Below are 119,039 nucleotides of genomic sequence, written 5' to 3' on the forward strand. Positions count from 1 at the left end.
TGAAACATTTTTTACAGAGGAAGAGAGTGAACGGGGATGTATCATGGAAATGTACCCATGGAAAGCGAGGGAGTACATACCAGCAGCATACCAGCCTGCATCCCACTGCTGGTCTCTGAAGCTAAGCAGGTTCGGTCCTGAGTCTGTCTCTGGATGAGAGACGCTGCTGGAAGTGGTGTTGGAGGTCCAGTAGGGGGGCCTCTCTTACTTCTGGTCTAAGTAGATAATAACAATTATAGATGTTTTCTGCCCTACAAAGCAAAAAGGCAGTAACTGCTCATTGCGTGGAACTGAGAAAAATGGCTTTTATTTACCTTGGTTAAACAGTAACTTTATGCAGTTACTGCTAACATGACCCCCCATTTTCTCCAAAACACAATACAATATAGGCAGGATACTTGTCCACATGATTAAGCATGTAGCAAATGTAGCAAAAACGACATTAACTCATTTTTTACCAAATGAGCAGTTACTTGCTTTTTGCTTGGTAGGGCAGTTTTATTGTCACATACAATGTCATAGATCGGTGAAGGGGACATTGCCCTGCATAGGGTGCCGTCTTTCAGATGTGACGTTAAAACGGGTGTCCCGACTCTCTGTTGTCACTACAGATCCCATGGCACTTATTGTAAGAATTGGGGTGTTAACCCCGGTGTCCTGGCTAAATTCCCAATCTGGTCCTCATACCAACATGGCCACCCAACCATCCCCAGCTTCCAATTGGCTCATTCATCCCCTCTCCTCCCACTGTAACTCTTCTCCAGCTTTTTTTTCTCTTTTCAATTGAACCTTTATTTAACTAGCCAAGTCAGTTAAGAACAAATTCTTTTTTACAATGATGGCCTACCCCGGCCAAACCCGGATGACGCTATGCCAATTGTGCGCCGCCCTATGTGACTCCCAATCACAGCCGGATGTCTTACAGCCTGGATTCAAACCAGGGACTGTAGTGACACCATTTGCGCTGAGATGCAGTGCCTTAGACTGCTGCGCCACTCGGTAGCCCAGTTGTTACTGTAAAAGACAATATGTTCTCAGTCAATTTACCTGGTAAAATAAGGGGAAACTTGAAACTTTGAGAGAGAAAGAGAGAAAGGGAGATACTGTAAAGGGAGAGGGAGTGAGGCTGCCTGGGCTGGGTGGTGGGGGCCAGCAGGCTGTAGGAATGCTCTGCATGCCTGTCCTCTGAATGACCCCTCCTCCCTGGAGTGTGGGAGATACTGGGTAATTAGCCTCCTTTAACATTGGAGCTATGGTCCTGTGGCATTGAGGGAAACTATTAAGTGTATTTACAATGTAAAAAACCCACATTCTAATATTTTTTATATTTGCTCTCTCAGTCAACCCCCATCCGGTTGATATGAATTTCCAGTTGATATTTCTGAGTTAATCCCCCACTCCTATTTTCTTTGGTTTCGTTTCCAGTTGATATTTCTGAGTTAATCCCCCACTCCTATTTTCTTTGGTTTCGTTTCCAGTTGATGTACGCTGGAGTTGGTGCTGTTATGATGAAATTGCGCAGATTTTTTCTCTCCCTTTTTCCCCCATCTTGATGGCCTACTTTATCTCTCCTGCACTAGATTTAATTATGATGCTCTCTCTCAGTGAATTTGTCTTCCTTATGGCAGGAATTAGAAATGGAAGAAGACATGAATTAAGAAAAATGGAAGCTAAAGACTATTGATTTTCCAGAGACATGGTAGTTTAGATAACAAAATGCCAATACTGTGACATCCTCCATATTAGTTTTATTTTCGACTCTTGTCGATTTTATTGAATTCTGAGTGTCCCTTCAAAAGAGACAAGTGAAGTGTCCTTTTCTGACAGTTACAGGTTCTGAATTTGCCTTCGCTTACAAAACCACACATTCTCAGGGAAAATATATTCTTAAAAACAACAACACAAATCAGATTTAAAGTCACACACTGTAAGATGCATAATATTGTAAAGGTGTGCCACATGTGTGTAGTCTTTTTGCTAGGAAAAGCAGTTGTACTACTCATTTAAGTATTTTAATGTGTCATATCTGTTCTTTAAAATCAAGGGGTATACTTCTTCAGTTTAAATGACCGTAAATCTTACAGACTGGGGCTTTAAGGTTCCTTATCTGAGATTGCCTTGTTATTTTAGGTTTAACTTAAAGACGAGGAATTTGACATATTTCAAATTAGAATCTACATACCTCTACTGACCTTTCCTTTCTATTTCATTCCATCGCTATCTTTAGCTTAAAGCTATCATTTTCTTATCATGTTTTCTGCTGATGTGAGAGCATAGAGAATAGCTTTGAAATATTTGTTATAACACGATTCAATCTTTGAACTGCTTATCTATCTCACCCACCCAAGATGTACACTTACAGAAACATTTAGTTCAATTTTTAAGTATAGATTACGCAATTGGCTTTACTGTGGAACAAAAGAGTAGGGCCTAGTTCATTACTATTAGGCCTACCTTCCAGATAGGCAAGACAGCCTAGCTTCCACTTACTCACAGGGTGAGATTTAGATGATTGCACATGGATGCTAGATAGCCTACATTTTGAAAAGTGTGTTTTTCCAAGTATCTATTTTATATTATTCTGTTCTGTTGTATTTCATTATATTCTATCGTGTCAGACTTCCCAAATATACATGCCATTTCAATAATCAGTAAAACGTGTGAAATCAATGAAGAAAGTCAGAATCATACAACTTGCTCGCACACTGTATTTCTACTACCATTTACCTAACATTCTACCTAAGCGCACACAAAATATTGTCGTCTTATCTCGTCTGGTGAGGGAATCATTGTACTTGGTGATGTCAGACAGTGTTTGGGTCATTTGCAGGTTAGCGGCCGCCAAAAAGGTTCATGGAAAGTTCACCCGCATATATTAGGTAATTCAATCCGTCCCTGTGACATAACTAGTATGAAGTGGTTGTGTAGAGACAACATAACCCATTCGTCAATAAATGGGAGCTAAGAACTCCAAAACAAACTTTGTTATGTAAAATAGCCTACTATTCTGTTTTTGTCGGGTTTTCACAGGGACGGACTATTTTGCTGTGCCCCCTGCGCGCGATGGACGCAAATATTTTTTGAATGAATCCATCGATGGAAATCTTCTCTCGGCGCCCGCATACAACTGTAGATATTTTTGCATCGACTCAAATGAATAAAATATAATTTTGGTCAATTACAAACTTTGAACAAAAATGTCCATCATACGCTTGACTGAGAGGGAAAACAGAATCCTACTTGGGCGTGAGAATTAAGGACAGTTGCATTCCATTTGTTCAATTTCTTTAGATCCTGACGCATCTTGATAAGGACTCGGCCTTACACTAATGTTATAGAAAACCATGTTTGACTATATGGATTTTCTCGCAGTTGGTCCAGGGGAAACGCTGGACTTCTATACTGCAAGTCCTTGTATGCTCCTGGAACCATCTCAAACCGCATGCTTCACTGGACTAACAGAAACGGATTGGCAAGTTCATCGGGTCGCGCAATGTAGGTGAAGCTTTATTTTTATTTTGTCTATTTAAGGGTTTAAGTAATAATCCCTCAGTTGCCAACTGTTTTACTCTTTACTAAATCGAAGTATTTGTTTGAAAGACTGAACGTGGGACATGACATGATATATCCAGTTGTATCTTCTTCTCACACCTTTGATGCACTGTTTATAATATAGCCTATTCCTTGCGTCAATTGTTCGTACATTGTAGCCTAAACTGTTCCCTGTGCAGTCCTGTATCATTGCATCTTTAATCCAAAGACAATGTAAACATATTTATTTAGGTCATGTTGTATGCAGGCTACCATCTTTTTTTCCAGAGGCTGTAGTTCGATGGCATTTATTCATATATCTTTCTGAATATGTCATTGATGTCATATCTAGTTCAAATCAACAAAAATGATACAATTATTTCAGATATAGGGCCTACATCAAATTCAATACAGAAGCCTGCACAGTAAAATCAAGCTTAAACAAAAAATAACACACAACAGCATTTATGTAGGCTACACGTGAAAGTTAAAGGTGCGGTCTGCAATATTTACTGATTTTTATGGTCATTTCAATTAATGATACCCATTGAATCTTGAAGAATAATTTATAAATGCCTAATGCGTTCAGTGCAAGTGTATTACACCTCTATAACCCAAAATATAAGGTTGCTTTTTTACTCCATTTGTAAATAACGCCTTTGTAAACAATGTATAGTTCAAAATATGTTTCAAACTATAATGTTGATATAACTGTCAGGTCTTGCATCCATAGATTCATTGATAATCAGAGAGTGGTTACATTTCTCCAGCCCCAATCCCTCAGCTTTATAGCAAACCAAGTGACAGGGCTGCTATTTGGCTGGGGGGGGGGGGGGGGGGGACAGATTGTGGCTTTATAGCAAAGGAATATGCCAATATTGTTGTTATTCACCGTTGTGCAGTCAGTCAGTATACTTACTTGTTATCCTAAATCAATCATACATGGATTATTACAGTGAACCCATTGATAATGAATTGGCCATAAAATCTGCACTCTTATTTGACTTGTCACGCCTCTGTTGTCACCTACTACAGTCACTGTCCCTCTTTATTAAATGTTGTATTTTACCTTTATTTAATTAGGCAAGTCAGTTAAGAACAAATTCTTATTTACAATGACTGCCTACCCCGGCCAAACCCGGACGACGCTGGGCCAATTGTGCGCCGCCCTATGGGACTCCCAATCACAGCCGGTTGTGATACAGCCTGGAATCAAACCATGGTCTGTAGTGACTCCACTAGCACTGAGAAGCAGTGCCTTAGACCGCTGCGCCACTCGGGAGACCATTTCCTCAACTTGTTGTTGATATTTACAGATCCGATTAGGAAGTCAAATTCCAATCAGATACCTTTGGTTTCCTCTATCTGATGGTTGATCTAGCTGTCTCTTCGGAGGTTTTCATTTAGCCAACACCGGTGTGCTTCTGACAGTCAGCCTCAAGGGCTTCACACGACATTATGGTCCTTATATTTTCTGCGATATCAAAAGCATTTTGAAGGCAGCACCAAAGCTAGTTACAACATTAGACCTTCTCTGGCAGCGCTCAGTGTTTGTAGATGGAGGAGCATCTCAACCGAAGCACAGCCAATGTGGTCAGCGGTCACTGGAGGTCACCGAGGGTTCGGTGGACGGTCACCAACGGTCACCTAACCCTGACCTCCTGTCAGACGAGACTCAGACTGCTTGGCTTGTCTCACCCACAGCAAAGTAGTTGTTGGAAAACAATCATATATTTACCTCGTTCATCACTTTGGCTATTCTGCGAGTACATTCATGTTGTATGGCCAGTGCTGATATCCTAATGACTATAATTATTGTTCCTGTTTACAAGTGTAATGTTAAGGGTGTTTGGATTTCACTGAGGAATTGACCTACTCACAACACATAGACATTCCCTCACTACAGATTGCCTTTACTTTCAGCATCCAGCCCTAAAAGTCCCCCAAAAGACCTCAGTGAGAGCGTGATAGCATTGGGATAGCATTGTGATAGAATTGTGATAGCATTGTGATAGCATTGGGATGGCATTGTGATAGCATTGTGATAGCATTGGGATAGCATTGTGATAGAATTGTGATAGCATTGTGATAGCATTGGGATGGCATTGTGATAGCATTGTGATAGCATTGGGATAGCATTGTGATAGAATTGTGATAGCATTGTGATAGCATTGGGATGGCATTGTGATAGCATTGGGATAGCATTGTGATGGCGCGCAGAGAAAGTGACTTTCTTTTGACATAGTGGAAGCAGATTGTGGCACACATCTTCAAACTTTACTCGTTACCAGTTTCTCTGTTAATAAATGTGGATGAGCACCTCCCTCCCCCTCCAAACCACTTAGTCTAGCTTAATATTCCACTGCTTCATCATCAGTCAGTTGATCTTGTGGCATGCGCCACCATTGTTTCGCAGTGGAGAGAATACTTGCTAATGGGTGTGTTCTCTTGTTTGACCCGGCGAGGGTAGGTTCAACTGGAGGCCACGGGTTCAAGGGGATGGATATAAGGACATTTTCTATTTTTGTCCCCTCAATTTGCCTTTTTTTAGTGATCTGCCACTGATCTGGCACTATGTGCTTTTATGGTAGAGGTGATAAGAAGCCAGCAGGGATGCTTGCCCTGTCACAGCGGAGACTCTATAAAACTGAAGAGATGTCTTAAGAGTGTCTGCTGTCGTCATTTTCCCACAAAGTATGGCATTGGAATAGTATGACTGTATCTGGCCTCTTCTTCACCCTTTTGCTCTCTCTGTGAAAAGGAACGACACAGAAGTCTGAAAAGAAAACCTGAACATTATCTCGGTCAGACATGCCTATCAACACAAGGCCTCAACATGTCCTCGGGAACACAAGTGGACTTGGCACTGTGGGCTGACATGATCTGTGTTATCAGCTCAGCTACAGTAAATTCGCGATTCGTTTTTTCATAGAGATAGTTCTGTGGCTGAGTTCCTCAGTACAATGTTTACCGGCCGTAGAAATTAGTATTCGTATACTAATGAAACATCAAAGATGCCCAAGCACTTTTCTGTTATTTGTTTGGTTGAAAAAAACAAAAAAAATGGATTGAATGCTATGTTGCGTAGTCACTTTGCAGAATGTTTACTGACCATAGAAATAACTGTTGGTCCTCGAATATAAAAGAGGAGGCCCAAAGACATAATCCAATTTGTTTGATATTTCAACAGTTTTTAGGGATTAAATACTGTTTTACTTCAACGCGTTACTGTTTGAAGAACATTAAGCTACATAAATTCGATGTATGACCGCATTTTCAGCAGCTGCATTGGAATTTTCTCCTTCTCCCAGCTTTCCTCCTTGTCTCCACGGTAGAGATTTTTGTGAATTAAAGTGACAGAAAAATGATGAAAACTCAGTCACAGCTTATGATAGAAAGGCGACAAGGAAAGGAGGCCATTTTAGAGTTTATGCAGTGGCAGCCCTCATCTCACTCCCAACTCTCAGTGCCTGTCATTCTTCCCAGCGCCTCATCATCCCTCTCTCTCTCCCTCACTTCCTTTCTACCTCTATCCCTCCTGTGTGTCAGCAGCTGTGGAAACCCAGAGCTCCAGCTCAGAGGACCTGTTCGCCAGTCCTCTCTCACCTCTGCCCCCTCCTCGCACCTACAAACCCTGCTTCGTGTGCCAAGACAAGTCCTCAGGCTACCACTATGGCGTCAGTGCTTGTGAGGGCTGTAAGGTAAGGGACCAGACTGGCCATGTACATATCGCAAAAACCATCTGACTGCTCAAATGATTAATAAATTCCACTTTTATTTCTTCAGCGGTTTCAACGTATTCAGCATGTTCATTTCTACTTTGGAGTTCAATCCCAGACCTAATTTACCTGGGATGTGGATATGTAATGCGAGAAACTGCAACAAACACCACACACACACACACGATTCCCACTATTCTCTGGGGTTCTCAAATGTCCCCCCCTCTATCACCCTTTGATGGTCCATGGCAGTGAGCTATAGTGAGTAGGTGTTAACACAATTGTTCATGAAAGCTAGGCCGATTGGCCCTTCGCGCGAGCTGAACGCTCAGGCAACAGAAGGCTCCACAGAGAGAAGGTAAATAATTGATGGGCAGCACTGTGAACAATACCAAGAGCATGGAGGAGACCATGACTACAGATGACATTCTCTCCTCAGCGTCTTTCAGAACAAGATGAAAGGCAATGATCCTAATTATAGATTAAGTGTGAGATCACATCTGTGTTAGAGATGAGAAGTGCCGTTAGTTACAGAGTTTTCCCGCTGACAGTTTAGTGCAGAACGTGAGAATGGAGCTCATCTCTCCTGCCCTGGAGGGGGACCTCGTATAAGGAGCTGCATGAAAGAGATTTGTCGATTGTTCGTTTTCTCAACTGTAGCAGGTCGAAAGTGGAAATGGCATGCTTTAGAAATGTCAGTTGGTGTCTGTTGATACACGTATTGGTCTGACCTGGCAGATCTATTTAGATGTTCAAATTAAAAATCAGATATTTTTTTACTCCAAAAGAAATATAGCATATAGATGTATTTACATTTTTTTTATTTAACCTTTATTAACTAGGCAAGTCAGTTAAGAACAGATTCTTATTTACAATGACGGCCAACCAAAAGGCAAAAGGCCTCCTGCGGGGAAGGGGGCTTACAAATAAAAAATAAAGCTTCTGTTACAACTATGTAACGTTACTCAACCTACTGTTTTTAACCCTAAAGAGTAGACTCAAGGCCACTAGGGACTGTTTGACTGCCATGTTTACCCAGAGCAAATACTAGTATCACTAAAGGGCCTGAATCTTGGCCCTGATAAACTGCTCATGTGTCGGGATACTATTGACTGACTAAGAACAGGACAGTGCGTCAGACACAACACGTGTGGTGTTACCCTGCTACACCCTATACTGTTGACGTGTTTCACAACATGTGTGGTGTTACCCCGCTACACCCTATACTATTGACGTGTTTCACAACATGAGTGGTGTTACCCCGCTACACCCTATACTACTGACGTGTTTCACAACATGTGTGGTGTTACCCCGCTACACCCTATACTACTGACGTGTTTCACAACATGTGTGGTGTTACCCCGCTACACCCTATACTATTGACGTGTTTCACAACATGAGTGGTGTTACCCTGCTACACCCTATACTATTGACGTGTTTCACAACATGTGTGGTGTTACCCCGCTACACCCTATACTGTTGACGTGTTTCACAACATGTGTGGTGTTACCCCGCTACACCCTATACTATTGACGTGTTTCACAACATGTGTGGTGTTACCCCGCTACACCCTATACTATTGACGTGTTTCACAACATGTGTGGTGTTACCCCGCTACACCCTATACTATTGACGTGTTTCACAACATGTGTGGTGTTACCCCACTACACCCTATACTATTGACGTGTTTAACAACATGTGTGGTGTTACCCCGCTACACCCTATACTATTGACGTGTTTCACAACATGATTCTGGTTGCATTTGGCCTGTTGTTTTTTTATTTCTCTAATTTCATTGTGATTGTTTGATAACAGGCATTCATTATATATGAAGTATTTAAAAGTCGTTTTTTTCTTCTTCTTTGCATATGGAAAGCACATGTTGATGTTAAAGGGATACTTGGGGATTTTGGCAATGAGGCCCTTTATCTACATCCCCGGAGTCAGATGAAATCGTAGATACCAAAATTCCCGAAGTGTGCCTTTAAGGTCCTCATTTTTAGAAGGATACATGTATTCAGAGGGTGATGTAATAACACTACTACGTCACCTACAAAGACATTCGAGCTCCTTTCAGACGTCTGTAGAATGTTAACTGCTGGTAGCTGAAAGTACAAGGGAGATGTCTTCTCTATTGAAAGCATATTATTCTTTCCGTTGGTGCCTCCCAGGGTTTCTTCCGTAGAAGTGTCCAGAAGAACATGGTTTACACGTGCCACCGGGACAGTAACTGCATCATCAATAAGATCACCAGGAACCGCTGTCAGTACTGCCGGCTACAGAGGTGCTTCGCCGCGGGCATGTCCAGGGAGTGTAAGTGTCAATAATATTTCAGAGTGTCTCCATTCAACCACTGAAGAGCAGCATTTCTAAACAGCGCCCAACTCTTCTGTAATATACCCCAAAACTGCTAAACACTGCTATGCAATATTCCCTTTCATAAAACTCTTACCCAAAATACTCAGTGCCTTCAGAACGTATTCACACCCCTTAATTTCCCCCCACATTTTGGTGTGTTACAAAGTGGAATTAAAATGGATTGTGACAATATGTAACTTTCTGCATAGTGCAACTTTAATTGTCATTTTTTTGTCAAGGATCTACACAAAATCATGTGAAATGTCAAAGTGTAAGAGAATACGTTTTTTTACTTAATGGAAAATAAAATGCTCATATATTTTGATTAGATAAGTATTCAACCCCCTGAGTAAATACCTTTGGCGGCGATTACAGTCTTTCTGGGTAATTTGACTTAAATCGTCTTGAAAATCTATGGCAAGACTTGAAAATTTCTGTCTTGCAATGATCAACATCCAATTTGACAGAACATGAAGAATTTTTTAAAGAATAATGTGCAAATATTGTACAATCCAGGTTTGCAAAGCCCTTAGAGACTGTTTTGGAATATTTTTATTCTGTACAGGTTTCCTTCTTTTCACTCCGTCATTTAGGTTAGTAGTTTGGAGTAACTACAATGTTGTTGATCCATCCTCAGTTTTCTCCGATCACAGCCATTAAACTCTGTAACTGGTCTCAAATCCCCATTAGCCTCATTGTGAAATCCCTGAGCGGTTTCCATCCTCTCCGTCAACGCTGTCAAGGACGCCTGTATCTTTGCAGTGACTGGGTGTAATTGATTCATCCAAAGTGTAATGATTATTGCACGCAGAGTTAGTTTTAACTCAAAAAAATGTGGAAAACGTCAAAGGGTGTGAAAAGTTTCTGAAGGCACCGTACCTAAAAACCTGTCTAATCATGTCAATGCTTCTGCTGTCCGAACGTTTTCCAAGAAAACTAATTCCACCTCCGCTGTCCAACACATGAAAGCACTTCAAACACCATTTCCCAGAAGGCGCACTGACCCAGATACAATCTCTGTTGTGGGTAGGGGGATGGTGTCATGGTGATGGATGCCTGCTATTCTGAATGTCATTCAACTCTTCTACCCAGCATGTCAGCAATACATAAATCCATCAGCACACGCATCAGCCTTGTGGCCTTGTGGCTGGAATGTAACGGCTTCTAATATTACTGTGCCATTGTCTGCCGTTGTCACTGACTCGTATGTAATGCAGCCCAGAGGGAAGATTTTACACAATGATTGCAGGAAGTAGGGCAGACTAGAGTAGACTATCCATTTACTGAACAGATCTGTCAGTAAATGTGCCTGTCTGAGGAGACCAGGTGCATAAGATGGATCTCTCCCTGAGATCCGGCTCAGTGAAACGAGTGGCCTGTGTTGAAAACCAATGGTTGAAGTACGTTGACGTGATTTATAGATCAGGTGGAAGGTATAACATGACTATTTTACATTACTTAAGACACTCATTGGTAAATGTGCATGGCTTGTTGAGAAACATATGGTCCTTTAACAGACTCTTTACTGTTAACACCTACTATATATTCTGCAGGTGTTGCCCACAAGGGAAATCACACCAGAGGTATTGTGTTACAAGCACCATGATCCAACCAACTTAGCTATTGCAACAAATTCAATTTCGCATTTTTTCTTGAGTTATCTCCGTTCATATTTCATCCTCTCTTCCCAGCTGTCAGGAATGACCGGAGTAAGAGGAAGGAGAAGAAGGAGACTCCCAAGATGACCATCATCGAGACATATGAGCTGACAGCAGAACTGGGCTGTATAGTGGAGAAAATCTGTAGGGCTCATAGAGAGACCTTCCCTTCCCTCTGCCAGTTGGGCAAATACACTACAGTGAGTAACAACCACTGCCATGTTGGCACTATATATACAGTTGAAGTCAGAAGTTTACATACAATTTTTCAACCACTCCACAAATTTCTTGTTAACAAACTATAGTTTTGGCAATTCGGTTATGACATCTACTTTGTGCGTGACACAAGTCATTTTTCCAACAATTGTTAACAGACATATTATTTCACTTATAATTCACTGTATCACAATTCCAGTGGGTCAGAAGTTTACATACACTAAGTTGACTGTGCCTTTAAACGGCTTGGAAAATTCCAGAAAATAATGTCATGGCTTTTGAAGCTTCTGATAGGCTAATTGACATCATTTGAGTCTATTAGAGGTGTACCTGTGGATGTATTTCAAGGCCTACCTTCAAGTGCCTCTTTGCTTGACATCATGGGAAAATCAAAAGAAATCAGCCAAGACCTCAGAAAAAAAATTCTAGACCTCCACAAGTCTGGTTCATCCTTGGGAGCAATTTCCAAACACCTGAAGGTACCACGTTCATTTGTACAAACAATAGTACGCAAGTATAAACACCATGGGACCACACAGCCATCATACCGCTCAGGAAGGAGACGCATTCTGTCTCCTAGAGATGAACGTACTTTGGTGCGAAAAGTGCAAATCAATCCCAGAACAACAGCAAAGGACCTTGTGAAGATGCTGGAGGAAACAGGTACAAAAGTATCTAATATCCACAGTAAAACGAGGCCTATATCGACATAACCTGAAAGGCTGCTCAGCAAGGAAGAAGCCACTGCTCCAAAACCGCCATAATAAAGCCAGACTACGGTTTGCAACTGGGGACAAAGATCATACTTTTTGGAGAATTGTTCTCTGGTCTGATGAAACAAAAATAGAACTGTTTGGTCATAATGACCATTGTTATGTTTGGAGGAAAAAGGGGGAGGCTTGCAAGCCGAAGAATACCATCCCAACCGTGAAGTATGGGGGTGGCAGCATCATGTTGTGGGGGTGGTTTGCTGCAGGAGGTACTGGTGCACTTCACAAAATAGATGGCATCATGAGGGAGGAATATGATGTGGATATATTGTAGCAACATCTCAAGACATCAGTCAGGAAGTTAAAGCTTGGTTGCAAATGGGTCTTCCAAATGGACAATGACCTCAAGCATACTTCCAAAGTTGTTGCAAAATGGCTTAAGGACAACAATGTCAAGGTATCGGAGTGGCCATCACAAAGCCCTGACCTCAATCCTATAGAGAATTTGTAGGCAGAACTGAAGTGTGTGCGAGCAAGGAGGCCTACAAACCTGACTCAGTTACACCAGCTCTGTCAGGAAGAATGGGCCAAAATTCACCCAACTTATTGTGGGAAGCTTGTGGAAGGCTACCCGAAACGTTTGACCAAAGTTAAACAATTTAAAGCCAATGCTACCAAATACTAATTGAGTGTATGTAAACGTCTGACCAACAGGGAATGTGATGAAAGAAATCAAATCTGAAATAAATCATTCTCTCTACTATTATCCTTTCATTTCACATTTTTAAAATAAAGTGGTGATCCTAACTGACCTAAAACAGGGATTTTTTACTTGGATCAAATGTCAGGAATTATACAAATCTGAGTTTAAATGTATTTGGCTGAGGTGTATGTAAACTTCTGACTTCAACTGTATATATTACATGTATCATGGATAGATTTCCATTTAATTCTGTGGGTAGGTCTGTCTCTGTTGAGGCTCAGAAGCACTATCCCTGTACCATAATCCAGTCATCTAAATGGATTATACTGGTTGTAATGTTGAGATTATACTTAGAACTAATTGCTCTCTCTCTCTCTCTACATCTCTCTCTCTCTCTCTGTCTCTCTACATCTCTCTCTCTGTCTCTCTACATCTCTCTCTCTCTCTCTCTCTCTCTCTCTGTCTCTACATCTCTCTCTCTGTATCTCTACATCTCTCTCTCTCTCTCTCTCTCTCTGTCTCTCTACATCTCTCTCTCTGTCTCTCTACATCTCTCTCTCTGTCTCTCTACATCTCTCTCTCGCTCTCTCTCTCTCTTTCGCTCTACATCTCTCTCTCTCTCTCTCTCTCTCTACATCTCTCCCTCTCTCTTTCTCTCTCTCTCTGTCTCTCTCTCTCTCTATAAATCTCTCTCTCTCTCTCTACATCTCTCTCTCTCCGTCTCTCTACCTCTCTCGCTCTCTCTCTCTCACTCTCTCTCTCTACATCTCTCTCTCTCCATCTCTCTACATCTCTCTCTTTCTCACTATTTTTCTTTTCCTTGCTTTCTTTTCAATTAAATGTATTAGTTATGGGAAACATATGTTTACATTGCCAAAGCAAGTGAAATAGATAATACACCAAAGTGAAATAAACAATTAAACAGTAACAGTAAACATTACATTCACAAAAGTTCCAAAATAATAACAACATTTCAAATGTCATATTATGTCTATATACCATGTTGTAACAATGTGCAAATAGTTCCCCGAAAGGGGAAATAAATAAACATAAATATAGGTTGTATTTACAATGGTGTTTGTTCTTCACTGGTTGCCCTTTTCTTGTGGCAACATGTCACAAATGTTGCTGCTGTGATGGCGCACTGTGGAATTTCACCCAGTGGATATGGGAGTTTATCAAAATTGGATTTGTTTTTGATTTATTTGTGGGTCTGTGTAATCTGAGGTAAATATGTGTCTCTAATATGTTCATACATTTGGCAGAAGGTTAGGAAGTGCAGCTCAGTTTCCACCTCATTTTGAGGGCAGTGAGCACATAGCCTGTCTTCTCTTGAGAGCCGGGTCTGCCTTTGGCAGCCTTTTTCAATAGTAAGGCTATGCTCACTGAGTCTGTACATCGTGAAAGATTTCCTTCATTTTTGGTCAGTCACAGTGGTCAGGTATTCTGCCACTGTGTACTCTCTGTTTAGGGCCAAATAGCATTCTAGTTTGCTCAGTTTTTTTGTAAATTCTTTCCAATGTGTCAAGTAATTATCTTTTTTGTTTTCTCATGATTTTCTCTCTCTTCATCCCCATCCCTCTCGGTCTTCCTGCCCCTCTCTCTCCCTCCCTCTATCTATCCCTCCCCCCTATTCTCTAATCTCTCCTTTACCCTCCCCCTCCCCCGTCCATGCATCTGTAGAACTCAAGCTCAGACACTAGGATCCAGTTGGACCTGGGGCTGTGGGATAAGTTCAGTGAGCTGGCCACCAAATGTATCATCAGGGTTGTGGAGTTTGCCAAACGGGTTCCTGGTTTCACCGGCCTGACTATAACTGACCAGATCACCCTCCTCAAAGCGGCCTGTCTGGACATTCTGGTGAGTGGTGTGTGTGTGTGTGTGTACTGTACGTTTGTGTGTGTATACTGTATGCGTGAGGGGATGTATATGTGTGTGTACTGTACGTTTGTGTGTGTATACTGTATGCGTGAGGGGATGTATATGTGTGTGTACTGTACGTTTGTGTGTGTATACTGTATGCGTGAGGGGATGTATATGTGTGTGTACGGCCACATCATCATCTCCAAAGCACATCTGGCACCTCATCAACTGGCCTGTGTGGAGTTCAGGAACGGTTCAGTCACTATAGACCTGCTGTTACATTGACTATCAGCCACAGTGTGCTGTTTGGGGCAGACACTATGGATCTGCTGTCACATTGTCTCAGCATACGTTTGTGCTGAAGACAGACACAGTGGTGGTGGGTTGTAACAGAGTGTTACTGCTGAAGGCATGTTTTATTCTCTTTCATCTCCCCATATCTTCTGGTTTTCATTGTCAACTCTGTGCTTCTCCAGCACCATCAAAGGTTGGTAGATTCTCACTAGCTGCACCATGGTGATTCACTCACGGCTCTATTTTCTCGACGGGAAATCTTTAATCTGAAATCAAAGCGTTATCATGTTTATTTTACATTACTGAGGTGGTTTCTAATGAGGCGTGCAGGGATAATTACTGTGCAGATTGATGGTGATTTAGGCCGTTTGTGAAACTTGACTCAGTGCCTTGCTATGATGTAGCGTTATTTAAGCTACAAATGTTTTTTTAAGGAATTTTGGAGGAGTTTTTAAGGAGTCTTTCTCTATCTCTCTACCTGATCTATCTATCTTTTCTACCTGATCTATTTTTCTCTATCTCTCTCTACCTGATCTGTCTATCTCTTTCTACCTGATCTATCTTTCTCTATCTCTTTCCCTATCTCTCTCTACCTGATCTATCTATCCCTTTCTCTCTTGCCCTGATCTATCTATCTCTCTCTACCTGATCTGTCTATCTCTTTCTCTCTACCTGATCTGTCTATCTCTTTCTCTATCTCTTTCGACCTGATCTATCTATCTTTCTCTATCTCTCTCTACCTGATATGTCTATCGCTTTCTCTATCTCTCTCTACCTGATCTGTCTCTCTTTCTCTATCTCTCTCTACCTGATATGTCTATCGCTTTCTCTATCTCTCTCTACCTGATCTGTCTCTCTTTCTCTATCTCTCTCTACTTGATCGGTCTTTCTCTATCTCTCGACGTGATCATTTTTTCTTATGCAGACTAGATGTAGGTTTGTGTTTTACCTCTATACTTCTCTCGCTTTTTTTGCCTGAACTGTCTTTCATGTCTTTTGTATTTTAATTTCCATCCCCCTCTTCTTGAACATGTATCTCACCATTGCCTTTTTCTATACTGACTATACTGTCCCTTTCTGTACTCTCTATACTACCCCTTATGTCTCCTGTAGATTCTGCGGATCTGTACAAGGTACACTCCTGACCAGGACACTATGACCTTCTCAGACGGGCTGACCTTGACCCGTACACAGATCCACAACGCTGGCTTTGGCCCGCTCACAGACCAGGTGTTCACCTTCGCCGGCCAGCTGCTGCCCTTGGAGATGGATGACACAGAAAGTGGCCTCCTCAGCGCCATCTGCCTGGTGTCTGGAGGTACTGCAACTATCCATAGCTTCAGTACAGGCATAACGTTTTTATTAAACAATCTTTTTTTTTGTTTTATGAATGGATGTACTTTTAGTACACTTATTTGAAACTATTTACTCGAATAAATTAACCTCACTGTCGTTTTTGTGTATATAAGTTTCTGTGGGTGTAGTTCAATTATACATATATCAAATCAAATCAACTTTTATTGGTCACATACACATGGTTAGCAGATGTTAATGTGAGTGTAGCGAAATGCTTGTGCTTCTAGTTCTGACCATGCAGTAATATCTAACAAGTAATCTAACAAATTCACAACCACTACCTAATACACACAAGTGTAAAGGAATGAATAAGAATATGTACATAAAAATATATGGATGAGCGATGGCCGTGCGGCATAGGCAAGATGCAGTAGATGGTATAGAGTACAGTATATACATATTAGATGAGTAATGTAGGGTATGTAAACATTATATAAAGTGGCATTGTTTAAAGTGACTAGTGATACCTTTATTAAATCCATTTATTTAAGTGGCCAGAGATTTGAGTCAGTATGTTAGCAGCAGCCACTCAATGTTAGTGATGGCTGTTTAACAGTCTGATTGCCTTGAGATAGTCTCTCGGTCCCTGCTTTGATGCACCTGTACTGACCTCGCCTTCTGGATGATAGCGGGGTGAACAGGCAGTGGCTCGGGTGGTGGTTGTCCTTGATGATCTTTATGGCCTTCCTGTAACATCGGCTGGTGTAGGTGTCCTGGAGGGCAGGTAGTTTGCCCCCGGTGATGCGTTGTGCAGACCGCACTACCCTCTGGAGAGCCTTGCGGTTGAAGGCGGTGCAGTTGCCGTACCAGGCGGTGATACAGCCCGACAGGATGCTCTCAATTGTGCATCTGTAAAAGTTTGTGAGTGTTTTAGGTGACAGGCCAAATTTCTTCTGCCTCCTGAGGTTGAAGAGGCGCTGTTGTTCTTCACCACGCTGTCTGTGTGGTTGGACCATTTCAGTTTCAGCTTCACTACTGTGCCGTCAATGTGGATGGGGGGGTGCTCCCTCTGCTGTTTCCTGAAGTCCATGATCTCCTTTGTTTTTTTTACGTTGAGTGAGAAATTATTTTCCTGACACCACACTCTCCGAGCCCTCACCTCCTCCATGTAGGTCGTCTTGTCGTTGTTGGTAATCAAGCCTACCACTGTAATGTCGTCTGCAAACTTGATGATTGAGTTGGAAGCGTGCATGTCCACGCAGTCATGGGTGAACAGGGAGTACAGGAGGGGACTGAGAACGCACCCTTATGGGGCCCCAGTGTTGAGGATCAGCGGGATGGAGATGTTGTTACCTACCCTCACCACCTGGGGGCGCCACGTCAGAAGTCCAGGTCCCAGTTGCACAGGGCGGGGTCGAGACCCAGGGGCTCAAGCTTAATGACGAGTTTGGATGGTACTATGGCGTTAAATTCTGAGCTATAATCAATGAACAGCATTCTTACATAGGTATTCCTCTAGATGGGATAGGGCAGTGTGATGGCGATTGCATCGTCAATGGACCTATTGGGGAGGTAAGCAAATTGGAGTAGGTCTAGGGTATCAGGTAGGGTGGAGGTGATATGATCCTTGACTAGTCTCTCAAAGCGCTTCATGATGACAGAAGTGAGTACAACGGGGCGATAGTCATTTAGTTCAGTTACCTTAGATTTTGCGTGTTGTCACACAAACTAGATATGAGCTGAATTAGCAGATGAATGATGTGTCGGTGTCACACTGACAATGTCTCTCCTGTGTCAGACCGCCAGGACCTGGAGGAGCCGTCTAAGGTGGAGGTCCTGCAAGAGCCCTTACTGGAGGCCTTGAAGATCTACTCCCGTAAACGCCGGCCCAGCATGCCCCTTATGTTCCCCAAGGTCCTCATGAAGATAACCGACCTGCGCAGCATCAGCGCCAAAGGTTAGAGGTCAACTCCCTATCAGCCATGACACTTACTTTGACCTTAGTCTGTTGGCTTGGCTTCATGACTGTTATAACCAGGTGTTATGGCATATTGTGATTTTACAACACCAGTGCACATCCAACCACATCCAATGCTAATTGAAGGATGTAGTGTAAAGAAAGAAGTAGAAAATCAGGGGTGACCTGTGGATGTCGGTGTGGGCAACAAGCCTAGTCAGTGTAAAAATCCTTTCAGACATGCTGGGTGGAGGTGGGTTAAATAGGAACAAATAAAGGAAATGTGCCTCTCATGAGAGTGAAAGAGTTAAGAAACACTTCTATTACTCTATAAAGTGTCATTTACATTTTCCATTCTAATTACACAGGAGCTGAGCGAGTGGTGACGTTGAAGATGGAGATCCCAGGTTCCATGCCTCCTCTTATCCAGGAGATGCTGGAGGAGATGGAGAACCTGGAGAAGCAGAAGCATTCTGAGGAGGAGCAGAGAGCAGACAAGAACATCACACACACACACTCTCCATGTCCACACAGTACATAGACACCAGCCTGTTTGCTTGAAAACCTTACTAAAATGAAAAATATACCTCCAATGGGATGTCCCAGAAAGGAAATTATGAGGATGGTGAAATGTGAACAATACCAGTGAAAACAGTGTATTCAGAGTTATATAAAGGGAATTGTAAATAGAACCATGCCACAGAACTTAGTTGTGACGTACACAATTTGTAAGTCGCTCTGGATAAGAGCGTCTGCTAAATGACTTAAATGTAAATGTACAGAGAGCAAAGAGAATACTCATAACTGGACGTGACTGGAGATACAACAGGACCAGCCTGTGTGTTGGTCAGTATCATAAGGTGCTTAGAAGATGGTTTAAATACATACAGTGCATTGCAGTACTAGAGAGTAGCTTAACATATTAACCTCACACAGAGAGCCTTTCTATACGGATGGGAGTGGGATTCATGTGAATTGTGACTAGACATTCCATTGTGGTGTGACACAGGGGCAAGGCATGACAATATGCATGATATGGATTCAGTTTAACTCTCAAAAAGGGATGCATTTTTCGGAGGTTATTACTGGGTGTGTGTAGGTCACAAATGTACGAGAGATTTTAAAACAGGTACCTACTCTAAAGTAAGGGGGTTCACGTTTCCATTATTTAAAGTCTTGCATGATTGGCTTTGTTAAGTAAGTGCTATTACTCTCACCATGTCAACATATATTCTTCATACCATTGTATGGTTATGTTTATCTCTATGATGAACGGCATGGTGCTTTTTTGTGATATTGATTATAATCCTATTTCAGATAGTTATTGGTCTATTAAAGTCTTGGAACTATATATAACCTGGGTGTGTCCGATTCATTTTGTTTAAAAAAATCTTGACAGGAGCCAATACTCCATACAAAGGTTGATACTGCCCCTTGTGGTCTTTGTAGAGAATTACACTCATTACTGTATAAACACAATAACGATATGAAATATTCAAGAGTGGCTCAATAATCTAAAGCCAGACATACAAAACAGGTTTCTCCACAGCAATATATTTATTTCCCATGTAATGGAAATACATGCAAAAGTGTCTATTAACACACAGACCTGAGTACACGAATACCGGTCTGTTAAAAGTTAAACGTAGGTAGAAAGTGCATCGATCTTCATCTGAGATTTCCTCAAAGCATAGCTGTTGAGAAACAAATTAAAATGTACAATTAATAACGTTTAACATAGAATACCATCTGGAAGTAGACTACTTAACTGTGCAAAAGTCCTCAACAACAACAAACAAGTCATTGTATAGAGACATTAGGAACATGCCGTCTGATGTGTGATTCTGCAATTTAATACTAGAAATAAAGCAGTAAAATCCTGAGTCTACTTAGAGTTAAAGAAAGTGTAACCTGAGCGAGAGAGAGATCACAAAATAATCACACAACAGCAACCCACTGAGAAAGACCATAGAAACGGTATAGATTTATGATCAATGCATGAGTACATTAGCTCAGTGCAAACACAAAGAGGAAAAACTCCAAGTAACCATACAGTTTCAACGTCTTAGGCCATAAATAGTCTAATATGCATATGTTATAGAGAAGTATGGATGCTTTCTTTTGCCCGAAATCAGTACTCTGACCCTATTTGTCTCTGTTTGAGCCTGTCATGAAACACTTCCCCTTTATGTAGACTGTGTATCAAGGTTATCAGCCTCTCAAAGAAATGTAGTGCTAGCCCACTTCAACAGTGTGACTGGAAAACACTAGCATGCTAATAAAGATATGATATATAAGGATGGAGGTCACATGTTTGTCCCCGTTGCACCCTGGTCATTCCTCATTGCGTTCTATCCATTCTCCTCCAGAATCTCCTCTATAATGGCCTGAAAGGAATTATCACTTATACCATCCATATTTCCAGTTTCTCCATTTCAGCCAGACCTAGACATCCACATGTCCAGAAATATGTCAACTTCAACAGGCTAACTTACTGTATTTATTTCTATACATAAAAAATTAAAAATCCCAGACACTAACCTGCATCTGCTCATAGCTGATTCCCATTTTCCATACCACCTGTAGCCCAAAGCTAGACTTGTTAGCAGATCAATTTTAGGCTTGTAAACACATAGACAGAGTTATAGCAACCCCCATGGGAGACAATGTGAGCACACAACAATCATGTAGCAGTGGCTCTTGCCTCAGTACTGTTAGATTGTATTATATATTATATTAACGGAACTCTAAATCGAATGAAAATCGAAAGTACATATAGACTTACCTGAGTGATACCGTTTTTTTTTTGGATGGGATCACCGGTCTGCCGAACCTTCCTCTGAGATACACAGTTTCCTGCTGACGCTATGAAACCCACATGTTTATCAGTCGAGTTGAACCCATTTCACGAAGGAGTTAAAGGAGGAAAGCAGAACATCCTTCAAAATGACCCAATTTAGCTGGTCGAAGTTTTGGCTTCAGAACAGCAAACTCACCACTGAGGAAAACAGGATGGTTATTTTATCACTTGACTGACAAACTGTTGTCATGGCACAAACAGTATGGGTACTCTTCAGATGAAATGATGATATGGGTAATATTCAACAACATATAATATATCAGAGTATGATCATCAGACTCACACGGCTAAGATTTGTTCATCTGCCACAGAATCCCTGATGCTGCTCTTTACAGGCCCTTTAACAATAACAAAGATCAATTGATTCCAATCCAAAACAGTACACTTGGGAATACTCCTAGTAGTTGAACGATCTGAATTCAAGTGCTCACCAGCGTCTTTATACCCCGAGGCAGTGGAGATGTTGGTATGAGAGGGATCTAGAGCTCCATGGGAGCCACTATCTATATAAACACATAGATCATAATCAACATGGTAGCAAATGTTTTATGAGAAACATCAATTATGGCCATATAATCCAGGGAAGATTTACCTTGGCGGTGTATTTTTTTGCTTTGGTTTGAGCTGTGGCCTAAAAAGAAGTAAGGTACCATGGACTCATCAGTCCTACTAGTGGTTTTCTCCTGGTCTTTAGAGGAGTGGCGGCAGTTGCCCCTGCCCCGACGGCTCTCCAGGAAGTACTTCTGTGCTCGCTTCCTGTCTCGCTCCGGCCCTCCTCTCCAAAGCATTCTGGGAGGTGTACAAGCTGTCCATGAACCTCATCATGATGTCAGAGATCTTGGCGCTGACTTCCACGATGTCTGGACGCAAGTCTGTGTCGGTTGTCAGGCACCTGAGGGGTATTATGGGAGATATTTAGGAAGTAATCAGACAATGTACAGTGAGGGAAAAAATATTTGATCCCCTGCTGATTTTGTACGTTTGCCCACTGACAAAGAAATGATCAGTCTATAATTTTAATGGTAGGTTTATTTGAACAGTGAGAGACAGAATAACAACATCAAAATCCAGAAAAATGCATGTCAAAAACGCTATAAAGTGATTTGCATTTTAATGAGGGAAATTAGTATTTGACCCCCTCTCAATCAGAAAGATTTCTGGCTCCTAGGTGTATTTTATACAGGTAACGACCTGGGTAGCCTAGTGGTTAGAGCGTTGGACTAGTAACCGGAAGGTTGCAAGTTCAAATCCCCGAGCTGACAAGGTACAAATCTGTCGTTCTGCCCCTGAACAGGCAGTTAACCCACTGTTCCTAGGCCGTCATTGAAAATAAGAATTTGTTCTTAACTGACTTGCCTAGTTAAATAAAATGTAAAAAAGATTAGGAGCACACTCTTAAAGGGAGTGCTCCTAATCTCAGTTTGTTACCTGTATAAAAGGCACCTGTCCACAGAAGCAATCAATCAATCAGATTCCAAACTCTCCACCATGGCCAAGACCAAAGACCTCTCCAAGGATGTCAGGGACAAGATTGTAGACCTACACAAGGCTGGAATGGGCTACAAGACCATCGCCAAGCAGCTTGGCGACAACAGTTGGTGCGATTATTCATAAATGGAAAAAAACACAAAAGAACTGTCAATCTCCATCGGCCTGTGGCTCCATGCAAGATCTCACCTGGTGGAGTTGCAATGATCATGAGAACGGTGAGGAATCAGCCCATAACTACACGGGAGGATCTTGTCAATGATCTCAAGGCAGCTGGGACCATAGTCACCAAGAAAACAATTGGTAACACATTACGCCGTGAAGGACTGAAATCCTGCAGGGCCCGCAAGGTCCCCCTGCTCAAGAAAGCACATATACATGCCTGTCTGAAGTTTGCCAATGAACATCTGAATGATTCAGAGGACAACTGGGTGAAAGTGTTGTGGTCAGATGAGACCAAAATGGAGCTCTTTGGCATCAACTCAACTCGCTGTGTTTGGGGAGGAGGAATGCTGCCTATGACCCCAAGAACATCATCCCCACTGTCAAACATGGAGGTGGAAACATTATGCTTTGGGGTTGTTTTTCTGCTAAGGGGACAGGACAACGTCACCGCATCAAAAGGACGATGGACTGGGCCATGTACTGTCAAATCTTGGGTGAGAACCTCCTTCCCTCAGCCAGGGCATTGAAAATGGGTCATGGATGGGTATTCCAGCATGACAATGACCCAAAACACAAAATCAGTAGGGGATCAAATACTTTTTTCCCTCACTGTAGCATCTTTAAAAAAAACATGTCAATAATCAACTGACTGGCTTTCTTGATGTCTATAATATTCTCTCTGGTATGCAATCTGGTTTCAGCTCAGGTTATGGATGTGTCAATGCAACCTTAAAGGTCCTCAATGATGTCACCATTGCTCTTGATTCTAAGCAATATTGTGCTGCTATTTTTATTGACTTGGCCAAAGCTTTTGATACGGAAGACCATTCCATTCTTGTGGGCCGGCTAAGGAGTATTGGTGTCTCTGTGAGGTCTTTGGGCGGGTTTGCTAACTAACTCTCTCAAAGAGTGCAGTGTATAAAGTCAGACAATCTGCTGTCTCAGCCACCGCCTGTCACTAAGGAGTACCCCAAGGCTTGATCCTAGGCCCCACGCTCTTCTCAATTTACATCAACAATATAGCTCAGGCAGTAGGAAGCTTTCTCATCCATTTATATATAGATGATACAGTCTTATACTCAGCTGGCCCTTCCCTGGATTTTGTGTTATTTGCTCTACAACAAAGCTTTCTTAGTGTCCAACAAGCTTTCTCTACCCTTAACCTTGTTCTGTACACCTCCAAAACAAAGGTAATGTGGTTTGGTAGGAAGAATGCCAAACCTCCCACAGGTGTTATTACTAACTCTGAGGGTTTAGAGCTTGAGGTAGTCACCTCATACAAGTACTTGGGAGTAGTCTCAGCACATATCAGCACATATCAAAGCTGCAGGCTAAAGTTAAATCTAGACTTGGTTTCCTCTATCGTAATCGCTCCTCTTTCACCCCACCTGTCAAACTAACCCTGATTCAGATGACCATCCTACCCATGCTAGATTACGAAGACATAATTTATAGATAGACAGGTAAGGGTGCTCACGAGCGGCTAGATGTTCTTTACCATTTGGCCATCAGATTTGCCACCAGTGCTCCTTACAGGACACATCACTGCACTCTATACTCCTCTGTAAAATGGTCATCTCTGTACACCCGTCGCAAGACCCACTGGTTGATGCTTATTTATAAAACCCTCTTAGGCCTCATTCCCCCCTATCTGAGATATCTACTGCAGCCCTCATCCTCCACATCTAACACCCGTTTTGCCAGTCACATTCTGTTAAAGGTCCCCAAAGCACACACATCCCTGAGTCGCTCCTATTTTCAGTTCGCTGCAGCTAGCGACTGGAACGAGCTGCAACAAACACTCAAACTGGACAGTTTTATCTCAATCTCTTCATTCAAAGACTCAATCATAGACTCTCTTACTGACAGTTGTGGCTGCTTTGTGTGATGTATTGTTGCCTCTACCTTCTTGCCCTTTGTGCTGTTGTCTGTGCACAATAATGTTTGTACCATGTTTTGTGTTGCTACCATGCTGTGTAGTCATGTGTTTCTGCCTTGCTATGTTGTTGTCTTAGGTTTCTCTTCAGGTAGTTTTGTGTTGTCTATCTTGCTGTGATGTGTGTTTTGTCCTACATTTATATTTTTAATCCCAGGACCCAGTCCCCACAGGAGGCCTTTTGCCTTTTGGTAGGCCGTCCTTGTATATAATAATTTGTTCTTAACTGACTTGCCTAGTTAAATAAAGGTTAAACAAAAAAATCTGAAATAAAAAAATATTAGTGCCAAAATACATTTCAGATTCAATTTCTTTTGGCACTAAAATCCCTCCATAGTCATGCCAAATTGTACAAATTCAAACTCAAGCATGCAGAGGTAGCTAAATTCTAGTGAGTACAATTCATGATCATGAGTCCTTGAAATCCAAGCACAATCAGACATGCCACATCAATCACAACCACATTGTAATGGCTGTCATGTGTCCACTCTTACAGGCACGTTAAGGTTGGCACTGATGAATGGCTCAGCGGGAGGCTCTACCTTGAACACACTGCTGAAGGCCCCAGTGCCTAGAAGGTCCAGTATGGAGTAGCCATTGATCACTCTCAGAGGAGGGTGGTTTCTGGTCGAAAGTCTCAATACTCTCCCTCAGACTGTCCAATTCCTCCTGCTAAAGGCAAGCCAACACAAACCAGTAAACAATCCTCACAGAGTGGAGTAGGGTAGTAATGGCTGCAGAGAACAAGTAATGAAAATAGTAAATGTATCATTATTATACGGGGCTTTACATTACAATCTAAATGTATTTAACAGGTAAAAGGAGACAGGAGAGGGCCCTTGGATGTACAGCTAACTGCCCAAATAATGAAAACACTTGAGTAAATGAGGGATAAAAAGTATATTGAAAGCAGGTGCTTCCACAATATTGTTCCAGACACTTGTAAAATCTATGCCAAGACGCATGGAAGCGGTTTTGGTTTGTGGTGGCCCAACAACCTTTTAAGACGCTATATGTTTGTGTTTGCCTGTATGTTACGTATAATCGTTTTTACAGTAGAGTAGTTGTGTCACCGTGTGGAGAGAAACTTTTGCTTGAAGTGCTTCATAGACAGTGATGTCTCTCACATAATGTCCAACATCAATGAACATCTCAAATAAATCTGTAGGATAGAGCCTGAAACAGAAAGTTATTTTCATACATTTTCAGAAAGGAAAGAATATGTACATTGACTTTAAGAAACAATGTCATATGTCATCACCTTAAAAACAGATGTCGGTTACATTCCATGCTGAAGAGGAAAGGTAGGTTCAGAAATGCATAGCACTGTCAACATCAACAATAACACGATTACTATCATTGCAGTATAAGGACAAACATGACATGATAATTGGAGTTACACCGTTATCTAATGCGTGTTTAATACCTGTAGGGATATTTCTTTTGGTCCATTGAGAAAGCGTCGTGGCAGAATCAATTTCGCAATTACATAGACCCCATTCTCCTGACGAAGCAAAGAGAACGCATTTCAAAAATGTCCTTTACACTAACACTATTCTGAATTAATATCATAGTCCTAAATACTGCCCAGTTCATTGAACATTCTAATGGTAGCCAACACTCGGTTTCTTTTTGTGGGTAGGTGCCCTTACCTGAACCACCTGATGTGCAGTGGTGTCATCCAAAACGAGCTCAGTCAGAGCCGCACAGCATGCAGCAATAAAGACAGACATTTACATAAGTTTATGTTCGACGTAGATCAATCTGTATGAGCTATAGTCAACATATCCAGTGTGTGTTCCTACCTGACTGTAGAGATATGGTGTCGTCCACATCCTCCTGTGGACTGAGCTCCTCACTGATGTGCTGTCAACTGGAATGCGTCCCGCTGCATTGGGCCTCGATAGAGGGGCGGTCCGAAACGTACGCCCGTTCACTAGAACAGACAACATACAGTACATTACAGATGTCTACTGATCTGGGTTGCATACTGCTTTCTCATCAACTGAATTTTCTCATGGTTATAATATGCACTAACCAATGTTTCAACTACTGTCTTTGACCCACTAAACTCTTAAGTAACTCTTGATTAATATATGTTCTAATGTTTGAAATACTATTTTTCTCAAGGCACAAGGCGGGACCCAGATGCAGACACAGGAGGCAGATGGTTGGAGTCTTACAGTGTTTATTAATCCAAAGGGGTGGGCAAGAGAATGGTTGTGGACAGGCAAAAAGGTCAAAACCAAATCAGAGTCCAGGAGGTACCGAGTGGCAGGCAGGCTCGTGGTCAAGGCAGGCAGAATGGTCAGGCAGGCGGGTACAGAGTCCAGAAACAGGCAAGGGTCAAAACCAGGACTAGAAAAAGGAGAATAGCAAAAGGAGTATGGGAAAAACACGCTGGTTGACTTGACTAAACATAAAAGACAGACTGGCACAGAAAGACAGGAAACACAGAGATAAATACACTGGGGAAAATAAGCGACGCCTGGAGGGGGTGGAGACAATCACAGGAATAGGTGAAACAGAGACATGGCGTGACATTTTTAGCCTAACCAGAGGTTGTATACCATTTTCTCATAATCACAATTTTCTCAGGGTCATAATATGCACTAACCTAGGCCTCACCCAATATACTGCATTTGACCCAGTGAACTCCTGAGTAGTCTATGCTCTCCATGAACTTTTACGATACTTCTTTAGTCTATCCAGAGGTAGCCTCTCACCTGTCGAGAATGTGGAGCAGCTGTTGCACACCTCCCCAGGTGCGTATCTCGGCGCTGGTGTCTGGCTGCTCACACAGCTGGACCAGGACCCACACTACGCTCCACATCAGCTTCAGGTGCTCCCCGTGCAGCAGGCTGAGCAGCACCGGCAGGCCCTTGCACTCCCTCCCCTGCTCCCGCACTTGCCGCACCGGGGAAAGCAGCCGCAGCAACTCTGCATTCATCCTGAAAAGGACACAAAAAAAATGGATACGCAAAACACACATCAAAGCAAGACATTGGAAGGTGCATGTTATTGCCAGTGATATAGTCATGCTGTTGATGGGGGGGTGTAAGGCGAACTGTTTATTTTGAAGCAACTTTATTGCGCAAAGATGAACGCATAGTGTGTGACTGATTAGGGAGGTAGGCACTGTACCTTATGGACAGTAAGTCATAATCTTGTAGTATAACAAGAAGATTCTCCACGATTGACGACTCTCCTATTTTTTCCTTGCATTCTGAACAAGGGGATAGATCAAGTGATGTATTTAAGTGTTAGTTACAGTGTATACTCTTACTAAAAGGTATGCATGATGTCCCAAGGTCCCTTTATAAGAGCAGTTACCTCTCAGCCAATGAGGTGAGTGCTAGGAGGGAACATAGTAACACACTGCTGTCACGTGTTCATAGGAGCTTAACCAGGGTCTGAGCATGAGCATGAAATCTTATGTCATTATATGCTCATTAGTTACTACTTTCCCAGACAGAAAAAAACCTATCCACAAGTAATGGGGATAAGACATCGGACTAACAGTCAGTTAGGAGTACAGTTCTTTATTTAACACAATCCTACAGTGTATTGTATGAGGCAGTGCCATTGTTACACTTGTTTACCTTATGAGCTCCACTCTCAATAACCCACTGCCTTTGGTCCTCCACTGCAGACAGTTTCTGAAACATATCTATTCAGGAATGAAGAGACAAGGAATGATAAGGAAGGACATTGAGGGAAATACAGGCTACTTTTTGGGGGGATATGATAACTCACATGTCATAGTGACCAACTTCTCCATGGCAAATGTCTGCTTTCCACACTCCAGATAACTGCTGCACATCAACTCCATGTACTGGAGAGGGAGTGAATGGGACAGAAAGCGGCAACTGTAAAAAGCAACGCAAGCTGTCAGACTTTAAGGTTTTTAAAATCGATTTAAAGTAAATTTACCCTTGCAGGAAGATCAACAGCTTGGAGTTGATGAAAAACTCTCTGAAAAGAGAGGGTATAAAGATAATAAAAAATATACCTGAATTCAGAGTGTTGAATTGTCCGGCTCTCTTGTCAGGTTTTTGTCAACAAGTCATAAAATAAAGGCAGCACAAGTCATATCTATTTTACATCATATGAAGTTGAAGGAAGAAAAGTACCATCATTCGTTTTACATGATAAAGGGGTTCTCTTATAAGCAATTGTAGACACGTGAGGACTCTAAGGACAGACTCAGGTGGTGCATGGTCGACCCAGTCACTACAAAGGAAGTACACGACATAGTTCGGGAATAATGCATCCATCCACTACAAGGGAACACAAGACAAAGGAGAAACGTGTTTCCTTTGAGCCACTGAGCAGTACCTTACCCTCCTTCACCATGGCAAATATGTAGGATACACCTGTTATTTTATTATTATTTTTCAAGCCTGTTTTCTCCTTCAATGATGCAGTTTATTCATGAGCATATTATGGGAAAGTATGTGCCCGAATTGGAAAAGGTCATACTGAATTTGATGATAGTTTTAACCAATAGGAGGAAGCAACATTATTATGTGGTAGTTTCTATGGATACAACTGACGCCTTTTCACATTCCGTCACCAGATAATTTTTTTCTTTGGAATGTAGTTGTTAGTTGTTCCCCTGTTATTATAGCTCAGTTGTTGTTCCAGTTTCACCAAGTACATAAATAAACATATTAATACTAAATAACTGTATTTAACAAGTAGGTTTATAGCTCTTATTTTGATTAATATTTATTTTTCATAAACTACTAACCCGTGTGCATCTATCTATATGCAAATTAAACTTCCGATTTTGGAAAGTTAAGTAGATGCAGAGTTTCTGTCAGGTTTATGTTGATAGAAAATAAATCAAAATCAAAACAGAGATTCTCTTTAGCAAAATGTAATGTAATATTGTTGTCGCGATAGCATGTGGATAACTCAGGAAATGAACAAACTACCGCGAGATGTTTGGTCCTTAATTTTTGCTATTCATAATCGCAGTACGCATTGTATCTGGCGTAGTCTCCGTCGTTCAGGTGTGAAATTACGTCAGCCATAGTACGTAGGTATGCGCTAGTGGTAAAGAAGCGGAATGTCGGGTTGTGAATGATCGGTTTCTGAGCGGTAGCGAACGTCAACATTATGGGTGAGCCTACTTACTGTATCAAAAATGTCCTAAAACTGCTTTGGAAATTACATATATAGCTTGTTGTATCAGAATGGCTATTTTTAAGTAATGGTTGTTCGTGGCTTTCTAGTTGTCTGAGTAACCAACGCCCAGTCGTCCCCCCACCAGTTGTTGGATGAGTTGCTAGTTTAGCTAGCAGGTTAGCGTTAGCTAAGACATTTCCTGTGTAGTTATTTTCTACCTCCTCACTAATTACTTTCCTAAATGTTTACCTACTTAGTGGTTCATTCCAAAAGCGAATGTCTTATTTTATGTATTTGGTGTTTGTTAAGGAAACTCCATCGAGGTAACGCTAGCTATCTTTTTTTCCCTGTGTGTGGCGATAACGTCATGTTCACCGCCTAACGTTAGCCAGCTGGCTTGTTAGCCTACGATTCAGAAAATGCTAACACCAAGTCCTTACCCTTAAATTATTGTCCAAGTATTCACCAAGCAAGCCATTGTTAATGATTAGCTAGCAAAACAACCATGTCAAGTAATTTATTTACTTCCAGCTATTTCAAACACTTAATTTCCCCATGAGTTCGACACTGGAAAATAAATTGAAGTGTGTGTGACACCCTATAATGTCGAAAACAGCAAACCAGAGTATGTTCTGATAATCTGAGGGAAGGGGACAGATGAGGATAAACAGTCGCTCAAGCCAACACAGTTCGATTCTCAGACCTTGGATAGATCTAAGGGCAAGTCAAGTGTGAATATGGGGTATCTTTGGGTGTCTGCCTTTTCAAATTGGTTTGGGGTAGGACCAAGTGAAAGTGAGTCAGGTTTTTATTAAAAAAGGCCTATTTAAATTGTGATAAAGATACACGTTTTTCTCATGCAGTCATGAGTGTACACCTCTCACCACTTCCTTCAGTTGACCCGCAAACTGAAACGGAAACCACACTAGCTAGCATAATCGTGAAGAAGGATTTGTTACATTTTCCATGTAGCCGTGGGAGGACGGGCTCATTGTGATTGCTGGAATGGAATATATGGAACAGTATCAAACACATGGAAGCAAGGTTTGACAGTTTCTTTTATTCTATCCATTACAATGAGCCCGTCCTCCTATAGCTCCTCCCACCAGCCTCCACTGGTGTACAGATAGTGATCTCACTCATATGACGCATTGAACGTTTCTTGCATGGACATAAAGAAGACATACAATTTCTACGATAATTTCGCACTGACATAGGCTTTCAGTTGAAAAAATTTGAACAACAGTCCAAGGCTAAGGGAATCAACAGAGATTGGACTCCGTTATACCCCATGGTGAAGCCAACAACAGTGAATAACATCATACTATCCAACTCTGTGATGTTATGCTTGCTAGCCTAAGCACATGTTAATTAACCCCAGATTTTCCAGTTTGTGAAATTGATTCTGTAAAAATAATTATTTGTTAGGATTATTGCTGATATTGACTGTTGTCGCTTGTGTTCTCTCCTTTGGCTCTTACCTAACGTTGGACCACATCACATGATTATTTCCATAAAACAGCTGTAAGTATGGATGGATTGGTCAGTTAGGCTGATGTTGATTTGCCTGCTTATCAGAATTACTTTATCCTAATTTTAAAGTAACCTAGGCCTGTTACATAACATTGCAAAAGCTGTGGTGGTGATGATGATGTTGTGCTCATATGTTACTTTCCAGCAACAAAAGAATCTGGAGGGGTATGTGGGCTTTGCTAGCCTTCCCAATCAAGTGTACAGAAAATCAGTGAAGCGAGGCTTTGAATTCACCCTGATGGTTGTGGGTAAGAAAATGCTATTCATATATTGAGGTCATGGTTCAACCGAGTCATGTTTTCAGTCATTTCAGTTTACACAATACAGTTGACTAGGTAAGGCTGTATATGGTAAGTTAAATTTGTAGACAGGAATGTGTGTGTGACCACAGTTATGTGCAAGCAAAGTGCGTGTGTGTGGTTAACCTCCTCTCAGTCAACCTCTCTCATTTTACTTTTTTTCACATCCGCCTGCCTATTAAAATAGCATTGATTTATTAAACATTGCGCAGTATTATCAAAAATACAAGAGTGCCGTTAAAGTACTTAGATGCGGTCGTTGAACTCGCCCAGGGCCTTAATTTGCTAATCAGTCACTGTTTGGAGGGAAAATGTTTCTTTGGGTCAAACCATTTCCTGTGGTCGACATAGCAGAATTTCTCCCTCACTGCTAAGAATAGTTCGTCTCGCATTACAACAGCCTCTTTCTGAGCCAGTCATGGGTTTATCATTGATCAATTTTAAGAAGTTAGCCTACACTTGTCATTCTATCTAAACATGCCTGCCTTGCCAGGCACTCGCATGCAACGGGGTTCCTCTTAAACAAGTCACCATGATTTACCCTGCTGTATAAAATGTCCTTTAAAGGCAATGTGTTGGATGGTGCCCAAGTTGGCTGTTGGGGCCCAAAAATGCCTTGAAGATTTCGCCAGCCTGATTGCTGCAATGAGAATAATAATATGATTTTTAAAGTCCTATTTCTGTGAATGTGAACGCATCACAAACGATGCATACTTTGCATATGTGAAGCAGGCTAATTTTAATCAACACACCAGTGTTTTCCAGGTAACGGAACAGGTTGGCGTGCTGCGTCCAGCGAGGCATAGTGTGCTGTGCCAGTCACTGCTGATAACGCCAGCCCTTTCTCACACTACCAGTGACATGGGCTCAGAGCTCCTCAGGACTGGGTAGAGGAGCTAGCTCTGCCTACTGCTGAGGCAGAGTGATTGTAACAGTATACAAGACTGTTGCTGTGGATTTTTGTATACATTTTTGTACTTTTAATACAAATTCTATAGCAACAAATAATGGTTGATAGTTTGACCGTTTGCTAATTCAGCAATATCAGTCTTGTATACTGTTACAACCACTGCCTCAGCAGTAGGCAGAGCTAGCTCCTCTACCCAGTCCTGAGGAGCTTTGAGCCCATGTCACTGGTAGTGTGAGAAAGGGCTGGCTTTATCAGCGGTGACTGGCACAGCACACTATGCCTCGCTGGACGGAGCACGCCAACCTGTTCCGTTACCTGGAAAACACTGGTGTGTTGATATAAACTAGCCGTTCATACTCGCAGGCGTATGAAGATGGGCATTGAAATGCACTTTGTCAAGTGCAATCACTCAACACAGAAATGGTAGCGCTCCACTCCCAATACTGTAGCCTGTAAACAGCAGCTCGTTGACGATCGAGGTCAGTGCCAGTGGTAATTTCCACTGCGTTAATGATTCCATTCACCAGGAGCATGGAAACCAGGCACACAATGGCTAGCCAAACTAGATAGACGAGACCACACAGCCGGCATGATAAGGTATTCTCTATCCACGTTCAGAATAGGATCTGTTGTCCTAGCCCTACACAATCATTCAGATGGATGGTCGTCTTTGACAAATGTCAATAGCCCAATCAAAGACATGACCTTTGGGATTTATTGGCTGGGCTTTATTTGTTGCTTCTATAGTACCATTGGATGCCTCTAAAGTCACATGAATAGCTATCACACAGTGGGATGTACCTGCTTTCAACATGTATGGTTAGCTGTTTTATCATGTCAGTGTTCCCTTATATCTTTAAATGTTGTGTTCTTGCTGGTATAGATAGCTACGTGTTATACTGTGCACACTAGGCCAGTATGTTGATTTGAGTTGCATTGATTCCCTCATTTTTAAAATGACACTGATCCTAATGTAGCAACACTGTCATTAGGCTTTATGATCTTTTTTTTTTTCTAGGTGAATCGGGATTGGGCAAGTCCACGTTGATCAATTCTCTGTTCCTAACAGATTTGTACTCGTCAGAATACCCTGGGCCTTCGCACAGAGTCAAAAAGACTGTACAGGTAGTTTAAAACACTTCTGCTTAACAGTCCTGTATTCTCTTGTTGAATATTCTTCTTCCACTGATGACCATGTTAGTTTGCCTCCGTGTTGATGCCTTGGAATTTGAAACACATTCTGCGATTATAGAGCAGACTAAAGTATTCATACACCTTGACTTATTCCACATTTTGTGTTATAGCCTGAATTCAAAATGGATGAAAGCAAAACAATTTGCACACATCTACACTCAATACCCCATAATGACGTTTTTTTTGTTGTACATTTGTGCAAGTGTATTGAAACTTATGAACATGCATTTCATTTTTCACACCCCTGTGTCTCAGTCGATACTTTGTAGAAGCACATTTGGCAGCGTTTACAGCTGTGAGTCTTTCTGGGTAAGTCTCCAAGAGCTTTCCATACATGGATGGTGCAAAATTTGATGTTTTTTATCATTTAAAAAAAAATTCAAGCTCTGTCAAATTGGTTGCTGATCATTACTAGACAACCATTTTCAGGTCTCGCCATAGATTTTCAGTAGATTTAACTTGGTCACTCGGGAACATTCACTGTCTTCTTGGTAAGCAACTCCAGTGTAGATTTGACCTTATTTTAGGTTACTGCCCTGCTGAAAGATGAATTCATCTCTGTGTCTGGTGGAAAGCAGACTGAACCAGGTTTGCCTCTAGGATTTTGCCTTTGCTTAGTTTTATTCTGTTTCTTTTTTATCCTGAAACTTCCCAGTCCTTTAATTAATGATTACAAGCATACCCATAACATGATTCAGCCACCACTATGCTTAAAATATGGAGCGTGGAATTCAGTAATGTGTTGGATTTGCCCCAAACACAACACTTTGTAGTCAGGACAAAAAGTTAATTGCTTTGCCACATTTTTTGGCAATATTACTTTAGTGCCTTGTTGCAAACAGGATGCATGTTTTTGGATATTTGTATTCTGTACATCCTTCCTCTGTCATTTAGGTTAGTGTTGTGGAGTAACTACAATGTTGTTGATCCATCCTCCGTTTTCTCCGATCACAGCCATTTTAAATGCTGCAACTGTTTTAAAGTCACCTCTCCGGCAACGGAGTTAGGAAGGACGCCTGTATCATTTTAGTGACTGGATGTCATGATACAACATTCAAAGTGTAATTAACAACTTCACCATGCTCCAAGGGCTATTGAATGGCTGCTTTTTCTTTTCTACCCATCTACCAATAGGTGCCCTTTACGAGGCATTGGAAAACATCCCTGGTCTTTGTGGTTGAATCTGTATTTGAAATTCACTGCACGATTCAAGACGTTTCAGCTTTTCGTTTTATTTAATCAGTTTGTTAAAAAAAAAATGTGAATAACATTATTCGACTTTGAAGTTATGGGGTATTGTGTGTAGGCTTGTGACAAAAAAAATCTCAAAATAATTCATTTTAAATTCAGGCTGTAACACCACAAAATGTGGAAAATGGCAAGGGGCGTGAATACTTTCTGAAGGCACTGCATGTCATTTAGTAGAGAAACTTGCTCTACTTGGTCTCCAAAACCCAACGTTATCTCCACACAGAACCTCGTCTGTTTTTCTGGTTCCTCTGCATAGTTAGGTAATAACACAGTGTTAGACTGCATGTTGATACATGCAGCTAGAACGAGAGTCACCCACTGTCCTCGACGTGTGCTACGCAATTGGCGACAAGGTGTCTTCCTGAGAGGGTGTTTTGGTCCTCTTCTTTCCCTTCATTGGGATTGGCAGTATGCTCATTTCTTCTGTGTTGTTTCAAACACTCTCTTGTGGAGACGGGCGTTTTGCTGAACGCATTGGGTCCTGCATTGTTAAACAGCTAGAGGTGTAGTGTTCTTAGGAAAGTTGTATTGTTCACTATCTCACTGTCATACACCAAATATGAACAGTAACCAGTATGCATTTAGACAAGACAGCTATTGAATGCTAATATAACTCTGTATTTCCCAGGTGGAGCAATCCAAAGTGTTAGTAAAGGAAGGTGGTGTCCAGCTCCTGCTCACAATAGTCGACACCCCAGGATTCGGCGACGCTGTGGACAATAGCAACTGGTACGCAAAGTTTGACAACTCCATTTTGGCTCCAATCAATGCATTGATCTTGACCCATTTGACAGCCATTTCAGCTCATAGCTTGCGAACAGGTTTCCAGGAAGTTGTGACCGTTTTGGTTCAATGTGTGTGGGTTTGTTTCCTCCCTGTGGCTGTATGTACCACGCAGCTGGCAGCCGGTCATCGACCACATAGACAGCAAGTTTGAGGATTTCCTCAACTGTGAGTCGCGGGTGAACAGACGACTGATGCCCGACAGCAGAGTGCAGTGCTGCCTCTACTTCATCGCCCCCTCGGGACACGGGTGAGTCTAGGTGGTAGGGAGAGAGTTCGGACAGTGTGAATGAAGGGGAGGGCTTCTTAAGATTTACTAAGATTTCAGAAGTGTAAAGTGCACTACGCCATATTAGAAATTTCAATTGGTTTTGGCTACTGCCTCTTAGGCTTTTTTCTCTCTTTAGGGTTGTTTTGCAGTATACATCCATAGTTGTAAAGGGCATCGGCTCTCTGTCAGAGAAGGCTGTGTGTGTCGTGGCTGTGGGGTAAATGGGGTGTGTGCATGCGTTCACTGTTCATACTCTGTTCTATGGGACATTGTCCTTACAATCCCTCAGTCAGTGTTGAGACAGGCTCTTAGAATGAGTAGCTTATGCTGGCCTCACAGACACACTGACCCCTCACACGCACACACTCCTCACAGCACCAGCTGATATAGCTCACTCACTCTCGAGTGCCTTGCACAGTGACACTGCTAACGAGAAACAGCTGGGGAAAGTGTTCTGAGGACACAGACAATAGTTATTTGTGTTGTCATCTTTGATAAATTGCTTGTTTGTTCACACTACTAGAGAGCTCCATTGCAATTTTTATTTTTTTATTAATATATTTAAGGAAAGAAATGTGAGCTTTGTGGTTTGCTATGAAAATACTGGACTGGATCTGTCCATCAGTACCCATACCCCACCATTTATGGTATTAATGTTATGTCATGTCTCCCTCCAGACTGAAGCCTCTGGATATTGAGTTTATGAAACGGTTGCATGAGAAGGTGAACGTCATCCCACTGATCGCAAAAGCAGACACTCTCACCCCAGAGGAGTGCCAACGGTTCAAGAAGCAGGTCAGTGGGCTCTGTCTGGGGGCGGGGCATCAAGGGTCTACACAGACGAAGACTTGATTGTTGCAGATAGAAATAGACTGTTTGGGCAGAATGGGCCTTTTCCTATTCCACATACTGCTCTGACGATGCCTTCGGAATTTCCTCTGCGTAGTACATTCATACAGTCTGAATGATACCACATGATAAAGAACTGTCCCACATGTCTTTTGGATTGTCATTGGGGTCCTTGTTAATAAAACATACTGAACGTTCCCTCAGATCATGCGGGAAATCCTGGAGCACAAAATCCAGATCTACGAGTTCCCAGAGACGGATGATGAGGAGGAGAACAAACTGGTGAAGAAGATCAAGGTATGACACAAATGTACTGCGAGTAGTTTTAAACACCATGCATGCACCAATGAACTTAGCCATTTAAACTGTGAGGCACTTAGCTACATCAGTCCCGCCTGGATATTGGAATGGGTGTCGCAATTCATTTTTGCAAAATCAACAATTCCCCACTTATTGTGCGAGGGCGTGCAAATTCCCAGTCACCGCACTATTACCACCTAAAACAGTAAAACACACAAAATAAAAGAGTGCTGGACATTTTAACCAATACAGCATAAAATGGTTCAATCAAGCAGCATGTCAAACTTTTTTCCAAATTGGTCAAAATCATCACAAATTGCTGTGCAAAATAACTGAATTCCTGCAGCAAAACCAAATATTTTGGCCCACGACTAGCCAATCACAAAATTTTGGAAGGGCTGTTGCATATATACACACACACACCTCACACGTTATTTTGCTTGCAGGACCGTCTGCCCCTGGCCGTGGTGGGCAGTAACACCATCATCGAGGTGAACGGGAAGAGGACCAGAGGACGACAGTACCCATGGGGAGTGGCAGAAGGTACCAGGCATAATGAGATTAGTAAGAGGCTCCTTCTGGAGAGCGGTTTGAATATGTGTTGATTGTCTTTCCTTGCAGTTGAGAACGGAGACCACTGTGATTTCACCATCCTACGAGACATGCTCATCAGGTACAGACTCGAAACATGAAGTTACAACAATTGATAGAAAATGGTGAAATGACAATGCTGTTTTTTTGTCAACCTCATTGACCATAGGTTTCTAAGACTTGTTTTGTCTGTCTTTCTGTGTGCATACAGAACCCACATGCAGGACCTGAAGGACGTGACCAATAACGTCCACTATGAGAACTACCGCAGCAGGAAGCTGGCGGCTGTCACCTACAACGGACAGGACAACAACCGGGTCAAGGGTCAACAGTCGACCAAGTGAGTCCAACAGCTACCAACGGTTCTCTATTAGGCATAGCTTAACTCTCTTTGTCAATGATCAAAGGCATATTTTACCTGACAGATAATCTACTGGACATCTGAAATGTTTTATCATATTGATGTGATATTTAGGCTGTATATAAATGGATGTTATTGTCGTAGTGTTCTTGGAGGTATTTTTTCCCAATATAGGTCCATCATTCCAAATGTAGGTATTACAGCTTAAAGGGATACTTCAGAATTTTGGCAATGAGGCCCTTTATCTACTTCCTCAGTCAGATTAACTATGGGGTACCATTTTTATGTCTATCTTTGCAGTTTAAAGGAAGTTGCTATCTAGCGCAATGCTAACTAGCGTAAGCGCAATGGCTGGTAGTCTATACCTATAATCTTCCAGTCATTGCACTTACGCTAGTTAGTATTGTGCTAGATAGCAACTTCCTTCATACTGGACTCAGACATCTAAAAATGGTATCCACAAATTCATCTGACTCTGGGGAAGTAGAAAAGGGCATGATTGCCAAAATCCATAACTATCCCTTTAAATTCCACACTGTTGCTCTCACACCTAAGACCCTTTTCTGTACACCAACCACTCTCAGCATCTTAGCTCTTTACTGAGACACCCTCACACACTGCGGTTCCTAACGCACAGCTACGCACCAAACACATGCTACTAATGTAAGGCTACTACTGCACACACCGTTTCATGCCTCTTGAAAAGTAGTTTTGTTTCTTTGAACTTTTCCTTGTTTGTACCGTGAGAAAGGAGATGTTTCGTTCTTAGTCCATGTTTTTTTTGTTAGTGCGGTCAGTCTGTTTATTTTTTCCCGTTGTCGTAGTGCATGATTTCATCACAGCATGCTAAGTGTGTGTGTGTTTCTGTTTTTTTAGACATGACACAGGTGAAGGCATGTAAGTGGTCAATTTATGTTTCCTTAGATCCTAATTATTTTTTTAAATATATATTCTTCCTCCCCTGTTCGTGTTCCTTTGTCTGGGTTCTCTTTTTCCCAGTTCAGTTCTCTCTCCTTTCTTCCCCCTTATGTCGGACAATGTCTCAAGGAACTCTGTAGATGCCAACATTGAAGTCAACTGGGAATTGATAAATATGCATATTCCATTGCAAATACTTCAAATGTAATTAGCGTAGTTTGACTGGTGGCTTCTTCTCACGTTCAATTGCGTTTACTAACATTTAGCTAAGCTAAGATCTCAAAGCACCACTATTTCACTACAGTTACTCACTAGCCTATGCTAACGGCTTCGCTAACTCAGCTCCATGATTGCTTGGTGCTGGTCTTTGAGTCCCCTGCTCCAGAGCAAATTGGGTTTCTTCTTCCCTCTGCTTTTCCACACTTCAGTCGCCATATTGTTGGGTCCTACCATTCCTTTCATGCATATATCCTTGTATGTACCAATTCCCTGCAGGAAAATGGGGGTGGCATTACTGTGCGGATTATTCCAGTGTGATGGAGGGGGTCGGTGCACTGTAGGACTGGTCTGACTGTTTGCATGCATACGTGTGTGACCCTGCAGGAGCCCCCTGGCTCAGATGGAGGAGGAGCGGCGGGAGCACGTGGCCAAGATGAAGAAGATGGAGATGGAAATGGAACAGGTGTTTGAGATGAAGGTCAAGGAGAAGATCCAGAAGCTGAAAGATTCCGAGGCTGAGGTAACATCAGTCACATTGCCTTACTATACTACTGACCTCTACCATATGGTTTGACTTCTTACTTCCTGATGCATGAACACTCACTTTTTGGTGGGTGTTGATGCACTGAAAGTCTTAGTGAGGCAGTGAGTGTTTAATGACGTGTGTGGAACTTCACTGCCCCTCTCTCTGAAGTGTTACATTTCCAAATGCACAGTTATTTAACCAGGATAGTCCTAGCAACAATTCACTTTTTCAGTGAGTCATACAGTTGTGATCATGCCTTTTCAATTTTTTTTTCAAAATGTCTCTTCTGCAGCTCTCTAGGCGTCATGAGCAGATGAAGAAGAATCTGGAGGCCCAGCACAAGGAGCTGGAGGAGAAGAGACGCCAGTTTGAGGATGACCGGGCCAACTGGGAGACCAATCAGCGCCTGGAGCAACAGAGACTGGATGCCTCCAGGTAACACTGTCACGCACCTGAACTGTAGTGGTGACTTTGGTTGTTACTAAAGTAGCTCTATTTAGTGTTGTCTGTTGGATAGAGAAAACAACTAAACTAGACACAATGGTCTGTGCATAACGTAATACCAGTGTGTCCCACTAGATGTCACTGTATAGTCATCTCAACCACTGTTTGTAAATGTTTGTGTCATTTTAGTGCCTTGTATACTATTCTCCTCTACAGGACTCTCGAAAAGAACAAAAAGAAGGGGAAGATATTTTAGAGACAGTCTGCAGAAACACCAAGTTGTACTTGTTGCCAATGTTGCCAGCTCGGACATCTGTGTGTGGCACCAAACCAACACCAAAGCTCATGTACAGCCCAGCTGGGTCTGCATGTACTGTCACAATGACCAGAAGAGAGCTGCCTGTGGACTTCTCCAAGGAATGTGTTTACCTTAACGAAACTTACTGTCTTAGACAGGCCAAACCCATATATAACTGAATACTGTCCCCCCCCTTCCCCCCCAAGGTTGCAATTGTCTATTTAACAACTGATGTCTACTGTTTAATGCAGAGCAACAAAAAAAATGAACTGTTATACAATCATGTTTCAGTGGTTTTATTTGTTTACATGCACAAAAGATCTTCAATGATGTGGAAAAGGAAATGGCATTTACAAAATAATTTTTGTTTAGTAAAGTGTAACAGAAACCTCATACTGAACAGCTCCCCATGCAATGTAGCCTAACACGAAACGACTGTCTCAGTCTCTCAACAGGAGTAATGGGAAATCTGGAGGGTAAAATGCACCTTGGGCTTTGTTATGGCTGAAGCTTTTTCCAAAATGTAACGCTTTCTTCTGTTTTTAGCAAATTTCACTAGCCTTGGACCACCATTAACTTCATAAATGTTATATTTCAGTTAGTTTATTTTTTATATATACCGAGCCAGCTAAAGTAATGTTTTTTTTTGTATGGAGAATTATTCTGAAGCTTTGACCAGTTTCTGAAGAGGATTGACTGTTCAAAATGCATTCAGTAGTCGTACAAAGAGCAAAAATAAATGAAAGGAATATTTCTGTAACTCCACATGTCATCAGATTATGTGGGAAAGGAAAGTCAACACCATATTTTGCTTTGGCTATGTACTCATCTGTATTTTTTTATTTGTATTGTACAAAGTCACTTAATAAACATGTAATAGACTTGTAATGCAATGAATTCTGATAAGAGATGCATGTTGATACTGCATTACTACGTTCAGTAGGCCTACTGAAACTTAAACAGTTTAATTGTGATACTTATTTTTCTCTGTAGTTTATTCATCTTCTTTGTCTGCACCATGTCTCTACCTTCATACAGCGTTTTTCAGTTTAGTGGTTTTACTTTTGATGTAAGTATTCTGCCACATTACAAGCACAATATGAATGTTTTCAGAGCACTAACAGGTTATTTGTCTGAATAGATTTGACATTTCACACCACAGTAATATGCATCTTCCTTAATTATCTAAAGCAAATTTTGCAAGTACTGTTTAATTTGATGCAAAATGTTTTCAAAATATTGGACATCACACGTGACTGAAACAATCATGCAAACACATGTTCAGTGCATCCTGGTTCACACTTGATTCTTTTGATTCAAAGTTGTATGTAGCTGCTATGGAGATCCATTAGAAGTTACCTGCAGGAATAACAGTAATCAACAGTATGTCCTAAGAGAAAGAAAAAATCATTCAGAATGAGTCAGATACACTAAATGCTGGTATTTTACCTTGTTCCTCTGAGCTCCTTTTACCCATCAGTCCAACAAAAGACTCAAATTTCTGTCCTGGAAAAGAGGTGAGAGTAGGGCTATTTCAGACTAAGTACATCTCCTACAGTAATCCCATTTTGACATTACACACCAGAGAGTCTCTTGCAGGAATTGTATATGGCATGAGAACAGTTCCACCTTAGTGGTGTTCATACCTTTATCATATATAATTCTATCATTTAATAGGACCTCTGTGCCTTGTATCCCATTAATATCTTCATAATACTAGCCTCAGTTAAATGCTATTGAAATGGTCATTGCCAACCATGTCTAATGCATGCAACACTTACTTCTTCTTGTTACCTGGGATTTTGCTGCAAAGAGTGGAAGGGAAAAAGCAAAAATACAGATGAGCTTTTATAGAAATAAAATATGTCCTTTAAAATATTGAATTATAACTAGGAAGTAGTTAGCATACCAGAGCCTCTTTTCCCCATAAGACCAAAGAATTTGCGTGACTCAGGTTTTCGAGTCATTCTTTTCAGGATTTCTTTGTATTGCTCAGATTGTGGCCATTTGCTCTGAATAAATAAAATACACAATTTTGCTTATTCGTTTGAATGTAGCCTAAACTAATCATGAGATGCAAATTATGAAGCCTATCACTGCCCGTGGCTGCTTCCTAAATAGTCCACATTTCCAAATGTAAGTGACAGTGCTGAAACATTTTTAAATCTTAATTTCGACAATAACACTATAGGCTATAGTCAAATGTTTCAAACATATTTTTGACAATTTGAGAGAAATGTCCTACCGTTTCATTGTCTTCTCTCCAACTGTCGTCAAAATATATTTTTTGGCTAAGGACAGTTGCCAAAACGAGGGAAAATACCATGAGTAGAATTATCTTCATTATGTTAGCAGGTGTGCTGTGCGTAAAGTTGTTCCTCTTCATGCGTTTATTTTATTTGATGAGAGTAACTTCGCTGATAAAACCAGACTAATGGCCTGAATAAATACAGAATTCCTATAATATCAATAGTTCAAAGATGCAGCCTGCTGGAATACCCCATGGAGCAAATTTTAACAGAGAGAAGTGCGTCTATCCATTGGCGTAACATTACAATCGGCGCGCCGGCGTTTTTATGCAGAGACAGAGCTTAAGTGGATGTCAATGTCAAGCAGTTTTGTTGTAACATAATTAGGTCATATTATGAGTCAGTAGGTTTGTCTTTGTGTTTTATTTCTGAAGGGGTAAACCACTGTTGCTTCTGTTCAACTGAGAAAGAGTGCGATGTGTCAGAGTGAGCGAGAAAGCAGGTGTGTGTGTGTCTGTGTGTGTGAGAGAGAGAGCGCAAGAAAGAGACAGAACGTGTGTGCGTGTACAGTGAAATCCTTGAAACAAGCACACATACAGTAATACTCCTTGCGTCTAAGACTTTTTAGCATTTATGGGCCACCGTACAAGTAAACGCGCCCACTTCATACATCCCTTGGAATAAACAAGGAAGTACTCGTTATTGTACAATCGGTCAAATCCTGGCTCAATGCTGTCAGTTTAATTTAAAAAAATAAAAATAATAATACATATTTTGCATTTAAACAGCAATGACCCAAGATACTGCTGTGTGCAAATTGATTTAGAAAATTATCGACATACCGCCACCGTTGTGGGAGGAACATATGGCTTGGTTATCATCAACTTTGGTGCTGTGCTGCTTAACAGTAACGTTAGGCCTACATGTAATTCAAATTGATGCAACAGCGAAAATGAGAGGGATGAAGTCAACTCATAATTTAGACTACGACGAGCGTGAATTCTCACCATCTACATTTGCGCATAGCACCATCAACTTCAGATCCAAAATAACTCCTCAACAAGTCACGGTATTGGAGCCAGGTAACACAGCTCCAGCTTTCAAAGTGGTAACCCTTGATGGAGAATTCGTTTACCCGCCACTTGCAGGGTTGAAAGGGCCATTGATAATTCATGCTTTTACCAACAAGTCTGCCTTTTTGGAGTGCCTGTGGAACTCCGAGTCGTCATTAACCGACTTGGTCCAGAACCTACCCGATAGCACCCAAGTCCTCTTCGTGTCTCTTGATGACAGCTCTGTCAACGATGCCTTATGGATGAGAGATCAAGTCCTTCGTGTAGCATCGCATAGGTAGCAACACAAATGTTTACTGTTGCTTGTTAATATAGAGGAGACAGGTCATTGAACTGAATTGACATATTACAACTTTCCCTTTGTGTTTCTGTTCAACAGAAAGAAAGAGGTTTTGTCCAGATTGCACTTCTCCCCTGTTCCTGTATTTTGTTTGGGGAACTGGATTCCCAGTGTGCTGTACTCTTGGGGTTGTTCCGGACACAACTGTGGCCTTTCTCAGGCAGTTTTTACATCTACAGGTAGGGAATAGTCTCTATGGACTGTAGGACTGGTGCACTCATCAAAGCACCAGTGGAAGTTTCATTGTCCCTTGCATTTAGATCCCAATTGTTTGTGGTCCATTTAACTTTTGTTTTTGACTATTATTATTCTATCCTGGATGAACATATTATAGTTCAGAGTTCTCAGGGTGTCATCAGTTATTTAATGACAGATGGGCCATGCATGTATTGTTTTCTATGTCCATCTTCTGGAAGTGATGTATTTATAGAAATGTTAATTACATACAGGGTGGAATATGCCGGTGATTGTCAAGAGACTTGATGCGCGATACGATTGGCTGATGGGCTCCTGGAGCCAGATGAAACACCAGTTGATTGATGCAGGCAATGGATGTGAGCCCGCCCCCTCCGCTGCAGGTGCTGTTGCCTGGGTTTCCGAGGGCAACTGCTCCTTTTTCACCAAGGTCAGTTATGAGACAGGGAGAGGGATAGGTGGAGAGATACGTGGAAACATTGTAACTGCCATTTTCCAGGTTTAACATAAGAGTTGTTATACAGTTGCCCATAGAGTTTGAGAGGTTGTGTAAACACTCACAAACATACTTTCCATGTGCCTGAACTCGACATGAAGGAACACATTGACATTGTTTGTTTCCGTCCACAGGTGAAGAACATGGCCAAGTCCAATGCCACGGGTGTCCTTGTCCATGCAGGTCCTGGAAACCCGATCCAGGATATGAACTGTGTGGGAGACGAATGTTCTACGCCACTAGGCATACCTGCTGCCATGGTGCATTGTGAGCCCTCGGTAGCCCAGGCCCTTAGGTAACTAACACTGACTGACTCATAAAGTGTTAGGTCAAGTTGCTTTCCTCACTTAACTCACTAGAAGCCATGCTTCCTCTACGGATAATTTTGTTCTCTCAGTAGTCTTAGACGGATTACTCATGGAAATTATCTATCGACTCCTGACCTGATGAGAAATGCGTGCAATGGTCAATAGAACGTACTGTGTATGTTATTTTACACTTGTTGATTGTCAAATTCTCAACCATTAATGAATATTGGGTCAAATAAAGTGAATAAATTGATGTTTATATTCTGTTCTATGTTTTGTAGATATGGGCACATGGTGAACGTGTCCTTTCAGAGTACCCCCTCTCCAAACTTCTTCATTGGCATTGACCAGCAGGGGGCCCTGTCTGAGATGGGATGGTTCCTCTACCCCTCCTTTAAGTTTATCAGCTGGCAGGCCCAGTGGTAAGCAGTAAGCACACTATGGATTCCCCAGTTTATTACAGCACACTGAAGACATCAGGAATTCATATGTCAGTATACTGAAGACATCAGGAATTCATATGTCAGTATACTGAAGACATCGGGAATTCATATGTCAGTATACTGAAGACATCGGGAATTCATATGTCAGTATACTGAAGACATCGGGAATTCATGTGTCAGTATACTGAAGACATCGGGAATTCATATGTCAGTATACTGAAGACATCGGGAATTCATATGTCAGTATACTGAAGACATCGGGAATTCATATGTCAGTATACTGAATACATCAGGAATTCATATGTCAGGAGTATGTGAAGAAGGATAAATATTTTCATCTATTTAGTAACTGTATCCGTTCCCTCCTAGGTTTGATTTCTATGAAGGGCTTCAGACTAGACTCCGTGACCCAGCCTGGGTGGTCCCTGTGTTTGAGAAGGTCCAGATGCAAGGACAGAGTGGAGCAGTAGCCACTGTGAACCTGCCTTCTGGTAAAGAGACCTCATTGTATCTCCACCAGGTCATTTGCACATACACTGAGTGTACAAAACATTAGGAACACCTGCTCTTTCCATGACAGACTGACCATGTTAATCCAGGGGAAAGCAATGGTCCCTTATTGATGTCACTTTTTAAATCCACTTCAGTCAGTGTAGATGAAGGGGGAGACAAGTTAAATAATGATTTTTAAGCCTTGAGAAAATTGACACATGGATTGTGAATGTGTGCCATTTAGACGGTGAATGGGCAAGACAAAAGATTTAAGTGCCTTTGAACAGGGTATGGTAGGTGCCAAGCACACCGGTTTGAGTGTGTCAAGAACTGCAACGCTGCTGGGTTTTTCACACTCAACATTTTCCTGTGTTTATCAAAATGGTCCACCACCCAAAGGACATCCAGCTAACTTGACACAATTATGGGAAGCATTGTAGTCAACATGAGCCAGAACCCCTGTGGAACGCTTTCGATACTTTGTAGAGTCCAAGCCCCAACAAATTGAGGCTGTTCTGATGGCAAAAGGGGTGCAATTCAATATTAGGAAGGTGTTCTTAATGTTTTGTACACTCAGAATTTATGGTCGAGCCATCCACTAAGTCGACAATAAATGCATCAGCTTTGAATATAATTTGATAGTTATTTAAAGGGGATCGGAATATTGACTTTTCCATTTCACTGTGTCGGTAGACATGTTGGATTTTGACATGCTGGAGCTGGACGCGTCTCTGTCCTGTCCCAGCGAGAGGGATGACTCCTGCGCCCACTGGGACCACACTGTGCAGCTGTTTGTGTGCTGTGACCATTTCAGTCCCCACTGCAACATGGAGATGGGGCGCTGGATAACAGCCTTCCGCAGGTATAGTCTGTGCATTTGTTGTCACTTGACATGGATACCATGTGACACGAGTCCCCAAAATGCATTTTGACATTTGTTAAGATCACTCAAGAAGGACAAAGCTGTTCCACTTCCATTGATGCAGACGCTTAAAAAAAAATCTCCATATCAAATAATTTATGGGTAACAATTAAGTATTTTACTGTGATTATTTTCAATGGTGATGTCACCAGGCAGACTTTTCAAACAGCGCTCACGCTAAAAGGATATTATCATCATTTTCACAATTTTATAGTATTATTCCAACTTCATAGTGTGGAGGTATACAGTGGCAAGAAAAAGTATGTGAACCCTTTGGATATACCTGGATTTCTGCATTGATCATACAATTTGATCTTCATCTAGGTCACAACAATAGACTAACAGTCTGCTTACATTAATAACACACCAAAAATTATACATTTCCATGTCTTTATTGAAAACAGTGTAAACCTTCACAGTGCAGGGTGGGAAAAGTATGTGAACCCTTGGATTTAATAACTGGTTGACCCTTCTTTGTCAGCAATAACCTCAACCAAACATTTTCTGTAGTTGCGGATCAGACCGGCACAACGGTCAGGAGGAATTTTGGACCATTCCTCTTTACAAAACTGTTTCAGTTCAGCAATATTCTTGGGATGTTTGGTGTGAACTGCTCTCTTGAGGTCATGCCACAGCATCTCACTCAAACTGAGGTCAGGACTCTGACTGGGCCACTCCAGAAGGCATATTTTCTTCTGTTGAAGCCATTCTGTTGTTTTGGGTCGTTGTCCTGTTGCATCCCTCACCTTCTGTTGAGCTTCAATTGGCAGACGGATAGCCTAAAATTCTCCTACAAAATGTCTTGATAAACTTGGGGATTCATTTTTCCGTCAATGATAGCAAGCTGTCCATGCCCTGACGCAGCAAAGCAGCCCCAAACCATGATGCTCCCTCCACCATGATGAGGTTTTGATGTTGGTGTGCTGTGCCTTTTTTTTCTCCACACATGGTGTTGTGTGTTCCTTCCAAACAACTCAACTTTAGTTTCATCTGTCCACAGAATATTTTGCAAGTAGCGCTGTGGAACATTCAGGTGCACTTTTGCAAACTTGCAGCAATGTTTTTTTGGACAGCAGTGGCTTCTTCCGTGTAGTCCGTCCATGAACAACATTCTTGTTTAGTGTTTTATGTATCGTAGACTCGACAGCAGAGATGTTAGCATGCTCCAGAGATTTCTGTAAGTCTTTAGCTGACACTCTAGGATTCTTCTTAACCTCATTGAGCATTCTGCACTGTGCTCTTGCAGTCATCTTTGCAGGATGGCCAGTCCTAGGGAGAGTAGCAACAGTGCTGAACTTTCCCCATATATATACTTTTAGGCTTTTTGAGATACTTTTGTGACACTTTCCAGCTTTATGCAAGTCAACAATTCTTAATCTCAAGTCTTCTGAGATATCTTTTATTTGAGGCATGGTTCACATCAGGCAATGCTTCTTGTGAATAGCAAACTCAAATTTTGTGAGTTTTTTTATAGGGCAAGGCAGCTCTAACCAACATCTCCAATCTTGTCTCATTGATTGGACTCCAGGTTAGCTGACCCCATTAGCCTGGGGTTCATATACTTTTTCCAACCTACACTGTGAATGTTTAAATGATGTATTCAATATAGACAAGAAACATACAATCATTTATGTGTTATTAGTTTAAGCACACTGTGTGACTAAGATGAAGATCAGAACAAATTTGATGACCAATTTATGCCAAAATCCAGGTAATTCCAAAGGGTTCACATACTTTTTCTTGCCACTGTATACTGAACAAAAATATAAACGCAACATGCAATCATTTTTGAGTTATAGTTCATATAAGGAAATCAGTCAATTGAAATAAATGCATTATGCCCTATTCTATGGATTTCACATGACTGGGCAGGGGTGCAGCCATGGGTGGGCCTGGGACCCACCCACTTGGGAGCCAGGCCCACCCACTGGGGAGCCAGACCCAGCCAATCAGAATGAGTTTATAATTACAGACAGAAATACTTAATTACAGACAGACGTACTGCCAAATTCTCTAAAACGAAGTTGGAGGCGGCTTATGGTAAAGAAATTAACCTTCAATTCTCTGGTGGACATTCCTGCAGTCAGCATGCCAATTGCCTGCTTTCTCAAAACTTGAGACGTCTGTGGCGTTGTGTGACAAAACTGCACATTTTAGTGGCCTTTTATTATTCCCAGCACAAGGTTATTGATATGCCACACCAGTCAGGTGGATGGATTATCTTGGCAAAGGAGAAATGTAAACAAATTTGTGAACAAAACTTTAGAGAAATACATTTTTGTGCGTATAGAACAATTCTGGGATCTTTTTATTTGAGCTCATGAAACATGGGACCAACACGGTTGCGTTTTATTTTTTGTTTAGTATATACCCCCTTCTGATGACCAGGTGGCGAATCGCATCTCTGCATGTCTGGCAGACATATCAGTGTGGATGACGGATCACCACCTCAAGCTGAACCTCGGCAAGACGGAGCTGCTCTTCCTCCCGGGGAAGGACTGCCCGTTCCATGATCTCGCCATCACGGTTGACAACTCCATTGTGTCCTCCTCCCAGAGCGCTAAGAACCTTGGCGTGATCCTGGACAACACCCTGTCGTTCTCAAATAACATCAAGGCGGTGGCCCGTTCCTGTAGGTTCATGCTCTACAACATCCGCAGAGTACGACCCTGCCTCACACAGGAAGCGGCGCAGGTCCTAATCCAGGCACTTGTCATCTCCCGTCTGGATTACTGCAACTCGCTGTTGGCTGGGCTCCCTGCCTGTGCCATTAAACCCCTACAACTCATCCAGAACGCCGCAGCCCGTCTGGTGTTCAACCTTCCCAAGTTCTCTCACGTCACCCCGCTCCTCCGCTCTCTCCACTGGCTTCCAGTTGAAGCTCGCATCCGCTACAAGACCATGGTGCTTGCCTACGGAGCTGTGAGGGGAACGGCACCTCAGTACCTCCAGGCTCTGATCAGGCCCTACACCCAAACAAGGGCACTGCGTTCATCCACCTCTGGCCTGCTCGCCTCCCTACCACTGAGGAAGTACAGTTCCCGCTCAGCCCAGTCAAAACTGTTCGCTGCTCTGGCCCCCCAATGGTGGAACAAACTCCCTCACGACGCCAGGACAGCGGAGTCAATCACCACCTTCCGGAGACACCTGAAACCCCACCTCTTTAAGGAATACCTAGGATAGGATAAAGTAATCCTTCTCACCCCCCTTAAAAGATTTAGATGCACTATTGTAAAGTGGCTGTTCCACTGGATGTCATAAGGTGAATGCACCAATTTGTAAGTCGCTCTGGATAAGAGCGTCTGCTAAATGACTTAAATGTAAATGTATATATAAAACATAGGAAAATCCTGTTTTTGACTCCACTGGGCCTTTTACCTCTGTGCCTATGGCCTTTACCACTTCAAAGCGATCCCTTTTGGCTTAAAGAAACGCTCCTGCAAATTCTTTTAACAATGTTAATGTTCCTCCCCCAGAGGCATTGGGCGCTGGCTCACTGATGTTTCTCCTCTGGTGCCTCTGTTGGACAATGGGAGATGTACCTTCACCATGAAGACTGTGCCTTGGGCCATGCCCTGGGTGGTGTCTCTGAGTCTGAGATTCAGCCACACAAATCACTCAAGTAAGTTATAATGCCTTCATAACACGGTCACAAGTATTAGACAGCTGCGCCACTCGGGAATCCTAAGGCATCTCAATGCTAGAGGTGTCACTATAGACCCTGGTTTGATTCCAGGCTGTATCACAACCGGCTGTGATTGGGAGTCCCATAGGGCAGCGCACAATTGGCCCAGCGTCGTCTTTGTTAGGGTTTGGCCGGGGTAGGTCGTCATTGTAAATAACAATTTGTTCCTAACTGACTTGCCTATTTAAATAAAATAAAAAATAGAAATAATAACGCCTACATAGCACTGTCATAAGACATTCATTCATACTTTACTGTTCATTGTGTATCAGAATTCTTCTCTAAAATATCTGTATATTCTTTTACAGTATAAAAAAAATGCCAAGTGATGTTTAGGCAATAGGACTGACTCTTTCGCTTAAAAACCCCCAACATTAAACAGGTTTCCAATAGTATGCCATCCTGTTGTGTACAGTTCTACTAGTGACAAAGCAATGGACATAAATCACTCTTCTTGAGCAATTTAGACCATTTCATCCCTCTTTCATCTTGTGTAGAAAAAGATGTGCACTTCCATCCTGAGAAAAGTGGAGTGTTATAGAAAATAACAGGATGTTTGCAAATTGTTGCTGGAAAGTTGTCCTGGCAAAGGACAACCCCCCCTATGAGTCTCGGTCACAACAGAGTAGTCATGGAAAAAAAGTACTCCAGTATCAGATTTTTCTCACTGCACGAATGCAATAGTGTCTAAAGACAGTATCATGCTGTATTTGTAACGACTTTCTTCTGTCGAAGGAGAGGAGGACCAAAATGCAGCGTGGTTAGAGTTAATGTTTTTTTAATAAGAAAACATGAACACAATAACAAAATGTGGCAAAACCGAAACATTCCTATCTGGTGCAGAGAACACAAGGACGGGAAACAACCACCCACAAAACAGGCTACCTAAATATGGTTCCCAATCAGAGAGAATGACTAACACCTGCCTCTGATTGAGAACCATATCAAGCCAAACATAGAAATAGACAAACTAGACTCACAACATAGAATGCTCACGCCCTGACCAACACTAAAACAAGGAAAGCACACAATAACTATGGTCAGAACGTGACCGTATTCTTATATGGTAATAAGTAACAGAATGAACTCTTCAAACCTAGATTTTGCTCTTGTTACAGCCAATCACTCAGACAAGCTTTACCCCTTTAAGCTGATGTCATTGTACAGTGGAGGCACCTTTGACAAGGAATACAACAAGAGATACCAACCAATCAAATTCACTGTCCCAGACTCAACAAAAAAGGTATGATGCAGAATTGATATTACTTCTGTTTACATTCACTCATAATAAAGGGTAATTGTCATATACTGCATGTTCTTATTTTTTTTTTAATATGCCATTGTTTTAGTTGTGGGTAAACAGCTGCTTTACACATCATGTTATTATTGTAATCGGTCATCTTATGTACCATATTGTGTCTTAGGTGGAGTTGTATGCCGTAATCACAGGCCACGGGAGCGACGAGAACGGCTGCTGCGAGTTCTGTGTGACATCACACCACTTCCTCGTCAACGGAGCATTCAATAACACCCGTATTTTTGACTCGGCAGGTGAGAAATGACTAACTTTACAGTTTGGTCATGCAGATTCATATAATCTTCCCTTAGTCTGGGCCATAATTACATTAGCATGAGGTTGTATTCCTCTGAGGGCAATTAAATTGAACCGCGGGATGATTTTTCTTCTAATTGGATGGGCTGGGGGAGGTGGAACATTATTGTCTTTACACCGTAAGTAAGCCCAAGTAGATATTGTATTTCACAATACCATAATCATTTCATACCTTGATTACATTGAGACACGGTCACATAGGTCTCTTTATGTATTCGCAGGAATACTTGGGAACAGATTTCCTAAATTAAAGGAATTAGCTAAATTCCTGGAAATGTGTGTTTTTTGCCCAAGAACAAAAATTATAATTTGTACAAAAATGATTAGTAAAAATGTATTTTTGGGGGCCAAATTAAATCCCTTTCAGGTGAATTTGGCCTGCAAGCTGCCTGTTGCTGACCCCTGTCCTAGGGCATTTGCCTGCTTGTGTCCCTATTCTTGTTTGAGTGAGTCAGGTGTGGGTCTTTTGTCATGCATTCCATTCCAAATGAATTATACTGCATTTACCATGTTTTTCATGCAGCGTTCTTTAACCATCCCATTGTCCTGACTGTTTTCTGGTGTGGTTTTACTCTCCAGGTTCAGCCCTGGGGTGTGCCATGCGGGTGGGAGAGGGGGCGGTGCCCAACGAGCATGGCACTTGGCTGTACGGCCGTGGCGGCTGGTGTGATGGGCTACAGGTCAACCCCTGGAGGTTTGACATCACCACACAGGTATAGAACTATCACCAGACCGCGTCATAAATAATTGCCCTTGCGGTTCGTCATCAGAAACCTGTTTAGCTAGCGGTGGATACGATCGCATGCAACTTCAAATGCAGCTCATACAAGTTAACAAACACTTAATCGGATGGTTATCGTCTGCAACATCACAGATGTCATCAGAGGCTTGATTAAATCACAAATAGAGCTAGTTAAAGCCGGAAGAATAATGCACTTGTTGAACATAGCTATAGCCATCAGTCTTGCATGTTTTCACGGTCATCACTCAGTTACTGTTAAGTTTGTCTGGGTCCCGACTAGTGGTCGACCGATTATGATTTTTCAACGCCGATACAGATTATTGGAGGACCAAAAAAAGCCAATGCCGATTAATCAGACGATTTATATATATTTATATATATATATATATTTGTAATAATTACAACAATACTGAAGGAACACTTTTATTTTAACTTAATATAATACATCAATAAAATCAATTTAGTCTCAAATAAATAATGAAACATGTTCAATTTGGTTTAAATAATGCAAAAACAAAGTGTTGGAGAAGAAAGTAAAAGTGCAATATTTGCCATGTAAAAAAGCTAACGTTTAAGTTCCTTGCTCAGAACATGAGAACATATGAATGCTGGTGGTTCCTTTTAACACGAGTCTTCAATATTCCCAGGTAAGAAGTTTTAGGTTGTAGTTATTATAGGAATTAGATGACTACATCTCTCTATACCATTTGTATTTCATATACCTTTGAATATTGGATGTTCTTATAGGCACTGTAGTATTGCCAGCCTAATCTCAGGAGTTGATAGGCTTGAAGTCATAAACAGTGCAATGCTTGAAGCACAGCGAAGAGCTGCTGAAAAATGCAGGAAAGTTCTGTTTGAATGAATGCTTACGAGCCAGCTGCTGCCTACCAACGCTCAGGCAGACTGCTCTATCAAATCATAGACTTAATTATAATATAATAACACACAGAAATACGAGCCTTAGGTCATTAATATGGTCAAATCCGGAAACTATCATTTCGAAAACAAAATGTTTATTCTTTCAGTGAAATACGGAACCGTTCCGTATTTTATCTAACGGGTGGCATCCAAAAGTCTAAATATTGCTGTTACATTGCACAACCTTCAATGTTATGTCATAATTATGTACAATTCTGGCAAATGAATTATGGTCTTTGTTCGGAAGAAATGGTCTTCACACAGTTCGCAATGAGCCAGACGGCCCAAACTGTTGCATATACCCCGACTCTGCTTGCACAGAACGCAAGAAATGTGACACAATTTCCCTAGATAAAAGAAATTAATGTTAGCAGGCAATATTAATTAAATATGCAGGTTTAAAAATATATACTTGTGTATAGATTTCAAGAAAGGCGTTGATGTTTATGGTTAGGTACACATTCGTACAACGAGAGTGCTTTTTTCGAGAATGCGCTTGTTAAATCATCACCCGTTTGGCGAAGTAGGCTGTGATTCGATGATAAATTTACAGGCTACGCATCGATTATATGCAACGCAGGACAAGCTAGATAAACTAGTAATATCATCAACCATGTGTAGTTAACTAGTGATTATGTAAAGATTGATTGTTTTTTATAAGATAGGTTTAATGCTAGCTAGCAACTTACCTTGGCTCCTTGCTGCAGTCACGTAACAGGTAGTCAGCCTGCCACGCTGTCTGCTCGTGGAGTGCAATGTAATCGGCCATTGTAATTACCAATTGTTATGAAAACTTGAAATCGGCCCCAATTAATCGGCCATTCCGATTAATCGGTTGACCTCTAGTCCTGATTTTAGCTTTGGCTATCCTGCTACAGAGCTTTTTGGTGTGGGGGTGGTGTGCATCCCTCGAACGTGACGATGGCTTGTAAACGAAAAATGGCTTTTACGTCCTTTCCATATAAAAATAATTCATCATTAGATCTATCTAATTGAATCATTCTATTTCTATGGTTCTTTCATCCTCACCTCATACTGGAATGATATTGAACTATGACATGATGATGTAACAATGTACAATGTTGCCACCTTCAAATTCATACTAAAGAGGCATTCCTCCACCACGTAAACAAGACCATAACACATAGTCTTTGTAAATTTGCAAGCCTTTTTTTGGTGTTTTAGCTGCTATTTCTGACATTGAAAGAGATTCAAGACAACAGTTTTGCTCATCTTCTATCACATAAACTGCAGGGTTTTTGACGGAAAGGTTAAGCATTCAAATTATATATATTTTTGCTACAGTAGGCATTTGTGTCCATTAGTTTGCAGTGAAGCGCCCTTCATGAAACTAGCCTATTAGACGAGTACAGCACTTGGTCACTCATGAGTCCTTGGAAAGGCACACATGACCCTCTCTTTCCAAAGCTTCAGTTACATTTTATTTATTTGATACACACACATCATGTTCACTTCATTTAATTACCACAGGCTTCATTTGTAATCCATAGATATTACAGTATTGGGGCTGTTTGATTTATTATAGTGTTTCTCCTGAGGCCTTGAATTGTTATTTATTGTCTTTCTCAGCTGGACATGAGTGGGATTGAAGCCAATACTCTGCTCTACTTTGGCCTTTACAGTGGACAGGACCCCAATCCGTCTCACGATCCTGGCTACATGGTCATGTTCTCTTATCTGGTGTTCTACAAGTAGTCTCCCTGACAACCAGGTTGTCTTGAATGTGAATTGTAATGACTGTGATTAATGCGACTGAGAACCAATCATAAAATATTTATTTTTATCCAGTAATATTGTAGCCTATTCTATGTTTGGGTGTGTCACCAACTTGCACTGTTTTCCCACTCAAGAGTTTTCACTCAAGTTCGATACAAAGAAGACGTCATCTTGAATAGCTCATTTTGCTCTTCAGAAAAGTTGAAGGAGTTATTGCTATCTTGCTACTTAACCTGGTCAAGTATGTGTAATTACACAAACTTCGCTTTTAGTGTCAAACTTAAACTTTCAGCTGACGCAAGATCAACCACTCTCTGATCCTTCAATTATTCAAGTATCTCTTTTGGGACGGTTTACCTGCAAAGGTTAGAGGAGTGGGGGGTTGGTTACATTTGCCACCACAGACACGAATGCATTAAACAGTGTAATATTTCTTAAAATGTGAAAATATATATCTGGATGTTCAAATGAACAACATTCTCTTGGTTCATTTAATTAACTTTAATGAAGGTGTGCGGTATTATAAACTAGTATCCAGCAGTCAGTTTTCATGCAAATGAGTTACTTATAGAAAAGTTCATCAGAGATAAAGGTTAGTGTAAAGACCTTCTGCCACGTTTGCAACATTACTATTTAGTGTTCAACAGTGTTTCTGGAAACCAATACGGTTCGCACTGCCCTTATTGCTCCATCTTGAAGATGAATAAATGGAATGGTTCCCTCACTGTATACTTCTTTCAAAAGCCCTAAGTCTCATTCACTTACAGTTAAGCTCCCTCATTTCTTGGAGGTATGTTAAACCAAGGACACACATATATACAGAGTTATGTAAAATAGCTTATTTCCCCTGAGGGGATTAATTCGATTTAATTCAAGTTAAATTGAAATGGTGTCATGTTACCACCAACTGTTCCAAGACGAGAGAATATGAATCCAAAATAATTGTGATTGAACATTTGGTCCTAAAATGACCTAGTCCTCTCTTTGACAAGTTTTCCATCCCCATGTCAAAGTATTGGTGAAGAGATAAGGCACTGATATTGAAATCGACCGACCTTTGACACAAATATATCATCTGTCTCATCAATACAATCAAGTAGATTTGTAAGCATTCAAAACAAGTCAACAAACGTGTTTGTTAGACCTTCACACAGGTTTTTTTGCAGCTCTTCTCCGACTCAAACTGGTTCTGGTTTCCCTGACAACCTCCAAACCAGAACTGGGCACAGGCGTTAGCCGTAGTGTCATAGTACCACTTCACAACATAATTCCTGCAAGGCCCGGGGTCCAGAATCTGTCCACAGCTCTCATCTGGGAAAAGGGAAGAGAAATGGAGGATATTGATTTTACTTGTACTGTAGGAAATGGGGAAATATCAGTAAGGTGCTACACAGTAGTTTGAGCTCTGGAAAAGCGCTATATCCAATAAATCAAATGACCTGGTATTAAAGCATCCTGGGGCAGAGGTGGAGAGGTTGGGAGGAACCTGGGTAGCTTTACTACGGGAAGGGGCATCTGGGTGGGGGCCTGGGGGCCAGTCATGACCACACCGTGGGTGGGGTTCTTCACCTCTGACGGAAGAAGGAACTCTGGTAGGCGCTTGAAGGGTTCCCTGTCAAAGGATGGGACCCTGTAGGTCTCCGAGTTATCTCGGTCCCCGGTCTCGGGGCCCGTTGGGGTAAAGACTCTGTCTGACTCTCCTGGTGGACCTGGCTGTTTAAACCAGGGTAAAGAAATGGTTAAATGGATATATGTACTCTGTACATCTGCTATAGTATGTGATTGCACCTGCATAGGCTTGAACCTAAGTTATTGTCTATAATATGTGATTGCAATCAAAATCTTGACATACAGGTCCATGTATGAACGCATGCAAATGGGCATGTGCACGTACACACACTCAATTCATGGCTGATTTTAGCGGAAATACAATTTTGGGCCCAAGTTCAGACACTATCCTTATGTGGGGCCTTTTTAGCAATCTTTTGGTTATGGTGAGTTCTCCTAATTTTCTTCACAATATTATATTTTACAATGACATGATATATTGTACTGCAAAGCTTAGTGAGCTCAGTTAAACTCAGTAAATGTGCAGCCCTATTCTGATCATGACAGAACCATTATGTAAAGTGGAATGTTGTCATTCTCACCACCATCTGTGTTTTCTTGAAGTCTCCATTGAAAGTGGGTGTGTCGGTATCAGTCCTCTCTGGGGTTTCCCTGACAATCCCAGCTTGTCCAGGGGTTCCGGGGGAGTATCTGGAGCTGGGGATGGAGCTGAACTGGGCCCCACCATCACTCTCACAGATCCGACTCAGCAGCTTGCTCTCAAGGGCTGGATGATCCAAGACAAGACAGTACCCTGATATTATTGGGACTAGGCAATGAGACACAGCTATGTAAAACGTACAGATATTTAGGACTGGCTAGTTGGCTAGTTTTAACAGTATTTAGTTCTATATTAACTCTTCAGATATAACTGGCTTTACAAGATCTTCCTTTACAAGGAACATACACTTCAGTAAGGATGGATATCAGTGAAAGGTACTTCCTGCTTACCAGGAAGTGTCCTGAAGTCATCAATCAGGTACACGTGTTCCCTGTCTGGGTCAGAGGCCATGAGGTGGAGCTCTTTCTTAAACTCCTCGTACAGCGGATCACTCTGGTTCACCACCCCGATGACAAATGTCTCAATGTTACTACCATTGGCCTCTTTCACCGCCTCCTCCAGCCTCACAGTGTCCCTCTCGTCCGCCTGTCCATCTGTGATCACTATGGCCACTTTCCTCACCCCAGGCCTGGCTGCCTGGAACACCTGGTTGGCCTGATGGATGGCGCTGCCCGTAAAGGTGCCTTCACCCAGGTAGGTCATAGTGCGGACCGCCGCCTTCACCTGGTGGTGATAAATATTTATAAAATCTCTGATGTAGCCTGGTCCCAGATCTGTTTGTGAGGTCTTATGTGACAATGACCATAAGAGTTGGCAAGACAGCACAAACAGATCTGGGACCAGGCTACTGTATTAGAGAGTAAAACTTTTCATTTTGTACGCTTGAGAGAAAATCACCTTGCATTGAACAGTTATATCATATGAATTGAATATTATCATTACAGAGGCCTCAATAAAGTTTTGAGAAATGTAAAACTAAGAGTCTTGACCTGGTCCCGGCTGGCCTGCTGGTGCAGACTGACCACCACCATGTTGATGTGGCTGTAGAGGACCACCCCGACGTGAGTGGTGTCCCGGCTCACGGAGGCGCGGTCGACCAGAGCGTTCACAAAGTCCTTGACCACGTTGAAGTTGTCGGGGCCAACGCTCTCTGAGCTGTCAATCACAAAGACCATCTCCAGTGGGCTCTCACGGCACTTCACCCCACAACCTGGGGAAAGAGAACAATTCATTGAAAGTCTGCAAACAGCCATTACAGGTATGGTATTGTACCTGATGTGTGAATTACCACACTAACCACATATAGATCTGACCAGTTTGATGACCTCCTCTCTCTGTAAAAGATGGTAAAACACTTTAGTGCCTAGTCATTGTAATACTACAGTACGGAGGCACAGTGTACAAAACAGACTATACTTACTGTTAGGCCAAGTTCCCCTTTTTCTCCCAGTCTGCCCTGTAATTCAGGAGGTCACTCAATAACAAATATATACATCTGATAATGTCCATGCTTTTTCCAGATTTATAGTAAGACTAGTACCAAAGGTCCAGCAGCTCCTCTCTCTCCAGTCTCTCCCCTGTCCCCCTTTCTGCCTCGTTCACCCACGAACCCCCTGTCTCCCTGTAGGAACGGCAAAACTGCAAAACTTTTCTAGAACTTGGAAAGCATTAACACTTTGTCAAGTTCAAGACCATTTATGAGACTTGATTTGGTTCTGGGCCCCGAGATTATAGATTGGATAACATTATGTATTTATTAAGCTACATTTTATGTTGTTTGTGTGGAGGTTCTTACCTTATCCCCTTGAATACCCTGTCCTGGGGGTCCCCTGGGGCCCGTGATCCCCTGGAATCCTGACTCCCCCTATCAGACAAAATCAATTCAGCAATTTGACCTGTGGAAATACAACACTAGTATACTGTATGCCTGGCTGTACAATGACCTAACATTGCATACTAAATGGTCCTTTAACTGTACCTTTGGTCCTTGAATGCCCTCTCCAGGCAGTCCCTGGGGACCCGGTGCTCCAATCTGACCTGCTGACCCCTGCAGAGAGAATCATGTCATCTTGATGCTCCGCCAGTCATACGGTTCCTATCAATCTTTCTCAATCCTGTGTACTCCAATCACGATGGCTCATTTCTCCTCCTATACATTGATAAAATGATTATTATTGGTCTGAATAGGATTCATGACCTTGGGACCCATTAGCCCGACTCCAGGTGCTCCAGCTGGTCCTGTGGGGCCTGGAGTTCCCCGGTCTCCCTGAACAGAAAGATCCTCAGGTTAAATACTTATATATAGATCACAAAAACAAACATTAAGTTGCCCCTATAATTGGGTTAATGTTATTTTGTGGTCTAAATAGAGTTTATGCAATCATTATACCGGAAAACTCACCTTAGGACCAGGTAAACCTTTTCCTTCTGGTCCAGTCTCACCTGTCAGTCCTGGTATTCCAGGGGGGCCCTAATAAACATGACAGAACATCCATTCATACAGTATTCAAACTGAATAGTCAGCATAGATCAATGAATATGATCATAATACTAGAGAAAATGGGGATAGTTACTGGAGTTCCAGGGAGGCCTTCCCCTTCAAGCCCAGGTGGACCAATGGGCCCCGGTAGCCCTCTCTCACCCTAAAAAGTGAGAGTGGTTTCACACCAATGGTCTTATGTGGTTCATTGGACATCTGAGAAATACTTGCACTTCCCAAATCAAACTGAAAGAAGCTGAATCAAATGACCTTCGGTCCAGTGATTCCTATTCCTGGTTCACCAACATGTCCGGGTGGGCCTACCGCACCAGGGTCCCCCTGGAAACAAAACAACCCAACATAAAATAGAACACTGACATCATCCTTAAGATATGGTAACACTGTAATATCCTAATAAAGTGGTAACCAACAGTGTTGTCAATGTTCCTTCTCACCAGAACATACCTTGATACCGGGTAATCCCCGCCCAGGTGGTCCATTTGTACCTGCTCGTCCAGCACTTCCGGGTTCACCCTGAAACAGGAAACATTTTATAATAGCAGAACCAACCATGCTTTGGGTCAGTAGTGTTGAGCATGACTGTTGTGCATGTGCTTACCTTGGCCCCCATTGGCCCCACAGGCCCTACTGCCCCTAGCTGGCCCCTGGAGCCCCGCTCCCCTCGGTCCCCCTGAGAGAATAGTCACAGATTGATTTCAAACACTCTTCCATACATCCTTTGAAATAGTGAAAATGCTTTAAGACTGCTGATTTGTACCTTTTCTCCAGGGACACCTTTTCCGGGTGCCCCATCAGGTCCCCTGGGCCCTTGTAACCCAATGTCACCCTGATACCATGTGAAATAAATGCACAATACTGTAAACAATAAACACTGAGTTGACAGACTGGCATTAATGTACTGTCCTAGTGATAATGACATTGCATCACAGCACACTGTGCCCACCTTCTGTCCTATGTCTCCATCCTCTCCAGAGAGGCCCGGAATACCAGGCAACCCCTCCGATCCTGGGTCTCCCTAGAGGAGCATTTTCAAATCTCTATTAACACAGTTTTACTTGATCTGGTTTAAATACTGTCTTAGTGAACCATCAGACTTACTTTAGGTCCTGGCTCCCCGACTCCTCTCTCCCCTGGGATTCCAGGCTCACCTGAGAAGCCTTGGCTTCCCTGCAGAACAAACAGTATATGTGGCATCATATTTACTAAATTAATATACTGTACGTTTGCGTCTTGCGTTCAGATCCAATACTTTAGTTTTTGCCTGACATTAGACTCCCTTTGATCATGTGACATTCAACCTTACCTTTTGGCCCATAAGTCCCACACCTGGATTCCCTCTGGGGCCTGGAGGGCCAACTGGCCCTTGGCTCCCCTGGAAAGAAGGGGACATTAGAAGAAAAGGAATATGAGTATAAATATGTGTGAGTATACAGTATGTTTGAGAATAGACAAATTTACATTATACAAAAGGATCTGACTGCAGTTTAATCAGAATGTACCTTTTCTCCTTGAATTCCTGCCCCTGGCATTCCCACCGGTCCTTGTGATCCAAGCTGTCCAGGATTTCCCTGAGAAAAACATAAGACCTCTCGTCAAATGTCATTTCACTGAAGGAATATGGGATCATTCTCAATGGATCATTGATCATTTATCCTCATACGGAACAACATAAGACCTCAACATAGTAATGTCCAATAGTCTTAAACTTGCTTTACCTTATCACCTTTGACCCCAACACCAGTGAGACCACGCTCACCTCTGGGGCCCTCGTAGCCCCGATCCCCCTGAAAAATAGATACTTGAGTCCACATTTATATTTTTTTAAATGACATATTAATGGCCCATTGTACTTACACCAGACTTCATTCAGACTTAAGGATGTGCACAGTTATACCTAACAGTATACATGAAACAGGATAATGCTCGGACACTCAAATATTTGCCCACCTTTGGGCCAGGGAGCCCCTCCCCAACAGCTCCCTGGTTACCCTGTGCTCCAGCAAGTCCTGGGGGTCCCTGAAATAAACAAACAGTCTCATCATTTTTGACCCTCAAACAGTTTTCAAATTTTCTGTAAGTAAATGGCAACATTTAGTTTTGTTTTTAGATTACCATTGTCAAATCTGATCATATGAATCAGAGGTAGAAGGATAGGGTCATGTATAACGTTCCCATAGCGATCACTGTTTAGGTATCCAAAGCTGGCATCTACAGTAATACTTACTGGCTGTCCTGGCTCTCCAATTCCAATGGGACCAAGGGTTCCTGGTCTTCCCTGAATTCCTTTGGCCCCCTGAGAACAATGACACATTTCAACATTTATGTTATTTACATAAACTGTAAATGTATAGCATAATCTCTGTTATGGTTATTATTAGGTTACCTTTGGACCTGGGAACCCAATGCCAATGTCACCTGCTGGTCCAGATGCACCGGTGGGTCCTTGGTCCCCCTGTGTTAGAGGTGTACGATCACAGTGTGAATTTGTCAAAACGCCTACTACTTGAAACCAACACCACCAACAAGTTAGTCATAAAACACTTCTATTCCAAGTTCATACTGTAAGAGAAAACCCTTCCCCAGTGCTTCTCCACAGAGGAACTCTATCCATTCCAACAGAAGTCTACGAGGATGGGAAAAAAAGACAAAGGATCTTCATGGGATTCAATAACGCATCTGTCACTTGTTCCTGCTATACTTTGTTCTTGATTACATCAGAACTTTAATTTTAAAAATCTAAATAGCTAAATGGCTATAAATTACTTGATTCCAAGGCCTTCCTTGTTTGAGAGGTCTGGTCAATGTGTGTGAGAAAGTGAAGGATCAGTATTTAAATAGACATGGACAGAAAGATCAACTCAGCTCTCATGGCTTCTCTGGCCAAGCAACACACTTTGACAATAGAGATGCTGTGTGAAAATGTGTTTGCATGTAAGTAGCACCCATGAATGTAATTGGCTGATTTCCTAGCACCCCATGAATGTCATTGGCTGAGAATCAGCGTGCCTACTTTAGGTCCTGTTTGGCCCTCCGGACCCTGGTCCCCGGGTGGTCCGTTAACACCCTGTGGAAGAAACCCCCAAAAATAAAAAAATTACCTTCATGAATATTTTTTTTTTCACCTTTATTTAACCAGGTAGGCTAGTTGAGAACAAGTTCTCATTTGCAACTGCGACCTGGCCAAGATAAAGCATAGCAGTGTGAGCAGACAACACAGAGTTACACATGGAGTAAACAATTAAGTCAATAACACAATAGGAAGAAAAAAAAGGGGAGTCTATATACATTGTGTGCAAAAGGCATGAGGTAGGCGAATAATTACAATTTTGCAGATTAACACTGGAGTGATAAATGATCAGATGGTCATGTACAGGTAGAGATATTGGTGTGCAAAAGAGCAGAAAAGTAAATAAATAAAAACATTATGGGGATGAGGTAGGTAAAAATGGGTGGGCTATTTGCCGATAGACTATGTACAGCTGCAGCGATCGGTTAGCTGCTCAGATAGCAGATGTCACAGGCAGCAGAGAACTGGAATGAAGTTGGTGAGGGAGATAAAAGTCTCCAACTTCAGCAAATGAGGTGTTTTTTGATCAGTGAGATACACCTGCTGGAGCGCGTGCTCCGGAGTCACAGGAACAGCAGAGAACTGTAGAATGGAGAAAGGATCGGTAGGCTAGTCAGTGGTGGGTTTACTTTAGTGACAAAAGTTTGATAAACTGCATCCAGTTTGCTGAGTAGAGTGTTGGAAGCAATTTTGAGTGACAAGGAGGCTAGTCAGTTTTTTGTTTGCGTGAGTGAATAGAAAGCCGACTCTTGATTTGATTTTCGATTGGAGATGTTTGATATGAGTCTGGAAGGAGAGTTTACAGTCTAGCCAGACACCTAGGTACTTATAGATGTCCACATATTCAAGGTTGGAACCATCCAGGGTGGTGATGCTGGTCAGGCGTGCGGGTGCAGGCAGCGAACGGTTGAAAAGCATGCATTTGGTTTTACTAGCGTTTAAGAGCAGTTGGAGGCCACGGAAGGAGTGTTGTATGGCATTGAAGCTCGTTTGGAGGTTAGATAGCACAGTGTCCAAGGACGGGCCGGAAGTATATAGAATGGTGTCGTCTGCGTAGAGGTGGATCAGGGAATCGCCCGCAGCAAGAGCAACATCCTTGATATATACAGAAAAAAGAGTCGGCCCGAGGATTGAACCCTGTGGCACCCCCATAGAGACTTCCAGAGGACCGGACAGCATGCCCTCCGATTTGACACACTGAACTCTGTCTGCAAAGTAATTGGTGAACCAGGCAATGCAGTCATCCGAAAAACCGAGGCTGCTGAGTCTGCCGATAAGAATATGGTGATTGACCGAGTCGAAAGCCTTGGCAAGGTCGATGAAGACTGCTGCACAGTACTGTCTTTTATCGATGGCGGTTATGATATCGTTTAGTACCTTGAGCGTGGCTGAGGTGCACCCGTGACCGGCTCGGAAACCAGATTGCACAGCGGAGAAGGTACGGTGGGATTCGAGATGGTCAGTGACCTGTTTGTTGACTTGGCTTTCGAAGACCTTAGATAGGCAGGGCAGGATGGATATAGGTCTGTAACAGTTTGGGTCCAGGGTGTCTCCCCCTTTGAAGAGGGGGATGACTGCTGCAGCTTTCCAGTCCTTGGGGATCTCAGACGATATGAAAGAGGGGTTGAACAGGCTGGTAACAGGGGTTGCGACAATGGCGGCGGATAGTTTCAGAAATAGAGGGTCCAGATTGTCAAGCCCAGCTGATTTGTACAGGTCCAGGTTTTGCAGCTCTTTCAGAACATCTGCTATCTGGATTTGGGTAAAGGAGAACCTGGAGAGGCTTGGGCGAGTAGCTGCGGGAGGGGGGCGGAGCTGTTGGCCGAGGTTGGAGTAGCCAGGCGGAAGGCATGGCCAGCCGTTGAGAAATGCTTGTTGAAGTTTTCGATAATCATGGATTTATCGGTGGTGACCGTGTTACCTAGCCTCAGTGCTGGGAGGAGGTGCTCTTGTTCTCCATGGACTTCACAGTGTCCCAGAACTTTTTGGAGTTGGAGCTACAGGATGCAAACTTCTGCCTGAAGAAGCTGGCCTTAGCTTTCCTGACTGACTGTGTGTATTGGTTCCTGACTTCCCTGAACAGTTGCATATCGCGGGGACTGTTCGATGCTATTGCAGTCCGCCACAGGATGTTTTTGTGCTGGTCGAGGGCAGTCAGGTCTGGAGTGAACCAAGGGCTATATCTGTTCTTAGTTCTGCCTTTTCTGAACGGAGCATGCTTATCTAAAATGGTGAGGAAGTTACTTTTAAAGAATGACCAGGCATCCTCAACTGACGGGATGAGGTCAATGTCCTTCCAGGATACCCGGGCCAGGTCGATTATAAAGGCCTGCTCACAGAAGTGTTTTAGGGAGCGTTTGACAGTGATGAGGGGTGGTCGTTTGACTGCGGCTCCGTAGCGGATACAGGCAATGAGGCAGTGATCGCTGAGATCCTGGTTGAAGACAGCGGAGGTGTATTTGGAGGGCCAGTTGGTCAGGATGACATCTATGAGGGTGCCCTTGTTCACAGATTTAGGGTTGTACCTGGTGGGTTCCTTGATGATTTGTGTGAGATTGAGGGCATCTATCTTAGATTGTAGGACTGCCGGGGTGTTAAGCATATCCCAGTTTAGGACACCTAACAGAACAAACTCTGAAGCTAGATGGGGGGCAATCAATTCACAAATGGTGTCCAGGGCACAGCTGGGTGCTGAGGGGGGTCGGTAGCAGGCGGCAACAGTGAGAGACTTATTTCTGGAGAGAGTAATTTTCAAGATTAGTAGTTCGAACTGTTTGGGTATGGACCTGGAAAGTATGACATTACTTTGCAGGCTATCTCTGCAGTAGACTGCAACTCCTCCCCATTTGGCAGTTCTATCTTGACGGAAGATGTTATAGTTGGGTATGGAAATCTCCAAATTTTTGGTGGCCTTCCTGAGCCAGGATTCAGACACGGCAAGGACATCAGGGTTAGCAGAGTGTGCTAAAGCAGTGAGTAAAACAAACTTAGGGAGGAGGCTTCTGATGTTGACATGCATGAAACCAAGGCTTTTTCGATCACAGAAGTCAACATATGAGGGTGCCTGGGGACATGCAGGGCCTGGGTTTACACGATGAAGTTGATTCATATAATGCACTGGTTCCATTGCAGTATCCTAACAGGTCCATGTGAAATGGTTTTGAAATGGCGTGTACAACAGCCTTTTTTCTCACTGTACAGTATGTAGCTATTGTTAGTATAGAATTGATAGCCCAGAAAATCTAACTCATCCCTGATATCTGCCAAATCTATATTGTGAGGAGTATTTTACATTGTACCAGTTAGTAGTCAATTCTTACAGTTGAACTAATGCAATACAAATGCACAGAACTATACAGATCAGAGCAGTAGTTTTGTTCCATTCTCAGGGCCTGCTGTCAAAACAACACAATTACTGATACCATGCCAGACGAGGGGCTGATAGTGAGGAGGAACAGTGCCACTGTACTGGCAACCCTGTCCTAGCAGCTAATCCTACGACACAAAGTCTGCTCCTGGAAAAGAATAATATCCTGCAAGCCTGGATTCACTGCTTTAGATACTCACATTAGCATCGGGATTAGGCGTAATCCAAAATTCACATTCCATAAGTGCATGGGTGGGAAAACGACAAAACTCAACTTCCATGATCCATGTTTGAGAATGAAAGGGAATAAGGGATGTCTCTGACTGACTTAGATGCAGTCTGTTCTCAATGTCTGTAATCACCCTGTCATCAAACAACATCTTAGTAAAAAAAGTACTCAGCCCTTGCTCTAAAGTGCATCATTCATTGAGAATCAATTAACCTATTTCAGATGAACATACTGTATCATATGCAATCATGATTAAAACAAGGTCCTAAAAAGGTAGTGAAATATACCTGTTCATATACTGAAGGAGTAAAAACAACAATGATACATTGTACCTGGTCTCCTCTGGGTCCCCGTGGGCCAGGAGGTCCTCCAGGGCCCTGTAATATGACATCATGCTTCAGTTGGCACACATACTGTAGAATAGATCACAATGTTGATTGAACCAAAATGGCACATTAATCATTGTACTTACTTCATCTCCTTTTTCCCCATGGGTGCCACAGTCTCCTATCTCCCCCTGAAATACAGCACAAGTTCAACCAATCATTGGCAAAACACTTTTAAGCAAGACAGTTGTATTCTGAAATGTCTTGAAAGCAGATGTCCCACCTTGTCACCTTTATAACCAGGACTGCCCTGTGAAGTAAGAACAACCGTGTTCAACACCCAGTGCTGAAGGTATCTCAGTCAACTATGGGAATATGGCGGTTAGATGGAAGTTAATTAGAATAGAATGCCTCAGAAAATAATTACAGAATAAAGAAATACATTGTATACCTCAAGACCGTCACTTCCTGGTCGGCCACTGACTCCAGGTTCTCCCTTGTAGAATTGAGACAGTGTTATATGTGAGATCAGGATTGTATGTAGATCACTGAGGTCATTCAAATAGTGAAAATCTCTATCGTTTTACGACTTACCCTTGATCCTTTTGGACCAGATGGTCCTTCATATCCTGGATCTCCTTTTTTACCCTTGACGAAACACAATACGTTAGTATATGGAGTCACTGTTGAATGAGAGTATTTGGTATTTCTTATAATGCTTTTATTTTGTTTTGTGTGATGTGTCAGTCATACTGGGTTACTGCATAATCCTCACTGTAGACCTAACATGTTCTGTTGAAAAACGTCTAGTGTACTCACTGGGTTTCCAGGAGGGCCTCTCTCCCCTCTTTCACACAAACACACTTTAACCTGTGGACACTGATACAATGAAAAAAAAATACAAAATCAATCTTATCACTCCACCTGCTACTTCCAGTGCCAATGTAGTGTTTATTGTTTTGAAGTACTTACCACCTCAAGCGCTATTGCACCCTGGATGGAAACAAATACAAGATTGTGTGAGATTTTTACCTAGAAACAATTCCAACAGTACCACTATTGACTGAACATTGTATTGTACCTGAGCAAGCCTTGCTGTACATGAACAATGGTACAGATGGTCAAGACATTGTTCTAAGGAAGAATAAAACAACAGAGGGGACAGGCGATAGAAGGCTAGGTCACTTCCTGTTGGTTTTGCTTAATAAAGCTGTTCTCTTTTTAACCTCTGCTAATGACGAATATGAATTAGAAAAACAATGATGGATTTTTGGAAAATGTATAATTCATGCTATTGTCTGTCCATAGACAGGTCTTGACCTCATTTAGACTATAGACAAATCTCTGTGTTTATGGAAAATGCATATTAGGGGAAGAATTCCCCACACAGGAACAATTCTGCCGTTGAGGTTTGAGCCCCCGTTTAGGACACAGACATGATAACAAGACAAGTTTATCTGAGGAGCTCAGAACTGTTGGACAGGGATGTTGTGTGCCAACTAACTTAGTTTCCCTCACTTTGTACCCTCACAAAACCTCTGGAAAAAGCTGTGAAGTTCTTATACTCATATAGAAAAGACAGTGTGGAGATACTATCATACCCATTTCACACTACAAACTAATGATTCCAAACCATACCGTGCTGGCGTGGTTCAGCATACCAATCATCTTCAACTTGGGTGACTTTGATGACAGAACACTCACCAACTCTTTCAGTAACTTCTCCTCTAGCTGGGGGTCAGTGAGACTGTGGACGAACTGCTGGGCCGGTGTGCTGGCGATAGCCCGGAGTTTGGCACTGTTCTGGCTCTGGCGGGCCAGGTCCGACAACCCTACAGCAAAGAGCTTCACGCCACTAGCCTTAGCATCTGCCGCTGCTCCGATCACATCAGGGTTCCTCGGATGATCGGCACCGTCGGTCATGAGCACCTCCACCCTGACACTGTCCTCCTTGGTCTCCTGGGTAAAGAGCTGCGTGGCGTTGGTGATGGCATAGGTGGAGTAGGTGCCATGGCCTATGTAGGCCATGGAGCTGACTCTGCTGTGGAACACATCCAGGTCCTGCCAGGCAGTGAAGCTGTGCTCTATAGACACGGAGCTGCTGTACTGCAGAGCAGCCATCCGCAGCTTCAGGGTCCATCCAGACACCTGGAGCATGGTGAGACGAGTGCTGAAATGCAGAACAAAGGACTTCTGCTTCTCGAACAGGAAGGTCTTGGCACTCTCCGAACTGTCCAGAATGAAGGCCACCTCCATGGAACATGTTGTCATGTCTGGGAGAGGGATACATACATGTGTTTCACATGGAGATCGATTGGATAAACTTCAGGCCAATGTCAAACGCAAATGAGCATCTATACTGAACAAAAATATAAACGCAACATGCAACAATTTCAAATATTTTTGCTGAGTTACAGTTCATAAGGAAATCAGTCAATTAAAATGAATAAATTAGGCCCTAATCTATGGATTTCACACAGTGATGTAAAGTACTTAAGTAAAAATACTTTAAAGTACTACTTAAGTAGTTTTTTGGGGTATCTGTACTTTACTATTTATATTTTTGACTACTTTTACTTAACTACATTCCTAAAGAAAATAATGTACTTTTTACTCCATACATTTTCTCTGACACCCAAAAGTATTACATTTTGAATGCTTAGCAGGACGGGTGAAATTGTCCAATTCACGCACTTATCAAGAAAACACATGGTCATCCCTTCTGCCTCTGATCTGGCGGACTCACTAAATACAAATGCATCTTTTGTAAATAATGTCTGAGTCTTGGAGTGTGCCCCTGGCTATCAATACATTTTTAAAACAAGAAAAAAAAAGCTGCCTGCTTTGCGTAATAGAAGGAATTTGAAATGATTTATACTTTTACTTTTGATACTTAAGTATATATTAGCAATTACATTTACTTTTGATACTTAAGAATATTTAGAACTCAAGTAGTATTTTACTGGGTGACTTTTACTTCTACTTGAGTAACTTTCTATCCTTTAGTATAGTAACTTTTCTGTAAGGTATCTATACTTTTACAAGTATGACAATTGGGTACTTTTTCACCACTGATTTCACATGACTGGGCAGGGGCGCAGTCATGGGTGGGCCTGGGGGGGGCATAGGCCCACCCACTTGGGAGCCAGGCCCAGCCAATTAGAATTAGTGTTTCCGTACAAAAGGCTTTATTGCAGCACAAGGTGCACCTGTGTAATAATCATGCTGTTTAATCAGCTTCTTGATATGCCACACCTGTCAGGTGGAGGGATTTTCTTGGCAAAGGAGAAATTCTTACTAAAAGGGATGTAAACAAATTTGTGCACAAGCTTTGAAAGAAATAAGCCTTTTGTGCATATGGAACATGTCTGGGATATTTTATCTCACCTCATGATACGATCAGCCACCTCCAACATAGTTTTAGAAATTTGGCAGTACATTCATTTTTTTGGCAGCCTCACAACCGCAGACAACGTGTATGGCGTTGTGTGGGCAAGCTGTTTGCTGATGTCAACATTGTAAACAGAGTGCCCCATGGGTGATGATGGGGTTATGGTATGGGCAGGCATAAGCTACGGACAATGAACACAAATAATTTTATTGATGGCAATTTGAATGCACAGAGACACCGTGACGAGATCCTGAGGACCATTGTCGTGCTATTCATCCGCCGCCATCACCTCATATTTCAGCATGATAATACATGGCCCTATGTTGCAAGGATCTGTACACAATTCCTGGAAGGTGAAAATGTCCCAGTTCTTCCATGGCCTGCATACTCACCAGACATGTCACCCATTGAGCATGTTTGGGATGCTCTGGATTGACATGTACAATAGCGTGTTCCAGTTCCCACCAATATCCAACAACTTCGTACAGACATTGAAGAGACAACATTCCACAGGCCACAATCAACATCCTGATCAGCTCTATGTGAAATAAATGTTTCGAGCTGCATGAGGCAAATGGTGGTCACACCAGATACTGACTGGTTTTCCGATCCACGCCCCCTACTTTTTTTTAAAACATTTTTTTTAGGTATATGTGACCAACAGATGCATATCTGTATTCCCAGTCATGTGCAATCCATAGGTTAGGGCCTAATAATGTTTTTTCAATTGACTGATTTCCTTATCTTTGAAATTGTTGTATGTTGTGTTTATATTTTTGTTCAGTGCATTCGGAAAGAATTCAGACCCCTTGAACTTTTTTTGCGTTTTTGTTACGTCACAGCCTTAATATAAAATGGATTTTAAAAAGATATGTTTTCATCAATCTACACAAAATACCCCATAATGACAAAGCAAAAACAGAAAAACCTTATTTACATAGGTATTCAGGCCCTTTGCTATGAGAATCGAAATTGAGCTCAGGTGCATCCTGTTACCATTGATCATCCTTGAGATGTTTCTTCAAGTTGATTGGAGTCCACCTGTAGTAAATTCAAATGATTGGACTTGATTTGGATAGGCACACACCTGTCTATTTAAGGTCCCACAGTTGACAGTGCATGTCAGAGCAAAAACCAAGCTATGAGGTCGAAGGAATTGTCCATAGCGCTCCGAGACAGGATTGTGTCGAGGCACAGATCTGGGGAAGGGTACCTAAACATTTCTGCAGCATTGAAGGTCCCCAAGAACACAGTGGCCACCATGACTCTTAAATGGAACAAGTTTGGAACCACCAAGACTCTTCCTAGAGTTGGCGCCCAGTCAAACTGAGCAATCGGGGGAGAAGGGCCTTGGTCAGGGAGGTGACCAAGAACCCGATGGTCACTCTGACAGAGCTCCAGAGTTCATCTGTGGAGATGGGAGAACCTCCCAGAAGGACAACCATCTCTGCAGCATTCCACCAATCAGACCTTTATGGTAGAGTGGCCAAATGGAAGCCACTCCTCAGTAAAAGGCACATGACATGCCACTTGGAGTTTGTCAAAAGGCACCTAAAGACTCAGACCATGAGAAGCAAGATTATCTGGTTTAATGAAACCAAGGTTGAACCTTTTGGCCTGAATGCTAAGCGTCACGTCTGGAGGAAACCTGGCACCATCCCTACAGTGAAGCATAGTGGTGGTAGCATCATGCTGTGGGGATGTTTTTCAGCGGCAGGGACTGAAAGACTACTCCGGATCGAGGGAAAGATGAACAGAGCGAAGTACAGAGAGATCCTTGATGAAAACCTGCTCCAGATCGCTCAGGACCTGACTGGGGCGAAGGTTCACCTTCCAACAGGACAACGACCATAAGCACACAGCCAAAACAATGCAGGAGTGGCTTCGGGACAAGTCTCTGAAAGTCCTTGAGTGGCCCTGCCAGAGCCCGGACTTGAACCCGATTGAACATATCTGGAGAAACCTGAAAATAGCTGTGCAGCAATGCTCCACATCCAACCTGACAGAGCTTAAAGAGGATCTGCAGAGAAGAATGGGAGAAACTCCCGAAATACAGGTGTGCCAAGCTTGTAGGGTCAGACCCAAGAAGACTCAAGGCTGTAATCGTTGCCAAAGGTGCTTCAACATAGTACTGAGTAAAGGGTCTGAATAATTATGTAAATGTAATATTTCCGTTAAAAAAAATATATACATTTGCAAAAAAATCTAAAAACCTGTTTTTGCTTTATCATTATTGGGTATTGTGTGTAGATTGATTAGGGGAAAAAATAACATTTTTTTTAGAATAATGCTGTAACAAACAACATTTGGAAAAAGTTAAAGGGTCTGAAAACTTTCCGCATGCACTGTACATCTACTTAGAATAAATCACGGTTACAATGACTTAGACATCAATAAATTACAATGTTCCTGTTGGCTGAGAAAGTTATTTGACTTCTCCAGCAGATTGTGAACCCTTTTTTTAATTTTTTTTTTTACAAAAGACAGAAACACCTTAAAGAGCAACTGAACTTAATAAGCAACTTTTCCTTTTGAAAACGGCCTGTGTGGCATCGATATGAGAAACATGTATTCAAGTGTAAATAGGATAATTTTCGACATAAAGTCAGTCCAAAACTAAGATTTGCGAGATAATTTGGAAAAACACGGTATGTCACGGAACGAAGCTTAACTGTTATTTCAGTCGCATATCCTAATGAGAATTGAAACCGAGGCTAAATCAGGAAGTTCAGTCCCCCTTTAACATGTAATGTAGCCATATAGATAAACAATAATAATGGATAAGCCACAGTGACTGACCATCCTCACTAACATGTGGACTTAATTTACCATTTCCTCCATCTCTGAGGACACTGTATTTTCCTTTTCTTCTTCTCTGACCTATAGCCTCGTGAAGAAGTGCCAACAGTAGAAGGAACAGAGCCACTCCTTTCCCCATGTTGTTCTTTCTCAACATTTACACCCTATGCATAAAGGAAAAAAAAGTCGTATTCAAGTGTGACATCATTCTATATGGCAGGTGTGGATGCGATCTCCTCAATCACGATCATTGTTGATTCTCACCCCAATTGTTGGTGCACAGAATCAATGTGGCCATCTGCAGAGTCACTGTATCAACTATGGGCTGAAGCTGTACTTTATGAATTCCTGTAATGTTGTCAAATATTTATACAGGGCACTAAAAAACGAAATATTCAACTAAAACAACATGCCACATAATTTATGCTAATTTGTTGTGCCTAGAAAACAAAGTCAGTGTAATCTATTTTTCATCTTTTACATTCCACAAGACAAAATAATTGGCCAACTACTCAAAAAGTTGTCATTTGATTTGAAAATGTGGATTTTTATCATCTTACCTTAGTTATCATTTAAATACAGCCGCCGGTTTAGGTATAATCATCTGGAGTGGTTTAGGAAGCAGCATCTCGTCCTGATCACCAGTTAGGACTAGTGCACGACGTGAAGTGCGATGTCGCATAGGGATGGACAGCGCTCGGTTCCTCTGCAAGAATGTGTAGATTATTGTGAGCTACATACATGTCACTATGTATTCTCTTCACGTATCTTTATGAAATTTCAGTTTTACAAACTCACAGATACTGAATAAATTGTAGTCACCCATAGGACGTGTATGTGACCAATACAATTTGATTTACTAGCGCGCGTAATATTATCGCTCTGGGCAGTACACATGACTGTCATGCATTCCTTATAACGTATTATGCTTCATTAAGCATTATAGAGGTGTAAAAAGCTGAGGATAAAAAGTTAAAACACGTTGTGGTTTCTTTAAACATTTCTCTTTCCCCACAGGCTACGTTTGAATCCCGTTATTTGCTATTTAGAACTGTTTGTAACCTTTCTGCATGGTGATTATATGGATGTTGTACATAAAAGTCCCAACTGATACATGTTATGACGATTTTCCTCTTCTCCACTTACACGCTAACTTGAAAAACAGGCATTATGTTTTTTTTTCAATAGATAGAGACAGAACACAAGCTCCCCCGCATGTTCAAGAATCATTTAACGCCCACGTGTAATGATACTTAATTTGATTTACAGTAGGATAAGACCAACCTGCCAGTACTATGGTAAACTTGGGCTAACTTATGTCCCAACTTGTGTTCTGCATGTTCGATAAAACAAACGTATAATTTAGTGAAAAATAAGAGGGGTCAATTTGTTTCTCTTTCTCCAACTTTTCCGCGGACCCCCGGGGGTCTGGGGACTCCAGTTTGAAAACCCTTGATCATCTAACAGATGTAAAAGCCTATTAAACATGCATATCTACTATTACAATATAATACAAATGTAGTCGTATTCCAATATCATACATCTTTCTTTGTAGCGCCACCTTTAGGAATTGACAGTGCCGTGTTCCCCAAAATTCTAACGGGTTTGTGCGTAACCGGACCAATCGAATAGCCATGTTTTTTTCCGGGGAAATATTTTGGTGTAACATGAAAACAAGCACGGTTTTGGTTTGTGGTCGTCTAGTTACCGCAGCCACAAAATCATAAAGCTCGCCTATTTCTACAATGTATCTTCTTAAACTGGGATTTTAAACCTAACCACACTGCTACCTTTATGCCTAACCTTAAATTAAGACCAAAAAGCTAATGTTTGTTTTCATGAAATTTTACGATATAGGCAACTTTGACTTTGTGGCTGTGGTAACTAGTGGGCACCCAGTTTTGTCCATGTTGACATGTCTAGCAATTTGTAAGTTTCTTTCAATAATTTGTTATCTTTATTATTAGAAACACAATTTTAGAATGTTTATTTGCGGTTGATCTGTTGATACTGGTACTTCAGAAAGCTAATCTTGTGATGTCAAAACAATTGTAGCTAGCTAGCACTGCAGCTAGACAGAACGTTAGCTAACTACTGTAGCTCGCTAAGATAGCAGACGTTCACATGTTTTTGCTAACAAATCTGCTACAAAGTATCCTATATCCACATTTTGTTTAATTAACTATTTCGCTAGATACAATGTTGCATTAACATCTTGCCATTTTAATGCAATTTATGCCTATCGTTATTTTACGCCTTGGGATTGCTAACTAAATCGTCTGTTAGCAGTGCCACTTGTCACATGTCACTAGCCAGCAGTTAGCGACCTAATATGTTGCTCCCGTGCTGCACATAATGGTAGCTAACTACATTGTGACAACATTTGTACAATAACTTCAGCTAAGTTTATAGAAAGTAGGTTCAACATATTCGTTTATATAAAGTAGGCTAAACACATTAGTTTGCTCACTACTAGACTACTTGCTAGATGTCAGTTGGTAACTTTCAGCTGTACTGTAAATGCTGTTTTCCCCCAGTATACCCAGTTGTAAAAAGCAAGAAGCGCTTCCTTTGAACAATGAGTGGCTCAAAGCCAGACATTCTGTGGTCTCCCCACCACGCCGACCGCTATGTCATCTGTGACTCAGAGCTTGGACTGTACCGCATCGGACCTGTGGGGAGCGGCGAGACCAAAGCCGGAGCTCTCCCCCTTTCTGAGGAGACCGCTGCTACCCTATTAGCGATCAACTCTGACACCCCTACATGAAATGTGTGGCCTGGTACCCAAAGCACGAGCCTGAATGTCTGCTAGCAGTTGGACAGGCTAACGGTAGGGTCGTCCTCACTAGCCTAGGCCAGAGCCACAACTCCAAGTGCAAGGAGCTAATGGGGAAAGAGTTTGTGCCCAAGCACGCACGTCAATGCAACACCCTTGCCTGGAACCCTGTAGACAGCAACTGGCTAGCCGCCGGGCTGGACAAGCACAGAGCAGACTTCTCAGTGCTCATATGGGACATTAGCAGTAAGTTCTCCCCAGAGGCTAGTGTAGCCACCGAAAAGATCCGTCTCTCGTCAGGAGACGCAGACTCTGGCCTAGTGGTGACCAAAACCCTGTATGAGCTAGGCCAGAACGATGCTTGCCTGTCCCTCTGCTGGCTGCCCCGTGACCAGAAGCTGCTCTTGGCTGGCATGCACCGCAACCTGGCCATATTCGACCTGCGCAACACCAGCCAGAAAACCTTGTCAACACCAAGGCCATCCAGGGTGTGACAGTGGACCCCCACTTCTCAGACCGTGTGGCCTCCTTCTTTGAGGGCCAGGTGGCCATCTGGGACCTCCGCAAGTTTGAGAAGCCAGTGCTCACGCTTACCGAGCAGCCCAAGCCGCTCACCAAGGTAACTTACTGGTATGCTTTTTTTGGTCTGTTGTGAAATTCTGTTGTCCGCAGTGTACAATCGACTTGCACATATCAGGAGTATACTTTTTGTGTGATAGCGTAATGCATAATTGTGCTGTAGCCTACATGTTTTGGATGTAAGGATGTACAACACACGTTCCTTTCATTCCCAGGTGGCCTGGTGCCCCACACGTATGGGCCTGTTGGCCACGCTGACACGCGACAGCAACATCATCCGCCTTTACGACATGCAGCACACGCCCACGCCCATCGGCGACGAGACAGAGCCCACAATCATTGAGCGCAGCGTGCAGCCCAGCAACAGCCTCATTGGCAGCTTCGCCTGGCACCCCACTTCTCAGAACCGCATGGTGGTGGTTTCGGCAGCCAATCGCACCATGACCGACTTCACTGTGTTCGAACGTATCTCTTTAGCCTGGAGCTCCACCACTTCGCTCATGTGGGCCTGCGGCAGACACCTCTATGAGTGTGCTGAGGAGGGGGGCGTGGGAGGGGAGGGTACTGTGGAGAAGGACATAGCCACTAAGATGAGGCAGAGGGCCCAGTCCAGGTACGGTCATGATACGGTCCAGGTGTGGAAGAACCATTTGCTGGCCGGAGGGGATGACCCCCAGCTCAAGTCCCTGTGGTACACTCTGTTCTATATCCTTTATTATAAACTGGGTGGTTTCAGCCCTGATTGGCTGAAGGTCCATTGTATATCAGACCGTATACCACGTGTATGACATTTTGTTTTACTGCTCTAATTACATTGGTAACCAGTTTATAATAGCAATAAGGCTCATCTGGTGTTTGTGGAATATGGCCAATATACCACGGCTAAGGGCTGTGTCCAGACGTTGCGTCGTGCGTAAGAACAACCGTTAGCCGTGGTATATTGTCCATATACCACACCTCCGGCCTTATTGCTTAATTACACTCAATCTTAACTGGACCTCGAAGCCAGCTCCACTGTCTTTTTTCATTGTTCCCCGCTAATCAAGGACTGATTTAGACCTGGGACACCAGGTGGGTACAATTAATTATCAGGTAGAACAGAAAACCATCAGGCTCCGGACCTTGTAGGGTAAGCGTTGAATACCCCTGGTTTATTACATTACTGGTGCTTACTAATTTCTAAACATATCTAGGTTTGTGTGATGATTCATGTGCTGTTTATTAAATTTGTTGTTCTGTTTATTTTTAAGTAGACACTGTCCTTGTGTGAGAAACATGCCTGGCGTTCTGCTTGCACTGTAGTGATTCTTTGAATTATCATTTGTCTTTGTTCTTACACCTGACATGCTGGATACAATGTACATAGACTAAGTTGCTATATTGTATGTCACTGTTTGCACTGTGGTTCTTATGATGTCTCAGCGTTCCGTTTCCTATGTAAGTATCACTCATGAAGCAGTACACTGAAGACATGGAGCAGAAACAGCAGGGGAACAAACAGGCCCTGGTCTATTCAGGCATCAAGAACATAGTCAAGTCCAGCTCAGGTAAGCAACCTAAAGATCTAGATCATCTTTAGGTTTATATCTAGGCTAAATATACAGGCTGAACCCTTGACAGTATTATGTAACACTCTACATAGGTACTGTACTGTAAGTTATACAACTCTTTTTCAGTGTTTTCCCTAGATTTTTCTTCAAATTGGAGCAAAAAAGCCCCTGAAGTAACATTTGTATATCTGTTTGTCTCTACTCCACCAGGCACTACAGAGAACCGACGGTGCTGGAGCGGCTCAGACCGCCAGACGGACGTCCCCAGGTTCCACAGCGAGGAGCGCAGCCTTGCCCTGCGTCTGTGTGGCTGGATCAACCGAGGCCCTGACATCAACGTGGAGCCCTTCCTGCGCTCCCTGGAGGGGGAGGGGGAGTGGGAGCGTGCGGCCGCCGTGGCCCTCTTCAACCTGGACATCCGTAGGGCCATCCAGATCCTCAACAAGGGAGCCTCCGCTGAGAGAGGTATTGGCGTGGAGTCATCTGGGACAGGGCTATGTAATGCATTTTTGAAGATTCTTTGTAAGGGCTCAAGAACTTGTTTGCAATATACACTTTATGTACTGTACACAGCATAAAGTATGCTACTAATTACTGCCTGGTCACAGACTGACAGGGAGATTAATTAGATATTGCGTGTTAACAGTACATGCATTGCCCTCATGTGCTCTTGCTGCCTGAGGTGTCACTTCCATCACAGCAAAAGTACTATAACATACTGCTAGGATTTCACCACTGTAAACAAACAAAAGCAGTATACAGTCAAAGTATACCCACCAATATTAGATTCGGATTTGGCTATAGTGTACAGTGGAAGATAAAGAACCAAGATAATAAACCAAGCTATCCAAGCAAAATAAACCAATCTTCCCCACCCTTCCTTCCTTGCAGGGGACCTGAACCTAAACGTGGTTGCTATGGCGTTGTCAGGTTACACAGACGAGAAGAGTTCCCTGTGGAGGGAGATGTGCAGCTCTCTAAGGCTGCAACTCAAGAACCCCTACCTGTGTGTCATGTTTGCCTTCCTCACCAGTGAGCCTGGCACATACGACGGAGTACTGGTACGCAGGGAAGGGGGTAAACCATTGATATAAACTGGGTTGCCAGATTTTTATATGCATTATCCAACCCTTTATAACATTCATTATCATGTTAGGCTGAAGTACAAAGGGCTATAGTACCTGAATTGTCAAACGGGGCTAGGGACCACGAGGGGGCCTCAGTGAGTTTTCAGGGAAACTACAAATGAATCCTAAATATCAGCAGCAGCATGAAGAGGGCAGTGTTTGACATAGTAGTTTGAAGATTCCAACGTTTAAAAAAAAAAGTACAACTTAGTCATTGAATCCCTGTTGTGTTTCCCTCCTTAGTATGAGAGTAGTGTGGCTGTAACGGACCGAGTGGCCTTCGCATGCATGTTCCTAAACGACGCACAGGTAAGACCTCCTCCAGCAAACGCACGACAACATACACCAAATAGATTCACTGATTACCCCGTTTCTATCTATTGAAAGGACTGTTTCATTTTCTCTGTGTGTTATGTAGCTGCCTCGCTACATGGAGAAGTTGACCAGAGAGATGAAGGAGGTGGGGAACCTGGAGGGGATCCTGCTGACGGGGCTGACCAAAGACGGAGTGGACCTGATGGAGAGCTACGTGGACCGGACCGGAGACGTCCAGACCGCCAGCTTCTGCATGCTCAAGGTATGGTCAGAGCAGGGGCTGAATAGTCTTGCACAGCTCGACATCACATCGACCTTGTGGTTCATACTACGATCACCTGTCCCATGTTGGCTAGAATTAGATAAGTTTTGCTCAAGATCGATTGTTGGATCTTTTATCCAAGGTTTTTCCCCACATTCAGGCTTATAGATTTGTTGAATCTTTAAGATTTGCTGGAGTTCAAATGCTTAATGATAAAACAAAAAACAACTGTAAAAGTGACAATACAAATATCATAGAAGCTATGCTGATGATGTGAGACTGACACAGTAACAGGAGCCCACTTCCATTCTGTTTCAAACTCAAATACCTTTGTCATAAGGGGAGATTCATGGCCTAGTGTCCTTCCCTCCCAGGGTTCCCCAGGGGAGGTGGTGAAGGACCCGCGTGTCCAGTGCTGGATCGAAAACTACCGTAACCTGCTGGACGCATGGAGGTTCTGGCACAAACGGGCTGAGTTTGACATCCACAGGAGCAAGCTGGACCCCAGCTCCAAACCACTGGCACAGGCAAGGGAAAGGGAACACTGCACTAAGAGATGGACTGTTGTTCATAGTTATTTAATGTCTCTGTCTTTTGGTTTATCTGTTCATAAATCTTCACATGGAGGATGTGACTGAGTGACTAACTTGCTTGCAGGTTTTACATAAACTTAAAACACAATAATTAATATGATTATCCTGATTAATAAGTGATGCTAGTTGTTTATTTGTTATTGGTCAGCTAGATAATGATGCACTGTATTGGACGAGTACATTCATCTCTAGCTTCATAAGTTTAACAATGATATCGATGCTATAACCTATTCATGTTGGCTTCTGCTAGCTCTAATTTAACCTGCCTGTCCTTATCACACTTGACCTTTGTGTTGTTGCCTGCTGCAGGTGTTTGTGAGTTGTAACTTCTGTGGGAAGTCCATATCGTACAGCTGCTCGTCCATGCCCCACCAGGGCCGCGGCTTCAGCCAGTACGGGGTCAGCGGCTCGCCCACCAAGTCAAAGGTCACCAGCTGCCCCGGCTGCAGGAAGCCCCTCCCCCGTTGTGCGCTCTGCCTCATGAACATGGGCACGCCTGTGTCCAACTGCCCAGGTACTGGACATGGTATACTCCACAGATAGGCTCTGGGTGGAAGTTGCCTGTAGCCACAGATCTAGGATCTGTTTACCTTCCCCTAATCCTAACCATAAACAATATGAGGAGAGAATGAAAAACTGGTCATGGATCAGTGTCAAAGTTCAACTTTACCCTACTGTCACAGTTCTGCAGCCAGTCTAACTTCCTCATTACACACCCTATTATGCAAATAGGAATGCAAGTGCATACACACACTTCAGGGTAATTGAGCGAGAGAAATGCATACATGCAGTATATTAGCTAGTGATACAATGTTGTTGTATCACTAACTAATACAAATCACACAGAAAAGAAATAAAGCAGATCATTAATGTGATAATGATTGTAGATATTGATCTGTACTTTAGTTGGCTTATAAAACATCAACCAGATTATTAATAGTAATTTAGTTAACCTGTATAGCTCTTTTCATTACAGAAAATAATCTCTTTAGATTAGATGTGTGTAGTCATACCGCTGTTGTTTTTTCCAGGCACGGGGAAGTCAGACGAGAAGGTGGATCTGACCAGGGAGAACAAACTGGCCCAGTTCAACAACTGGTTCACCTGGTGCCACAACTGCCGCCATGGCGGCCATGCAGGTCACATACTCAGCTGGTTTAGGTAAGAACATTACTGGAACGTTCAGATAACATTTTCTGTATCAGAGTAGTTTTGTCAACAGAATGCATCGTAGGTCTTGTACGATATCCTGGCAGTGTGGTGCCTTGACCTCTCCTCAGTGTGAGAAAGACAAAGGAGCTGATCGTGGACTACAGGAAAAGGCGGACCTAACAGGCCCCTATTAACATCGACAGGGCTGTAGTGGAGTGGGTCGTGAGGTTCAAGTTCCTTGGTGTCCACATCACCAACAAACTATCATGGTCCAAACACACCAAGACAGTTCTGAAGAGGGTATGACAATACCTTTTCCCCCCCAGGAGACTGAAAAGATTTGGCATGGGTCCCCAGATCATCAAAAAGTTTTACAGCTGCACCATCGAGAGCATCCTGACCAGTTGCAACACTGCTTGGTATGGGAACTGCTCGGCATCTGACTAAGGCGCTACAGAGGGTAGTGCGTACGGCCCAGTACATATTCTCTCTGCTACCGCACGGCAAGCGGTACCGGAGCGCTAAGTCTCGGTCCAAAAGGCTCCTTAACAGCTTCTACTCCCAAGCCATCAGACTGCTGAACAATTAATCAAATGGCCACCTGGACTATTTACATTTACCCAACCTTTGTTTTTACACTGCTGCTACTCGCTGTTTATTATCTATGCATAGTTACTTTACCCCTGTCTACATATACAAATGACCTCGACTAACCTGACTAACATTGGAGCTCCCCAGGGGTGTGTGCTCAGTCCTCTCCTGTACTCCCTGTTCACCCACGACTGCATGGCCAGGCACGACTCCCAACACCATCATTAAGTTTGCTGACGACACAACAGTAGTAGGCCTGCTCAGCGACAACGACGAGACAGCCTATAGGGAGGAGGTCAGAGACCTGGCCAGGTGGTGCCAGAATAACAACCTATCCCTCAACGTAACCAAGACTAAGGAGATGATTGTGGACTACAGGAAAAGGAGCACAGAGCACGTCCCCATTCTCATCGACGGGGCTGTAGTGGGGCAGGTTGAGCGCTTCTAATTCCATGGTGTCCACATCAACAACAAACTAGATTGGTCCAAACACAGCAAGACAGTCGTGAAGAGGGCACGACAAAGCCTATTCCCCCTCAGGAAACTAAAAGGACTTGGCATGGGTCCTGAGATCCTCAAAAGGTTCTACAGCTGCAACATCGAGAGCATCCTGACCGGTTGCATCACTGCCTGTTACGGCAATTGCTCGGCCTCTGACCGCAAGGCACTTCAGAGGGTAGTGTGTACGGCCCAGTACATCACTGGGGCAAAGCTGCCTGCCATCCAGGACCTCTACACCAGCCGGTGTCAGAGGAAGGCCCTAAAAATTGTCAAAGACCCCCAGGAACCCCAGTCATAGACTGTTCTCTCTACTACCGCATGGCAAGCGGTACCGGAGTGCCATGTCTAGGACAAAAAGGCTTCTCAACAGTTTTTACCCCCAAGCCATAAGACTCCTGAACAGGTAACCAAATGATTACGTGGACTATTTGCATTGTGTGCCCCCAACCCCCCCCAACCCTTAATTTACACTGGTGCTACTTTCTGTTTATCTTATATGCATAGTCACTTTAACTATACATTCATGTACATGCTACCTAAATGGCCTGACCAACCAGTGCTCCCGCACATTGACTAACTGGGCTATCTGCATTGTCCCACCACCCGCCAACCCCTCTTTTTACGCTTCTGCTACTCTCTGTTCATCATATATGCATAGTCACTTTAACGATACCTACATGTACATACTACCTCAATAAGCCTGACTAACAGGTGTCTGTATATAGCCTTGCTACTCTTTTTTTCAAATGTATTTTTACTGTTTTATTTCTTTACTTACCTACACACACACCTTTTTTTCCCGCACCATTGGTTAGAGCCTGTAAGTAAGCATTTCACTGTAAGGTTTACACCTGTTGTATTCGGCGCATGTGACAAATAAACTTTGATTTGGTTAAGGGCTTGTAACTAAGCATTTGATGGTAAAGGTCTACACCGGGGCATGTGACAAATAACATTTGATTAGATTTGGTAGCATTGTGAGAAGTCACATTTTCGGTGGTTTGTGCATTTTAATGGTTGTTTATTGATTGACCTTTGGTTGTCCTCTCTGTTCCCCATAGGGACCATACAGAGTGTCCAGTGTCGACCTGCACCTGTAAGTGCATGCAGCTGGACACCACAGGAAACCTGGTGCCTTCAGACAGCCACTAGAGGGGCTTCTGGTAGGGTTCATAGCCTAAGCACCAGCCTAAAGCCTGCCTGTGCACGCTGACTTCACTACGGCACCCACCATCCGACATATCCCAGACTAAGCCAGGTTGCTGGGTACTGTTCTGGACAGGCCGCTTGAATAGTGTTAACACTGGGTGATAGCTTGGGTTGAATAAAAACTTCACTTCTTTTCATAATCATATGGTAAAAGAGGCTAGATGTGTTACTGATGAATCAATGAATGTCTTGAAGGATTGTGGTTTGATGCTTGCTAATGATATTAAGGAGATCCTTAAAGGGATATATTATAAAAGTTTGTTAACCAAACCTGAATCAGGATGATTCTTTAATTCCTAACATTAGCATATAGCCTTAATTTCCCCTATGCCTCAAATAAGCCAGCAGGTAAAGGATGTGATTGTGTGCCAATATATTGTAGTTATGTTTTAAGACTTACATTTTTCCAAGCTTTCTTTCTGGGTCACAATCAGACTGAGATATCTCGAAAAACATTGACAAAGTGATGAAATAAGGAAGTTAGTTACCCCAGGCAACAAACAGAAAGAGAACAAATTGACAAAGCTTTCTCTTCTGGTTACCCTGGCCTGTGCCACTTCATCTCACATTGTATGTCAGGGTTTACAGTGCAGGGGCAGGGTGGGGGGAAGTTGTCTGTGTATTCACCTCCCCACTCCAGGCCTGTGTCTTGTGAAAAGAGGCAGAGAAAAAAACAGCAGCTGCTCGGCACTCCGACAAGACCCTCCAGATTGTTCTCTTCATAAAGAACTTCAGCTGCTGGAACACCACTGAACACCATTGACTCAAAGAGGGCGAGAGCAGGAGCGCGAGAAGGCCCTCGGTTCTCTCTCCCCGGGACAAAATCGCACACAAAATATGCACACACACATCAATCCGGGATGGGTGTCCAGACGTACTCCACAGGGACGGCGATGTGTAAGATGCATTGTCGATGTGTTTTTCTTTCTCTGCCGCCCCCCAATGGACTCTACTGCTTCGACTCGGGGAACCATTGTAAACGTGAGGGGCCTGCACCCGAGCTGGCTAATTAACTTAGTCATGGAGTAGGGAGGGGGCATGCGAGCTACTGTATTCTGTTTTTTCACCACTGTCTCTCAGCATCTGATATTTTCTGGCGTACCCTTTTGTGAACCATAATGGAGTGGGGTTCGCACATTTGGTAGGCGTGTACCGTTCTTAATAAAAAGTTACTTGAACTTAAGTCTCCAAAAGAGTTTTTGCATTTGCCTTTTGAAAACGGAATCATAGTAACGAATTGCTTCAATCTTTGGTGAAAAAGTATGCCCTTTTAATGATAACTTTAGGCCTAAATCTTTGGTGTTCTCGATCATGTATGATGCAACCGTTACCGTTTTACCTCACTTAAATTTGTCTAAAGCAAATAAATACACAATGACTATCCAGTAATTATATAGGGGGTATACTTAAAATTGCCTGGTTAAATAAATAAAACATATATACGTATATACATATAGTTTAGTCCTGGGACTATGCAAATATGATTTGAAAACTGAGGATCATATTTCATAAAATCGTGTCTGTCCTAGAATCAGGTTTGTTCAACCACATTTCGTCCATATGAATTAATGTCATTACATCACATATTATGTATTTAATTGTACAGGTAATTACACAAATATTGTAAAGTACATTTTTATAACGAAGGTTTTGAGAAAGAAATTGGTCCAATCCTTATAATACATCGATGACGTTATTGGCTGAAAGTACAGTCGATAGACAACATTGGACCAATGAGTAATGTTACTGTATAATTTAGCTGTCCAACCACATGATCAGAATTAAAGATTGCAGCCCGCCCAGGTTTATCAGCCAGTAGTCTTGCGGATACAACTGTCATTTACAGTGGACATGGGGACGGTAGAGAATCGCCAAATATTAGGGGATATGTTTAGCTAACTACAAATTAAGTTTTTCAAACAACATATATTTAAAGTTCTCGACAATCATGCCCAAAGAATACTTGTTTTAGTGTTCTTCAGGTAAGTTATTGCAGTAGAATTCGCCTTTTCAAGATGCAAGATAACTGCGAGATTGCTGCAAAATGAGCTCGAGCAGCATACGAGCTAAAATTAAAGGAAGTTAATCCTGTGTTTTCCAGAAGCGGATATCTTGGCGAATTTTTTCCTGAAAGTGATACGAAGCAGCAGAATGTCAGTTCCCAACAACTCGCTTCAACAACAGTCCACAGTCAGACGTAGCAATGCAGGGTCCCCCAGTTTTTCCAACAGCTGCCGTTTGCACCCCATCCGTGCTACCGTGCCCTACCAGCTCATACGCGGGGGCCAGAGCAGCCCGACACGCTCTCTGCCTCTCTCTGTTGGAGGCAACAATGGACAGACAAATAGCCGCGGGTCATCTCCCGGGTCATCTCCCCCAAGCGCGAATCTGAGTCTTGGAGTAAATTGCACTGGCGCCACGAGACAGAGACTGTCTCCTGAAAATAGGGTCTCGCACTCACCTGACCGGGGTCCAAACTCACCCGTTTGTAGAGGTAAACTATTGTTATATTATCCACTTACCACATGCTACAATATCGATGTATTCAGGACAAATGCACCATTTTGCTTGCTCTTGGTGATGGTCAAGAGATTGTAGGCCTTTTCTATTCTTGTAATACAGTCTTTGCTATGCATTTTATAGCCTAATTCATTGTTACAATATTGATGGATTAGTGAGACTGACTTAGAACACTCTAAAAACACTCAGTCACCTTGAAAGGAATAGGGCCCAGGGTTTCTAAGGTAAGTCAAACACATGATTTGTCTTGTGCTGATTAAGGAAGCATATTATGTTTTGATTGAATATATGGCCCCAGAGTTAGACAAAAGAGGAAGTAGGCCCATACTAAGGCCAACTACTACAGTACATCACATCGCTAATAATGAAGCTTATCGTGTCCTCTCTTATACACTCGTGCTGCTTATGGACTATTGACAGAAAAAGGGAGGAGATAATTGGCAGCAAAACATGTTTAACGGTTTATAAGGGGGCCGTAGACCGTGAGAATTGTTGTTGGACAAACAGTCAGGTTACAGGTGTATGACCTACTCCCTTTCAACTGTACGGTAATTGTACACATCGGGAACATATTGTGAGCCCTATGTTACGGAGAATGGAAGTGAGTGGTGTGACATTTCATGTCTCTATTGGTTCAGCCCGAGCAGTTGTTCCTTTCAGGTGATAAGGAGATAGAGGGTGGACTGAAGGGGGAGATGGGAGACTAGAACACTCTAAATCCTGTTTCTGAGACAGGCTCTCCTGTCAAATATTGATGTTTCCGCTGGTATTGAGACTGATTATATTTATCTTCCCCAACAAAAAAACTTCTGGAATAGGTCTATTTCACAGCAGTAAAATGCAAGACACACAAAGCATCCAGTTAATGTCTGCTTGCCTTTGTGAAGGTGAAATCTCTGAATACAGTTAGCTTTTTCTGTCACAGCTTGGAGACTGCGTCGAACCTGCTGTGTGACTCCAAATCTGCATCCAGGACTATGTTGTACTCACTATGCAACAAGCTTTTTTTACTACATTGACCTTCTGCACTTTACGAGGGCAGATCATGAATCACCATGGTTTAACCAGTGACAGCCATGACGCTCCAGCTGTCTTGACGCCCTCCTACATCAGTGGAGTATAATGGCGTCCGCCTTACCTTTCCCCAAGATGGCAGCCTCCTTGTCTTTGAGCTGCATTGCGGTTATTGTAGGGTTGCTAACTCAATGTTCGGGAAAATGACATGACATGCCTTGCATTCCCTGGTCCTCAGAATGAGATGACCTTCAACCCTGAGCAGTGTCCAGTCACATACGTCGTGATGGAGACCCGCTGTTGGATGGCAGTGACCTCTCAGTCGAAACAAGGCTAGTTTGTTTCATGTGATGTCATCTGCTAGCTAGGGGTAGGAGGTGCATTGCACTGCAACAAGTGGAATTGGGATACCACTGGGAAGTGCACAGGGATGGAAATGGAAATATGTAGATGTATTGTTAGTCTTTCATTGTCAAACGGAAATATGGAGCTATTTTTATTTGACCGTTTCCTCAGAATTTCAGGCTATTTGCAGCAAACACACTGAAGGGAATTTGTGGTGAATTTGTGGTTTTATCTTTCGAGGCATCTGACAAATTAAGGTAAAACATTAAAGTTGACAATACATTGTGTCCTTGTCAGCCATGCAGCTTTGTGATTGGAACATTGGAGAAGTTAACTAGTGGACATCTTCCTTTGTCAGTCAGCGTGTTCATTCGCATCACCCATCTCATCTGAGCTAGGTGGTGGGGAAAGGGTCGCAAGGACAACGGGTCAGGGTGAAGGCAATGGAAAAGGGTGACATTCCACCACATGATCTTTAGGTTCACACTATGACATCACCCCCACACCAGGCCTTCCCAATAGTCTCAACAAAGAAACTCCCCCTCCCTGTTAAAGTGCCAGCTGTGCTGAAATGGCCTGCCTCATTGTCGCACGTCCCCAAACTGCAGAGTAAGAGTAAATTGGAAAACAAGCTTGTTGTTAAACAAGAACCCAGCTCAAAATCTGTCAACTTTGGTAGAAAGTGCACTATCTTTGAAAAGGTTGATTAGAAAATTGTGAAAGGGACCGTATGCATACTAAAAGCCAGGAAATGATCTGACTTTATTTTGCTCTTGAGAGCCTAAATTTAGCAAAGTGGAGAGACAGTGGAAAATCACTCGGGCTAAATTTTCATGCTGTGTTTGGAGAACTTTGGCTACAACAATATTGATGGAAATCCACTCCCTTTTACTCAGATAGTTTACCCTAAGTCATTGGGTTTACTTACTTAGCCAACATATTTTGGTTGATATGCTCAGACTTGGCTGATCATCTAGGCCCTAGAGCCCAGGAGGTGTGCAGTGGTATCGAAAAGGAACACTGCATATGCACTTAGACAAGGAACAGATTGAATGAAGAATGTGTACCCTGGTCACCTCCTTCATCCCCCCAGAAGCTCTTTGATATGGAAAGCAAGGAGCCCTCATTGACTTTCAACAATCACAAAGCATAATACTGCTTACTAGCCTATGATTTCACCCATTTCCTCCTTCATGTCTCCCTGCTTTAGAAAAACAGCACATTTCTGTGTTAGGGTTACTGCAGGAGGAATGTTGAGTGAATGCAGGCCATATTGCTGTTAATTGTGGTGTGGTTGTTAATGAGTTATTATGTGGATGGTGTGTGTTTAACTACTTTGCCTGAGAGAAGGCAGCTCCCATAACATCATACCTAGCTTCAACACATCCAGATTCGTTAGGTCTAGTATATATCACTGTAGTGCACTAATAGTCTAAGGTTAGCAATAGAGACGTTTTATGGAAACAACAAGACGTTTCGGGCCAATTGTTCAGTATGACAGTGTGGGTGTTCCTATACTGACCCTGGCTCTCCCCTCGCTCCTGTAGGAGAGAGGTCCAAACTGCAGGTGCGTAGCTCCAGTGCTATCCGTCGGACATCTTCCCTGGATGCCATTATGGGCCCGTACCTCACAGGCCAGTGGCCTCGGGACTCCCACGGACCCTACCCTTCCTGCATGAAAGACAAAGCCACACAGGTAACTGTAGGCCAAAGGACCCATAAAAGCTAATGATGCACATAATCATTTATTTAAAAGCATATGTTTTCTAAATCAAGTTTCTCTTGAAAAACACTTACTGGGTGTATTTTAACAAAAAAAAATCCTGGGTAGCAGCCCACACATCAGCACTCACTATTCTGGTCAAAGTGATTGACCGTTCCATGCAGTTTGAAAATGGGCAAATTTTTGTGGTTATATGAATCCATATTGAATATGTATGATGATGGCAGGGCCATTGACCATGGGCGCGCTGTCCGTCCTAATAGAATCCTTTCATGTGGCTGAATGAGCGCCGCCCAGCCTCATTTACATGGCTTCTTCCCTTTAACCGTTCATTCACCTTGGGGCTCTTTGTTTAGTCTTTGGAGGTGGTGAGTGGGCCTCCAGGTTCAAGTAGCTACATATAGAATCAACGTTCCCCTAATGATGGTGTGGACTGCTTCACTTAAACCACTTCGATTAGGAAAAGCACAAACTCCCCAAGGACAGTCACAGACTAGCTACTTCCTGTTAACAAGATCTCTCCCATTATCCCAAATCGCCTGTAACACTGCAACAGCAAAAAACCTGGGACAGAAAGTCTTTGTTGTAGCACACAATCTAGAGACGGGCTCTTTTCAGAGCTGGAATGTAGCTGTCTGTGGAGGTGAAGTTGTTTGCACCTGTCCCTCAGGCGATGGTTGGGGCGAGGAGAGGAATCCCACTGCTTACCACCTGGCCCTTGTGGCTGGCCCTTCTGCCTTTGTGTGGGAGTGAGGAGCGGAGGGCTATACATATGCTAATCACTGTTCCGGGATAGATCTGTCTGCCCCAGGCCCTGTGGTTCCAGAACACAGAGAATGTCTGTATGAAGATTAAACAGACACACACACACACAGGCATACCCACAAGCACACACAGACAGACATAATGCATTGATTTAGTCTGGTCTGTGTGTGTGTGTGTGCACTAAAGACTGTCTTAATCTTCTTTTTTAGAATTGTTTTACACAGGCAGGATGTGGACAGTCTATTATCGATGACTATCAACTCGGCATATTTGACTTATGAGTCGTTTAAAGTCAGCAGTTATGCGCTACTGCTCTTTCCTTGTTCTTCAAGAAGCTTGAATCCATAATGAGCGTTTAGTCAAAGATATTTATCCTCGAAAAAATGTTCCTCATGTTTTAGACGTGCAAGATATCTGTAGATGAGAAGACCTACAAGGTCACAGAACCAGAACGTAATACCCCCATCAACTCAAATCAGACCAAATGATAGCAGTGGCATTCTATACTCTTACCTCAGCATGTAAACTAAACAAACTAACTTCAATTCCATTGTAAATCCATTGACGTTCAGTATCCCTGCTGGGAAATCAAATAGGATTTTAAGTGGGGTGAGAGTCATTTAACATGAGCTGTAGACTATGTGAAAGTAAAGTACCCTACCTTTATCTCACCAGAGCATTCTGGCACGACACCTGGCAAACAACCCCACAAAACACACAAGGCAGGCCGGGAAGTGCAAAAACTAAGTCGATAAAACACACAAGGCAGGCCGGGAAGTGCAAAAACTAAGTCGATAAAACCCACAAGGCAGGCCGGGAAGTGCAAAAACTAAGTCGATAAAACCCACAAGGCAGGCCGGGAAGTGCAAAAACTAAGTCGATAAAAGAGGCTTGAGGGAAACAAAGCTGGGCGCTCTGTGAACAGACACTTCATTTGTTACAAAAAATAAACATTTAAATTGTTATTACAATGATGATGGAGATAAGTAGCCTATGGTGTAAGCATTGCTATGTTCTTGTACCCTTCGAACTATTTGCTGAAGGGTTTAGTAGTACTGGAGAACTAGGCTGCAAGTTAATAATACCAATATTACTTAACATCTCAATATACATTTTTGCAAAGTTTGCACTTAGCATTGGAAACTTTCCTTTCACTATTCATGCAGCCCTCAATGTTTGGCTCTAGTATCAAACACCACAGCAATACCATAGCCATGTTCAAAATGTTACTCTAAACGCTAGCACATCTGCCATCCAGCATAGTGGCCTCTTTATTGGCGCACAAGCACCCGTTTAAACCGGTTGTCCTTTCTGAAGAGCAATGTGCCAGTAGCCATAATGCATCACTAGTTCATATTGCATATCATAGAGTGGGTCTTTTGTGTAACGTTGTGCGTTATAGAGGATGTTTTGTTTTTCGACAAGGGTCAAACGTAAGGCAGTACGAGGACACTGACATTTAAGATGCTTCACTCTACTGTACTGACCACGACTCCTTGGAGGACCAATGTCACTGTTGATATGCATAATGGAGGGGAAGTGCATCATGGTTGCAAACATGCTTTTGAAACATCCTGTTTCTTTTTTGCATGTATTTTACATAAGTTAACCATTTCATTATTTATGTAAAGGTTGCATTCTTGTAGACACTAGAGCACTTTTCTCTATCTGCTGTAGTGGAGAAAGAGCAGCCATTTCCCACAGACTTATCAGCTAGTAGTTAGTATGTAGTTTGTCAGTCACCAACCACAAAGTAGCCTTTGGCAATCTGTCCTAATGTGGATTGTCAGTAAAACTGTGAGGATACAACTTTAAGTAGTAGCTATCACACATATTATTACTCTTTTGTGCCTGCAATCATCTTTATCCCGCAAAGACCATTTTTGACTCGTTTGATTGATTCCAGATGTGTGCATCTCTGGCGAAGGCACAGGGGTGATGATTGATTTCACCCACCTCTCTCTCGTCTGTTCATCACAGTGAATTCCGGAGTCTTGTCTCTCAGTCCTGAATTCCATACAAATGATGGGGATCGATGTGGGTCTATTTGTTTATCCACTGCTTAGAGTATGCATATTTAAATGTGTGTGTGTGTGTTTCAGACTCCTGGTCTGTGGATAGAGGAGGGAGGAGGGGAGCAGGGAAGCCCACACCAGCGGTCAGCCTCCTGGGGTAGTGCAGACCATCTGAAAGAGGTAGGTGCCACACTCAACCTTCCTAGCATATATAGCCTAGCCTACACACTCTCTGCATGACCTATGTCCCTAGTCAAAACAACTGTAAGGAGCGCTATCCTATTATTTGTAATTCAATACTGTAACCGATGTCAACACCATAACTCTCTGAGGAGTTTGTTAGACCAAAATAGCTGGTCTGTCACAAACCAACCAGCGAGAGTTGTATTGTTGACATTATTGGATCTGCGCTGTATGTGCATAATCAAATATTGTTGTCAGGGCTTTGAGGTTCAGCCATTACTTGAGATGTGTTTTATTTGTCAGGATATGAGGTTCAGTTAAATATTAATTCTCCTGAAGGTCGGTTTCCGTGCGCGTAGCCTGGCTGAGTTAGTGGCTAGTTGGAGACCACCACATTGAGCTATTAGTTCTCGTGCGCTTCCAGACCACAGTCTTTATTTAACCTTCCTTTCCCTCTGTAGTCTAGTCCGTCACATCTCGTTGTGCCTGGTTGTTTTGAGAGGGGGAGCAGGCACCGAACTTGTCTGCAGGGTGTAACAACCATATCATTTCTCTCTCAGCTTGGCCCTGTTGATACTCTAGTGACAAGGATGAGCCTTATCTATCTCCATAAAGGCCTAGTCCTCCTGCAAACAACACATAAGTGTGTTAGGCTGCTGGCTTTTGCTCAAGAGCAATACAGCAAAACAATGGTTTTGAGGCTTTTGAAATGGGCTGACTTACATAAGATAGGCTTGTTGTTAGATGAGCGATAAACACTAAATGGATGGAATGTTCTCTCACTATGTTGAGATGTTTCTTTTTGTTCTTGACATGATTATGATGATATGCTACTGTACTGTATGTACATGTGGTAACATATAGCAACATATAGTACACGTTTATCCAAGTCGCCCGTTGTAGCATATAAAAGTAGCAATAGGTACATTTGGATTTGACATGTAGTCTTACATACATATTTTAGCTGACCCAGTCATGTATAGCCAAAGGACAAATCTTCCCACCCAACGGTGAGTGGTACAATACAGTAGAGATGGGGGACTCAATACAGGAAGAAGGGGTATTAAAGTCTTACCCTACAAGGTCTGGATTTTTCTGTTCTACCTGATAATGAATTGCACCCATCTAATGTGACAGGTCTAAATAAGTCCCTGATTAGAGGGGGGGGACACAGTGGAGCTGTTTTCCAAGTGTTTCAAGGCAGTAGAGTATCGCAATATTGTTTTTGTCGATTTTATATCGATACCGTTGACTCGGAAGTATTGATTTAAAAAATCTAAAATACAAGATGGCGTTAGCTAGCGCTAGTCAGGTGTTCCTGCGCCAAAACTCTGGTATTTATCATCCTATAGCTAGTTCTTCATCTTTTTAATTGTTTTTAATGGTGAGCCAACATGTTTTGAGCACTATTACCTCCAAAACTCAATTTGTCATGGTTTTCTCTTATCTGTCTGCAGCAGACATATAGTGAGCAATATGTTTGGAATATGTTCATTTTTTTTCATCGCAATAAAATCGCAGTATCCAATCGTAATACATATAGAATCATGATACATATAGAATCGCAATACATATCGTATCGCTCACGAATGACATGGTACTGTACTATAATAACCTATATGGATGACATGGTACTGTACTATAATAACCTATATGGATGACATGGTACTGTACTATAATAACCTATATGGGTGACATGGTGCTGTTGTAAAATAACCTCTATGGATGACATGGTACTGTTGTAAAATAACCTCTATGGATGATATGGTACTGTACTATAATAACCTGTATGGATGTAAAATAACTATGGATGACTGTTGTAACCTATATGGATGACATGGTACTGTTGTAAAATAACCTCTATGGATGATATGGTACTGTACTATAATAACCTGGATATGATGACATGGTATGGTGCTGTTGTACTATAATAACCTGTATGGATGACATGGTACTGTACTCTATGGATAATAACTTGTATGGATGACATGGTACTGCACTCTAATAACCTGTATGGATGACATGGTACTGTACTATAATAACCTCTATGATGACATGGTACTGTACTATAATAACCTGTATGGATGACATGGTACTGTACTATAATAACCTCTATGGGTGGCTTAGTACTGTACTATAATAACCTATATGGATGACATGGTACTGTACTATAATAACCTATATGGATGATGTGGTACTGTACTATAATAACCTATATGAATGACATGGTACTGTACTATAATAACCTGTATGATGACATGGTACTATACTATAATAACTTCTATGATGACATGGTACTGTACTATAATAACCTCTATGATGACATGGTACTGTACTATAATAACCTGTATGGATGACATGGTACTGTACTATAATAACCTATATGATGACATGGTACTGTACTATAATAACCTGTATGATGACACGGTACTATACTATAATAACCTGTATGGATGACATGGTACTGTACTATAATAACCTGTATGGATGACATGGTACTGTACTATAATAACCTCTATGATGACATGGTACTGTACTATAATAACCTGTATGATGACATGGTACTATACTATAATAACCTGTATGGATGACATGGTACTGTACTATAATAACCTGTATGGATGAGATGGTACTGTACTATAATAACCTCTATGGGTGGCTTAGTACTGTACTATAACAACCTCTATGATGACATGGTACTGTACTATAATAACCTGTATGGATGACATGGTACTGTTGTAAAATAACCTCTATGGATGACATGGTAGTGTTGTAAAATAACCTATATGGATGACATGGTACTGTTCTATAATAACCTATATGAATGACATGGTACTGTACTATAATAACCTATATGGATGACATGGTACTGTACTATAATAACCTATATGGATGACATGGTACTGTACTATAATAACCTATATGGGTGACATGGTGCTGTTGTAAAATAACCTCTATGGATGACATGGTACTGTTGTAAAATAACCTCTATGGATGATATGGTACTGTACTATAATAACCTGTATGGATGACATGGTACTGTTGTAAAATAACCTCTATGGATGACATGGTAGTGTTGTTAAATAACCTATATGGATGACATGGTACTGTTCTATAATAACCTATATGAATGACATGGTACTGTACTATAATAACCTGTATGATGACATGGTACTGTACTATAATAACCTGTATGGATGACATGGTACTGTACTCTAATAACTTGTATGGATGACATGGTACTGTACTCTAATAACCTGTATGGATGACATGGTACTGTACTATAATAACCTCTATGATGACATGGTACTGTACTATAATAACCTGTATGGATGACATGGTACTGTACTATAATAACCTCTATGGGTGGCTTAGTACTGTACTATAATAACCTATATGGATGACATGGTACTGTACTATAATAACCTATATGGATGATGTGGTACTGTACTATAATAACCTATATGAATGACATGGTACTGTACTATAATAACCTGTATGATGACATGGTACTATACTATAATAACTTCTATGATGACATGGTACTGTACTATAATAACCTCTATGATGACATGGTACTGTACTATAATAACTTGTATGGATGACATGGTACTGTACTATAATAACCTATATGATGACATGGTACTGTACTATAATAACCTGTATGATGACACGGTACTATACTATAATAACCTGTATGGATGACATGGTACTGTACTATAATAACCTGTATGGATGACATGGTACTGTACTATAATAACCTATATGATGACATGGTACTGTACTATAATAACCTGTATGATGACATGGTACTATACTATAATAACCTGTATGGATGACATGGTACTGTACTATAATAACCTGTATGGATGAGATGGTACTGTACTATAATAACCTCTATGGGTGGCTTAGTACTGTACTATAACAACCTCTATGATGACATGGTACTGTACTATAATAACCTATATGGATGACATGGTACTGTACTATAATAACCTATATGGATGACATGGTACTGTACTATAATAACCTATATGGATGACATGGTACTGCACTATAATAACCTATATGGATGACATGGTACTGTACTATAATAACCTATATGGATGACATGGTACTGTACTATAATAACCTATATGGATGACGTGGTACTGTACTATAATAACCTATATGGATGACATTGTACTGTAACCTCTGATGACATGGCACTGTGCTATAATAACCTATATGGATGACATGGTACTGTAACCTCTGATGACATGGCACTGTGCTATAATAACCTATATGGATGACATGGTACTGTACTATAATAACCTATATGGATGACTTGCAGGGAAGTGCATCCTATAGAGTAGACATACTCTTTCTGTGTACTGTATATCCAGGATTATAAGATCAGCATTAAAAGACCTCGCCTTAGTCTGCGTTCTACAACTGATTATGTTATGATTATATAACCAGTACAGAAACATAATAAACTTTTGACTTCACTTATGTTTGATCGTAGCTATATTCATAAAAGCCCTCTCTACAGATTTTTTTCGAATTCATTCTGAATCTGTGGACAAATCACTCTGAATGCTGAAGAAATGCTGTTCTGAGGAAAACAACAAAAAACAATGGAAATCCGAGGAGGCTTAGTGCCACTCCGCTGTGCATTGTGGCACAACTTCCACATCGTGCATTATTTTCCATTGAAAGCATTGCTCCTCGTTGATTATCCCTTATGTATTGCTTTGTACCTTTTCTGAATTATACCTCAAATATAGCTTGGTGGTCCAGTGTATTTGTGCTTTAGCCAACTCATCTCTGCCATGTATGGCATGAAACAATAGAAGTGTTGGCTACACAGCACATGCAGTATGTGACCACCAGGCTACCTTGAATGTCCATTGAGAACCATTCATTTTCTCTGAGGTAAACCCCCTGTCTTTCTCCAGCAGATTGCTAAACTCAGGCTGCAGCTCCAGCGCAGTAAACAGGTCAGCCGCCAGAGCAAAGACAGAGATCAGCAGCTGGGACTACACACCAGCTCGACAGGCCATCCCCAGGTGAGTTACACCCTACTGCTGCCTCCCTGGGTCTGCCATCAAGATCACAGGTCATGGTAGCATGGAACTAGTTTGGTGTCTGCACCAATGCTATATTCACAGTGGGAGTGTCACTGTACCATGTACAACCTTAAATAAATGCAGTACTTATTAAGGATAATACTTGATTGTAAATGTATAGACTAGGGTTTTGGTAGCCTGGGTGCCAGGCTATTTCGGCTTCAGGCAACATGTCCTTCCAAAACAACAACGTGGCTTTCCTGTAGTGCAGAATTGTTCAGGCATGTTTCCTGTCATATGAATGTGGTCAGACTACTTTTATTTATATATATATATATATATATATATATGATTTAAAGAGCTGTAGTTCACTAGTCCCTATTCTGACCAGAGGAAGAGGAGGAGACGTGTCTGGGCATGCCCAGTTCCCAGTACTCTCTGGGTTTGTGGTTCATTCATTAACGGATCCTGAGCAACTGTAAACAAAGCACTGGGGAAAAGAACATAAACTAACTTTGGCATGGTATGACTTTCACCTGTGGTAGATCAGTCACAGCCTGTATTATTTTTGACCTCACTTTAATGTAATTTAACTTCAAATTTACCCTCGCATAAATCACATTCCATAGCGATATCATACACTGAAATACTGGGGAGAGCATACAATTGACGAGATGTCTGTTTAAAATGACCATAGAAAAGCTACAAAACATTTCTACCACCACCCTTGGTTTGCCATGTTTTCCAGAATAAGGTGGTTTCCAAAGCCCTGTCGAACATCCCAGTGCCAAAGTCCCTCATATCGAGAGTGCCTAGCAGCGTGGAGGGCATCAACCACGAGCTGGAGAATGTGTTCATCAGAGAGGACTGGAAGCAGGGAATACAGGTGGGAAACACACACACACACACTATATTCTCACTTGCACTGATTTAAATTGCTGAGAGTTGAGTAGAGCTGTAAATTGTGTGTGAAGTAGGGCAGTAAACCTTGACAGGTTAGTGAAATGGCTCTCCCTCAAGCGTGTGCATGAGTGCCCACACGCACGCACGCACACCCACATATTTACGACCTGCAGCGCAGCAAGTCTTCTTCTGCGTAGAATCAGCTGTACTCTACAGCACAAGCAGAAGGGCTCTGAACATTTTCATACTGTATCATGCATTATCATCTGCACTGGTATTCGCTTTTCTGCTTGTCATTCAAATACGTCCACACATGCTGGAGTTTACATGCAGTGTGATAATACTGAAATAAAGTGAATGCATTGAATTGACTCATGTATGATGATCAATAACAACTGTGAATTATATAGTGCCCTGATGTGGTTCTTGCACTCCTCGCATCCCTTCATCCTTCCCTCCATCTCCACCTCTGACCTCTCAGGCTTTGGACGTGTTGGACGGCCGCCGCGCCCCGTTTCAGCCACATCGCTACGGCAATGGCAGTGACACACGTGACACGGACACCCAGGCCCCCTCTAGTGGCAGTTCCAGCCCCTGGCCCTTCACCCCTGACCCCCTCAACTCTCCAGAAGGCAGCCCCTGCTCTACAGAAGAGCTTGACAAAGGTACTCCATTCAGATGTATTTTCTGGCTTGCATGATATATTACTATAGTTCAATGCACACATTCAACAGTCTCCAGCCATTGCATGTCTCAGGAACATTGTTGAGCGATTGGAAATCCCGCTCACCACTCCAATGCTCCATGTCCTTTCCTACTGCTCTGCAAAGAAAAACGCTCTACGCTCACAGGAGAAAAAAAGTCCTGCTCCAAATTCACCTCATTCATCAAAATCACAATTTAACCAACACCCATCTATTTTTGTGAATAACTGGACCTACCAATTGTTTTTTAAGTATTGAATAAGGATTTGAATGTTAAACAGCAAACACTCTAAATAGACCAGGAGCCTAAGAAGGAACAAATTATTTACGCTATATTATTTCAAGCCTATAGCCTACATTGTGAATTATTTGCGAATTCGACACAATAAGCTGGTAGGGACATAAAGCGAGCAGCATTTAAACAACATTTAGTTGTATTCAATCATTATAGTCTATAAATTGCGCCTTTAGGCTTTGAATTAAATACAAATTCAACGAAAAATGACTTGTTAGTGCCTTTGAATACATTTTTAGCAGGCTCATGTGATGGTGCCTGTGGACAGCCAGCAGTGGAGAATATCCTCTCCACACTTGCAGAGCTGCTCGGGATGCTAAAAACACTTCATGCCACTCTTGCCAGGCTGGGTAGAGATGCAGAGTTGTTTTTTAATTTCTTTTTATAGGTAGGCCTAAAAGTTTTTAGGCAAAATAACCCAATCAAAACGGAAAGTTCCTTGAAAGTTGGAATATGCCAGGCCTATTGGGATAAAAATCAATGATGACCTATTGTATAGATAATAGAACAAAAATGAACAAAACATTTAAGAGATCGGATTTTTAGTTTATAAATACTTTCTATAATGACGCACTTACCCACCTCATTCCTTTCTTTTAGCATGTGCACGTAGTAAGTACACCATCATACTTTTGGGATAAGTGTCTTTTCAGATTCCACAATCATTGTAGACACTATATCACCACACTCCCTCTCTTGCTATTGGTCCTTATCTTTGTAAGTCACCTTGATTTAGCACCTGTGTGTTTTATCAGTTTCTTTATGAAAATATTTAGTGAACTCCATAACAGTAGCTAAAGCAAGTGGCTATTAGCAGCACACAAGTAGACTACAAATGCATGCTGGGGCGGGCATGCCCTGAGCTCCTGAAGGGATCTCTACTGGAGCGAAATTGGAGTGGGCGAGATGGCCAGCATTTGGGAATCTTGCCCCACGTTCCAATCAAATTGGGCAGGCTCCGCTCACATCCTCTGTTCAGGAGTCTAGTGATCAGGATTTGCTTAATGATAAATGGCTCACGCTGTATTAATACTGTGCCGTATTATGTGAATCAATCACCTCATTGTATTCTACAGGCAACAGCTCTCTAACACACGTTCCTTTATAGGAACATAAGATCACCACACTGACCTGCTTATATGTTTCATTCTGTTTTCAGACAGTGGCTGCAGCTCTCCCCTTCCCAAGTTTGCCACCTCTCCCAAACCCAACAACAGCTACATGTTCAAACGGGAGCCTCCGGAGGGGTGTGAGAGGGTCAAAGTGTTTGAAGAGATGGTGTAAGTCTTCTTCACTACGTTGAGGGGTGTTTCTAATTCGAATGCTTCTCAACTTCATAGTGTTACATGTTTTAATTTATTTTTTAAATTGGTCTGATAGTGTATGTCCTTGTGCCACTGTACAGATGTAGGATCTTCATTTAGTTCTCCTGCAACGGCACGATCAAATTAAGATCCTACATCTGTAGGACTCTCTCACTGTAGGTGTTTCATATACACACTTTGGTATGTGATGAAAAAAGATGAAGACATTCTCCCTCACTTTTCCTCCCCAGGTCTGGTGTCTCCAAAGTCTTCCCTCTTTTTTCATGCCCAGACAAAAACAAGGTGAACTTCATCCCCAGGGGCTCCGCCTTCTGTCCCGTCAAACTCCTCTGCTCCTCCCACTTCACCACAACCTCGTCCAGCCCTGGTCTCCATGGAAAAGGCAGCACATGGCCCGACGACGCCATGACACCCAGTAGTTCCACTACTCTGGCCTCCACTAACTGGAGCTCGTCTATAGGCACAGACATGGTCAGTAGCTCAGACACAGGCGTAGACATTGACACAAGCACAGGTAACAGCACAGACAGTCTGAGCCCAGATACAGGCCCTAACACAGACGAACCGACAAGCACAGCTGTTGTCCCAGACGGCCTGTCTACAGATCCCTGCTCCACTACACACATCCTTCTTACCAGCTAGTTCTCAGGTACAGTTCAGCTACTGAGCATTAGCCTGGTCCCAGATCAGTTTGAGCTATCTTGCTAACTCCTAGGGTCGCAATGAACATAGGAGGTGGCAAAACAGCACAACAGATCTGGGACCAGGCTAGCTGAGAATTCCTCTAGCTGAGTATAGCTCTTTAACACAACATTAGCCAGCAAGGAGGGTATATCCTTACTAACCTAGCCTTCTCTTCTGAAAGGTGTGGCAGGCAATATCTTCCAGAAAGACTTGTTTTCTATTCCAAGGGTAGATTCAATTGTTTCATATATTGTGTTCTGTAGCAATCAGCTTTATCAAAATCTATTCAAGAAGTTGAGAGAAAAAATAAGGGAATTAAGAGCAATGGGCAAGAGAAAAACATGTATTTTATTGAATTTTGAAAATGTTTATCTAACCAGCTTATTTAGCTGTTCTGTGTTGCTAGCCAATATTACAGCATGGATAAGCTTTTTAATATAAAATCAAATATAATGTCTGTTTATATTGAAAACCCTATTGGGATGTCCTACAGTTATAATACAATGCTCCACCTTTCCCTGAATGTTTACACTTATTTCAGGTTTCAATCCAGTTTATGTAAAGGCATGACAAAAATCTGAAGAAAGACGATCTGAAAGTGACCAAACAGCCAGCTACAAAGCACAGTGTCCCCACATAGCCTTGTTTCAGGTCCCCTGAATAGCCAATGAACTCAGGTCATTTGGAATGTACTACTACTCAAGCATGAACTTTGACGTTGCCTTTTATGGTTCATTCATGACATTACTCCAAAGACATTCCATAGTCTTTATACAAGTGCTGATTCTAATCTTTCAACACGACATATTAAAGGATTGCCATCGATAGAAATGATAACTTGGTGCACGGGAATCTGTCAAGTGCTTAAGAGACATTCCAGAGGTTATTATGTTGTAGCTCCAAGATATCAGCAGTATTGTCTTTCACAGCCTGTTCACCCTCCCTAGTGATGAAATTGATTAAATATGAGCTATGACATTTAACCAATAAAATTGATCAAAATAAGGCCTAGATTCAATCGGATTAAGTGTTAACCAGCGGTGCTTTGAGTTTTGGCGGTGTCAGTTGTTACTGCGTTGAAGTTGTCAAATCAGTGAACAGCTGCTTCTGTGATCATTGCCACACCTGTCCCTCTGGCGTTAGAAGTTCAGAAAGAGAAAGTGTAGGCTATATAGAAATGACGCTCTAATTGAAAATCATTCAATAAAATAATGAGGAATTCTATCAGCCTAATCGAGGTATAGATTACGTCTCACATTCCAGTGTTCGAACTTGTAAACAAGGCTACATGGGAAATCTCGTAATGCTTCTCCAAGAAGCCAATGGCAATGTCCACTTCAGGTATAATGCCACTGCGGGTGTTGGCCAGTGCGCATCTGATAGAATCTAGCCCAAAACATTTTTTTCAGCATCAACAAAAAAAAGAAATTAGCAAAAAACCAAAGACGAAAGTTACTTTTTTTAATACGAAATAGATAAGCAATCAACAAACACTAATAATTCTGTCATATTCGGAATTAACATTGAGGCACTTAATTCCAGGCGTGATAATCACTATATAATATTACACAGTACTATATAAAATGTAAAGCAAATCAACTATGAGTATCCTAGTGTTTGATTTGACGTTCAATATGGAGTCAAATGTTTCATGAAACTGTACAAGGGCTGCATTCAATCCTTGTCGCGGATGTACCGTGGGAATTATTGCCTTTAAATTTAAATCGAGCTATAACGTGGACCTCCCCCGATACGGATTGAATCCATTCCCTAATTGTATTATGTATCTTCAGTACATTACGTTAAAACCCCTTGGCAATAATATAAAAAAATTATCACAGTATTTTAAGTAAAAACAGACAACCATTTGCAAAACGAACACAAACATATGCAACACAATCCTCCCAAACCTAGATGTATATTTTGTCGGTAAAGATGACCGCTGCTCGATGACTAGTTTGAAATTATACTAACATTTTCAAAGTTCAGCAAGGCTTGCCATGTTCGGCACTAATATTTCATGCCTGTGTATTTCATGTTTTATGTAGACCTTGTTTTTACAATAAAGTAAGCAATAAAAAAACACTTGATGTTTGTCTATTTTTTAAAGCACTAGCTTCATATTATTTTAGATGTATTAGAACCGCTTCCGCTTATTAAGCCCAGGCTTCCAACAAGACAGGATTTTGGAAGGCTGGCCAAGCGAGACTAGGCGCTAGATTCAGTCCTTATTGCCAAAGTTCAGAGCTATAGCACAAATGTAATTTAACGGCAACGTTCCTGCGTTCGGAGACTGCATTCACGGTAAACGCTGCATATGTCGTCTCAATCTGACATTTTACTTCAAAGGGTGCTATAGCGCTGAACTTCGGCGATACGGATTTAATCGAGCCCTAGAACCCCTTAAAACCTGGCTTATTAGTTCAGTTTCATGGTTCAGAGGAAGCCTACAGTGACAGCATATGCCTCAGGGATTCATCGTGCGATAGAAATTCTGTCAGTTGAGAGAATGCACACATCCCACTATCTATTCAAAGCTAATAAACCAAAGAGGAAATAGTCTTGTGGTAGTTGTAACCTGACAGAGGAACAATAGCATAGCTTTGCAGCATTCAAATAAAGCAACAATACATAAGATAACAGGAATAAACAAGGCTTTTAATGTAAACAATGGCAAGTTTAATTCTAATAAGTTAGTCTCATTTAGCAAATTTTTACTGACAATCAAAATGCACACTTTTCAGCACTCCACAATTAAAATATAATTCTAATCATTTTGATTACAAGCTTAAAACCAGTCACCAATTACAGCATATGTATTTTATGCAGGTTAGAATGTGTTATGCACATTTCCCACTCTTCCATAGGTTGCTCTCCAAGCAATAGAATACAGATTGTGTACTTGAAAGTGCAGCTAGTTAATAAATGTACACCTAGGCTGGGATGCAATCTGAGGCATGTTATAGAACAGACTAAGGTCCTTTACCCTGGAGCCGACATGGTTACCATAAATAGGATTTCCACAAACGTCTGAGAAAATGCCTTTTAAAAAGGTGCATTGTCAGCTGTCTAGTGCGCTGCTCTATAACACACCTTGAATATATTCCAGGCCCTAAAGACAGTATCTCAAACAAATCAAATGTTACATATGTTATTGTCAACAGTAACATATCGTGAGTACAACCACACAACTAAATAAGGAATACACAAAACATGCAATAAATGTATGATCGATCAGACAAAACTGATACATATTTTACCCTTTCATACTGTATACGGATTTTCCTATTGTTGAGATTGGTGTAAAGGCCTCATCATTGTCACCACCAGAAAGCTTACAGGTATACCCAAATGACAAGGCAATAATTCTGAAAAAGCTAATCGTACATCCTTTGGTTGTTGAAAGCATCTACCCACTCTGACAACTTAACTTATAAACATTGATAAATCATGTTAAAACAGACACAAATAACATTTGTTTTCTTTTGGAATTCATGATTTCAAGCTCAATTGATTGATACCATTGAATACTTGTACAGTAAATGCCTCTAACAGCTGGTCCAGGGTAAAATTGTTGTTTAACTCAATGGTAAGGAGTAGGTCGGGGGTTGAGAAAGAGATGACCCTAGAACAGATGTTAACAGCAAATTAACCATGACCTTGTTTTGCATTATTCTAACTTATAGCGTAGGAGCTTGCCCTGGATGTGAATCAGGTCGCAGGTCTATGCGTTGTGAAGCTCATGCTCCTGCCCACTCCTGCCTACTGCATCTGGGTTCGACAGAGGGTCCAAGTCGGCGAACAGGTTGAACCAGGCTGAGAGGTCTTTGGCGGTCTCTGAAGTCTCTGCACAATCAGAACCAGAGGTAAAACATCTCACACAGTAAACTTGGATGTTGACTAGTAATGTCTTGTTTAATACGACTCAGACATTGTGCTATTTATACCCAACAAGTACTTCGAAAGCACTCAAACAACAGGTTCTTGTTGGAAACACAGCTTTTTTTTAAAATGAGCTAAACCCTTACAATTCTATTCATTGGTTTTACACATTTGGCCCAATCCTACCTCTCACTGCTGCTGGCCTAGAGGGGTTCTGATTGGCTCCAGATGATTGCGCTGTTGCCTGGGAGATGGGCTGTGGAATGCTCGTGGCCCAATCTGGAAGGGAGATTCAGATTTAGATCCATCTTGAGGGGATACACATCGTTGCTTGATCCAGGAGACAATAAATTACTTTCACACAGAACTTTTGACTTTGTGCAATAGACAAGAATATTGCAATTATTGAACACTGCATGTCTTCACTAAATCTATGTTCTCCAAAATACAATTGTCAGTCAACCATTTCAAAGGTCAAATAAGGGGTACTTATTTATATTTGTCCTGTTTCACGCATGTACAAGTATGTATGTACCCTTCACAAGTGTGGTGTGAAGTAGAAATGTGTTTAGTAATTCATTTAGATCCACATGAGGTTAAAATATTATATTTCAGTGGGACTGTTCACCTCACTAGCCCGTATGTGAATATAGACAAACACAAAAACAGATGAGGGACTACTGTAGTAGTCACTGCCCAGACCCAGAGAGAAATGGAATGGAAAGAGATGAGTAATTAGCTATGGGTAAGCGAATCAAATAGCCAGTGCCTATTACTAACACAGCTGTAGTAAAAAAATAAATTTTAAAAAATCATTTTAGGGCCACTTTCTGTGTGGAAATAGTTATGCATGGTGAAGAAAAAGAAAAAATCTGGCCAACTGCACAGCCCTAATTATGTCATTTCTGGGCTCATTCATAAAATCTAACCAACCACAGGGTTGAATTTAATTACGCTAATAACACAAATTGATGATTCAATTGTTTCATGCTTCATACTCTGGTCAGGGATTTCTCCTCAATTTAATCAAGGATGATCTTTTATAGTGAGGGAAAAAGTATTTGATCCTGATTTTGTACGTTTGCCCACTGACAAAGAAATGATCCGTCTATAATTTTAATGGTAGGTTTATTTGAACAGTGAGAGACAGAATAACAACAAAATAATCCAGAAAACGCATGTCAAAAATGTTATAAATTGATTTGCATTTTAATGGGGGAAATAAGTATTTGACCCCTCTGCAAAACATGACTTAGTACTTGGTGGCAAAACCCTTGTTGGCAATCAGAGGTCAGACCTTTCTTGTAGTTGGCCACCAGGTTTGCACACATCTCAAGAGGGATTTTGTCGCACTCCTCTTTGCAGATCTTCTCCAAGTCATTAAGGTTTCGAGGCTGACGTTTGGCAACTCGAACCTTCAGCTCCCTCCACAGATTTTCTATGGGATTAAGGTCTGGAGACTGGCTAGGCCACTCCAGGACCTTAATTTGCTTCTTCTTGAGCCACTCCTTTGTTGCCTTGGCAGTGTGTTTTGGGTCATTGTCATGCTGGAATACCCATCCACAACCCATTTTCAATGCCCTGGCTGAGGGAAGGAGGTTCTCACCCAAGATTTGACGGTACATGGCCCCGTCCATCATCCCTTTGATGCGGTGAAGTTGTCCTGTCCCCTTAGCAGAAAAACACCCCCAAAGCATGTTTCCACCTCCATGTTTGACGGTGGGGATGGTGTTCTTGGGGTCATAGGCAGCATTCCTCCTCCAAACACGGCGAGTTGAGTTGATGCCAAAGAGCTCCATTTTGATCTCACCTGAGATCACAACACTTTCGCCCAGTTGTCCTCTGGCAAACTTCAGACGGGCATGTATATGTGCTTTCTTGAGCAGGGGGACCTTGCGGGCGCTGCAGGATTTCAGTCCTTCACGGCGTAGTGTGTTACCAATTGTTTTCTTGATGACTATGGTCCCAGCTGCCTTGAGATCATTGACAAGATCCTCCCGTGTAGTTCTGGGCTGATTCCTCACCGTTCTCATGATCATTGCAACTCCATCAGGTGACATATTGCATGGAGCTCCAGGCCAAGGGAGATTGACAGTTCTTTTGTGTTTCTTCCATATGCGAATAAACGCACCAACTGTTGTCACCAAGCTGCTTGGCGATGGTCTTGTAGCCCATTCCAGCCTTGTGTAGGTCTACAATCTTGTCGCTGACATCCTTGGATAGTTCTTTGGTCTTGGCCATGGTGGAGAGTTAAGAATCTGATTGATTGCTTCTGTGGACAGGTGTCTTTTATACAGGTGCCAAACTGAGATTAGGAGCAATCCCTTCAAGAGTGTGCTCCTAATCTCGGCTCGTTACCTGTATAAAATACACCTGGGAGCCAGAAAACTTTCTGATTGAGAGGGGGTCAAATACTTATTTCCCTCATTAAAATGCAAATCACTTTATAGCGTTTTTGACATGTGTTTTTCTGGATTTTGTTGTTGTTATTCTGTCTCTCACTGTTCAAATAAACCTACCATTAAAATTATAGACGGGTCATTTCTTTGTCAGTGGGCAAACGTACAAAATCAGCAGGGGATCAAATAGTTTTTTCCCCTCACTGTACATGTTCTCTCTCCACAAAATCCTGTGTTTTTGAAGAACTACACGGTGATGCTTCACATGGTTTGTTTTTCAATAAAGAGCAATGCAATCTGACCAATGAATAAATATGCACAACAGTCTTGTATTTGACCTCTGACCTGAGAGAGAAGATTGGAGGTTGTTCCTGTTCTGGTCCAGGAGGTGAGATGGGAGGAAGATGGAGGAGTCTTCCTCCTGCTGGGGTTCCACTAGGCCCCCTCTACTAGTGGCTCCGCTCCCCTGGTCCCCCTTACCAAACACCTCCTGCCACTCCTGTGAGAACTCGCCCTCATCCAGAGACGTGCTGCCCAGAATCTCATTCAACAAGGCCATGCTGTCCCTCTCTCCACCCTCCTCCTGCTCCTGACGAGAGAAGGCTGAGAGAAGATCCTCAGGCCCTGGAATAACCAATCAAATACTGTGTTATTTAGAGGTGGGCAGTGGGCCTAATAACGGGTAATAACGGGTAGTTGATGATATGTTTTTGGTGGTAAAATAAATAATTATACATGATCTGTTCATATATTTTTCTCTGATATTAATTTAGGACACTAGGACACACGTTGAGGTGGTGCTTCTGTACATTACCTGTCATTTGTCTATTAAGGTCGATGTCTTCAAAGAATTGTCCAGAAGGTGTCTTGGTTTGAGCTGCACAGGATGATCATGAAAAGTGCATGGTAACTTAATTTAAGGCCTAGATTCAATCAAATTTAGCGTTAACCCAGACTCCATGCAGCCAATGTGATAGGTATAATGCCGGCAACCGCTTGTGGTTTTGACAGCTCTAACACAGTTCCACCTCAGACACTCAACACAACAGCTATGCGGGTGTTGGGAATCTGATTTAATCTAGCCTTAAATCCATCATTATAGATCAAGTGAGCATTACAATGGCACTATGGTTCTTTACCTTCTTCATTGGACTCTTCATTGGGATCTATTGAGATAAGTCTAAGGACAACAACAAAAAAACATGTTACATGTAGTGTACAGTATAGGATCCTGTGTAGCCTAATGTAAGACTTTAAATTCATTCTGTCATGTTGTATGGATTTCCACTTACTGGCCATCTGCAGTCTCCTCAAGATCCGTCTTTGTTTTGACTTTCTTCTCCCTCTTTTTCTTCGATCCCTGAGATGACAGTTTATCCATGGGGTCTTGGAGGCTCTGGAAGTAGAAGAATGACATACTGACAACGTCACAAGACATGACGCTGACAACGACACCTTGTGCTGTCATCTAAGTGAGGTCCTGTGGTGAAACACACAGTTCCTTCTTAATGTAAAGTACAACACTGTACAGACACCTTTTGAGTATATCATAGACTATTCACCGATTCCAAAATCCTGACAAAGATGATACAGCTTAACAGAGGGATAGGGCTCCAGAGTGGCGCAGCGGTCTAAGGCATTGCACCTCAGTGCTAGAGACGTCACTACAGACCCTGGTTCGATTCCAGGCTGTATCGCAACTGGCCGTGATTGGGAGTCCCATAGGGCGGCGCACAATTGGCCCAGCATCGTCCGGGTTTGGCCGGGGTAGGCAGTCATTGTAAATAATAATTTGTTCTTAACTGAATTGCCTAGTTAAATAAAATTTGAAAAAATATATGATAGAGGCCTCCCTCACCTTGATTGTAGAGAACTCAAAATGCTGGCAGCCCTTAAAGCTCTCATGAATGGCAGCCATAGTGTGAGACGTCTTCTCCCAGAAGTGCAACAGGGTGGTCTGAAACACACAAATACATATTCGCACAAGGCTGTAGCCAACAATTACTATTATGCAATAATTATTATTTAACTTTCTGTGCATACACCACTCCTTGATATTCTGGTATACCTGGTATGTGGTTAAAACATGAGAAAGCAGATTGCAGCGGCTGGCTCCTAATAAATCGACTTTCTGGCAGACATCATTCTTCAGTTTGTCAAAGCTTGTTTTAGTGGTTCGCACCTGCACTTGGACCTGAGGTGGAGAGAATAGATATTAAATATTGTCCAACTGAAGACAGGATCATAACTTTGACACGTAACATTGCACAGAATAATGATCATCACACATGAGAAAACACAGATGTTGCAAGTGCAACCGACGTCTTTCTCACTCAAGATAACCCCTGAGTGCAACCAACACAAAACAGAAGAAAACATGCCTTTCCCCTAGTTCCCATGAATCAGCTCCATACTAAAGTACACAATCTCACACACACACACACACACACACACAATTTTACAGTAAATTGCACCATCTACTGGTACATATAACAGTTCCATTTTCAGGTTTGATTCTATGAAATTTAGATGTAATTCTTCATACAGAAACAGGTACAAATGCTTAATCAATCTGGCCCACAGACTTCTTTCATACGGTTCAAACAGTCCTTCATCCTGATATGATTGAGACCAATATCTAAAGAGTATCCAAACCTTGCGGAATTTCTCCATCTGTTTGTGTGTGTCTGGATCGAGCTCCTGGGATACATCCTTCATCCAGAGCAGCGCTCCACGGTATTCCGTCCTGGACTGTTCCATGCGGTTCACCGTCAGCCAGGTGTCAGAGATGGCCCGGTATCGGAAAGTCTCCACCTCCTGGTAGAGGCGAGACAAAGGACTACGCAGAGACAGCCTGAGGGGGACAAAAGACTCCTCAACAGAGAACAAATCCACTCATCCAAATGAAGTGCAGCTGACAAAATGTGGATGAGTGAAGAGCAGCAGCTGGACAAAAAATATACATTTAGAAAGAAGACGATTGTCTGTTCACCTTTTTTCTGCTCCTGAATCTTTTTGACTGGGTTATTGGTCACTAAAGCTTAAATATGGAACCGCAAAGAGTACGTCAAAATTAACCTATGAAACAACGTGGATTACCATGGCAATCTCTCCATTATGAATCATCAGTTTCTATTCAAACACTCTGGATACGGTGTTGATACAGTACAGGCCCATGTCTGTCATAATACAAATCTCTCACTGCATGCCGTTTTCTTGCCTCTACACAGCAGACTCCTAGCCTGTCCCTTAGGAGCCAATTGACGCAATTTTCTGCCTCATCTCTCTCTACACTGGTAGTCTATCTTCTCTGTAAGAGGGAGACTACCATCATAGGCAGCGTGTGAGTTTCACGTTTGAGGAAGCTAATTCTCACCATAGAACTGTACCCTTTATAAATATAGCATTCTGTGCATCACCACATTTGCAGACTTATGCAAGATAACCTACTATTCATAATGTGATGAGTAGATTGGATAGTCATGATTTAGGCCAATAATATACCTCAATCACTGTTTGCAAAAAAAGACTGTTCAATGCATGGCTGACTGCGTAGTGACGTAGAGCTATAGGCTAGATCAGATATGTTTCTTCTTTCTTTGCATGGGGAAAATGTGGCCTTTAATAAACACATTTCATGAAATTCTACTACACTTTATATGACCGGAGACATAAGCAGAATCTTTTTTTTTATAAATACGACAAAAATTACACGGTAACCTACTTTGCTGAGAACGACAAACAGATCAATGAAAATGGTCTCCCCTTCTCCTAAGCCTAATATACGAGAAGGAGAGACACAAATACTTACAGTATGACATCCATCTAACCCGGAAGAGGAAATGATTGTCCAAAAATAAACTTTCATGTGGCACTGATCAGTAAACATGTGCACTCACTGGTGATATATAGCCGATGATCTCAGCTGGTGCTGATACGTTTGTTCTCTCAATTAAGTTGAGAATTTTGATAACTAAAAGACAGTCTTTTCATTGTCTTCTCTTTACAGCAATAGCCATTTGCTTTCAAAACTATGTTTTCCCGCGATTGTATTTTGAAATATTGCAATATGCCTGGCTGGGCCTCTACTTTTCACTGACAGTCTCAACTCAACAATCATCTATTTGGTATTTGCCGCGCACGCTGCAGAAATTACGACTGAAGGCAATGCAATTTAAAACAATCCACAGCTAATCTTTTTTTATATATTTTTACATTTAGAAGATGCTCTTATCCAAAGCGATTTACAGGTGCAATTAGGGTAAAGTGCCTTGCTCAAGGGTACTAAACACATTTTTCACCTAGACGGCTCAAGGATTCAAACCAGCGACCTTTCACTTACTTGCTCAACAATCTGCCACCCATTTTAAAGAAGCTAATGATTCTCTGTGGCCAAATCATGCTTTCTGGTGTAGTAGCCTATGTTGAAGGAGTAGGCTAATTAGGCTAGATACTTTTGGCAATTTAATTCCCTTAGCCTTATGGACACACCGCCTATAACTACTATCCTACATGACCGTCTCGCTACCCTAGTAGTCTGTCTCGTCTCCTCTGGTAGAGGGAGAGAGACTACTATCCTGCATGTCTGTCTCTCTAACTTGTAATGTGAGCCCCCTATCCTGTCTGTCTCTCTATCTACACTGCAATATCCAGTCTCTCTGTCCTCTGGTAGTGTGGTCCAGGTACAAACCTCTGCTGGGAGGAGAAGCAGAGGGCCTTCCCGGTAGCCTGCATGATCTTCCCAGCCCTGGTCCGGTCCTGGGAGCCCTGTGAGCGCAGGAACCGCCCCAACTCATTCTCCTCCTGGGATAGAACTGAAGAGGAGGGATAGAGCCACATGGTAGAACTCAGAGGATTGCACAGGGCTTCAGAATCCGGGTCCAGAAGAACCTTGGGTACCCAGATGTAACTGGGTCCGACATGGAAGCGGGTGCCAGATGTGAGGGTGAAAAGACTCACAGCAGATTCTTCTCTGGTACTGCTCGATCACCTTCAATAGCTCCATGCACGTTCTCTGGACAGAGTGAAACACCTACAATGCCATGGAAAAATGACTTATGCCAGTCAACAAATATATGCATTTTATGCAAATCTTTAACAGTCATCTGCCTGTGTTATGTGAGATGAACAAAGGTTGATACTTGAGATCGTCAGCTCAGGTCTTTGGTAATTGGGAGCAACAGTTGTCTGTGTATCTATGACAATGTATTCATGACACAGTTAACAAAACAGATTTGAAGCATTTGATCTGTGAAGCGAACCTCCAGTTTGCCATCCAGGTCTGCGTCTGATGCCACGACATGTTCGTCCTCTTTCTTTCCCGTGACCTTGATGATCTTCTGTTTGGTTTTCCAGTACTTTTGCTGGAACTTGTTCACAACAGACGAGTCTTGGCTTTCAATAAAGCGGTCAAAATACTCCCGGGAGTAGCCACCGCTGCAATGACATCCGAAACGGTCAAAGTCTTGTTACTTTATCAACCATATGGCAAAAAAGCAAATACATTTGTGATGTTAATTCAAAGAATACGGTGAGTGTTTTTGTACTCACTAATTTCCCCTCTCCATTTTGTCAGGTTACCTGTAACATAGGTTACATGTTATGTCATGGCTTTGCAGGCCAACTTCAACTCCCTTCCCCAGGTAGGTTTAGACCAATGGTGTTGGCAATGGACTAAAACTGTAGGAGTTTCTACCTGCCCATTGGTTGAGGTCAAATATTAAAATAGAGTTGACATCCAACACCATTATGAAAAGTGCACCTGCCGCCCACCGCCTGTTATCCTAGACAGTCATGGGCATATGATTGGGAGAATGGTCCATTTATTAGCGTTTTTCTTTAAGCCGTTTCCAGCTACAATAGTCATTTACAACATAAACTATATCTACACTGTATTTCTGATCAATTTGATGTTATTTTAATGGACCAAAAAAATGTTTTTCTTTCAAAAACAAGGACCCCAAACTTTTGAAAGGTAGCGTACCTTAACAAACAAAGTATATAAAATGTATCATGCTTGGGGACTCATTATCTTGGTCGATACAGTTGAAAACAAAAAATGAATTATTAATTGAGAAATAGGCTATATATATATATATATATATATTTTTTAATAGATATTCAATAACCTTTAACCAAATTAACAATGCTCAACCTATCATGCTAGTCTAGTCTGTTGGCTAACAGTCCACACCCGAAAGGGCCTGGCAATACTCTGTCACGATTCAGCAGCCTCTGATAATAAGGTGCCTGGTTTTGGGCCTCTCGCTGAGAAGGCAAGCACGCACCTTGTTCAATACATTATCATCGGATAGCCAAGGATAATGCCATAGCATAAGACTTATAATAAGATGATTCCTGCATGTGAGTGAATGAATGTAATGTCCGGCTTTATTTGGCCGCAGTACCAGAATAAACACAGAACGCTTCACATCATCAGCGTATGTTAACCAGACTGCCCTCTCCATATTCTTGTAGCCGCCAATAAACACCTATTGACCAAAGCAATTCATTTACATTGAAAATCAAGATCACATACCTTGCTGTGTTGATAGCCTACCATTCAGCTATAGACAACGTACGTACATGTATTCTACTATTATTGACTGTAGGCTACACAGCGTAACCAGCTGCTCATTCTGTTGAATACAATCCTTGCGCAGAATGGTCGATGACGTCATGTAACAACGCACCAAACTTGCTCCCATAAAAAAGGGTGCAGTCGCATTTGTTCATCAAATATTTGCGATTAGCAAATAAAGCTGCAGAATATCCTCCCTGAGTTACATAAATGTTCGTCGTGAAAAAAAAACATGTTACAAATAATTTGGGGGGAAAAAATTGTATAAATGTTTTATTGTAGGCCTATGCGAACTGTAGTGGCCTTAATAAGGACTCGGTTGATAGTAAATATGAAAAATTACATTAAATGGGGATAGTAGGTAAAAAATAGCGCATCTTGATGTCCACTGCATAGGACATTTACTAACAAGCTTATATTTAATGTGAAAAAATTATATTAATATAATATTAATAATATAATAATAATATAATATTACACTGCTCTGAAAATTCACCTAAATATTCCTGAGATATGTACCTGTTAAGCTCTGTTTATACCTGGTTCTAACTTGCATCCTTTGTCTTGTCCACATTCTGATTGTGCCCTCATCTTCAGACAGGTGTAGACGACTACAAGATGCATTGTGATCTGATTGTGATCGGACCTTGCAGACCTCGGTTGTAGTCAGGCACGCATTGGTCGCGATCCCCTGCTCAGACTTTGCATGGGCATCAACCAATGGTTGTGTGACACGTCATCGACTGACAGATTGCTATAACATATGATCTTATAGCATGTATTATAGCTGATACCTAAAATACATATTCTGTCGTTGTAAGATCTGGCAGCAGTCAGCAATATGGACAGTGAAACCATTATGATCCCACCTCCTAACCAGGTGGCACGATTGACATCAATATTTATATCTTTATTTAACTAGGCAAGTCAGTTAAGAACAAATTCTTATTTTCAATGACGGCCTAGGAACAGTGGGTTAACTGCCTGTTCAGGGGCAGAACGTCAGATTTGGAGTAGGGGCTCCCGAGTGACACAAATACATCCCAGATTTATACCTTGTCAGCTCGGGGGTTTGAACTTGCAACCTTCCGGTTACTAGTCCAACACTCTAACCACTAGGGTACCCTGCCACCCATTATTAAAAGTTTTACTCAATAAATTACTGGGAGTTTATATATATAGAATGTGCGACTCGATTTTTATTTTGTTGCTTACAGTATATTCACCGTTAACCAGCACCTCCACTGCCAAATCATTTTTATACAGGGAGGGACCAGGGAATCTGGTCACAATGCGGACACAGTGGACTGATATGAGACACATTTTAATACCACCTGTATACCACAGGAGGTTGGTGGAACCTTCATTTGGGAGGACAGCTCGTGGTAATGGCTTGAGCTGTGTAGGTGGAATGGTAGCAAATACACATGGTTCCCATGTGTTTGATATCATTCCATTTGCTCTGTTCCACCCATTATTATGAGCCGTCCTCCCCTCAGTAGCCTCCACTGGAGTAAACATATTTCTGAAAATGTGGGCACAATCAGAATGTGAACAAGATCAGGGGTTGGATTCACAAAACATTACTTACGAAAAAACTTAAGAAGCTGCATAAGACAAAAAATAACTTCTTAAGATAGTTTGGAAATGCAATTCCTCAAAATGTTCTTAGGAATTCGTAGTTTTCTTAGGATCTTGGTAAATATCTTTCTTAAGAATTTCGTAAATATCTTCTTATGTAGCATTTACATTAGTGACGTGCTTGAAACTAATAAATAAGCCTATGCGACAGGGATGATAGGATTTGGCCCACTATAATAAAGTGTTGATATTGTAACGAAACAGCAGGGAGCAGGCCTCGAACCCTCGACCTTCGAGCCCGAGGTCCGGCGTGCTATCGACTGTACCGCAAAAGCATGCTCATGCGGCATTATCGATTTCCGCGCTTATAAACCCAGGGTCGTTACAATATTTACATTTTATTAGATAGATTTTTTTGGCTTTATGTCTCGTTGGCTCGCGAACCCTTTACACACACACACACACACAAACGTTATTTTTCACATATTATAGCCAGACTAACGTTAGCTACTGTACATCAAAATAAAAAATGGATAACCAGGGAAACACAATAAAAACTTCAGCAAGAAGTGGTCCGTCATCAAGTCGGCTGCTAAGAAGGGAGCTGAGAGACCGATAATGTGGACCAGCTGGAAGAGAAGGTGTCGTCCATGATAGGAGCGATGGTGATAGAGGGACTGCGCAAACCGTAAGTTAGGTAATGTTAGCTGCTACAGGCTGACCACACCGCTTGCGTTGCGTGCGCGAGCGTTGCAAAATGAATGTAGAAATGTATGTTATTCAATTATTTCACCCATACTGCTGGCGTGCTCCAACGAGCAATAGAAATCAGTTCTATTTCTGACGCAGATTGTGTTGCAAGTCCTGCCTCTCCCATCTCCTCATTGGTTTAAAGAAGCAGGTACCCACATGCTATCTCCTCATTGGTTTTACCCACGTGGGTGACTGAAAGAGAACGTGGCGGTAATCGCAATATAAAGAGAGATGACTAGAAACGATTGGGTTGACTGTTTTATGTGTGGATTCATTGGCGGAGTAGAGGACCTTGTGCATTTCAGGTAAAATAACAACTCAATGTTTATATCCCAGGACAACAGCAACAGCAAGCTAGCTAAATAGGACAAATTAGCTGGCAAGTGCAAGCTAACTAGCTAAATTGCCATAAATGTTTAATGCTTTTCGACCTGTCCCCAAATTAATATAATTGTTTCATTATAGCCATTATAGCCAACAACATAGCTAACGACGTTATCGTTAGCCAAGTTCTTCTTTGCAAATTGACGAGAAAACGCTAGCTATTTAACACTTCTAGAATATTGTAACATATTGTTAATTACTAGGTAGCTAGATAATGCACGTGTAATTTGTTTTCTTGCTGTATTTAAATATCCGGTAGCCAACTGTGTCTGTGGTGCAAGAAAACGTTAATGTTTACAAAAGTATCCATTTAGCTGTCCTAAAGTTAAGTACTTTTCCAAGAATAAATCCTAAAGCATTATTTTCAAGAATCGCATTTCTTAACTTTTTTTTTAGGAAGAAACTTAGGAAAAACCTAAAGAAAATTTCCAATGAGGAATAGCAACTTTGCTTAACTTTCTTCTTAAGTCTAGTTAAGGAAAAAACGGCAGTTAAGAAGACATTTCTTCTTAAGAAAGTTTTGTGAATCCGGCCCCAGGACAAATGATGCATTACAGCACCAGGTAATTACACAATTACAAACACTTGCCATAACGTGTGCTAATTGTGATGGTAGCCGTAATGATGAAAGAAATAAGAAATGATCAAGGTGACACCTCCACACATGTGATATCATTGAAAAGCCTCAAATGTCCTCTCAAAGGTAAACCAGGACATAACACAATGTCATGTATGGCCTTAGAGCTAAGGAACAAATATTAATGTCCATTAGAGAGGACAAAAATGAATTGTTGGGTCTCAGGAGGATATGACATTATGGCCTTATGATGAATTGATTAACAAATAAAAACAAAATATAGTCAAGGGACAGCCCTTTGAAAGAGAGGGAGAGAGCGAGCGAGAGAGAGATATGAAGAATTCAAAAACCTTGGAAAGAAATTGAGAAACCTATCCAGCCAAAAACACAGAGACCCAGAAAACCTTAACTTATGCATTTACTACTGGGAAACACTGAAACAGTACATAAGTACCCTAAGAAAAAATAAGGAACAACATGTCAGAAAACAGCTCAATGTGATTGAAGAATGCATAGAATCAAATCACTTCTGGGAACACTAAACAAACAACACAAAGAGCTATCTATCCAAAACCACTTCTCTAACCTTTTCATCATATAACAAAGAACCAAGAACAAAAACATTATATTTTAGAAAACTTAGAATCAGCTATTAAATATCACCAATTACATTGTATGAGCTACAGGACAAAATACAAACCCTCCATCCCAAAAAGGCCTGTGGTGTTGATGGTATACTAAAGGAAATAATAAAATATGCAGGCCATAAATTCAAATGGGCTATTCTTAAACTCTTCATTATGATCCTCAGCTTTGGTATCTTCCCCAATATTTGGAACCAACATCTGGTCACCTCAATCCACAGAAGTGGATACAAATTTGACCCCAATAATTACTGTGGAATCTGTGTCAGGAAAAATCCTCAGCCGACTCCAACATTTCCTCATTGAAAACAATGTTCTGAGCAAATGTCAAATTGGCTTCTTACCAAAATATCGTACAA

The 119,039-nt window shown here is 42.1% G+C and overlaps 8 protein-coding genes and 1 pseudogene across 18 annotated transcripts; 5 read left to right on the forward strand and 4 right to left on the reverse strand.

Annotated features, from left to right (window-relative positions):
* The first annotated feature begins 2,891 nt into the window (after positions 1–2,891).
* Positions 2,892–19,661, forward strand: LOC115104628 (retinoic acid receptor beta-like). 2 transcript variants are annotated; one of them, XM_029625985.2, is made up of 9 exons: positions 2,892–3,495; positions 7,084–7,232; positions 9,422–9,563; positions 11,162–11,191; positions 11,300–11,466; positions 14,579–14,755; positions 16,166–16,370; positions 18,147–18,305; positions 18,674–19,661. In XM_029625985.2, the coding sequence occupies exons 1-9, from the start codon at positions 3,345–3,347 to the stop codon at positions 18,844–18,846; spliced, it is 1,353 nt and encodes a 450-aa protein (XP_029481845.2). In that variant the 5' UTR covers positions 2,892–3,344; the 3' UTR covers positions 18,847–19,661. The 2 variants fall into 2 exon arrangements, with proteins under 2 accessions (XP_029481845.2, XP_029481852.2); XM_029625992.2 differs by lacking the exon at positions 11,162–11,191.
* A 5,543-nt stretch (positions 19,662–25,204) lies between these two features.
* Positions 25,205–28,698, reverse strand: LOC135564528 (serine/threonine-protein kinase Nek10-like; annotated as a pseudogene).
* A 2,822-nt stretch (positions 28,699–31,520) lies between these two features.
* Positions 31,521–41,522, forward strand: LOC115104649 (septin-7-like). 2 transcript variants are annotated; one of them, XM_029626004.2, is made up of 13 exons: positions 31,521–31,668; positions 33,648–33,754; positions 35,703–35,803; positions 35,973–36,107; positions 36,806–36,923; positions 37,182–37,274; positions 37,724–37,820; positions 37,899–37,950; positions 38,080–38,208; positions 39,106–39,126; positions 39,751–39,886; positions 40,185–40,327; positions 40,553–41,522. In XM_029626004.2, the coding sequence occupies exons 1-13, from the start codon at positions 31,533–31,535 to the stop codon at positions 40,590–40,592; spliced, it is 1,308 nt and encodes a 435-aa protein (XP_029481864.2). In that variant the 5' UTR covers positions 31,521–31,532; the 3' UTR covers positions 40,593–41,522. The 2 variants fall into 2 exon arrangements, with proteins under 2 accessions (XP_029481864.2, XP_029481871.2); XM_029626011.2 differs by lacking the exon at positions 39,106–39,126.
* LOC135564532 (protachykinin-like) lies at positions 41,159–43,134 on the reverse strand. Its single transcript, XM_065009774.1, has 4 exons — positions 42,880–43,134; positions 42,544–42,646; positions 42,416–42,439; positions 41,159–42,140 (listed from the first exon to the last, which is right to left on the reverse strand). The coding sequence occupies exons 1-4, from the start codon at positions 43,018–43,020 to the stop codon at positions 42,046–42,048; spliced, it is 363 nt and encodes a 120-aa protein (XP_064865846.1). The 5' UTR covers positions 43,021–43,134; the 3' UTR covers positions 41,159–42,045.
* Positions 43,135–43,550: 416 nt separating this feature from the next.
* si:dkey-256h2.1 (uncharacterized protein LOC337520 homolog) lies at positions 43,551–55,924 on the forward strand. Its single transcript, XM_029626022.2, has 12 exons — positions 43,551–44,233; positions 44,336–44,475; positions 44,746–44,921; positions 45,122–45,282; positions 45,577–45,717; positions 46,108–46,229; positions 46,924–47,092; positions 50,629–50,774; positions 51,956–52,080; positions 52,262–52,388; positions 53,029–53,162; positions 55,703–55,924. Exons 1-12 carry the CDS (start codon positions 43,749–43,751, stop codon positions 55,826–55,828), a joined length of 2,052 nt encoding a protein of 683 aa, XP_029481882.1. The 5' UTR covers positions 43,551–43,748; the 3' UTR covers positions 55,829–55,924.
* Positions 55,925–56,335: 411 nt separating this feature from the next.
* LOC115104675 (collagen alpha-1(XXVIII) chain-like) lies at positions 56,336–74,468 on the reverse strand. Its single transcript, XM_065009780.1, has 37 exons — positions 74,259–74,468; positions 73,963–74,046; positions 73,729–73,862; positions 69,213–69,781; positions 68,481–68,501; positions 68,328–68,387; positions 68,103–68,156; positions 67,960–68,004; positions 67,792–67,818; positions 67,655–67,699; positions 67,515–67,559; positions 63,530–63,583; positions 62,903–62,971; positions 62,744–62,812; positions 62,467–62,535; positions 62,235–62,303; positions 62,019–62,087; positions 61,823–61,891; positions 61,618–61,686; positions 61,463–61,534; positions 61,277–61,345; positions 61,118–61,189; positions 60,964–61,032; positions 60,769–60,837; positions 60,593–60,661; positions 60,421–60,489; positions 60,217–60,285; positions 59,998–60,066; positions 59,815–59,883; positions 59,560–59,640; positions 59,440–59,475; positions 59,317–59,353; positions 59,009–59,229; positions 58,409–58,742; positions 58,000–58,184; positions 57,289–57,562; positions 56,336–57,160 (listed from the first exon to the last, which is right to left on the reverse strand). Exons 3-37 carry the CDS (start codon positions 73,853–73,855, stop codon positions 56,988–56,990), a joined length of 3,567 nt encoding a protein of 1,188 aa, XP_064865852.1. The 5' UTR covers positions 73,856–73,862; positions 73,963–74,046; positions 74,259–74,468; the 3' UTR covers positions 56,336–56,987.
* Positions 74,469–75,351: 883 nt separating this feature from the next.
* Positions 75,352–85,531, forward strand: mios (missing oocyte, meiosis regulator, homolog (Drosophila)). Its single transcript, XM_029626040.2, is given in 14 exon segments — positions 75,352–75,627; positions 76,236–76,451; positions 76,454–76,933; positions 76,936–77,093; positions 77,269–77,758; positions 78,502–78,600; positions 78,814–79,068; positions 79,495–79,664; positions 79,974–80,039; positions 80,149–80,307; positions 80,682–80,834; positions 81,210–81,414; positions 81,932–82,061; positions 84,206–85,531. Coding segments are annotated over 13 exon segments (2,631 nt in total). The 5' UTR covers positions 75,352–75,627; positions 76,236–76,276; the 3' UTR covers positions 84,297–85,531.
* A 650-nt stretch (positions 85,532–86,181) lies between these two features.
* LOC115104696 (glucocorticoid-induced transcript 1 protein-like) lies at positions 86,182–110,003 on the forward strand. 8 transcript variants are annotated; one of them, XR_003859803.2, is made up of 12 exons: positions 86,182–86,847; positions 89,780–89,928; positions 92,823–92,915; positions 97,859–97,969; positions 98,718–98,855; positions 99,354–99,537; positions 101,031–101,151; positions 101,427–101,667; positions 105,567–105,746; positions 108,487–108,843; positions 108,995–109,067; positions 109,527–110,003. XR_003859803.2 is itself a non-coding variant. In XM_029626057.2 (9 exons), exons 2-9 carry the CDS (start codon positions 86,505–86,507, stop codon positions 101,836–101,838), a joined length of 1,551 nt encoding a protein of 516 aa, XP_029481917.1. In that variant the 5' UTR covers positions 86,182–86,335; positions 86,455–86,504; the 3' UTR covers positions 101,839–103,965. The 8 variants fall into 8 exon arrangements, 3 of the variants coding, with proteins under 3 accessions (XP_029481917.1, XP_029481910.1, XP_029481925.1); XR_003859805.2 differs by having other exon boundaries at positions 108,487–108,820; XR_003859800.2 differs by having other exon boundaries at positions 108,995–110,003.
* Positions 104,518–115,331, reverse strand: LOC115104746 (islet cell autoantigen 1-like). Of its 2 annotated transcripts, none has more exons than XM_065009797.1 (14): positions 115,261–115,331; positions 113,712–113,741; positions 113,423–113,597; positions 113,121–113,193; positions 112,852–112,975; positions 110,817–111,015; positions 110,230–110,355; positions 110,020–110,118; positions 109,454–109,557; positions 109,301–109,341; positions 108,976–109,038; positions 108,507–108,785; positions 105,949–106,041; positions 104,518–105,726 (listed from the first exon to the last, which is right to left on the reverse strand). In XM_065009797.1, exons 2-14 carry the CDS (start codon positions 113,726–113,728, stop codon positions 105,605–105,607), a joined length of 1,515 nt encoding a protein of 504 aa, XP_064865869.1. In that variant the 5' UTR covers positions 113,729–113,741; positions 115,261–115,331; the 3' UTR covers positions 104,518–105,604. The 2 variants fall into 2 exon arrangements, with proteins under 2 accessions (XP_064865869.1, XP_029481959.1); XM_029626099.2 differs by lacking the exon at positions 115,261–115,331 and adding an exon at positions 114,700–114,825.
* Between the last annotated feature and the right edge of the window lie 3,708 nt (positions 115,332–119,039).

Source organism: Oncorhynchus nerka, linkage group LG3 (assembly GCF_034236695.1).
Source record: "Oncorhynchus nerka isolate Pitt River linkage group LG3, Oner_Uvic_2.0, whole genome shotgun sequence".
In the NCBI taxonomy this organism is placed as follows: Eukaryota; Metazoa; Chordata; class Actinopteri; order Salmoniformes; family Salmonidae; genus Oncorhynchus; species Oncorhynchus nerka.

Bases quoted from the DNA above. Each gene is read 5' to 3' on its own strand.
- LOC115104628 (XM_029625985.2), top strand. From the start codon at position 3,345: ATGTTTGACTATATGGATTTTCTCGCAGTTGGTCCAGGGGAAACGCTG. The intron at 3,496-7,083 runs GTAGGTGAAGCT...GTGTGTCAGCAG, and splicing joins AGTTCATCGGGTCGCGCAAT to CTGTGGAAACCCAGAGCTCC. The intron at 11,192-11,299 runs GTATTGTGTTAC...CTCTCTTCCCAG, and splicing joins CAAGGGAAATCACACCAGAG to CTGTCAGGAATGACCGGAGT.
- LOC115104649 (XM_029626004.2), top strand. From the start codon at position 31,533: ATGATGATGTTGTGCTCATATGTTACTTTCCAGCAACAAAAGAATCTG. The intron at 38,209-39,105 runs GTGAGTCCAACA...CTGTTTTTTTAG, and splicing joins AAGGGTCAACAGTCGACCAA to ACATGACACAGGTGAAGGCA. The intron at 39,887-40,184 runs GTAACATCAGTC...TCTCTTCTGCAG, and splicing joins TGAAAGATTCCGAGGCTGAG to CTCTCTAGGCGTCATGAGCA.
- LOC135564532 (XM_065009774.1), bottom strand. From the start codon at position 43,020: ATGAAGAGGAACAACTTTACGCACAGCACACCTGCTAACATAATGAAG. The intron at 42,440-42,543 runs GTATGCTAACTA...CACTCTTTGCAG, and splicing joins TATGGGGAAAAGAGGCTCTG to CAAAATCCCAGGTAACAAGA. The intron at 42,141-42,415 runs GTAAGTGTTGCA...CCTCTTTTCCAG, and splicing joins ATCCCAGGTAACAAGAAGAA to GACAGAAATTTGAGTCTTTT.
- si:dkey-256h2.1 (XM_029626022.2), top strand. From the start codon at position 43,749: ATGGCTTGGTTATCATCAACTTTGGTGCTGTGCTGCTTAACAGTAACG. The intron at 44,234-44,335 runs GTAGCAACACAA...TCTGTTCAACAG, and splicing joins CTTCGTGTAGCATCGCATAG to AAAGAAAGAGGTTTTGTCCA. The intron at 45,718-46,107 runs GTAAGCAGTAAG...GTTCCCTCCTAG, and splicing joins ATCAGCTGGCAGGCCCAGTG to GTTTGATTTCTATGAAGGGC.
- LOC115104675 (XM_065009780.1), bottom strand. From the start codon at position 73,855: ATGTTGAGAAAGAACAACATGGGGAAAGGAGTGGCTCTGTTCCTTCTA. The intron at 61,535-61,617 runs GTAAGTCTGATG...ATGCTCCTCTAG, and splicing joins TCGGGGAGCCAGGACCTAAA to GGAGACCCAGGATCGGAGGG. The intron at 58,743-59,008 runs GTCAAGACTCTT...TATCACCACCAG, and splicing joins AGCAGGCCAGCCGGGACCAG to GTGAAGGCGGCGGTCCGCAC.
- LOC115104696 (XM_029626050.2), top strand. From the start codon at position 86,505: ATGTCAGTTCCCAACAACTCGCTTCAACAACAGTCCACAGTCAGACGT. The intron at 89,929-92,822 runs GTAACTGTAGGC...TGTGTGTTTCAG, and splicing joins TGAAAGACAAAGCCACACAG to ACTCCTGGTCTGTGGATAGA. The intron at 99,538-101,030 runs GTACTCCATTCA...TTCTGTTTTCAG, and splicing joins TACAGAAGAGCTTGACAAAG to ACAGTGGCTGCAGCTCTCCC.
- LOC115104746 (XM_065009797.1), bottom strand. The intron at 109,039-109,300 runs GTAAAGAACCAT...CATCCTGTGCAG, and splicing joins TGAAGAGTCCAATGAAGAAG to CTCAAACCAAGACACCTTCT. The intron at 105,727-105,948 runs GTAGGATTGGGC...CTGATTGTGCAG, and splicing joins TAGGCCAGCAGCAGTGAGAG to AGACTTCAGAGACCGCCAAA.